The 115672-nt window shown below is 42.1% G+C and overlaps 2 protein-coding genes and 1 non-coding gene across 4 annotated transcripts; 2 read left to right on the forward strand and 1 right to left on the reverse strand.

The window, feature by feature from the left end:
* Window positions 1–2764: 2764 nt before the first annotated feature.
* SHC4 (SHC adaptor protein 4) lies at window positions 2765–112588 on the forward strand. 2 transcript variants are annotated; one of them, XM_006208368.4, is made up of 12 exons: window positions 2765–4131; window positions 41549–41619; window positions 62327–62390; window positions 65789–65908; window positions 76465–76518; window positions 80073–80124; window positions 89690–89813; window positions 91441–91612; window positions 93315–93375; window positions 100248–100427; window positions 108235–108488; window positions 110077–112588. In XM_006208368.4, exons 1-12 carry the CDS (start codon window positions 3547–3549, stop codon window positions 110230–110232), a joined length of 1893 nt encoding a protein of 630 aa, XP_006208430.1. In that variant the 5' UTR covers window positions 2765–3546; the 3' UTR covers window positions 110233–112588. The 2 variants fall into 2 exon arrangements, with proteins under 2 accessions (XP_006208430.1, XP_072818586.1); XM_072962485.1 differs by lacking the exon at window positions 2765–4131 and adding an exon at window positions 38591–38738.
* Window positions 36613–36719, forward strand: LOC116278048 (U6 spliceosomal RNA). The gene has a single exon (XR_004187471.1). It is a non-coding gene; the product is annotated as a U6 spliceosomal RNA (small nuclear RNA).
* On the reverse strand, window positions 70424–72181 carry EID1 (EP300 interacting inhibitor of differentiation 1). Its single transcript, XM_006208367.4, has one exon. The coding sequence runs from the start codon at window positions 72100–72102 to the stop codon at window positions 71527–71529; it is 576 nt and encodes a 191-aa protein (XP_006208429.1). The 5' UTR covers window positions 72103–72181; the 3' UTR covers window positions 70424–71526.
* Window positions 112589–115672: the final 3084 nt, after the last annotated feature.

Below are 115672 nucleotides of genomic sequence, written 5' to 3' on the forward strand. Positions count from 1 at the left end.
ACACTGTGGTCTGAGCAGAACCCTGCTTTCCAGGGGTGGGGAAGAGAGGGGTTAATGTTCTCTGATGATTTAATGACAGTAATGGTTTCTCTTATCTATTATTCATATTTTCACTCGTGGCAATCCTGTGAAGGCTTTAGGATGAATTTTTTAGTTATGCTCTCCAAAGAGGAGCAGGGAGAGAAAAGTAACATTAGTGAGCACCAGGTGGTGGGAGTTAGGTTCCTACACACACTGGCGGGTATCCCAGCAGGGAAGGTCACGCAGCTGAAGCGAGTCGGCGCTCAGCTCCACACTAGACCCACTGTGGCGCTTGCACAAGCCAGGGACAGAGTGGCTTACTACAAACTCGGTGCCTTGACCTTCTCTTCCGCAGCGTGGAGGTGACAGTTCTGGGATGGAGGCTTGAGCTGTCCGGTGCCCTGGGAGGCAGCAGCCCAGGCTTTGCAGACGGTCCGAGCTGCTGGAGGGATCCTGGCATCATTGTTCAACATCCAGGGGACCTTGGCCAAGTCACTGAACTTGCTCCGGGCCTATTTTCCATGTCTGTAAGGCGGCAGCAATGAAAACAGTGCCAGCCTCCAAAAGTTGCTTTAGTGATTGAATGTGAATGCAGGTAAATGGTCTTTTGTCCCGTAATGAGTAGCTTTTATTAATACTATTTTCATCATTACTAATTGAAGAGGATGTTCTAATATCCTGGGGAAAAGGAAGCCATCTGCCTGGCCCACCCACCTTCCTGGAATGGAGAGCTACTCAGTTAATAAGCCTGCTCTGGAGCTATTGGAGCAGCTTTTCATCTTCTGCCTTTGGGCTGAGAGCTGCCCATTTCTCACCCCCCAGTTGCATATCTGGTTTCTTTTACCCTCATAAAAGGCCCCAGCAGAGACGCTATAAGAACCAAGTTCTCCAGCGTCCCCAGGCACAGAGAAGCAGCCCACAGTGCCCATGGCTGCTTTCTTCCCCTACCTGGTCCCATTTGGTACACACACACACACACACACCTTTCTAGTACCCTCTCCTCCTGAGGAGTGTGGACTGATCTAAGCCCCTGGAGTCTGACCGGCACAATGCCTGCCTGGGTGAGTCGGCTCCCCCGAGCACTCTGTCCTCCAGCCATGAAGGCCTCAGCCAAGATTCACATCAGCCAGGTGGGCTCCCGTTGTTTCCTTCCTTCTCCAGGCCCACACAGTTGTTAGGAAATTGGAGGTTTTGGGGGGACAGTGTTGGCATTTTCAGCTTCTCCTCCTTTGTGCTAATTTTTCTTTTTAGTTGCCTAGGATGGTGTAGACTCTACTCTGTATGGGGTAAGAGTACCAGCTTCATGGGCAGGTGACCCTGGTTCAAAGGGCTTCTCTTTGTGTTGCCCGGCATGTACTTGGGGAGGCAGGCACTGGGTGGACATGGTGCCAAGGGCTCTACAGGGATTAGGATTATCTCCTGAGCTCTTATAACGTCTTCATTAGATGGCTGCTCCTAACGTGAGGGCATTCAGGCACAGAGAGGTAAAGGAACTTTCTCAAGGAAGCATAGCATGGGGTCTGTGACAGCAAGGAAAGGACCCCTGGTGGGGAAAGAGAGAGGCGGAGAAGAAAGAAAAAGGGGAAGATTACTTCACAGTCTTGCCTCCTCAGCCCCAGGGATGTGGAGTCCAACTGGCTTAGCCACTCCCCACGAGTTTGCCAGGAGGAGGTGTGGGGGCAGAGAGGAGGTCAGTGAGCACTGAAGGGAAGATTTATGAAGATGCAAAAAGGCCTTCCCCAGGAAAAACCATCCTAACAGGTTTGGCAAACAGGATGTGAAAAGGTGCATAATTTCTGTGGGGGAGCAGGACGGCGGGGAGGATGCCTTTTCCGTGGCAGTCACAAGGAACCATTTAATTCAGAATCTGCGTTTGGATCCTGAGGGAGCGCAGGCCACCCGAGTCATGAATACACATGAGCCTAATGCTGCCTTGTGGGCAATAAGACAATGAAGGTGGCTGCCGGTTTTAACGTTTGAATTAATGAACCATTTCAGATACAAGAGCCTTGGCCCATCGAGAAATAGAACCTTCAGCAGAGATTTTTCTTGTCTCTTCTGGTATGTGATTTCCACATCCTCCCGGTGTTTCAGCCTTTTCCTCCTCTCTGCTCCTACAAGAACCTGCATTTCCCTGTCTCGGCTCCCTTCCTGGCTTCCTGTGTGCTCAGCCTCTTGCAGTTGTCATCACGTCTTCAGAATGCATTTGATAGGTACAGGAAGCTGCACCAGACGGGAGATGGAACCAGCAATCAATAAAAAAAAACTATGTTTCTAAGAAAAATGCATCACGGGCTTCTCACGGGAGTTGTGTACCATATGTCCTAATAATATCCGTGGAACAATGGATCTAATTTTTAGCTCTTCTGCTTGGCTTTCCCTGTCATCTTGACAAAAAAGAAAACAGACCTTTTAACCTGCTGCTGCCCGGCTTACAGATGATTTATAATAAATATTGCCTTTCCCTTTAACCCTTTCATCGGATATCACAAAATAAAATCTCCCCCTTCTCTCCCTCCAGCTTTATTTCTCCTGGCTATTAGTTTAGTATATTTATGGTGCATGAGTCATCAAGCTGCTGCCTGATTGGATAAAAACCAAGCACCCCTGAGACCATCAGTCAATTACAGCTATTCTCAGCTTCATTCACAGATTTATTAGCTTGCACACACACAGAGAAATTCATTCAGCAAAGTTCATTCATAAAAATTTCAACACTGCGTATCATCCTGCACATCTCAGCCTTCTGTTTGCGGATAGGCTCCTGAAAGAAGCTCTGAGAGGAGTCCGGGAGGGAGGAGAGCTGCGAGCCCGGGTGGACAGGCTGGGAGGGGGTCTGAGGAACACGGAGCGATCACAAGTCCGTGAAATAATGCGGAGCAGCTCCTGCCACTAGTACTTCTGGCTTGTGGCCCAGACGGGATGCAAGACAAGATCTTCCAAGAGAGGGCAGCCATCAGAAGAAATGAACTCAGGCAGAAGGGCCTTTGGCTCATATATACATCTTCTTTTTTTCCCTTTTTTAAATGAGCAATCACTGGAACACAGAAAGGGTTAATAGGCCAGTCGTTGCCCCGCCCTATGGGAACCGGAGGGAGCAGGTTTGAAAGTTCCTGTGTGCAGAAGGGGCGGCTGGGGGTGGGGGGCGCTAAATATTTCTGCAGGGCTCCTGCACCGCCCGCGATGCGGCGGGACCGGCTGGCCGGTGCTCCGCCCGGTTCCGTGCCTAAGAGTTGGTGGTGAGCGATCCCCGCCGCCGCGAGGCTGGGTGCAGGCTTTCCCAGCGAGGAATCCAAGGCGAGGACACCGAGTGCCGCCGCCTGGGCCAGGGAGGGACTGGAGGCGTTTTCCCTCAGGCTGTCACCCGCGAGGACCCGGAGCCCAGGCGGGCGAGGGCGAGAGCAGAGTTAGAGAGGTGGCTGCCGCGAGTTGCCCGGGGAGTGGAGGCATTTGCTTTTCCGTTCCGTTTATCTATCAGGCAAGGCGATTTATGCAACAGTATCCTGTTTCGGCACCGCCAAGGCTATGCGAGAACGCGGTCAGGACAGCCTGGCAGGACTCGTGCTGTATGTAGGACTCTTTGGGCACCCCGGGATGCTGCACAGGGCCAAGTACAGCCGCTTTCGGAACGAGTCCATCACGTCCCTTGACGAAGGCAGCCCCGGAGCCTCCGCCGGGAACAAGGGCTCGCCGCAGCCTCCCTACCCGGCCCTGGCACCTCACCTGCCTGCTGAAGATGCCACCTCGGCGTCCCAGGAGAGCCCCACCCCACTGTGCACCTTGATCCCTCGCATGGCCAGTGTAAAGCTGGCCAACCCATCCACCTTGCTGAGTCTGAAAAACTTTTGCTTGGGTACCAAAGAGGTACCTCGGCTGAAGCTCCAAGAAAGCCAGGACCCGGCCCCCAGCAGCCCAGCTTCCCCTGAAACCAGTCTGAACAGGACCGGGCCAGCACCTCTGCCTCAGCAGGACTCGGTGGGGCACAGGGCGACCTCTTTAACTCCTGATGCCCACCCCCTTCCTGGTCCTGGGGAGCCAACCCCTGGGAGCAGGCAGGACAGGCACCTTCTGCAGCACCTGCTGGGGATGGGCATGAACTACTATGTGAGGGTAAGTGCATTTCCCTCTCTGCACTCCTTCTACAAGGGCATCTCCTCTGCTTTCTGCAAGGTGCTACACATCACCCGGCCATTTGGGTGAGACATCGTGTTTGAAAAGGTTTGCATGAGACATTGTGTAACTAGACCAAGGGGAGGAGGGGAGCTGGGCTTACAGGTTTGCCTACAACTGGCTTGTATTGGAGTCACACAACTTACAAAAGGGCATGAATCGGTGCTAACTTGTAGTTAGTTGTAGCACGTAATTGCCAGGTGGAGGGGCAACCTCTGATAGAGACAGCTGAGATGTGCCCACTGGATTGCGCATCCTGGCTAAGGAGAGTCAAGAATTTCAAATCTGATTAGTGATTGAGACCCAGTAGGTTATACTGGCCATAGCGTTTCAGTAGAGATTTTTGTGCTAGAGGAATGTACGATCTGTAAGGGACTTGAATTATTTTTTAAAACAGAATTCAGCATTTAACAAACACTTCTCAAAACATGGCTGAGTCTCTGGCCTTGTGCTCGGAGCTAGTCTTAGGTGCACATTTTTCTTGCCTTTGTTGCCTATGCTGTAGCAATTGGGCCTTGTCCACGAGCTATGGGCAAAATCAGGGTCCTTTTTGGCCTTGCATCTGCCTTTGCCCATTCCAGATCTGGTGAAAGAAGAATAGAAGATTCTGTTCTTGGCCTCTGCCCTTCTAAGAGCTCACATTTCAATCGGGGAGACCAACACTCGCATGTGAAATAGTAAGAGAACAATACTTAGCAATAGACATCTAGTGTGAGAATGCTGAGGGAATTCAGAAAAAGGGTGAGGTGCTGGTAGTCTGGGCTTCATTCATATGGGAAACCTTCAGGAGAAGGTACATCTTGGAAGAGCTATCAGATCTTTATTGGCAGAAAGGGGGCGATTCCCAGCAGGGCCAGAATATGTGCAAAGTCCAAAAGGCCTATGTCACTGTGGGGGCTTCAGGGGAGCATCAGGCTGAGCTTGACTGAAGAAGAGGGGGAATGCTGGAGGGTAGTGAGTGACAGAGAGCACGGCTGGCATGTAGTTGGTGCTCAAACAAACACGAGTCGAATAAAGACAAATGCAGATCTTGGGTAGCCTGGGGAGGAGGGCAGCAGTTGACCAAAGCTCTAAAATGCCCAATGGGGAGTTTGTAAACAGGAACCCTCATAGGTTTGTAGGCCAACTATGACTTGATGAAAGCTGTTTCAAGATGAAAGATCGGTCTGTGAATTTATTTGAGGTGGATTAAAGCAGGGAAAAATTAAAGCTTGGGAGGCCGGTAAGAAAGATACTCTGGGAGTTTAGGCTCAAGTGGTTGGGAACATGGCTTAATGTGAAGATGAGGGAAAAGAGGAATGTAAGAGCCTCTGTGAGAAGCCTTTACCATCTTGGGTGACTGATGGGATCATTTCAGATCAGAATACAAATCGCAGAATGGTGAGCATTTACTGAGCACTGGGTAGACTGCTGAGATTATTGTTTATGGAGGTTGTGGATGATTATTGGTAAAGGGTCACGAGGAGTAAAAATAACTTCAAGATTAAGCCTCAGAATGGGATTGGTGATGTCCACGACAGAAACAGAGTGAGCTGGGAAGGGGATCATGCCAAGTTTGCTTTTGACATACTGTGTTTGAAGTAATGATCTCGAAGTGGTAGTGCTTTGTAGGTAGCAGTCGTATAAGACTAGCACTCAGACGGGAAGTCTGACCTGAAGGTAGACATTTGAGAGATCGTCCAATAACTGTGCCACAAACACACAATTAAGATCTCAAAGAAGGCCGAATAATGAATGCTGGGAGGGTGGCCGGGAAAGCAGGCTAGGGGCAGCTTTGGTGAATTGATAACTAAAACCTGCAAGGAAGATACATTGATGGGACACTCAGCTCCTGTGCTCCCTCTCTCAGGGTGACACGGCTCATAATGGAAAGAGTTTCATGTATCTACTAAAATTTCATGGGCGATTCTCATTTGTTAAGCTTAAGCGTCTGCCAAGCCCTCATGGGAAAACGAGTGGCTCCGCATACCCCTGCTCTGCATCTGCCTTCCCACCGCCTGGACATCCTCTACCTTGTGCCTTGCCTCTCCTTCCCTCTTGTACCTCCTTCATCTCCTCACACCCACACGCCCGTACAGTTGTCATTGTGAAAGGGTTGCTGTGTGATCTCTGTTTTCCCCAGGGAGGGTCTCCGCTGGCATTTTAGATTTTTAATGAGGACACCCTCTGTCTTTTCCTGGCCATGGTAACTGACCCTGGGGAAAAGTGCTGACCCCGTGACCCACATGAGCCAATGGACAAACTGTGTTGCTAGTGGACAGTGACATGAGACTCCAGTTAACACCTCTGTTAGGAAGTCAAAATACATGGAAGAACCTACTTTATTAAATTTTATAGAACCCTAACTTTGCAAGATGGAAGGGACTCAGAAGTTATCAAATTCAATGCCTCTCTGGAGAAACAAGCCCAGAGAAGTGACTTTTTTTAAGACCACACAGGTGAGTCAAAAGGAGAGTCAGATCTCAAACCCACGTCCCCTGCACCATTCTTTGCTCCTTTCACCACAGGTTTTCATCCTGGTTGAGATTCTGCTCCTCAGAATTCTTTTAGATGTAAACCCATTTTAAAAAATGAAATGCTAACCTATTAGTTTACAGTAAAAAATATTGTGCCAAGTGAATCACAATTGTGATCCCATCTGTGGAAAAATGCACATAGAAAGATTTAAATCAAAGGTTGCTTGGTGATGGTGGAATCAGAGCAGAGACGTGAGGGAGACATTCTTTTTTAAAATGTTTATTTTATTGAGGTAACCTTGGTTTATAACATTATCTAAGTTTCATGTATACAACATTATATTTCTACTTCTGTATACACTACAGCTTGCTCACCACCAGAATATAGGTTCTGTCTGTTACCATACGGTTGATCCCCTTTACCCATTTTGCCCCCTGCCCCTTCCCCTCTGATAACCACTGCTTTGTTCTCTGTATCTGTTTGGTTTTGTTTGGTTTGTGTATTCATTTAGTTTACTTTTTCTATTCCACATATGAGTGAAATCATATGGTATTTGTCTTTCTCGATCTGACTTATTTCACTTAGCATAATACTCTTAAGGTCCATCCATGTTGTTGCAAATGGCAAGATTTCATTCTTTTTTATGGCTAATAATCATACACACACACACACACACACACCCCACACACACCTTCTTTATCCATTCATCCATTGATTGCTGCTTGGTTTGCTTCCATATCTTGGCTACTGTAAGTAATGCTGCAATGAACAGAGGGGTGCATGTATCTTTTTGAATTAGTGTTTTGAATTCTTTGGTAAATACCCAGAAGTGGCATTGCTAGACTGTATGGTAGTTCTATTTTTAAATGTTTGAGCAACCCCCTTACTGTTTTTCATTGTGGCTGGACCAATTTTCATCCCCACCAACAGTATATGTGTTTTCCCTTTTCTCCACATCCTCACCAACACTTAGTTTCCTTTCTGATAACAGCTGTTCTATCAGGTGTGAAGTGTTAAGGGATTCTTGACGGCTGGTGGACACGGGGGCAACTCTTGGAGGCAAAAAGCAGCCATATATTCTTCTTTCTTGTCTACATCATGTGACTCCTCCTCTCCTTTCCCAAGTTTATTTGATTATTCATTCACTCATCTTTTCAACAAATATGTGTTGCGAACCCACTAAGTGACAGGAACTGTTCCAGGCCTTGGGGATACATCAGTGACTTAGGAGACCAGGTCTGAGCCCTCATGGAGCTTACACTCTAGGGAGTGGCAATGAGCCTTGACTGAATAAACAAGTAAAGATAATATGTCACGTGAAATAAGTGCAAGGGAACAATAAAGCAGGGAAGTTAGAAAGTCAGTTACTTGGAGGAAGATGGTGGGTAGTGTCTTCCTTTTGGGTAAAAATGGCATAGTTAGAGCTAATTTTTATTTTGTTTTCTTGCATCTTTCATCTTCACAGTAGGGACTGTATTTGCTGTCTGCTCTAAGTTAGAGTTGACTTTGGGTTAAATATCCTTTTTAAAATGACTTTTTTTGGTCTCATGATGTAGAATCGGTTATACAGCTGAGACTATTTGATGAATCCTGAGCACCTATTTTTGAGTAACTTTCATTTAAGCTCAGACTTTGAACCCCCTGAAGGTCTCTCAGGGAAGATGGGCTAGCAAACCATTCCTGGAGAGATACCTAGTCAGAAATGGACAGGCAGACTGGGTCTGGGCAAAGTAGTGAGGTGGGTGAAATGTTTTAAATGGGGCCAAATGGTGACATTTGTACCCACCATGAGGTTAATTTCACTTCTTTCTGGGGTCTTCCCAGTTGCCTGGCAACTTCATCCAGCACCAGACATTCATGTGGACGCTCCCAGGTGCCCGGCAGTGTCTGCAGTGAGCGTGGAGAACATGCAGCATGACCAGTGCCCCCATCTCTAAAGTGAGACAATTGGTCTGTATGGCCTTGAAGGTGTCCCCATCACCAACATTTTTTTCTCTTCTTCCCGTTTTATTAAGATATAACTGACACACAGCACTGTGTAAATTTCAGGTGTACATTATAATTATTTGACTTACATATGTTATGAAATGATTACCACAAAAATTCAGTGAACACCTCACATGTTACAAAATAAAGGAAAAAGAAAAAAAATTTTTTTCTTTGCGATGAGAGCTCTTCGGATTGACTCTCCTAACTTTCATGTATAACACAGAGCAATCCAGTCACCAGCATTTCAAGGCACTAAGGCTCCTTTCTCCACATGGGAGGTCTTTAAATGTCAGTTTCCTTTCCCACATCCAGTCCCCAGGTTGCCTACAATTTAGTTCAAAGACTAAAAAAACCAGAGGCAAAGAAACTCACCCTGACAGGACTGCCCCATGTAAGCACAGGAGTTCTCACGATAACCTGAGGGAGGCTGTTTCCTCCAGGTGAGGACACTGAAGCCCCAGGAGTGTGTTGTCTACCACACGCTTTACGACTTAAGTAAGTAGCAGATTCAGATCCAGGTTTGTCTCACTCCAGTGCTTGTCTCCCTCCCACCCTCTCACCTTACCTCCGAGCAAGGCCGGCATCCCTGCAGGGTTGTGAACAGAGTAGCGCATGTGAAGGACCACGCTGTGCAGCAGAGCTTCGTTACAGGACCAACCCACAGACCTGGCCTGCTTGTCTTCATCTGCATGATTTCAGTCTCCTCGCCTCAGCCCCACCCAGCCCAGCCATTTCCACAGACCATACTAGTATCTTAGGGCTGTTGTAATAAGTGGCATAAACTGAGAGGCTTATGGCCACTGAAATTTATTCTCTCTCAGTTCTGGAGGGTAGAAGTCTGAAACTGAGCTATGGGCAGGGCCATGCGCCCTCTGAAGTCTCAAGGAGAGGATCCTTCATTGCCTCTTCTGGCTTCTGGTGGCTGCCAGCAGCCCTTGGCATCCCTTGCTTGGTAGGTGCATCCTTCCAGCCTCTGCCTCCATCTTCACATGGCTTTCTCTCCTGTGGGTCCAAGGGTGCACGGCATTGGGTTAGGGCCCACACTCATCCATTACGACTTCATCTTAACTTGCTTATATCTGCAAAGACTCAACTTTCAAATAAGGCCACATTCATAGCTTCTGGGGGTTAAGGCTTCAGCTTATCTCTTTGAACAATGTAATTCAACCTGGAACAGTCCCCATGAACATTTATTGCAGTGTTTTTGCCCACAGAGACTTTCTCAGGTATTGGACTCATCAGGTTTGTGTGCAAATATGACCTTTTATACTTCCTTTATAAATCTCGCAGCGTATTCTTACCATCCGTCCTCCCTTGGCTGACGTTGTATCCTAACACTGAGCCTTTAAGCTAGTCCTGGTCATTGTGTTGCTCCCACTAGATGTGGGCCCTGGCACTGCAGTGTTCTGTCTGCACCAGCTGTCCTTCTGCAGGAGAGCACTGGCCTGGGAATTATGAACTCTGGGTTGACGTAACGGCTCTGACACCGACCAGCTGTGGGACCTGGGCTGAGTCATCTCACCTTCTCATCTGCCCATATTTAAAACCAGAAGTCTGAACAAAATGCTACCTAAGATCCTGAGACTCCAGGTCTCCTTCCTTTCCTACTGGTCTGAAATCTCCTTCTCTTAGTATCTCTTTTGGTTAGAAAACAGATTCAGGATGGTGTCCTGAGGGAAATAATGTTTAACATCTTTCTCTTAGTAGAGAGGAGAAGGGATGTCCTTGGCATTCTCTTACTAACCCTGAGCTGGCTTCAGCTGCAAAGCAGAAATGTTACACTGGCAGGGGCATAGGTAGTCCACTCTAGAGAGGCAGTGAGAGAGGAGTCATGGGGAGCAGCATCCGAGTGCAGGATTCCAGCGGGGAGTGGAGGGTAGGCAGGTGCAGGGCAGGGGGGGGGCAGGCCCCACTGAATGGTGGCGGCCTGCACTCTGGGACTGCGGCACGGCTCACATGGTCTAGCCGATCCTGCCATGCCGGGGCTTGGCGTCCACTCTGAGGTCTGTAGGAGCAGCAAGAGCTAACCCTTCTCTGTTCTCTCTGGACAAAAGTGATAAGAGAAAAAGGCCCTGCCACACACATGGACAGTCTGGTAAATTCTAACCTTGAAAGAGGAAGATTTCTAACTCTGGGAAACCCCTGATGAGACTGTCCCACAGTTTACGCAAAATAAAGGCAGACTTGAGTGGTGTGGATCAGGTGCCCACAGCTAATGGAGGTGACCTTCTGCCTCATGATGGAACTGTCAAACTGTCACACTGGGAAACTAGGTTGGCTCAGTCCAATCCAGGTGATGACATGGTACTGTCTTTAAAGTAATATGAAAATGGAAGTGAGAGGAAAAGCCACACTAGGGAAATGACCCCAAAGGGTTTCAGAAGATGAATGAAATGGGGCCAGTCCGTGCACGTTGTACAAGTTCTGGTCCAACTTGGACAAGGTGCCGCCCACAGGGACCTCCGCAAACAGAAGGGTAAAACTGGCAAAGCCAATGCACTGTGGTTCCCTTGCTCTCTTTTTTCTTCTCACTGCTTTTTAAAGATAGTTTTCCTACTAGATAAAAAAAGTGTTCATTCTGGTCTTTAAAAAAAGACATGCACTCGGTATTTCAATCAAGTAGACATCTTTGGCATAGCATATTTAGTTTGGGGAGTGAGGAGAGGTGAAGCAAGACAGAGGTCAAAAATAGAGTGTTGTAGACAGAACTGGGAGGTCTTGTTTGGGTTCCATCGTGAAGTTGCTGTGTGACTTGGGGCAAGTCACTTCACGTCTCTGAGCCTGTTTCCTCAACTGCAAAATGAAGGTTTTGGACCTGGTGATCTCTAAAACTCTTTCTTCCAGTTAATGCTCTAGTGCTGAAGGGTGGGCAAGGACCAGTCAGATCAAGGGATGTGTGAGGGTTGAAGAAAGTAAGAACAACAGGTCAAATCTGCCAGGATTTTCCTAAGTTCTAGCAGAAGCCACTTCTACGTCTACTTCAAGAAAGAAACAAGAAGGAAGTATAATAACCTCACCGCCAAATTGTCAGTTTTAGCTGGAATTATTTCCTCCCATTTGTGTGACATCTCTTTTAACCACCAGAGCTTAGGAAAAAAAGGGAAATTAGCAGGGGCAGATAGTCTCCTAAAGGCAGGAGGCACCCCTGCATCTAGACCTCCATGTGCCCACTGACATCTTTACCTGTTCTGGGAGCCTCTTGCTGAGAAGCCAGCCTCCCTCGCTGCCCCTGCAGCCATTCCCCTCTGGAGGCCCTGCACTTCCCTGGAGCCTGGCCAGGATGCAGGTCTAGCTCAGAGACACACCGGTATCCACAACCCATCGCCTTCCCATCCATGTATGCCCCTGAAGAACAGGGATGGCAGAGGGCTGAAGCAAGTTCATGGGAAATCCAGAAGCAACCAGCAACCACAGGGGTGATGCTGGAAGGACGACACTGCACAAGGGCTCGAAGGAGAGGGTAAGACACTGTCTGCCAAGGATTCTGAAGGAAGATGCCACCAGTTCATGGGAAGAGTTGGAAATGATACTGCCTGTGGGTGTGATACGTGCCTGTGGGAGGTTCCTGGGACTGGGACAGGGAGAGGGGAAAGGACGCATAGGACAGGCAGTGCCTACTCAGAAGAGAATCTGGAACACAGAGGTCAGAAACCAGTAGTTTAGTGACAGGTTTTGTTTGGTCAAATTAGAAAAAAAAAAATAATTCTTTTGGATTAGGGCCAACATTTAAAAACCAAAAATTTCCATATAAAACTCTGAAGTTCTGGCTTCTTAGAAGAGTTGGCAGCACCAGGCGGGCCATCTCACGTGTCAGCAGGTGACCAGAGCTTGGTCCTGAACCACAGTCCCATCAACCTGTCTGCCCCTGAGGGTAGCTGAGTCCCACCTGGGACATTGTCTTTCATTTTCCAAATCAGAATTCCTGGGAGAGAGGCTGAGAATGTCTTCTTCCTGGTTAGCATACCAGGGCTTCTTTCTCTCATGCGGCAGGACAGAGTCCTGGGGCTGGGGACACCCACGAGACAGGGGTCCAGCCTTCTCAACTCAGAGAGCCCACTCCCATCCTAACAAAGTTGCAGAGTTAGGGGTCGTGGGGCTCTGGGACGAGCACAGGCCGTTCCTGTTTTGTGAAGACATGCCAGGTGAAGTTGGTTTTTACGTCACCTCTTTGGGACAATGAATTTTCCCAGAGAAATAACGTTAAAGGTCGATGAGCTTTCTCATATGGTTAGGGAGAGAAGGAAATGAGAAATAGATGTAAAAAGCTTAGCACAGAGCTTGTCACATGGTAGGTCCCAGGTGGAGGGAGGAGCATGAACTTTCAAAGGTCTAGGAGTGCCTTTGGGCAAAATAAAATTTGAGGTAGACGAAATTTGGTTTTGGAGTTTTACCGTGTCCCTTTGGCATCCTTTCTTCTGGCCAGCAGTGCCACCCTGCTGGAACTTTCTTCCCTAAGCCTTTCCCACGGTGCTCCCCAGGGCAGGCCTGCCCTCTCCTCTGAAGTTGCCTGCTATTTCTTTACTAGTCAGCGTTCCTCTTCCTTCAGTGCAGCAAAGTAAAAAGCACCTGCTTTCGGAAGCATATGTATTACTTCATCGGATCTTCACTGCAGGATTTCCCAAAGGTTTCTGAGAGCCAACTGTATCAGTTAAAAATGCTTTTTAAAAGCGAAGATTCCCTCCCCCTCCGGCCCCCAGTCCTGGACTTGCTGAATCAGAATCTCTGAGGCTGGGGCCCACAAGCCTCCATTCGAAATGAGCTGCCTGTGTGATTCTGATGCACAGAAAAGTTGAGGACTTCTGCCGAGTCCGGTCAGTGCAGTGGTTCTCAGCCAGCGATGACTTTGTGACTTAGGGGACATTTGGCAATACCTCCAGGCATTTGTGGTTGTCATAAAGTGGGAGAAGAGGAAGGAGGTGCTACTGGCTTATAGTGACTAGGGGCCAGGGATGGGGCTAAACACCCAGCAGTGCACGGGGCAGCCCCCACGACACAGAATCTCAGCCCGGCGTGTCAGTAGTATTGAGGCCAAGGAATCCAGAGTCAGAGGGCTGAAGTGCACAGACCTGGGATGTGCATCAGGAGGTGAGTGTGAATGGAAGACTCGACCCCTGATTCAGCATTTGACTCCTGAAAATCTAACCTCAGTTACTTCTAATTTTCTCAGGTTTTCTTCTTTATTCTCTCTTCCACCCACAGACTCTCTAACTGTAGTTCACTCTCTCACCTCCACCCAAACAGTACTTCTGTGGCAGGAATGAAGCGGGCGCACTTCGTTGTTATGATGCAGTTGTAGGTCAGGTGTGTCCTCACTGGCAGCAGATTCAGCCTTGACTCAGGTGCGCTCTGGGCTAAGCGTCATTTATAGGCTAACTTGGTATCCTACCATTGGTGGTACCTTCATTTCCAGAGGGAAATGCATTCAGAGTTTTAACATCTAATTTACAAGTAGGTTTTAAAAACAGACTCTGTCTTGGGGTTGGAAACGTCCTCTGGTTATAGGGAAAGAAGTCCCAGAAAACAAGCAGCTTGAGCAAAAAGCCCATGTGCTATAAAGTAAAACCTCAGAAATCAGATTTTTCCCCTCAATGTCATCGGAGAATAATTTATATGAATCATTCATTGCGAAATGGTGAAATGTATAATTCAAACATTTTTTTTTTCACCTAGTGCCAACTCCAGGCCTTTGTGAGACATTGTCCCTCCCTGTCCTCCCTTCTCAGCACAGCTCCTTTAAACCTTGACTCAGGACTCAGACTGCTACATTGACTACAAAGTTCTGTTTCACAGTGAGTTCAGCGGTCCAAGGTCACAGGGCTCATCAGCGGCCGAGCAGGGACCAAATTCAGGTCTATTGACCCCCAGGCCAGTGCTCTTTCCATGGCCGTTTGTGAATAAGATGTCCTCTTGCATGAGGAGGACAGTATGAAAGGAGAACACAGATGGCCACAAAAATTCCTGTAACATAAAGCAGTGCATAATAAATGACACCGCAGTGATGCAAGTAAAGCTTGTGGGAGTTCAGAGGGGAAAGAGGACTCCATCCATTTGAGACGATTGTAGAAGTTTTCACAAAGGATGAGGCGTCTTAACTGAGCCTTGAGAAACGGATGGAGTCCCCCTAGGCAGAGATGGAGGAAGAGCCTTCTAGACAAAGAGAATGACAGGGGTGAAGGTGTGGAAGCGGGAAAGTGGAGGATGTATTTGGGGAACAGTGAGTAATCTGACTTGGTTGGGCAGTGTGTTAGGTATACATAGATCAGTGGATGGACTGATGCTGTAACAAAGTTGTAGCATATCTGAAAAGTTGGGTTTTCCAACAGAAAGCCATTGACTATTTTTTTGAATAGGGGAATGACCAGCTCAGTGGTATGTTTTAGAAAGATGATACAGACTGCAGTGCTCAGAGAGGACCCAAAAGGAGAGAGCCCAGATGAGAAGTGGTGTGGGAACAAAGGCGGTGGAGATAGAAATGAGGAAAGATGTGAGACCACTCCAAGAGGAAAGATGGCGAGCAGGAAGAGTTTGGACATCAGGGTGAATTCCATTTCGCATGTGCTACATTCAAGATGGCCTCAAAACATCCAGGTGGAAATGTCCAGAAGAAAACTGAATAGTTAGGACTGAGGAGAAATTATCATTGTTGCTGTTGGCATCAAGGTCCAGGGAATGGACAAGGTTTCCAAAGGGAGAACGTAGAGCAGGGAGATAAGGGGGCTTCGGGAATGCACACTGAAGTAGTTCTTGGAGGCGGAGGAAGGGCAGGAAATGGTGCCACAGCTAGCAGCACGCAGAGCAGGATGGAGGGACGGCAGGGTCACCTGGGAGAGGGAGCACAGAGAGGTTGGGTAAAACGGTGTCAAACCCATGGAGGATTCAAGGATGATGAGAACTGATAAAGAGCCCTGGTTTGACCTTTTATCTTCTTAGTCCCCCTCTCCACTAAGATACTCAAATTCACCTGCTTCAGGGGAGGGAATAGCTCAAGGGGTAGTGTGCATGCTTAGCATACACAGGGTCCTGGGTTCAATCCCCAGTACCTCCTCTAAAAAAAAAATAAGTAAAACCTAACTATCTTCCCCAAAAAACAAAACAACAAAACAAATTCAACTGCTGCAAACCAAGTGCCACATTGGGTACCCCACACCTCCACTCTCTCCTGTTGCCCTCTTGGTGAGAGGCATCTCCCAGTGGTCCAAGTCAGAACTACTCCCACTCAGCCTTCAGTTACCATGTCCTGTCAGTTCCACCTTTGTGACATTTCTCATGAATGTCCATTTTTCTCCATCTCGACTGCAATTTCCAAGGTGGGGACTATAGTAGGCAGCATTTTCAAACTTATTGATAAGCTTCTTATGGAACTATTTCATGAAACACACTTGGTGAAGCTCTACTGTTATTGCTTTCAGTTGAAACTAGCAGATGCATTATCATAGTGCAAAGTGGAAAATAATACTGACCTATAGAAAATTGTCAGACATATCAGTGTACTGAGCTCTGAGAGGTAGAGACAGCTTCTAGCTGAGTGGTCAGGGAAGGCTCCCAAGGGAGATGCCATTTGAGATGGTCCCTAAAGGTTGGACCACAGGGATTATTTAAAAAAAAAAAAGGTATTCCAGATGGAGGAAGCATAGATAAGGAAATATAGAAGAGCACTGATTTCAGTTTGGCTAGAGTAGAGGCTGTTTGGAAAAAACTGGTGAACAGGAAACTGAGATTTGAGCCAGATTGTGTATAGCAGGCCATAAGTCTCAGGCTAAGGGATTTAGATATTTAAGCAGAGGCACGAGATTCATCTGGGCTAGAGCAAAGAAAGACTTTATCATGGCAAGTTGCTTTTAAAAAGAATGTTAAATTAGATGCAGTTAAGACAACTCTAAAAGGTTTTCTTTATTCTTATTTTTTATTGAAGTGGAGTCGATTTACAATGTTAGTTTCAGGTGTACAGCAAAGCAATTCAGTTATATATATAGATATACACACATACATATATGTTTTTTCAGTTTCTTTTCAATTATGGCTCATTACAGGAAATTGAATATAGTTCCCTGTGCTAGACAGTGAGTCCTCATCAAAAGACTTTTCAAATGAAACGGATTCTGCACTCTGATTGCATGGAAGATGTCTCTAAGAACTCACCTCACTGTAAAGAAAGGAGTGTAGATAGGGAACTATGGGTAGAATTTATGCAAGAATGATGAATACATTAAGTATTCTTGGTGAGTCCACAATGCCGAATGGTGCCAGAGGAGATGTGGGCGTTGCAGTTACCTGCTGGCGGCAGCAAGTTGGTTAAGTGGCAGCCGGTTAGCAGTTTTATTGCAGTCCTGGATGTTAACAGTTTAGCAGCTCGGCTTGTTGATGTGTCTCACAAAGCATTTCCAGTTTTTGTCATCACACAGAAATGCTCTGTGGCCTTGTTGTAATCGATGAGCACGTTTTGCAGTCTACTTTTCCCCTACGGAACTTGACAGCAACAGCTTGCCCTTGAAGAGCCGACAGCATTTAATGAATACTGTTGGACTTACTCTCCGAACGGTTTCTGTTCAGGGGAAGTGATATACAGAGAGTGTCCGAAGGCAAACTAGGAAATAAGAAACACAGTCAGGAATACAACGGATATCCTGACTGCCCAGGCAGAATCCCATTCAAGACCCTGTTTTTCAGGAGATGAAACGGAATCAGCAACTATAAGGGTATCTCTAGGGATGGACGGTTAAATTTAGAAACTCTTCTATGGCCCTAAGCCTTTCCCTTTATAAAGAAAACCAAAAAACATGCAAGGTTTGGGTCTTCCCTCCACCACTGTTGTCAACATATTTACCAGCTTGAGACTAAGTGAAGGCTCCCCTTTTTTTCTCTTAATAACAATCTGCATTTTATAGGCTGCCCTTTGCATCTCCATAGCATTTTGTAAACATTAAACAAATAGAACGAGTTTGTTGCAAGGGCAGATGTGGTTTGTTCTCAGTAGCTTTTGTTTGTCGTTTGGAAGAAATATGCATCTTTCTCAGGTGTGATAACATTAAGTATTAGAAATACACTCCACCAATTCTACCAAAGACCAGTTTGGCTTTACTATCTATCTGCCATGCTCAACAAAATAGATATATTTTAACTCTTATTTGCCCGGTATTCCTAGGGATGCAAAGGCCTCCCAGATCCTGGTGCACAAGGTTGTTCTCTCATTTCTATTTTTTCAAAATGGAAAAGTCAGGACTAGAAGAAGGGAGGAAGATCAATGAGGACTAACTTTTTTGAATTTTTTGTTTGTTTATTTGTTTAATCTCATGTTTTCTTTATTGGGATTTCTGAAATATCAAACATTAGTACATACTCATTTGGGGAAAAATTCAAACAGTGCAGAAAATAAAAGGTGAACACTCTTTTCTAGGGTCATTGGCACCATTAAGTCGGTTTTGCGTTCTTTCAGACTTTTCCCCTAAGCACTGAATATTTGTATGTACACACAAACATCCTTGTTGACATAGATGAAGACTATACCATGTGCCCTGTTCTGTAACATGCTTTTTTGGTGTCTGATTAGTAGATTGGGGGACCCCTGCATGTCAGTACGTGCTGATCCCCGGTGGCAGTGTAGTGTCCCAGAGGAGGGGCCATGCTTCTGGTGGTTCCTCTATTGTGAGACAATTCCCTGACTTCCTGGCCCTGGGTGGAGACCTCCCCTTCCCTGCGCTGTTTCACTTTGCTGTCTTCTGTCCCTCGCCTGCTCTCTTCACCTCCACAGCTTCTTCCCCAAGCCCTGTCCCTTGGGAGGTGGGTGCTCCCAGTCCAAGGGGGTCCTAGGCTGCAGTCAAGGAGCATGCTCTTCTGCTTACTCTCCAGCTGGGGATGCTGAGATCCATCAAGACAGACCATTTCCCCAAGGCAAGTGAGAGAGACGTAACTAAGATTAACCACCTTGCAACAACTCACCCCAGTGTGTGGGAGCATGTCTGTCAGTGTGGGCGTGTATGTTGTTTTAGAGAGTAGAACCTATGATTTTGTCTGATGTATTTCTATGAGAGAATAACACCAGAATTAAATAAATTCTGTTGTGCACTTGTGGCTGGCAAATGGTTCATCTTAGTATATAGACTAGCTTACTTAAAGCTAGAAAGGATGACATCATTTTAGGTTCTTGGTTTCTTTTTCATCATTCAGCTTCAACTTAGCTTCTAGAAGTCAAAACTGGTTGTATGTGATTACCCTTGAACAGATGGGAGAGGGTGCGGAATGGGGAAGGACATCCCTGGGGAGGCAGGGTCCTCTCCCTCCGCCTGACCCAAGTGGCTTTGCTGGGAGCACAACGAGGCTTGGTACTTCAGCCAGGAACGGAACCTGTGGGGTGGGATGAAGGAGAGCCCTGACCAGAGGCTCAGCTATTTTATGCTGGCTTTCTTTTGGTTTCTGAAAGGGTGTCAAAGATGCTATTCTGGCTAAATGAAGAGATAATTGGGAAAAAAATTTTTTTTAATTGAAGTGAAGTTGATTTACAATGTTGTGTTAATTTCTGGTGTACAGCATAGTGATTCAGTTATACGTATATATATTCATTTTCATGTTCTTTTTCATTATAGGTAACTACAAGATACTGAATATAGTTCCCTGTGCTATACAGTAGGACCTTGTTGTTTATCTATTTTATATATAGTAGTTTGTATCTGCTAATCCCAAACTCCTAATTTGTCTCCCCCTCCCCTTACTTTCCCCTTTTGTAACTATAAGTTTGTTCTCTATGTCTGAGAGTCTGTTTCTGTTTTGTAAATAAGTTCATTTATGTCATTCTTAGGATTCCACATATAAGTGATGTCATATATTTGTCTTTCTCTGGCTTACTTCACTTGTTACGATAATCTCTAGGTCCATCCATGTTGCTGCAAATGGCATTATTTCATTCTTTTTTATGGCTAAGTAGTATTCCATTGTATATATACCACATCTTCTTTATCCAGTCATCTGTCAATGGGCATTTAGGTTGCTTCCATGTTTTGGTTATTGTAAATAGTGCTTCTATGAACACTGGGTTGCATATATCTGTTTGAATTAGAGTTTACACTTGGAAAAAGTTTTTGATTTGAAAATAAAGTCCCTTGAAAATACTGAAAGTTTGGAATAAAAGCCTAAACTTCAGAATAGCTCTAACTGCACATCCCCTCCCCACCCTGCCAGCAAGCTCCCCATCACACACTTCATGGACAGACAGCTCATGGGAGCTAATGCACGCCTGTCCACATAAGGCTGGAGTCTCAGGACCTGTCTGAGTTATTTTAAGTATCCTCTATCCCTTCAAATACAGAGATGCACTTAAAAAGCATATTAACCCTTCTGGAGTAGCTCTAAGATGTTCCCTCAAACACAAACCCTTCTCCAACACCAGATCTTAAGTTCTTCATCTTTTATGAGGGACGGGAATAGGTTGCAAAGTTCTGTGACAGTGAAGGCTAAGACTTCAAGCACCGCATCATCATGCCTAGGCCGGTGATAGGAATGCTTCGTGGAGGGACTATTCAGAATGTACTTCATAGGGGGCAGAAGAGATGGGGGAGATGGCCGTGCAGCAAACCCCGGCATGACACTCGTCAGAGACGTTCTGGCCTGGAATGTGCGGTGAATTGTCCAATCTCCCTTCACAAGATGTCAGAGTCCGCTTTTCTACCTAGGGTGTCAGCCCTGAAGAGAAGGAGGAAGTGGAGGAGGAGAGGCAAGGGGGAGGAAAAAGCAGCGGCAGGGTGAGGTGGGACGTGGGCACGGCTGTGGGCGGCCCCTCGGGGCCCGGCAAGGAGCTCGGATTGATCCTGGAGGCCGCCAGGAAGCGCCGCGTGCGTACTCACGGGGGAGCTATTTATTTATGATTTATCCCCTGCTGACTTCCAGCAAGGGTTTGAGGTGGCTCGCCTGCTAGTGAGCTAATGCTTCCTACACACACTGAGCAGCTCTGAAAAACGGAAAGGGCAGAAACTCCGTGAGTCATCACCCAACTGTTGAAGTGAGCTCAGAGCGGGGCTGTTTCTTCCGAACGCGGTGCCCACAGATGCTGTCAGCACCACTGGTAGGACTCCTGCCGCCGTCGAGCTCATTTAGTTGACATCACTGGGAAGTCATTGAACTTCCCAGATGAATGAAGCTGCTTCCTTTAGAAGTCAATCTCCTAAAAGTTAAAATATTTTATCTGGAAACCTGTCTAAGAAGATTATATACTTATTTCTCTTCAGAGATGCTTGATAGCTGATTGAAAAAAAAATTTTTTTGAGAGAGAAATACCAGATTTTTTTCCCCTCTAGATCTGTGCTTTATTTTTCACACCAGTTTTGTTGAGATGTAATTCACATACCATAACATTCACTCTTTAAGGGTACAATTCGATGGTTTTTAGTACAGTCTCAGAATTACACAACCATAACCATGTTCTGGTTCGAGAACATTTTTCTCACTCCAAAAAGAAGCCCCACACCCAGCAGCAGTCACTCCCTGTTCCCCACTCCAGCCCTTGGCAGCCACTAATCTACTTTCTGTCACTATGTCTTTGCCTCTTCTGGATGTTTCTTGTAAGTGGAATCATATAATATATAGTCATTTGTGTCTGGCTTCCTTCACTTAGCATAATCTTTTGGAGATTCACCCGTGTTCTAGCATGCGTCAGTGCTTCATTCCTTTTCATGACTGAATGATAGTCCATTGTATGGATACACTACATTGTGTTGATCCATTCATTAGTTGATAGACATATGGGCTGTTCCTACTTTTTGATTTTTATGAATAATGCCTCAGTGAGCTTTCATGTATAAGTGTTTGTGTGGACATGTGTTTTCAACTTTCTTGGGTCTCTTCCTGTAAGTTGATGCAGATGGGACTGTTACCTCACTTTTCCTCTGGTGGGAATGCAGCTGTCATTTTAGTCGTGGCTGTGCTGGGACTCTGGACAGACCCTCAGAAGCGAATGAGTGTGGTAGGTTAGTTGTCCTGAACTCTGAGTCCCGAAATGGCTGTGCTTTTAAATGTATACGTCTATTTTTCACAAATTTTCTGCTCAGCCAGCTGTCACTCTGCTTTTGACAGTGAGCTTGTCTCCAGGAAAACTCAAAACTTCAGTTTGGGCTTCTGAGCTCCCGAGAGGGCAACCTTTTACAACTGTCTCTAAATAAAGAGTAAATGGGCTCTGAATGAAGGACTGAGGTGCTCTCCTAAGAGAAGAATACAGGCATAAGCTTTAGTGTTGACTTAATAATAATAATAAAAAAATCTCTTTGGGGACTTTCTTCTGTATTCTCAGTCATGTTTAGGACATTTAAAGTTGTCAAGGACGAGACTTCCATTTAAGGTGTTATTGTATAAAGCCTCTGCTTTTGGGTAATAGGGATTAAAATCTTACTTTTGCCGGTATACAGGAAAATCTGTTTAGGACCTGCTGAACTGACTCTAGTCCTGAACCTCTCCACAGAGCTCTTTTTTGGTAGGAAGGGAGCCACAGAGGAGCCCTGACTCCTCGGCTGCTGTCTGCAAAACACAGGTTAAAAGGCCACTGTATCACTTTGGGTCAGGTCATCACCAAGGCTCAAGTAACTGGAGTTTAAATGAAACAGAGATTTGCTTTTTAGCACATGGGAAGGAAGTCCATAAGTAGGCAGGCCAGGGCTGCATAGGGGCCCCGCAGTCATCAGTGACCTAGGCTCCTTCCATCTTTCTGTTTGGCCACCGTTAACACATGGCTTCCGTCCTCGGACTCACTGAAGGTTGCAATACAGCCACTTGTCATGCAAGAAGCAGCCCTTGTCATGCCCGTTTTCCAGGCAAACAGGAAGGTCAAAAATGGTATGCTTCTTTTAAGTAGCTTTCCTGAAGTCCTACCCAGTGACGTCCTCTAACGTCTCATTGGTCTCGTGGCTTCAAGGGAAGCTGGGAAATGGTAGTTTTTTAAGCTGGATACAATGGGAGCTGTTAGTATGGAAGAAAGAAGGAAAGGAAAAAGGAGGAAAAGGTATAAGCAGGCAATCCAGTCTCTGCTCTGGCCTCGTAAGAGCTCATGGTTTCAGATGGATGAGACAAAGGCAGGTCATCACACAGTGTCCACACAGAGCTGTGCACAACTTCACAGCTGCTCGTCCCTGGATAACATCAAAGTGTGCAGGCTTAGATTTTTTTTTTTGTTTTTTGTTCTTTGTTTTTGCTTTTGTTTTTTAACTGAGGGATAGTTGGTTTACAATGTTGTGTCAATTTCCGATGTACAGCATAATGTTTCAGTCACATATATACAAACATATATATTCTTTTTTCATTATAGGTTGCTACAAGGTATTGAATATAGTTTCCTGTGCTGTACAGTAGAAACTTGTTGTTTATCTATTTTATGTATAGTAGTTAGTGTCTGCAAATCTTGAACTCCCAGTTTATCCCTCCCCACTCCCTTCGCTTCTGGTAACCATAAGTTTGTTTTCTATGTCTGTGAGTCTGTTTCTGTTTGTAAATAAGTTCTTTTGTGTCTTTTTTTTTTTTAGATTCCACATATGAGTGATTTCATATGGCATTTTTCTTTCTCTTTCTGGCTTACTTCACTTAGAATGACATTCTCCAGGGCTATCCATACTGCTGTAAATGGCATGATTTTATTCTTTTTTATGGCTGTGTAGTATTCTAGTGTATAAATATACCAAAACTTCTTTATCCAGTCATCTGTCAGTGGACATTTAGGTTACTTCCATGTCTTGGCTCTTGTAAATAGTGCTGCTGTGAACATTGGGGTGCATGTATCTTTTCGAATTAGAGTTCCCTCCAGATATATACTCAGGAGTGGGATTGCTGGATCATATGGTAAGTCTGTTTTTAGTTTTTTGAGGAATCTCCATACTGTCTTCCACAGTGGCTGCACCAGACTGCATTCCCACCAGCAGTGTAGGATGGTTCCCTTTTCTCCACACCCTCTCCAGCATTTGTCATTTGTGGACTTTTTTTGGGGGGCGGGTAATTAGGTTTACTTATTTATTTATTTGTTTAGAGGAGGTACTGGAAACTGAACCCAGGACCTTGTGGATGCTAAGCAAGCACCCTACCACTTGAGCTATACCCTCCCACCTTGTCATTTGTGGACTTCTGAATGATGGCCATTCTGACTGGTGTGAGGAGATACCTCATTGTAGTTTTGATTTGCATTTCTCTGACAGTTAGCGATATTGAGCATTTTTCATGTGCCTATTAGCCATTTGTATGTCTTCATTGGAGAATTGCTTGTTTAGGTCTTCTGCCCATTTTTGGATTGGGTTGTTTGTTTTTTGTTATTATTTGAATGTTGAAAAGGATGATTTTTGGTAATGGTTGAATTGTCTATCTCAGTTCTTAAGTCGGAGAATCAGAGGACATTCTTGAGGATACAGGATTTCAGAAGAATGTTAAAGGAAGTGATGCTAGGAACAGAGATCCTCTTCAGGTGTTTTGGGAATGTCTGGTCTCGAGCCATCTGGTGTCACCTACTCTTCTTGGTTTCCATTTGTGTACTTAGTGAGTGCCATTGGTCCGAGATGTTCAGGGCAATGGTTGGAGGTTCAGAGTGTAGTCAGTAGCTGGGGAAGGAAAGAATCTTCTTGCTTTCCATGAGAATCTCAAACCTGAACTAGACTCCCGTTATTAGCTATTACCAATTGACCTCTCCTTGCGTCTAACATCTTACTTCCTGTTCCATCTTTTTGATGAATTACACTGAATTATATATTCTTGTAGAAAGTCATTACTTAATGTGATGACTAACAGTACTAATGATCCACCTCATGCTAATGGACTTTACAGGAAAGATCTTCCTGTTCTCTTGTCTTTCTTCTCAGCTAAAAATGTGTTGAGATTTTTTAAAAAGTACAAGCTATAAAATAAGCAAATTGAATCTGAGAATCTGTTGAGTTGCTTTCTGAAGGCATCACTTTAAGTAGTCTAGAGGGATTATTTGAGTTTGAGCCACAAAGTTATGTTAGAATTCGTGGGGAACTTGATGTCTGTGATAGAGGGATATCCCATTTGGTGATAAGCTGCTGAATGATGCTGTACTATTTAGTACTAGTAACAGAAGGAACAAGTTAACAAATGTCTATACTTGTTTACAGCTTTGTGATGTTACCTGACCTTGTTCAAGTTATTTAAATCAGGGGTTGGGGACAAATAGTCTTTTCCAATACAAAGGTTTTATGAGTCTAGGGTTTTGTTTTATTTTGTTTTTTAAAAATATTGACTAAATCCGATTCCAAGGCCCCTGTGATTTAATGCTGAAGCATCCCTGTGATGGTTGAAGTTGTAGGATCGTGCTGCCGTCTACCATCAACAGTGTTTCTAGCACACAAACTTAAGCTTGGCCTTGATTATTTAAAAGAATATCTAAGAATCTCCAAAGAGTGTCCAGGCATATGAAGAGGGCACGTGTTTCTTCCAACTTCAAAAGCTATTTGATTTGGGCGCTTGAGAGAATTTGATTTATTATTAAAAGAATATATTTGACTCATTATTAAAAGAATATATTTGAATCAGGCCTTACATAGTTCCTGGGTAGATTCCACTTCTGCCTCCCTGAGGACTGTGATCTCTCCCCCTCTCCTCCAAGTGTCAACCTTTCTATCATAAGAGCATGTTCAAGTCTGTTCCATCTTTATAGTAACCTCTTCCCTTAGCTTATCTTTCCTCTAAAATATCAAGTTCTCAAAACAAAAATTAAAAAAGCACTCTCACTGGTTTTCTTCCTTGCCTCTAGATCACCCTCTAAATGTCCCACTCTCTGGCTTCTACTCCTCTGCTTTACTGATATTGGGCCACTAACGCCAACAGTTAAAACCAGTAGTTGCCAAATTCTAGTGGACGTTTTCCAGCCTCTAGCCTAGTCGTCCTCTCAGCGTCTTCAGTTAACAATCTCTTCCTCTGTGAAACTCTCTGTGCCCTCAATGTCCACCCAGTCATACTCTTCTGATTCTCCTTGTACATTTCTGATGTTCGTTTTGTGTCTTCAGTGGACTTTACTCTGCCTGTGCTTTAAATGCTGAGTGACATCAGATATGCCACTTAATTTTTTATCCATGAAAAGTAGAGGGGTTGAAACGGATAATCTCACAGTCCCTTTCAAGCTCTAGGATCTTTTTAGTCATATTATCAGGAGTCAGAATTCACTGACTTGAGCTACAGAGAACTCTTGTGTTTCACGTACAAAGAAGTGTAATGAGAGATGATTAACATTTGGACTGCGATTCTGCAAAGGCATATTGTTGACTGCTCCTTTTTCAGAGAAATCATAAAAGCTGAAAACTAGTACAGCATCATTCAGCAGTTTATCACCAAGTGGGAGACTGGCTAATGTGATTTGTGGTTTCAGCATGACTGAACAACTGACCATTCATGGAGGACTTTGGTGCTGTGACTGGGGGGGAGAGTGGTGTGAGTGAGGTTCTTTGGCCACCATGGCCTCCAGACATGACCACACACTGGGCCTGATCACAGTCCCAGAGAGCTGGAAACCACTGTCAGGCAGATGCTCCTACTGTGGACATCATGTTTGACTAAACACGGCGACTGATGACAAAAATGTTGGCCCTTTCCAACTAGCCTTTTCCAGCAACAATTAAATGGTACCCAGGTTTCAATAGTAAGTTAGTCATATATGTTGCTACCCAAGAGTTCAGATTATTTGTTAAGGGCGGGACTCAATCTGATAGGCAGAAGGAGGAGCAGAAGTGTAAGGGTATTTGAGTCTCTCCAGGGGGGTGGGTGCAGACACTGGTAGGAGAGAGAGTTTGATGGGGCTGCTAGGGCTTGTCTGCCTTGTGGTGGTACTTCCAGTTGCTCTCACTTGTAAGTGTTCCTTCAATAAGTGTTTACTCAAATGAAAAACTCTATATCCTGAGTACTCAAGGCTGAGTCAGATTTGTGTGATTTGGAGGTGTGGGATATACTTTAGTTTTTTTGAGGTGCTCAGAACTGAGAAATAAGGACATAAAAACTCAAAGGCAACGTTTTAAGTGGATTATAGGTTGGCAAGAGGGACCACACACACACCGTCACTATTGGATTAGATTAAGTTCTTAATTAGACAGGGAAACAAATAGATTGGTAAGTCATCCACTAAGCCATTCTGCAAAGGTGCTACCTTGGCTATAGCAGCAACGAAATTAAGGCCATAACCAACACGATGATGGACACGTTGGACCATTGAGACAGAAGACAGGGCCCTACACCATTTTCTTGAGCAGACACCTGTTACCCTATGTGCCTGGGTTCGTCCCTCTGCTGCCCTGTCTGGGGTGCAAGGGGCTGCTGCCATTGGCGCCTCTGAATGGGAGACTTAGAATACCAGATGGGCACCCGATGGCAGGCCTGGGAATTGCATTAGCTGTATCTGCGTAGTGATGGGGCCGGCAGTTTGCCTCATCCTTCAGAGCAAACGACAGCCAGCAACACTCTCCTGGGAAGCCGATTAACTTCTGTGAGTCACTGCTTTTCCGTCTCATTTATGATTCATGACCTGGGCTATATTTTTAGCTTGTATTTATTTGAGTCTGTGAAGTGGGCTGGGTGGAAGTATTGTTTGGAAACTTACGGAAGAATGAAGAGAAACTGGCCTCACACTTAACCTTAGGTGGCCTGAAGTTTGGTTATAATCATCAGACGTTCTGCGTGCATTTACTGAGAGCCTACTGTACTCCAGGTACTGGGCGGGACTCTAAGAATACAAGGTAAATAGGACCCAGCTGCCGGCACCCAAGAGCCCGTTGAGTTACGCAGGCAGACAATTAACTAGATAACATTAGCCGCTGCCTCTGCCTGCAGCCATGCTTCTGGACTTCAGTCATATTGAATGTTGAGTGCTTTGGGAGCATGTTTATTCTTGCCCTTCCCTCTTGCACATGCTGTGCCTGTTGCCTGGAAACCCCTCACCCAACCTCCCTTTAGTTGCCCTTCTGAGCTCACACCAGCATGCCTTCTTCTGAAAAATCTTCCCTGATTCTCAGAGGCTGAGTTGGAGCCCCTCCCACACCCTCCCATAGCACCTTGCATCCCGGTGTTTATCACACTCCCATGAAGAGTGCTCTTGACTGAGGTCCCTTCACAGTAGTTGAGGCTTATTCATCAACTCCCCAAACTAGGAGGTGAAGGGAACTGAAGAGGAAGGGGAAGAACGGCGCTGGCATCCCAGGATAGTCTCTGCCTTGTGCGGAGCCCTCTTCCTGCTCCATCACTGTGCTCAGCACCACACCCGCATTCCCTTATCTGAGTCTGGTAATAGCGGTGTGAAACAGGCAAGTTACGGTCCCTATTTTAGAGATGAGGAAACTGAGGCCTTGAGATGTAGTTCTTTGCCCAAGGTGTCACAGCTGGTACCCGCAAAGCTGAGAGGCAGACCCGGCCTGCCTAACTCCCAGAGCCCCAGCTCCTGGACTCTGTGGTCTGTCCGTTCTCCCCTTTTGAGGTTGCCGCAGCGGTCAGGATAGACTCGGTCATTCTGTGTGAATAAGTAAATCCCAGCATCTCGGCGACTTAGAGAAAAAAGGTTTATGTCTTGCTGGCACCACACGTCCACAGCAGGTTGGCTGGATGCTCTACTCTGTGCGGCTCTCCCTCAGGACCTGGGCTGAGAGAGGCCCTATCTCTGTGCTTTCCCAGTTGAAAGAGAGGAAATGTGGAAAATCACTCCCAAAGTGACAGTCTGCTTGAATGTCATTCACTAAATCAAGAGCTGCAGCCAACTTCAAAGGGGCAAGAGAAGTGCTGTCCTACTCTGCGCTGGGCAGGCGGCAACTGCAAATACTTGTGGAACAGTGCTAACCATTCCCACGTATGCAAAGGAAGGAGTGGGGGAAGTATAAAATGAGAACGAGTCAATACCGTGTAATAACCTGTAACGAAAAAGAATATGAAAAAGAATGTGTGTGTGTATGTATATATAGATACATGTCTGACTGAATCACTATGCTGTACACCAGAAAGTAACAGCACATTGTAAATCAACTGTACTTCAATGAAAAAAATAATAAAAACAAAAGAGAAGGATAAAGTGTCTGGAGGAATGAGCACCTTCCAGGGAGTAAGAGAAAGTTTGCCTTTCTGACCACAGGTCTCCCGTTACACACCCTTTGGGATCAATTACTTCGTTGTTCTTCCTATAAGCAGTACTGCTAAGGTTTCTTCTCTTCAGAATGTTATTAATGCTTTGACACAACGTGGGATTTCATGGGGTCCATCAGGAGAGAGTAGTCAATTGCTATTTCAAAGGTAACTTAATCTGAGCAGGGCCTGTGTTCCAGTTATCATTTTCATTAGGAGAGCCGGTCTTCCAGGTTGGAGACCTTCCCCAGGAACAACCAAAAATAGCATTCCTGATCTCCTAGGATTATGCCTCCACAGTGATAAAACTCTTCTGAGTTTCCTGGGAGTCTGGGTCCCAGGGCCAACACCTGCTCTTCCCCACCAAGGACTTAACTTGAAGTTATTGGTTGCAGCTTTTGAATCCCAACAGCATTAAAATTGAATATAAGATATAAGGTCCCCAAAGAGTTTCTGTAAAGGGCACACTGAGAACATATTGTTTCAAGGAGGATTTACCTTTGTATGATGCAGTGTTTGCTTTTTGAGAACAAAATGGGTGATCAATATTGTGGGGAACTTACTGTTTTAGGTGATAGATGCAGCAAGTACTCCTGAAGTTCCTGTCATGACAGAATATACAAACATCTGCCACATACAGAGGGTGCCTGGCTTCTCCAACTCTTTCTCTTCATGCATATATATATATATATATATAGTATAAAATATGTATTATTTTATATATATCGTGAGGGTTTGGGTGGGTGGGTTGGAGGAAAGATACAATGCAGTATCTTCAATTCAGAAGTTTTCGCTTTCTTGAATTCATTTTCACTTTAAATGTCATCCTGGAGCATGGGACACTGCAGGGAGGTAAGCATGACATCTCTCACCTGACCCAGGTACCATGAAGGAATTGCTGTCAGCAGATGCCTCATCGATAGGATGAAACACTCGAGTCTCTTACGTCAGTGGTCAACCTCACTGTGCATTATCTTGTATTTTTATAGCTGTAGGGCTTGGAGATGCCCCTAGATGGTCAGCTTCTCCAGGTCAAGGAGGTGTCATGGAATAGCATAGCTTTAAACATCAAAAGAGCTGGTTCTCCATTATCAGCCCTGTGGCCCTTGAGCAGAGCACTGACCCCTGAGAATCAGTTTCCTGTCTGTAAAAGGGTCTCATCCATCTGTTCAGGTTCCACCGTGAGGGCCAAATGAAATAACACTCATGAGAATAGACAGTGTTAAGTCTCTGTTTATGCAAAAGGGCATGATCACGTAGGACAACTTTTCTGGCTATGCCCAGCGACAGAAAGAGCCACTTGTGTCTCCTAAGACACGGGTGTAAAGTTATTCCTAGGAGAGGTCATGGCCCTTCACATGCTCTCAGTATGTTTTTTGCCGCAGGGATGACCTCAAGCGGAGTGACGCTGTCTGAGCTCAGGTCTGTAGGCACAGATGAAACCTCTCTCAGTTCAAAAAAAATGCCCATGTGTAAGGGATTTTCAGTGTGAGTAGGACTGTTGGTATGAGACCCGGCACAGCCAGCCGCCTCCTGTGATGCAGATGGTTGTCATACTTTTCGTGCCCACGGACAACCAATTGTTTTTTTCAGATGAATTGAGAATTTTCTTTGCACACTTGAAGACAGCCTATATCCTAGTGAATTAGAGTGTCACCAAAGTGCCAGCCAACCAAGATCTCTATTGTTGACCTGGGCTTCAGGCCCTTAAGACACTCTATTTGCAGGATCCTGGGTTGCCCATTGTCAAAGAGAAGCTTTTCTTCTGAATCCATTTAAAACTGCCCTGATTGAATTCTAAAATTCCGCAGGAGATTATACTTAAGATGTTATCGGTTCTGCTTGCTTTAGAGGGACTGGGGATGGCCTTTAAAAGTTTAGGTGCTGTCTCTGCCTGCTGCAGGCAGAAGAGTCTGCTTAGCAGGGAAGGGGCATAGAAGGTGAGGATTTGGACCACAGTGACAGGGTTTGCTCCCTTCCCAGGTTGGCTCTGACTTGGGCAGGTACCCTGGAGAGAGAGAGAGATTCTGCTTTTGAAAGAAAAACAGAATACACAACTTACATTTAGAAGATTCCATCTTTGTAAGCATTAAGGACTCAAGAGAGTTGAAATTCCCTGATTGCGAAGTCCCCACCGATGAATGAATGAACAAATCTAGATTTTTCAGGCTTTTGAACCTGGGGCAGAAAGAGTTTTCATCAGGGTAGATGTTGGATTTTTAAAAACCTGTTCAATTTAATCAACCAAAGTTTATTTTGAGGGACTACTGTGTGCCAGACAGTATTCTAGGTGTAGGGGATAGAGCAGACAACGAACAAATGAATGTTTAATGCTGTCAGCAGTAAGTGCTAGGAAGAAAAGCAAATACAAGCGGACAGAGTGTGGTGGAGAGAGGGGAGGTGTCAGCAGCCCTGTGCTCTTGGATGGGAAGTTTCAAAGGTGCTGTAAGATCATCTAAGAAAAGGCAGTGTTAACAGACTCACAGCACAGAAAACAAATTTATGGTTACCGAAGGGGAAAAGGGAGGGGGAGGGATGAATTAGGAGTTGGGGATTAGCAGATGCACACCACTATACATAAAGTAGATAAGCAACAAGGATTTACTATATAGCACAGGGAACTATTTTCAGTGGGAAAGAATCTGAAGTCGTACACCTGAAACTAACACAATATTGTAAATCAACTATAGTGCAGTAAAAAAGGGCAGTGTTTGCCAAGACCACTTGTGCCTCTTCCATAGAGGCCTGTCTCACTGACTCCCTCCAAACTTGCTCCCCAGTGTTGCTCCCCATTCCAGAAGCGGGGTCCCCTCCCCGTTGTCCACCTGCCCAGGTTTGCGCTAGATTGTGCTGCACTACATGGGGAGGGACTTTCCACTCCCTTCTCACACGATGCACATTCCCACTCAAACCGGGCACCTGGAGGGCTTCAACCAGCTTCCCTTCAGGATTGTTTTAACTGGCAGTATGCCTCTTTAAAAAGGAACGCGTTACAGATGGTCCAGTTAGGAGGCAGGTTATTTTGAGACTTCCTGAACATCATTTCTTGGCTACTTCATTCAAATAAATCATTTATTGCCCTGTAAGATGTGCCGGGGATAATGATGAGTAAGACTCACTCCCTGCCCTTGAGGAGCCCACAGTCCAGTGGCGGGCGTAGAGACACTCAAACAGATGAATTGCAGCACCGCTGGGTGAGTACAACCTTGAGGTGTGACCAGGATGTTCTGGGAGCCCAAAGGAAGAGCAACGAACTCTGCCTCAGGGATGCTGAAGATTTCAAAAGACCATAAAGATTTCTGAAAGTTCATTCATAGATCCATTATTCATCCATTCACGCGCATTTCCTGAGTACTTTATATCAGGCTCACACGCTGCCTGCAGAGACAATTTGTTTGACCTATTGCTGTTGTTATATTGTTGCTTGGTAATAGTTCTACTGAGATATAATTCACATACCACACAATTTGCCCATATCAAACGTACAGTTCAGTGGCTTTTAGTATATTCATGGAGTTGCACAACCATCACCACTATTAGAACATCTTTATCAACCCCCAAAGCAACCCTGTACCCTTTAGCAGTCATACCCCATCCTTCCAGCCTTCCTTTCTAGCTCTGTAGATTCATCCCTTCTGAATATTTCATACCTGGTCCTTTGTGACTATCTTCTTTCACTTAGAATAATATTTTCAGGGTTCAACCATGTTGTACCATTTATCAGTACCTCGTTCCTTTTTACTGCCAAACACTATTCCATTGCCTGCTAGACCACTTTCTATTGATCCATTCAGCCAGTTGGTGGCTATTTGGGTTGCTTCTACTTTTTGGCTATAATGACTAATGCTGCTGTGAATGTCTGAGGGCAAGTTTTGGTGTGGACATGTGCTTTCACTTTTCATGGGTGTCTATCTAGGTGTGGAATTGTTGGGTCCTATAGTCATTTTAAGTTTAACTTTTTGAGAAACTGTCAAGTTGTTTTCCCTCGTGGCTGCACCATTTTACATGCCCATTAGCAGTGTCTGAAGGTTCCAGTTTCTCCACATCTTTGCCAACACTTGCTATTTGCAGTTTGTTTTTTACATTATAGCCATTCCAAAGGGTGTGAAGTGGTTATCTCATTGTGGTTTTGATGTGCAGTTCCTTAGTGATGAATAACATTGAGCAGTTTTTCATGTGCTTAGTGGCCATTTGTGTCTCTTCTTTGGAGAAGTGTCTATTCAGATCATTTGTCCGTTTTAAAATTGTGTCATTTGTCTTTTTATCACCGGGTTTTAAGAGTTCTTTATCTATTCTGGATGCAAGTCCCTTATCAGATAAATCATTTGCGAACATTTTATCCCATTGTGTGGGTGATCTTTTCATTTTCCTTAGAGTGTTCCTTGAAGCATGAAAGTATTTCATTTTTATTAAATCCAATTTTTATCTATTTTTTACTATGGTTGCTTGTACTTTGGGTCCTATCCAAGGTACTGATGATTTTTGTCTGTTTTCTTTTAAGAGTTTTACCATGTCAACTCTTATATGTAGGTCTTAGATCCATTTTGAGTTTATTTTGCATATGGTATGAAATAAGGGTATAATTTCATTCTTTTATATGTGATTTCATTCTTTTGATATCCAGTTGCTCCAGCACCATTTGTTGAAACCACTGTTCTTTCCCTACTTGAGTTGTTTTGGTGCCCTTGTCAAAAATCAATTGACAGTAAATGTGAGGGTTTATTTTTGGATGCTCAATGCTATTCCATTGATCTGCACATCTTTCCATGTGCCAATACCACACCTGTTTTGATTGTGTTGCTGTGTAGGAAGTTTGAAATTGGGACACATGAGCCTTCCAACTTTGCTCTTCTTCAAGATTGTGTTGGCTATTCTGGGTCTCTTGAATTTGCATGTGAGTTTTAGGATCAGCTTGTCAATTTCTGCAAAGAAGCCATCTGATACTTCGCTAGGAATTGAGTTGAATTGGTACGTCAGTTTGGGAAGTATTGCTATATTAACATTAAGTCTTCTGATCCATGAACATGGAATGTCTCTCCATTTATTTTGATCTTCTTAAATTTCTTTCAATAATATTTTATAGTTCTCAAAGTATAAATTTTGCATTTATTTTGTTAAATTTATTCATAAATATTTTATTGTTTTTGATTCTATTGTAAATGAAATTTCTTAAATTTCATTTTTGGATTGTTTATGATGTGACCTCTTGGTTTTAAAATTTAGGAAAATTCATAAACAAAGTCTTAGTTCTGACTTCTCTTGAAAAATCAGACCTGGTTTCCCCAATGGCAACAAGGGGCTGGAGTGAGTAGTTTGGATTTTGTCTTTCTTGTAGGCCATATGGTTCCAGATTTGCCTGTATCTGACTATTTCCTTCTCTTTGGATCAATTCACTCATTATATCTTAATTACTAAGCATTGGGTTTTGGCCTTTATGATTATTCTTTGGGGAGATCCAAGTTAGATGAGATTCAGTTTGAAAAAATTATTATCTAAATCTTTAATACGATTTTTTAATATATATATCCTATCTTGTCTTAAAAGTTATAAAAGCCATATTTAACTCGTTCATCTCAAGAACACCGGTGAGTGAGGCTCAACACTGAGGATACAAAGAAGAAACACTGTTCCTCTTCCAAAAGAGATACAGACACATTGACCAAATAAAGCCATATGGGCAATTAATGTTTTCTGAAAGGTCTGCTGGACATACATACAGTGTATAGAGAAGGGTCCAGAGAAGGGAGTGGTCAAGCATGCAGGTCAGAAAGGAGGAGAAGAGGAGAGGTCTCATAAAAGTGACTTTTGAATGATGATAGTTGGGGATAGCTTTGTGCATCCAGCTAAGCAAATAGGCTCTTTTCCTGGAGACTGATGTTTTCTCCACAGTGTCATACTTGAACCACTTGTAGCAGAATCCACCAGTGTTTATTAAAATGCAGTCTCCTAGACCTACTGAAGCAGAATGTGTCAGAGCCCCAGGAACCTGTTTTTAAAAAAATCATCCCTTTATGTTTCCCTGATGATTATGAAGTTCTCTAAAGTTTGAGGAGCTCTGTTTTAAGTATGGGGGTAAGGGGACCTGTAAGGGTTTTAAGTGGGAATAAGGTTTGATAGGGTAGAGTGATATCATGCTAGACCTGCGTGTCAGTAAAGTGTTGGCTGCACTGGGCAAGGCAAATTCAGAGGGTGAGACACCAGAGGCTCCTTCTTAGGGGGCTTATGTTCTAAATTCAGCACTTGGGTGAAACTCATGTAAAGAATACACTGGGCAGTCCCTGAAATCTCTTACACCTGTGCACCTGGACCATCAAGGCTCAGAATCAATGGCTTGTAATTCTGTTTGCATTTACAGAGAGGTCCCCTTTCCCTGGTGCAGTGGAGATCAAAGTCTAGTTTGAGAAGTAGGGTTTGGGGCCGAGGAGCTGAAAAAAGGGACTGATCTCTTACTTTCTGCCAGGCAAACAGATGTAGTAGTTGAACATGTGTATGATGTGAATTCCCTCCATTGCAATGGAGAGACAGAGTGTGCTCAAACTAGGGTGAGATGCAGGGGGAATGTTTATGTGATTATGCAGATCTGGAGCATAGGAGAGAGCTTGGGTTGAAAATCTGTGTGCTGTCAGCACCCAGGTAATAATGGACGTCAAAGGAGTATCCACGGTAGAGACTGAGTTTACTGGATTGGAGTAGAACTTGGGAACCAGAATTTTCTAAGCTTCCCTGGTGGGTTTTTTTTTTCTTTTAATTTATTGGAGTATAGTCAGTTTACAATGTTGTGTTAATTTTTGGTGTATAGCATAATAGTTCAGTCATACATATACAGGCATATATTCTTTTTCAAGTTCTTTTTCATTATAGGTTACTACAAGATATTGAATATAGTTCTCTGTGCTACACAGTAGACTCTTGTTGTTTATTTTATATATAGTAGTTAGCATCTGCAAATCACAAAGTCCCAATTTATCCCTTCCCAACTTCTTTTCCCCTGGTAACAATAAATTTCTTTTCTGTGTCTGCTTTGTAAATAAGTTCATTTGTGTCTTTTTCCTGATAAGTTTAATATGTAGTCAGGGTTGAGAACCAATGGTATAGAGTGCCAGGAGGAGGTACATTGTTTATAAAAAAGACAGGGGAAAAAAATTAAAAGAACCAGCAAAGGATACTGAGAAGGAATAGTCAGAGGATAAAGGTTAGAAACCAGAGTACATGCTCAAGAAAATCAAGATAGGAGAGAGGTTCAGAGGAAAGAAAAGGCGTGGCTAGAGGTGGGCAGAAGCCCATGCAGGTGAGCGGGAGAACAGAAGCGCTCGCCAGAGTGGAGGAAAAGATCACTGCTTTGTCTAGGCAGGTTCAGCAGAGTCTTGAGACTAGAAACTACTGTAGTGAGTTGAAGCCTGAGTGGAAAGTAAGGAAATGGAGACAATGTCTCAAATTTGTGAAGAGAATGTCCTCTCCCCACTCTCCCCTTTTTTAAAATGGGAAAAACTTGATGTGATCTAGAGGCGGCAGAAAAATCCTGCAGTGTCTTCAGGCCATGTTGGTGGCCTCTACTATTGTTGAACATTTATCGCATGAAGGTCATACCCTTGTCATAGCGTACGTGATATACTGTTCTTCAGAGTTCTGATTGTTTCAAAGTGTCATCCTTCCCTGTCTTATCAAGTGCAGGGCCAATGCCTTCAACCTTCTCTTCACTGGTATTCCTCCATACACCTCGCACTGGGGCAAGCATGTTCTAAGGAAAGGAATATGCCATTGAAAAAAGGGCTTTAATCCTACTTGGTCATTAATAAATTGTGATTCCAAGAGGTTAAGTAGTAGGCTTTATTTAATTTTAACTCTAAAGTAATACTACCTACTTGTTTTTAAAAACATAATACAAAAAGTTGAAGTAAAAAGTAAAAGGCTGCCATGCTCGCTTCGGCAGCACATATACTAAAATTGGAACGATACAGAGAAGATTAGCATGGCCCCTGCACAAGGATGACACGCAAATTCGTGAAGCGTTCCATATTTAAAAAAAAAAAAAAGTAAAAGGCTGCCGCTCTCCCATACCCAGAGGTAACCACCGTTAACAGTATCTTATGTATCCTGCAGATACATTCCTTCTGAGGATGTAAGACTATATATTCTTTTTCTTTAGATCTACCAAAGTCATCATTCTGTAAGAGTCAGAATGAAAAGTTCCCATAAGCTAGCTTTCATTTTTTTTCTCTGAAACTCCCAGTCATTTCTTCCCTGGAATGCAAAGATACGCAGGCCATGAATAGGCTGTTCACCTCTCGCTGGAAGCAAGTGGTTGAAGCTCAGATGGTACAAAATATTATGACTGCCTCGGGGCACAAGGGGTTCGAGTGAGCCGGGAGCTAGGTGAGCCATCTGTCAGGTGCTGAATGGGAAGGTTGTCTGAGCCCCGCCACGTTCTCACCACCCTGGGATGCCTTGAATAAAGGTCTTCAGTGTCCTCTCCTCTTCACAGGGTCAGGAATTAGGGAGTGCCTTCTGTCTCCTGTGCCACCCCCTGCAGGCCCCAGGAGAGCTTGGACTCATGCCTGCTCTTACCATGTGACTCCCAGGCTCCTTACCTACTTACCCACCTGGGCAGACCTGAGGAAGAGTCAGTGGGAGCAGCTGGGTGACCCCTCCTCTTTTTGCTTTTCCTGATATATGAGACTTACACACAGGGTCCCAGAAAAGGACTGTGGCCTCTAGAATAAGCCCTGATTCAGTCTCACTGAATAAATGAAACTGTGCCAGGCACTTCCTTTAATAGGCCTTAATTTCTTCATCTACTAAATGGAATTAAGAACAATGACTAACCTCATGGAAAGAAAAGATAAATCATCTCTTTCATAGTTGTCCTAGCCTCATGGGGCTGGGTTTCTTAAGAACAGAGGCCATGTCTTATGCAGATCTCCATTTAATAAGTGAATGAGAGGTATTATCATCCCCAGTTTATGCTTAAATCAACCAGCTAAACTCCTCCTGCCTCAGGCCTGGCCATCCAGCCACTTTTCACTTATACAGCCATCAGGTACCTAAAACGAAGACGCGGACAGATTTTTTTTTTTTAATTGAAATACAGTTGATTTACAATGTTGTGTTAGGTTCTGGTGACAGACTCTTTTTATGCAGGGCCCTCTCCCTGCTTCCCTCACAGCCGCGGTTGGGGAGTGAAACGGGCTGAGCGTGGACAAAACCGGGCGTGGGTTTTCTCCGCCTCGCGCAGGGCGCCTTGCTCCACGCATGCGCAGAGCGGAAGTGGGGGGGCGTGCTCGCCGTCAGGATCGCTGCAGGCTAGGACTCTTTCTCCAGAACCTTCGGTTTACCGCCGGGAGGCCGGCAGCAGGTGTGTCCCTGCTGACAAGTGTGTGAAGCAAAACAGGTTTCAAGGGAGGGGAGGCGAGGCAACGACTGGGGTTGCCTTAGAAGGAAGGGGGTGAGGTGGGTGTCGCGCCGCGAAGTGTGGTTAGGAACAAAACCTTGGGAGATTCCCTCTCTCCCTGGCCTCCCCTCCCGCTCTCCACTGAAAACCCCTGTCCTCGTTCACAACCGGAATCCCCCCGCTGGTGGCTCACCGCGCGGGGCTGAGAGCGCCCCCAGGTGACACGCTCCCTCACGGGGGGGGGGGGTGGGGGGGGCGCCGAGCCGCGGCAGCCCCGGAGCGGCTCCGTCCCAGCTGACTCTGTTTGCCTCTTTATCCCCCTCCGGTTCCGATGTGCAGTCCACTCCACTGTCTTGTTAAAGCCCCCACCATTGACTTTGTCGTTCGCGGCTCTCCCCACCCCACCCCCACCCCGGCCCCTGGAACGCCTGAGGAGTCAGGCACGTTCTCCCCACCTTCCCCTCTTGTTTAGGGTGTGTGTTTCCAATCTCTCAGATGGGGGAATAATCAAAATCACAGACACGGAGGAAACTGTACAAAGAAATCTGGAAACCTTCCAAAGGTGTCATCCTGGCCTACAGTTTCTCTGAGTCTCTTCCTGAGTCCTGAGTTCTCTAGTACGCCTCACTTATCCCCCAGGATGGAGAAAACGGTTAGACCTTCACCTCCCTCTGCCCACTTTGAAGATACTGTCGGAGCTGAACAGTAGAAGCTGTATTCCCTCTTTCATCCAGTATTTATTTATTTATTGAGTAACCGCCCTAGCCCAGGCGCTGTCCCAGGTATTGGGAATACGGTGGTGATCGTGGTCCTTACTCATGGTGCTTACAGCCCAGGGAATGAAGACAGGTAATAAACAACCAAATTAACAAGAAAGCCTGATAATCCTCCAGTGGCATAAAAATGACAAGTGGGGGACTGTGATGCAGGGTGACAGGAGAGGCCTCTGAGGTGGTGTTTTAATTTGAATTAAAACCTGAGGGTCAAAAGGAGTCAGTCCTGCAGAGCCGTAGGGGAGAAGCTAGGCAGAGCTGGCAGTGGCAGAAGAGAAACAGCAAGTGCAAAGGCCCTGTGTCTGGAAAGAGTTGGATGTATCCGACGAGTAGAAGGAAGGCCAATGTGGCAGCAAAGTGTGCAGGGGGACAGTGACACAGATGGAGTTGAAAGGGTAAATGGGGTCCAGAAGACACAGGGTTTAGGGGTTTATAGTAACGAGCTTGTTTTGATAATAAATGCCAGGGGTTTTAAGTAATAGAGGGACATGACCTGATACTTATTTTTGACAAATCCCTCTGGCTGAGTGGGAAAACTGGAGGTGCTTGGTCACATCTTCAAAAACGGTGCCCTGATAGGCTTTCTCACCTGGTCTTAAATGGATAATTTACAGCTGAAGAGAAAGATGACCCCCCCCCCAATCTCTGCACTAGCAAGGCTTCCTAGGGGGATTGGAGTTAGAGCCCAGACCTGTTCCCCAGCCTGTGTTGGGAGTCCATTCTTTCCAGGGTGTTGGGTGCAGGAAGAAGAGGAGCAGGAGCTAAGGTCTGGAATGGAAGGAGACACAGAAAGGCAGGAAAAGCCAGAGCACTGGTGAGGACAGGAAAACGGTCTTTTCAGTGCACCCTCAACATGGATCTTGGACCCTTGGGACCTCCTTTCATGACAGTTTTGAGGTGGGCTTACGACCATGCCCCCTATATCTAGTGTTACTTTCCTAATAAGTCTGTAAAACAGAAATCTCTAGACATTACTGACTTCTTTGAGGTCCTCAAGCCTTGGGATGTTAGTTGTGATTGGGACAGAATCAAATATGCAAAAAAAAAGTTGTCAATATTAGGGCCACCAGGAGGAATGTGACAACAGAAGTCTGACTGAAAATCACCAGATAACTGTCCTGGCCAGCACGCTGTCCCCGACACAAGGCTCTCGGCAACCCTTGGTGCACTGACCTGCTCTTGGGATGCGAAATCTACAGAATTGCTGAGAAATACTACAAGAAGTGTCTGGGGAGGCACCCCCCAGCTCCTGCCATCTTTCCACAGTGCTTTTGTCATTTCCAAGCAGAGGAAGCCTGGAAGGTTTCCAGGGGAAAGAGAAACAGGAAGCATACCATCTCCAAGGAGCGGACAGATCACTTGCAATCAGACCACTTGGCTCTCATAGCATTTCCGAGCTCACTCTCAGAGAAATGCTCTCCCTCGTCAACCGAGGCTCTGCTAAGAGGATTACTCCCACTGCCTCACCAGGCAGAGCTACACAGAAGACTACTGAAGTCTGCATCCCTCAGCTTAATGCCTCTCCATGATTTCAGAATCCAATTTTCAATTGTCAGCTGGTAATTTCCTGGATACCCCACCAGCATCTTTCAGTCAACAGGTCCCAAACCAACTCATCTTCCCCTTTCCTGGCTTTCCTGTTTCTGTTAATGGAATCACTGTTCCCTCTGCTACACTGGCTGAGTCATCCTTGACTCATTCTTCTCTCTTATTCTCTAGATCAAATCGACTGCCAAATCATGTAGTATCTGTTTCTGTGATGTCACTTGAGTTGGTCCCCTCCTTCCTACTGTCACCATCCCTCTCTGGTGTGAGCTGTCATTACTTCCCTCTCAACAGGAGCATCCTCACTTACTCCTTCACTATTAACCCACCTTCATACTGCTGCCGACACAAGGCTCCTCAAACACACACTAATCCCATCACGCTCTTACCAGCAGCCCGACACGGCTCCCACTGCTGCCACATTCAATATAAACCATCTTTTAGCTTTATAAGTCATAAAGTCACTTTCCCAGTACCCCACGTTCAAGCTAATTTGCTCATTTCTGGTGTAGGACATGACTTTTTTTCCCCTTTCTTGAACCCTCAGTAAATGATCTTGCAAAAAAATAAGATAACTTTTATTACTAAATCCTGTATTACCTGCATTTATCTGCTTGTTTTATCTCCTTCGAAGATTTGATATTCCTGTATTATTTGTCTCACATTTAGTCTTGCTTCCTCTAATACTTGAGCACATGCACATACTAGGCACTGTTCTTCAAACCCTTGTAGGAAATAATTTAACTCTCACAACAATTCTAATTGTATCCCCATGTTACCAGTGACAAAACTGAGATGCAGAGAAGTTGAGTAATTTCCTGAGGTTCCATAACTAATCACTGGCAGAACCAGGATTCAGATTCACATGGTCTGGCCCTGGAACCCAAGCTCTTAACCACTGAGCTCACATTTGTTAGGGATGACAGCTGCATTCCTGCTTTGGAGTTTGGATGTTTTATAACTGAACTGAAGCTCAAGTTGCATGTCCATTAATGGTCAGAAATATGAATGGGTGGGCTGAGTGTGCGATTGTAATTTGATATCAGGAGCTGATTTCAGGTGTTTCCCAGGAAATCAATGACGCTGAGAGCTATCTGTGTGCTATTTTTTCCTACTTGTTCTTTTTTTTTTCTTCTTATTCCAGTACATGGGCTGTATTGAAGTGCTGCAATCAATGAGGTCACTGGATTTTGGAAAGAGAACCCAAGTTACAAGGTAAGAGAATAAAAATGGGACAGGCTTTGAGGACGATAGTTTAAAAGTCACAAGAGTTTCTCCCCACAGGAGTTTCATGCAAGTGTTCAGAGGCACCGTGGGTACTTTTTCATATGGCTGGAAGCTAGAACACAGCCTGGTGACCTTGGATGAGCATCATTGCCTCATCATGTGCAGGATTTCCCAATTGTGTGATGGAGAATTTGCATTTCATGTGAGAACTTATAAGATGATGCAGTCATAGAAATAGCTGGCTTCCCAGATACTGGAAGTATTTAGAATTATATCTAGAAATGGGACATTTCAGGGTCTCAAATCTATTGAAGAAGTAGCTGAAAATAAGAACAAGGAAGAACTTTCTACATCAGAAAGTCCAGGTTCTCTCCATTTATGGCCTCCCTGACACAAGCACTTGCTTCCTCCTTGTTTGGCTCTCCTTCCTCCATGTACAGAGAGCTGATGGAAGAGTTGAACCAGGGGGAGCCTTACCCAGGGTGGTCCCAGGCAGCTCAGGGAAAGAACCAGAATCATTATTACACAGAGTCCAAGTCAGATGCAGAAACACAAAGCAAGGTTCACTAAGGCCAAGTTCAAAGAAAGGATGAAAAGATTTGAATAATTGAGTGCTGAGACTGGTAGCTGGCAAAATTGTGAGATGAGAAGACTGGATTAACATGAATGATTCAGGATGAAGACTTGGGCACCTGTTGTATGTGGTGCCAGTGTGTGTCTCAGGGCCAAGCCACAGAGCCTGCCTGCATCCATGGTTGCAGGCCACCTTTACCAAATAGTCTCCTTTATCAATATTCTCCCAGATAATGCCTTTATCAATATTCTCATTATGAAGAAAGGGTAACTTTTCCTAATGCTCATCCTATGGAATTCAAGGCCCAGAAAAAGTGTCCTCTTGACCAAAAGGTCTGGGAAGAAGAATCATTCTGCCACTCAGGAGAGTCACAGTTGACAACAGTAGATTAAAGACCTGGAGAAGTCCTGTGCTGTCGTTTAAAAAATGCTAACTTTATCTCAAGATTTTCTAAATTTATTTGGCTCCAGAATCCTTTTTCCATGTAACATAAATGAACGCCCTGTGTTACCTCTAGGATTCCATGAAGGGAACTTTAAGACATGTTGTTGTAGACACTCTTGTTGATGATGCATTCAAATTGCTTTCCGAATTTCTTACCCATCCTTGGTATTCCCTCAGGACTCAAACAGATGAAATCTAATTCTTTTTTTCCCCCTATATTCTTGGTATCTATTTCAGTCCTTGGCACCTAGAAGAGGCTCAAGGGGTATTTATGGAATAAATGCATGGTTCCACCTGACCACCTTCCAGGCTATGTTTCCCCCTCCTTTTACATCTTCTCTTTCACATTGTTAGGACCTTCAACTATCCTTTAAGCAACAGGGTTTCTAGATTACTTCCAATCCTCTTAGCCCTGCTTCGCACACATTTCCAGTTTTATTTCATTCTGATGATCCTTAATTTGGAGAAAGTCCTTCCTCCAATCCTGAGCAGGTTACAGATGGGAGGAAAAGGGTCGCTACCCCAGGTGTCTGGATTGGGGGCCCAGGACAGGAATAACAGTGTCCTTACCTGAGGATGACTGATTTTCTGTTTATCCCCTTATTCATTCATTCATTGACTCATGCTCCTTCACTTGAATAGGTATGGAGTGCTCATTAAGTGTCTGAAACTCTTCAAGAATTAAGGATGCCGAAGCCTCATGGAATTTACTTCTAGCTGGGGAAACAGACTATGGCAAGGAAACAAATAAATATACAATCTACTTTTAGGTAGGGCCATGACTGTTGTCATCAAGCAGGGAAAAAGGATAGAGATGTATGGGCTGGACTTTCACATTTTATTTTATTTTCTAGTTCTGAAATCGCTGTATATTTACTTAGGACATTTGGAAAATACAAATAAATATGAGAAGGAAAATCATTCATAATCTCACCTGGACGTGATATCTGCTGACATTTTGTGCTCTGGAATACCTTTCTGATCTTTCCTTCCATGCATGAGCTGACAATGATTTTTGTAGAAAATCTGAAAAATATTAGATACTATTTCTCCCACATTGACCATTTTCCTGTTGCTGAATATTCACAAGCATTTTTAAATTGTGGTAAAATATGCATAACATAAAATTTACCATTTTAACCATTTGTAAGTATACAGTTCAGCAGCAGGACGTACGTTCACATGGTTGTGCAGCCATCGCTACCATCCATCTCCAGAACTTTTTCCATCCTCTTGAATTGAAACTTTGTACTCATTAAATAGTAACTTCTCATTCCTGGGGCAACCACCATTCTACTTCCTGTCTCTATGACTATAACTACTTTAGGTACCTCATGTAGGTAGAATTATATGGTATTTGTCCTTTTGTGAGTAGATTATTTCATTTAGCATAATGTCTTCAAGGTTTATCACTAGGTTAAACAATAGAAATATCCTGAAGGTGTTAGATGCTTCTTGCTAGATTGTTCTACGGAAGAACTGTACTAGTTGGTATCCTCCCAGCCATGTAACTAGTTTTTGTTAGTATCTATTTAAAAAAATATATTTTTGAATTTGTAAGCCTGTGTTTTCCTATTGTTTAATAAATGGTAAAAGATTATTTTTTTTCCTCTGCCATAAAGATTCAGTTTATGACTGATGTGCAGATCCAAGGGGAGGTGTCTAGCATAGCATCCAAATGGTATTCCTTGTCGATGTGTCTGTTTGAGGTTCAGGTATGGCAGACTGTGCTCTGGGCAGGTTTGTGGAAGCTTGAGGGTGGCTCACTTTCCCTAAAACCTTTCATTCCCACCCTACTTAGCAAATATTTCCTCTTCTTCTCTTTTAGTTTTTTTCTTCTTTGTCTCCTTCTCCTTTCTTCTCTCAACTTACATACACTTTCACGTTCAGCCACTATTCAAGGTGCTTTGTTACCAGTTGTCTTGGATGATATTAATACAACTATTGAATCAGGTTTCAGATGGTTTAAAATGTGAATTTCACGTATTCACAAAGTTTCATTTAACTCATAATCCTACCTAATCCAAGAAAAGGACCACTTAGAATTCTAAAAGAAAGAACTTTATTTTGTGTGACCACAGTGACCTCCTGACACGTACTGTCAAACAGAAAATCAGTCAAGTGTGAATGCTGAGAAACTCATGTAGCTAATTGCCACTCCAGATACAAACAGGTGTGTTCAGGCTGATGTCCCAGTTGTGGTGGTAGTTGGTCTTCCCATCTCTATACTAGTTAGTACATTATTCCGGATAATAGGGAGACAGCAACATGAAGTTCCTGGTAATAAAGGAGGAGTCATGTTTAAGATACAACAGTTGGATCAGTGTTTGAAACAGGAGAAAGATGGCATCAAATTCTTGACTTTATGTGGGGCCTTTCTGCCACTTGTTTGAGGGCTGAATCCACAGGACCTAGAACACAGAAAAGACTCAAACAAAGCAGAGAAAAAGAAAAGGACAAGGAAGCCATGTACTTTGTTGGCAGTTCCCTGGATTATACCCTTTTCAAAGCTCTCATCCCACTTGACTCCAGATTGAGTCCCCAGGGAGCCCCTGGAGTGGCTTTTACTCTTGTTCCTCCTCTAATTCTCACCCAGGCATTTATCCACTTGACTGATTTAGGGCCGGATCTTAATTTTTAGTAATCGAGTGTTCATGCAAAAAGACAAAGGAGGAGGTTTTTCCTGATAAAAAAGAGAAACAAGATCATTAGGCAAACAAAGACTCACAGTGACGGTTGTCATCAAATGTCTGACAAACAGTATCAAAAGGAGATAAGAGAAGAGGGAAATGAAAATCGTACTAAGGATGACATAGCCACTTCTCTCTCCTATAAAAATGTTCTCATCATGATTTTTATTTTTTATTTTTTGGGAGGATTCAAAACGTTTACTAGGATTATCTCATTTAATCTTCGTTAAAAACTCATTCTGCTAATGAGGAAAAGACATTTAGATTAAGTGACTTGCCCAAGGTCACACAGCTAATAGGTACAAAGAATGGAACTTTAGGCTAGGGCTACTGGAATCAAGAAATTTTGCTCTTTGCCACTATTATAATATGTCATGATGGTTATATACTTTTCCCTTTCATTATCATTGTAGAGAAGTCCATTAATAGGTTTCATAATATGGAACGATCATTGAATTCCTGCTGTAAACCCTTCTTAATTGTCGCATCATCATAGCTAGAAGTTACGTACAACTTGTTGATATTTTATTTCAAATTTTTGCATCCTTATTGTAAGTAAGCTTCCTTTTTTGAACTCCACTCATGTAGTTTCGGTTTCAGGAATAGGTTAGCCTCCTGAGGGTGACTTCAGAACCTTTCCATCCTTTCTGTGCTCTGCAGCAATTTAAAACAATGTTGGAATTATCTGCTACTTGAAGAGTCTTTGTTCTAGCCCCAACAACTCTCTGGGCCTGTTAGCTGTTTGTTTTTTTTTAACCTCCATTGTCAAATCTTCTTTTTTATTAGTCTTTTCAAATTTTCTATCCCTTGGTAAAATAATTTGGAAGATTTTACCCCCAAAGTTGGGCATTTTGTCTAGAGTTTTCAAATGTATCACATGATGTTGGCCACAGTGTTCTCATCTCATTTTCAAGTAGCCTCTATATATGTGATTCTGCTCTCTTCTTCATTTCTAATTTGTTTGTGTGGTCTTTTTAAATCAGATTTGCCAGAAGTTTGTTTCTTTTATTGCTTTTTTTTTAAAGAACAAGGTTTAGTTTTATTGTTCAAATCTACTTGGTTTTTGGTTTTCTAATTCATTTATTTGTCCTTTATCTTCAGTATATCTTTCCACCTTTTGTTTTAAGTTTATTTTATGCTGTTCTTTCTTTAAGTTTTTAAGGTTATTCTTTCATAATTTGTTTATTTTTATTTTTTCTTCTAGTTTTATTGAGATATAATTGACATGCAGCACTGTGTAAGTTTAAAGTGTACAGCATAGTGATTTGACTTATCTACATCATAAATTGATTACCACAGTAAGTTTAATAGCCATCCATCATTTCATACAGATACAAAATTAAAGAAATAGAAAAAAATTTTTTCCTTGTGATAAAAGCTCTTAGGATCTACTATCTTAACAACTTCCACATATTATGTACAACAGTGTTAATTTTTTTAACAATTTTTTTTGAGTTATAGTCATTTTGCAGTGTTGTGTCAAATTCCAGTGTAGGGCACAATTTTTCAGTTATTCATGAACATATATATATTCATTGTCACATTTTTTCCACTGTGAGCTACCACAAGATCTTGTATATATTTCCCTGTGCTATACAGTATAAACAGTGTTAATTATATTTGTCATGTTGTACATTATATCCCTAGTACTTATTTACCTTATAACTGGAAGTTGTACCTTTTGACTGCCTTCATCCACTTCCCCCTCCATACACCCACTGCTTCTGGTAACCACAAATCTGATCTTTTATACGAGTTTGTTTATTTTTGAAGTACAATTGACTTGCAATTCTGTGTTAATTCCTGGTATGCAACATAATGATTCCGTATTTCTACACATTTCAAAATGATCACCATGGTAAGTCTAGTTACCATTCATCATGATTTTTTAAAACAAAGACAAAGAAAACAAAAAAAAACCCCATTTGATCTGAAATATACACACACAAGAAATCATGTCACTAAAATCTAAAGCCCACCCCATCACTTGCATAAGCATCCACATCATACAAAGAAAAAAAAATCTTCCCTCTCCCACTAAAGATGCCTCCTTTTCTGTGTCTAGGTGGGAACCTCCCTCAGTTACCAGAAGAGGAATAAATTATCCATGAGGGTAAAGTGGAGCTGGTGGGACAGGGCTTGGCTTTCAACCCAGAAGAACAGAACTTCATAGGAATAGCGGAGGGGACAGTTAATTCGCCACGACAGGACATGATTGACCCCAAGGGGCAGGGCACACTGCTGGCGGGAGTGACCTCCAGATCATTGTCTCGCTACTCTGTCCTCTTCCTGTACTTGCTGCCTTCCATTTGTAAGTCATACTTGGGAACAGAATCACCTGGGCTAATCGTGAAGCACCCAGCACGGGATCTGTCCATGCCAGGCTCCAAGGCAGCTGGGATGCAGTGGTTCGAAGTGGGTTAGCCTCATTCCTGTGATGGCCATCCCTGGGGGTGCCAGGGGTGCGGGTAGAGTTGTGGGGGGGCTGGGTGCAGCAAGTCTGTGAAGGAAAATGGGGAACTGTTAGAGAACGGGTGATGAGTGCTCCCTTTTGGGATCCTGGCTTCAGATTCCTTTTCTCTAGCTGATCGTAAGGGGTTTATTTATTTGCCCCACTCCATTCCATGGGGGAAGAAAACCTCGAGTGTGTTCTTTGGACCTGCTGCTGTAGACAGTAAGCAGGCTGTTTGGGTGACTGGTAGTAGGTAAAGCAACAAGGAAGCAGAGATCATAATTCAGAGGATATTGTAATTCGACTAATTTCCTGTTTGTAATGTTATTGCTCCTGAGCCCTGATTCTGCAGATTTAATTCACTATCTTGAAATTTTGATTCTTTGGCTTCAACAAGACATTAAAGGCAGTTCTTCAGAGAAAAACGCATACTTCTGTGCATGTGTGTGTGTGTGTGTGTGTGTGTGTTAGCAACTGTTGGATGTAAAGCAGATCCAATATGCAGCTGAACATTTGCAAAGGCCTGTGTATGAGGTTTGTAAGAAATGTGAACATTAGGAAGCAAAGTATTCTGTGGAGGTCAAATATCTGCATGCTAGGTGGCTAAATGAAGATATCTGTTTGTTTAAAAACAGGTTTGCATTTATCTAAATTTCCTGAGGAATGGAGGAATGAGATTGGTTGCAGCTGTACATGGATAAGTGTGTGTATCTGTGTATAAAGCTGTCCAGCATCTGGTGTGTGGGTTCTGTGTTGACTTGTGAGGAGACCATGGGGTTAGGAGTGGGACTGCAGCCCACCTGGCACACAAAGTAAAGGCATCAGAGAGGGGATAAAGGGCTGAGTATATTCAAATACCATATGATAGCACTTAGCTGTGGAATCTAAAAATCTGAATGTATAGAATTAGAGAGTGGAATGGTGCTTGCCAAGAGCTAGGGTGTGGGAGAAATGGTAAGATGTCAAAGGGTACAAACTTCCCATTTAGACGATGATTAAATTTTGGAGATCTGAAATACAGCAGGGAGGAAGAAAAAGCAGCTTGCACAACGGAGGTAGTTTAAGTGCAGTAAAAAATAGATTTCTACCTCAAAGGGAAAAGAAGACAGTAGATCGGTTTCTTTGAACACCTAGAAAAAAAAAGATTGGAAATATTTAAATCACCTCCCAAATGCTCCTCTAAAATCTAAGGTTTGCCAAATTGTTAATCAAATGTTTAATGTTATTATAGTTAGTGCATTAATTTTGGAACATAATTCAATGAAGCTGTATGTGTATGTGGTGTTTGGCTATTTCAAGAAACTAGGAGACTACATGTATAAGTATTATATATGTTTATGCCTTTTTTATAGGACTTAGGGCATTGTATCAGTGCTTTAGGTATTCATTGAAGTTTATAAAATGGTTACTAGTTTTGTTCTACAACAGACTATGTACAGTATCTATATTTGATTTGCCAAGGAATCCTTGGTCAGGAATGAAACTCCCAAGTTTAGCAGTTTTTCCAAGGAAAATATAACCCAGTTTACGAAATGGTTTTGAAAAATACGTTGCAGCTGAAATCAGAGCCTGCTAATTCTATAGAAACTTACTGATGTGCACATACTATCACATGAATACTCTCTAACAGGCAATATGCACACATTCACTGACATAAGTAAGAATAGTTAGCTATCTGTCCGAGTCTAAATATGGATGGTAGTGGATGGTCTAATGGTTGAGGAGAAAGAATTAATTTAGAGTTTAAAATGTATGAATATTAAAGCCTATAAATTTTGGGTCAACCCCAGTATTTTCAGCTTCAGTTGCTGAATGAAATAACTTTCTCCAGTGATTCTTTTCCCCCCAGGCCTCCTTTACCATGCAGAGCCAGATGAGAATGCATTCTAGTATGTCCCTTTTGGGGTTCCTTTAGACGTCAGTACTGAATGTTTGTAACACCCCAAGCATTTTCAACTATACTCTGTGCAGATTTCTCTAGGACCAAGAGACTGGATTTCTGATTTTGATTTTGATAGACACAGTGGTCAGCTCCTGGTCTGAATCATTTAACAATGTGAGTAGAATAGGCCTTTTGAACCATTGCTCCTGGAAAATTAATGCTGCAATTCATAGGAGCCTCCCGAGAAGGCCCAGGGTGCGCCCCAGAGTGTGTCTGGCCTGGAAGGGATTGGGTGCCTGTGGTCCTAGTTCTGTGGGGCAGTCAGTCACAAGGGCTCAATTACCCGTCATCTTTGGGCCTTAAGGTTCTCCCTAGAACCAGTCCATGGGCCTGGGGGATTGCACAGCCACAGTGCTTTGGACGTAGTTGGATCAATAAGTATTTAGTGATGAATAGAGAGGTTTCAGGGCTTCTCAGGCGTAGATCTTAGATCTTGAGATGACTTTGGAGGTCTTGAAGGCTCCATGGTCACTGATGGTAGAGAAAAGCAAAAAAGACCTAGACAGTCTGCAAACATGGAACCTGGCATTCTGAACTAGGCCGAATTCCAGAATGAGGAGCTCTTAGACAGTTGCATCAGGTCCCTGGCTCCATAGTAGAGTGTGTGGCACATGGACTCCATTCATATACAGCGTTGAACTAAGGAATAAAAATAAATTAACTGAAGATGCTCAGTTTGGTTCAGAAAGCCTTGGGGTCCTAGGGGTTGACTCAGATGAAGAGAAGGATTTCTTGATCCACATGGAACTGGCTGAACTTCAGCCTCTCTCAGGGATTCAAACATGGTTTTCAACTATTAGCAAGTGATCTATAGAGCAATTTATTATTAATTAATAGCTACTGTTATCAGCATTGTCATCAGCATAAAAATTAACATTTATTAAAGGTGTTTACTATTAATCCTATTATGCCCGTGAGGATACTGAGACTTAGAGAAATGACGGAACTCATCCAGCAAGTTAATGAGTGATGAAAGCAGAAATCAGGTCTGCCTGACTCTTGTGTACTGTGCCTCAGTCAAAATGAGAGAATCTTAAGGAACAAAACTCAGGGAGATGCTGACAGCCAGAAGTGATAGAATAAGGAAACATCCAAACCTCAGGCTGCAATTTGTTCTGGGTTTGATATACCAGATCCCTCGTTTGTGAGTTCCTTCTGAAAGGGCCTTCATTAAGATGCTCATAAATATGTGGTGAGGATACTTTTAGTATCCTTTTCTGATCTCTTCTAAGGAAAAAAATTGTATCAGGTAGTGGTTCTCAAACTTTAGCACACAAGAGAATCAATCACCTGGAGGGCTTGTGAAAATACTGTAACTTGGGCACCACTCCCAGAGTTTTGAAATTAAGAATTTGCATGTCTAACGAGTTCCCAGGTGTTGTTCATGCCACTGGTCTGGGGACCACACTTTGAGAACCACAGATATAAGGAAACCCTATCCAGGGGTTTCAAAATGAGGTCCCGGATTGGACCACGAATCATATGGAAATCCCTTGTTTTTGAAAAGGTAGTTCCCCCAGAAAATCTCAATAATCATCTGGAGGTTTTTATTATTGTTTGCTTTTGCTTTTAGGAAAAGGGCAAAGCCTGGGGAATGCCAGAGCAGCGAGTTTTAATTCTGATATGTGTATGTATTATACATATAGGTCTCTGGAAAAATCGATGATACGGCTCCTTTTAGGAAGAGTGAACTAGATGGGAAGCACTCAAAATTCATTAAAAACTAATCTCCGCCTGAAAGGCTTTTCTCTGATTAAAAGAGAGCTTTGTGGCCAAAGGAAATGCAGGGCAGTTGGCGCGTCTCTCCACCTGCCAGGCAGATTTGTTCCAATTCCTATCGGTATTCTCCTTCAGAAACCTGCAAAATGCCCAATGGGATAAATGCCAGGCCTGACCCCTTTACTTAAACACGCGTTGTAGCTTGTGGGAGCTGCGCCTACTTAGGAAAACGTGCCTTTTTACGTATGTTTGAACAATAAGAGGGTGGCTCTTTTTGATCCAGATCATCTAAGAGCCACTTAAGAAGATTTTCTCTGAAATTGATTTTTTTTTAACTGTCAGCTGTGACAGCACAGATTCTTAAAAGGAAAGACATTCTCTAGTTAAGTGTTTATGCCAAAGTAGCATAATTCTGGCAGCAGCTCATTAGCAGGACTTAGGCTGGATCTAGCAACAGACTCTGAGATGGAGAGTTAAATACAGAAGGTTTACCGAGAGGGTTCTCAAGATCAACTCATGAGGGAGTGAGGGACGCAGGACTGGACGTGGCAGGTGGAGAGGCTTGAATAGTCATGCTGTCTCAACATGGCAAAGAGAGAGACCAGGCCCTCGAACCCTGTATTGACCTGTCATTGGTGCCTGCTGTCTATGGGGAGAAACATATCTGTGGGCAAGGTCACTACCTTAAGGAGAGAACAAGTTCTGGGGAAGAAACTCAGCTGTGAGCCATTAGCAATGAACACTCCAGAAATGGGGGCAATGCGTACCTCTGTTCTAAAGGGGGATCTGGATTATACAGGGGGACGGGGATCATACTTTGCTTCAATGCCATAGCGCTGTCTCAGCATTTACATATTGAACCTCTGTGTGTCTAAGGCAGTCTACTAGGTGCCATGGGATATCTAAAGAAAATCAGTTAGGTGTTCTGCCTTTATAAAAACTTGGATTATCCATTGCTAGTTGCATTTAGAGGTAATTGGACCTCTTCTGCAACATATCGTCCATAGCAATCCAGTTATAACCACAGAGTACTCTGCTGGGTACTAGGCATTGTAAAAAGTGGGCTAAACCCAGTTTGCAAAGCAGACAGACATTTAAGGGAAAAGCAATAATAATGGCTATCATTTACTCAGGCATTGTTCACAGCACTATTATTATTCCCACTTTATAACTGTAAGAAACGGAGACAGAAAGCTTTCAAAACTTGCTCAGCCTCACAGGGCTTATAGGAGACTGCTAGATTTGGAATGCCGGCTGTCTGATTGCAGAGCCTACTCAATCAGCCCTTCTTCACTCTATTAGAAGAGTTATAGATACATTAAAGCCGTCCAGTTTCTCTCTCTTTTCACATTTACTGTAATGTTACAATTTTTTTTTCTGTATTTCCCCCGACCACTCTGTACTGTATCATGCATATCGTATCACTTAATGAAGCTTAATTGATGTTTAAAAAGTTTTTTTTCCAGTTTCTCTCCCCTTTCACTGAATGCTGGTAGGAGAGACAAGGAATGGACAATGATAATTGACAATATGTAAAAGAAGTTTCATAAGCCTTATATTTATGTAGAAGACTCATCTCTTATAAAACTCGTATCCTGAACAAGTACCAAGTTTTCCTGCACCAAGATACTCAGCAAGACCAAGTCCAAAATACATATAAACAATCTTTGTCTGTAAAGGGTGTGCGCTAATAGGTTTTCTGCCACGCACAAGATGACAGCTGACTGTGAGCCCAGGGCCTTTTACATTCATTCCTGGTTTACTCCAGAAGGGTCAACAAGCCAGAGCCAAATCTACCTGCTACCTAATTTTGATTTTTGCCACCTTTGGAACCGAGAATGATTTTTGACTTTTTTAAATGTTTGGGGAAAAAAATCAAAAGAAGAATGTTTTGTGACATGTGGGAATTATATAGAATTCAATTTTTCCCATAGGTGATATTGTCACACAGCCACACCCACTTGTTTACGTATTGTCTGTGGCTGCTTTTCGAGCTACCACTGCAGAGTTGAGTTCAGCTTCAGTCAATATGACTCAAAGCATAGAATTTTTACTCCCCGGCCCTTTATAAAAAAAGGTGTGCTGACTGCTGCTGTGGAGGGATTCTCAACCTGTCTTAGCTCTGTTGGAAACACTTGAGGGAGCTTTTAAAACTCCCAGTCCTCAAGCCCTAGCCTCACCCATTAAATCAGAACGTCTGGAGATGAGACTCAGTCTTCAGCATTTGTTAATGCTCCCCTGTGTTTCCCCAATGTGCAGCCAAGGTTGAGAACCCCTGCCTAGAGCGTGGATGCATTTTGAGGGACAGATGGACTAGGCCTCTCAGCACCCAGGCTGCCGGATGGGAGAGAGAATGCAGGTCACTCATCACCACCCATGTGTTCTGGGGGTCACGTGAGCAAAGGTGTGAGGACCTCCAGATGCCCTCTGGTGAAAGCCCTTCCGGAGATAGCAGGGTTAAAGGGCCCACAGGGGAGGGGAGAGGATTATACCAAATACTTGTCCCAGCATATTGCGTGACTAAGTTGAATGCAGATTTCCCTTCAAATGGAACATCATCCAATGTGCAGGTGGTATGGCCTTCCCCACCGCAGCCGCTAGGAGCAGGCGCCCTAATTCCTTCGCATCCGCCAACACAGCCATCTGGTTGAAGCTGCAGAGCCCAGAACCAGGTGTCCTGTGCAGTGAGGTCCACTAGAAGTTTTAATCTGCTGGGGGGTTTTTGAACCGATCTGCTTCAGAATCACCAAGGAGTCTGTTAAACTGCAGACCTATAGAATCAGAATCTCTAGGAACGGTCCCAGGAATCTGCATTTTACCCAGCATCCCAGTTGATTCTTAAGAACTTCTAAGTCTGATCACCACTTACCTAAATGGTTATGCCAGTGAATTCTTAGCAGATGTGCCGGCCGAAGTTGTCCTACCAGTGGGCTCAACTGGCTAGGCCAGTTACTTATTCCTTCCAGAGGTACACACACATTTTTTTTTTAAAAAAAGGAACTTACTAGATAAAATCTATAGTATATATACCAAATGGCCCATAAAAACTCCAGAGTTACTTTTTTAAAAACAGTGGTAGAAGTCACACACTCATCCCACCAATTGCTGTCTTGCTCAGTATTATAGATTCCTCTATGGCAAACTGTTTTAAGTATCTTAAGTGGTACCAAATCTTCCTTTTTTTGAAGATAGGCCTAACTTTTGGAAGTAGATGGACATCATTTGAAGTGAAATGTGAATAAAGTGGGTGATTATGTTGAATCTGTTTTGTTTTTTAGAAAATGAATTTTGATTCTTTTTTTTCTTCTCTCTGTTCTACTGAAGTACAGTTGATTTACAACGTTGTGATCGTTTCAGGTGTTCAGCAAAGTGATTCGGTTACACACATACATTCTTTTTCAGATTCTTTTCCATTACAGGTTATTATAAGGTATTGTCTATAGTTCCTGGTGCTATACAGTAAATCCTTGTTGCTTACCTATTTTATATATTATAGTGTGTATCTCTTAATCCCAAACTCCTAATTTATCCCTCTCCCCTGCCCTTTCCCCTTGGTAAGTGTAAGTCTTAAGTGACCACACTGTGTGATCAGTATACTCTTTGACACCAAAAGACATGCCTTCATAATATTTTAGAATATTTTGTCCAAAGCAGGGCTGTTTTAGTTGATTCCAAGGTCAAGGAGAACCGTCTTTTGGATTTACAAATTCCAGTGTGTTTTGTGTGAAATCAACCCCATTTCTCCATTGTCATTTCAGATTTGAAGGTGGATAAGCCATCAGTTTGGGGGGCTGCAGGTGTCTGCATTTTGAAATATGCGATTCTGTTATGGGAAGTCATTGTGGGGACAGGAGAGAATCAGCCTTTCATTTCTTTACTGGGGGAGGCTTGCAGGAGAGGGGCCGTCCCAGGGACAGGATGGCCTTTCACTTCATTAAAGTGCAGTTGGTGGGTCAACATTTGCCAAAGGGCAGAATCCCAGAGTGGAGAGAACAACCTGTGTTCTGCGGTTGCCTGAGCTGGGTAGAATTGCACACGTACTTTATAATCAGATTTTAAATAGGACCCAGGTTGAGCGGAGTGGTGTGATAAGTCCATGTGAGAGTAGATGCTGTGGGCAGCATTGAAAGGTTTGATTTTACCACCCTGGACCCGAAATGCCTATTTCTAAAATGAAAGGATGTATTTTATGGGCTGCGTCCACCCTCCCCAAGTGCATGGGCGATGCCCCCTCGATTACAGCACAAAGGCAGTTTGAAGCTTTCCATTTTCCGCTGGTCTCAGGGCATTGACTGCAGTCATTGTATGCTTATCGCCGTGGAGGAAGGCTCATGTTCTAAAGCGTCCTGTCTGAGGCTTGCACACATTCTCGGATGTCTTTAATTTCACCAAGCTGAACAAAATTGAACACATAGATCACCGAGCCTTGATGTTCTGAAGGCAAAGATTTCAAAAAAGCCGGTACTCGTTTCCCTAGAACAATTGGAACAACATAATACCACACTGCCGGAGTCCAAATGCCTCACAATTCCCCCCCTCATTCATCAATAGGAAGGCATCTGAGACATTCAGGTGACAACTGGTTCTCTGTGACAATTGTTGACTGATTTCTTTAAGGATTCATGTTGGAGATAAAAAGTAAGGGAACGCCCCTGGTGGCTTTGTTTTGCCTAGTATTTCTGAGATTTATTTTGGAAAGGCTCTTGCTGGGATTAAAATTCATTCTCATTCTTGGTTGCCTGGACAAAACAGAACCACTCCTTCTATGAGTCTGTGTGTGTGTGTGTGTGAGTATGTGTGTGTATGTGTGTGTGTGAGGAGATGCGGAGAGACGCCTTTCACTGCTTTGCTGGGACATTTGCCTGGTTTCATGTTACACGTTTTCTGGCTTTCCTATTTACCAAAGAATTGAATTTTGACATTCACTAGAAACTGTTTTGCAGGCCCCTCGCCCTTCCTTAAATGCTCCACTTTGTCTTGTATTAGGATATTGCCTTCCAAATTAACAACAAAAACAAAAACCCAACAAGGATTGGGCAACGTTACTTCCAGAAGAGCTTAACTGTTTAAGGGTTAAAGACACAGGAAAATTATAACTTAAGTTCTGTAGCGGCCAGGGGTGGATGAAGAAAGGTGGCTTTGTTTGGGTGATTAGTTTGGACTCTGCTAAGAGAGACAGAATATCTTTTTTTGGTCTGATGGCGTAGGCAGGGTTTTATATGCTTAAAAGCAAATCTTCAACTGCATTCTCATTCTCTTACATCAGCCCGCTTCTCCCCTTCCCTCTCATGTGGCAAAACAATAAACAAAGTGACCACTGTTGGTGCTGCGGGTCTTTCTCTCTTTCTTTCTAGTACAGGCTCCCGGGGTGGAAATCTTTAGCCATTTAAACTCTGAAAAGTCCTGCTCCCCTAAGAGAGGACGTTTGCTGAATGTTTGCTCGCTGGAGAATGTCCCATGGTCCTCAGCTCGAAAAGGGTTATACAGAAATGCGGGTGGTGGGGGCACCCCTGTCCTTTGAGGAATCCCTGCTCGGAGATCTCTGTGTTTGCTTTTTCCTCGGCATTTGTAAAGTCAGCGCTTTAGGTCGGAAGGTGTGGCTGGAATTCTAGAAAAGCATTGAAAGTGCTATTTGTTCTCGAAAATGTTACAGTTAATCTCTTGGTCCCAGTCTGAGGGGAAGAAAAGATCTTTGTGAAGAAAGGCAAGTATGTGTCTTCCCTGACTGGGGTTTCAGATTTGTTAACAATGATTCCAGCAAAGAAAGCAGAGTTTGAGTGATTATTTGAAAGCAGTGGTTCTTAACCTGGGATCTGAGGATTCCCAAGAGGCCCACAGATGGTTTTCCGTGGGCGGTGCTGAGGGGTGGGGTTGTGGGGTGGACCCTCTAAAATTGAATAGAAACATTTGTACAAACAAGCCTTTCATTGGAGAGAAAACTGTGACTCTCCTTAGTCTCGAGTCAAAAAAAAATGATGACTATTTTTCATATTTCTTTTTTTATTATGGTAAAATACATGTAACATAAACATCACCATCTTAATTACCATTTTAAAGTGTATGGCTCAGTGGCATTAAATACATTCACACTGTTGGCAACTATCATCACCATTCATCCCTGTAATTCTTTTCATCTTGTAAAACTAAAACTATTTCTGTTAAACAGTAACTCCCCATTTTCCCCTAGTCTCTGGCAGTCACCATTCTACTTTATATGATCTTGAATACTCTAAGAACTTTATATAGTGGAGACATGCAGTATTTATCTTTTGATGATTGGCTTATTTTACTTTAATATCCTCAAGATTCATCATGTTGTAGCACATTGAGAATTTCCTTCCTTTTTAAGGCTGCATAATATTACATTGTGTGTGTGTGTGTGTGTGTGTGTGTGTGTGTGTGTGTGTGTGTGTGTGTGTATTTTGCTTATCCATTCATCCATTGATGGACAGTTGGGTTGCTTCCACACTTTAGCTGTTGTGAATAATGCTGCTGTGAATGTGTGTGTACAATATAACTCCTTTTCAAAGCAAGTTCGTAAGTGCAAGTCTCCCCTCTTTTCTTTTGAGTAGAGTTGTATATTAAGAGATTTTCAGAATCTGAGAGGCAGCTGATTTTAAAGTTCTGAGTGAGTCTGCGGTACACACACGTGTGCTTGCCCCCGAGGACATATGGCTGAATGCTCTTTTCTTCCCTAAGGAGGTAACAGCCAATGTAAAGAAAGCAAAGGGCTGGGACAACAAAGGGCTGGAACATCTGTGTGAGTTTTTGCTGGAGCTGACCCCTACCCCTTTGTCTTATCCCCTTGGCAGGTTACCCCAGCCACACTGAGTAACGATTGGCCAAAAAGGAGCCCCTTTCTATGTTGGGGAGTAAGCAAGGGAAGGACCAATATATTTCTCCTCCTAGTCCCCAGAGCCTGGAACTCCCTCCTTTCCATGCACCTAGCAGTGTTACCAAGTCCAAACTCGTTCTGCTCACCACACAACAGGCCAATAAATTGGGAGATGAGGTGTTGGGGCAAGGACGAACAACTTCATTTAGGAAGCCAGCAGATAGAGAAGATGGCAGACTGACGTCCTGGAGAACCATCTTACCCAAATCAGAATTCAGGCACCTTTTTCACTAAAAGGGGAGGGAGTGTAGTTAGTTGTTGCAAATTTCCTAGTGTTGGAATTCTTTGTTCTTGAAGCTGTCCGCCTAGGTCAGGTCACGATGTTCCTGTAAACCTCCAACAAGACAAATGTTATTCTCTATTCTGCAACTTTTTATCTCTATATGAATGGAAAAGTGTTACACCTTTAAAGATCACAGCCTTGAGACTGGGCTTTTCTGGGTATTTCAGGCTAGAGGCAACTTTCTTTTACAAAAGGTGCAGAACCAGTAAGACTAAGCATAGGAAACAGAGCACAGGGTTAGAGCTAAAGGAACAGATCTAATACGGAGTCAGACTTGTTCTTCCCTATTACAGCAATATGGTCCCTCCCTAGGTGAGTGTGAGGTTTGAGGTAAGACCTGGATTTGCATTCTATCTCTCCTACTGTCTGCTGCATTATTTGGAGACAGTTATTTAAATTCTTTGAACTTTAGTTTCCTCATTTGTAAAATGGAGGTAAAAATCCTACCATGAAATGACATTGTTAGGACTGAGATACGTACATCAGGTGCTTAGTGCTGGGCCTGGCTGTATAAACAGGTGCTGCTTCGTTAAAACTTGGGCTCCCTGCTACAAATCTAAAGGGAGGGATTTCTAAAGTGAGAGCATTGTTAAATCTGATCAAGATTTTCTTTTCTTTGTGAAACTATGAGAAATGGAAACAGGCAAATCTACCAAATAAACGGAGGAGGTAAATCTGAGCTTAATGGCTATAAAGATGGAGGAGTTAAAGGCTAGGCTGGGACGGGAGCAGAGAGAGAAATAAAGATCTGTTATTACCTGTTACATGAACATTGTCCCATCTCTCTGAAGTTGTTGGCCAAAGAGAGAAAGGCTGTGTCACTCCATTGGGACATTCTGAACGTGCCCTCACATCTCCACAGTACATGAGCAAAACTCCAACTGAGGAACTACCTTCAAAGTCTTTGGAATATTTGAAAAATTATTTATCCAATCAACTGCACAATAAAGGAAAACATAACACTGTTTACATTGTTCACATCTAAACATTAATAGGATCAAAAACAGGAAACAGCAAATCACACACCCCCAACATCTAAACCAAGCCATTATTTATGGGCCCTTTCTTTGTCCCTATTTACACAGAATTAATTTTATATAGCTGCTACCTATGCGTAGATACCATTCCAAGTTCTACTTTCCCCACTGATTTATATAGACCCCACCTCATATTCTATAGTCCTCATACTTAACATTTCAAGTGAGTGTATTTCTATTGATATGTTGTATCTATATCACAAGCTTTGAGGTTAGTTTTTTACTCTAAAATAAATGTTTCTCCCATACAAATTCTTCCTCCCTTGTCAAAAGCACTGATAAATATGATGTTATTTGTCATCTTTTACCAACTTTATCTCTAGAAAGATTGTATTAATACTAATCAAGGCCCCTAGCAATGGTTAAATATACCTGAAGTGGAATTATTCCCATTTTTCCCAATACTGGATTTTTAATTTTCTTTTTTTGCTAATTTAATGAGAGTAAAGTGAGTATCTTGTAGTTGTTTTAATTTTCAATTTTTAAATTATAACAAATATCAACCTTTTACTGTTTTTTTAAAACTGAACTATTTGTCTCCTTTGGTGTGAACTGTCTAACCCAGGGGTTGGCAAACTATGGCCCTTAGGCTAAATATGAGCAGCTGCTTGTTTTTAGAAATAAAGTTTTACTGGAACTCAGCCTTACTCATTTGTTTACATGTTGTCTGTTGCTGCTGTTGAACTGCAGTGGCAGAGTTGAGTAGGTGCAACAGAGCAAAGGCTAAAAAATGTACTCTGGCTCTTTACAGAGAAAGTTTTCGGCCTCTAATCCCATCTCTCAGCTCTTATTCACTGTTGTTCTACCACACTTTATGCTCCTGCAATATCAAAGTACTGTGGTTCCCCCACATATCGTGATAATTTATGTTTTGGTGTTTTTACGCATGCTATGGCCTCTTTCTGGAATTTTCCAACGCCACTCTGCCAGGAAGTTTCATCCTTCCAAACTCATACGATAAAGCATCTCTTTAATTCCAATTCACAACATTACTTTTTGTTAGAAGATACTGACAGTTGGAATAAGAATCAAGAAAACAATGCCTGGGAAAGCACTTTGTAAAACTATAGGAGCTATGTAAAAGTAACAGCTTCTAATAAGAACTATTGTACCTGGCAGCATCAATGCCCACCTTTGTTTCTACTTTTATTTAAAGCCATTTACAAGGAGCTTTCTAGACTAAAGCACCCCAATTTGTTCTCATGGAGTAAAGGATCTAATTACACCGTTCCTGTAAAACCTCTTTGTTAAGTACCAACAGCATAGTTGGGTGTCTGGACTACTTATTTTGGGAACACTAGAAGCTAATTTGGATCAATTAGATGTGTCTCATCAATTATTGAATAATCATTAAGATGACTCAAAACAGCAATCAACCAAACAAAAGAGGCCAATTCTTTGAGTTGTCCTATTTGACAACAGAGAACAAGGCTGGAATCCTAGAGAAACATTAAATACAAAAATCAGAGAAAATATGCTAATTCAAAAAGCCATTCTATCCATTTGGTTCATATCATTATGTTGAGACCCTGGCTCTGCACTACTATATATATGTAAATATAGATCAATATAATTTTATATATATATTATATATATATTTATCTTTCATGGGTGTGCTTTCCTTTCTCTGTTCCTCCCTTCCTTTGGGAATCAAAAACATCTCATAGAAAATATTTTCAGGAAATCAAATGTATATAAAAACTGTAATGCAATGTTGTGTGTATGTTTGAGTAAGTGTGTGTGTGTGTGTGTGAGAGAGAGAGAGAGAGAGAGAATACAGTGTACTTATTTAAACAATGATGTCCCGTGGATCCGGTAAGGAGCTTAGAAATTTCCATTTGCTTTGTGGAAAGTTTAATATGTGTGTTGAAAGCCACAAGGCGAAGGTTCAGATTACTCCAAGTGAAGGCCTGGGTGGTTATGAATGCTGAGTCCCAGAGACAAAAGCTGTTAGTTATAACTGCATTTCTGGAGAGGAGGGCGCCAGTTCGTTCACCACTTCCATTAGGGAACAACTACTTTTAGCAGTGTCTTTCTCTCAGGAAGTGCAATATGTAGTAAGGGCAGAAAAATAAGCAAAGGAGGAAATTTGTTATTGATTTTCTTTTCTTCTGTGAAATTACATGAAAGCTCAGTGGCTTGTAGCAGTAACTTAGTCAATAAGGCTCCATTTGAAACCACCTTGAAGTTCAATTTTCCCCCGATCCTTTTCAACTTCCTCAAGTGTTTGATTCTTTTGTATTGAATTGTCTTTGGTGCTGAGATACTATGAAGCTTTTTATTCAAAACACCACAGAGATGATTTTGCTAAAGGTAAAGCTGTGAAGTACGCCCAGATGGTAAAGTTCCAGCGCTCCATTTTGGTTAGAAATCGACAGCACTGCACACTAAACCTGAAAAGCCGAGGGAAAACAGAGGTGGAGGAGGTGACTAGTAGGGCTCCTTACCGTAAAGCGATCTGTCAGTATTAGGTGTTGCTGGGTTTTCTGGGGTTCGAGCTGTGGAGACGTTTCCTCCTGTAGGGGTGGGGGAAGGTCATTTATGTCAGACTCACCGTTACAGGAGTGTCCGTTTTGGTCGTAATACTTGCTAACATCTATTGAACATTTCCTGTGTGCTGGATAGTATGCTGAGTCTTTATATGGTTTCTGTTCTGTAGGGAAGCAATAAGTCGCCTGTGTGAAGCTGTCCCTGGGGCCAGTGGAGCCATTAAAAAGCGCAAGGTAAATATTGGTGTGGTTTTCTTGTTTTGTGTTTCCCTAACTGTGGGAAAGATAATATCAAAATAGTTGTTAGTTCATTCCACCAAGTGGACCTAAGGTCCAGAATGGCCTTTATTAGTTGGCCTGGGATCAGAGATGCACTCAGAGTTGTTCTCGTCCTTCAGATTTTTCTGACTTGCCAGACATTGTCTGAAATGGCGATGCCTGGAGTGACAGAGTGGAGAAAGCACCTGGCTCCTTCCAAGTCAGAAAATCTGGTTGCAGGGCTGGGTCTTTACTTAGCTCTGAGCATGATATCTCAGCTCTCTGAGACTCTATTCTTATTCCCGTAAAGTTAAGTTGTTCAACCAGACGACCAGTTTTGGTACCTTCCAGTTTCAATCTTTGGTAATGTATGCATTCTGCATGTTAACATTTTAGACTTTTAAGATTCCTTGTCCTATTTTCAGATGGAAACATGGGTGCTGGTAGAGGTGGGGTAATCAGTGAGTAGAAGGAGCTTTTCAAGCTGAAAGAAAGCATAAGATTTGGTGTTGGACTTGAATTTAAATCCTGTCTCTGCCACCTACTAACTGTGACCTTGGACTAGTCATTTCACCTTCAGGGTCCTTGGTTTCTGCATCTGTGAAATGGAAGAAAACAGCACTTACCTGATAGAGTTGTTTAAGAATTAAATGAAGTGATGTGTTCAAAGTGCCTAACACAGTGTCTGGCCTACATGAGACCTTTCAACAATAATGGTAGTTAGTATTATTGCTATGAAGCTATTAACCCTAGAATATTTAGTTGTTTTGAAGTGTCCAAAGGGGATGGCTAAAGGCTCTTAAGTTAACTATATATATACATATATATATATATATATATATATATATACACACACACATATATACACACACACATACATATATATACACTATAGAATTTAGACTGTTTAAGAGGGAAAGGATTTTTAGAGCTCTTCCAGTCAAACCCTCTTACTTTGCTAGCCACTAAGCTCTGAGAAGAGACTTGCCTGGAGTCACTAGGACAATGGAGGTCAGCGCCAGCTGCAGAAGCCAGGGTTTCAGTTCCAGCTTAATGCTCTATTTTCGTACCACCCATTTTTTATCTTTATTTATTATCTTTCATGAGGCTGAACCCATGGTCACCCAGAGTGACTCAGATGAGCTGCTTGGTATGGGAAACTGAAAAATGGCCCTTGAATTCTATTAGAACTCCTTATTACTAGTTCTTTGACAGAACCCATGGTCTGTCTAGCCTCTCATAACCTCTGTGAATAGGATGTTCCAACTGGATGATCCCAACAAACAGGCTTATTCATTCAAAACTTTCTCATTTCACGAATAGTGGGAGTCTACACTCCAAAACAAAAGAAAACAAAGTGAACCAGGCTATCATCTTTCCAGAAAGTACACATGTAAAGACAAAAGGAAATTTTTTAGTTAATATCCTTTGATTGCTAGCATTTATTGAGCACTTAATAATGCCAGGGACTCGTCCAAGCACTTTATATCTTTTATATTTGTTTTCCTCCCAGTTTGAAAAATTGTGGTAAAATACATAACATAAAATTTACCATTGTAAACATTTTTAAGTGTATGGTTCAGTGATATTAAGTACATTTATACTGTTGTTCAATCACCATCTCCATCTATCCCCGTAACTCTTTTTTTAAGAAAAAAAAAAGACATTTATTTGAAAAACAATATACTTAGAATTGCTTGCTTATAAAAAGCCCATTTCCCCCAAGCCTTGACTTTGTAATTTCATATTAAGCAATGAAGTTATTTTACACAATTTAGTTAAACAATTTAATGGGAATGGCCCCATACTTTTTTATCTTGTAAAACAGAAAGTCTGTACCTATTAAACAGGAACTTCCCATTCCACCCTCTCTCCAGCCCCTGGCAACCACCATTCTACTGTCTCTATGATTTTGACTGCTCTAAGTACCTCATATAAGGGGAATCATAAGTATTTGTCTTATTGTGACTGGCTTATTTCACATTACTTCACATAATGTCCTCAAGGTTCATCCATCCTATAGCATATGTCAAAATTTCCTTCCTTATTAAGACTGAATAATATTTCACTGTATGTATGTATCACAATTTGCTCATCCATTCATATGTTGATGGACACTTGGGTTACTTCCATGTTTTTAACTGTTGTGAATAATGCTGCTATGAACATGGATGTACAAATACCTCTTCAAGTGCTTGCTTTCAATTCTTTTGGGTATATAAAACAAGAAGTAGAATTGCTGGATCATATAGTAGGTGTATTTTTAATTTTTGAGGAACTGCCGTAATACTGTTTTCCGTAGCGGTTGTACCATTGTACATTCCTACCAATAGTGCATGAGGATTTCAGTTTCTCCACATCCTTGCCAACACTTGTTATTTTTTCCTCCTTCCTTCCTTCCTTTTTTCCTTCCTTTTTTTCTCTCTGTCTCTTTTTTTTTTTGACTAGTTATAGATCTATCCAGATTTTCTTCCTTCATGATTTAGTCTTGACAGATATTATATTTCTAGAAATTTGTCCATTTCATCTAGGTAATCCAATGTGTTGACATGCAGTTGTTCATAGTATTCTCTTATAATCCTTTTACTTCTATTGAATTGGTAGTAATGCCCCCCCTTTCCTTTCTTATCTTACTAATTTGAGTCTTCTCTTTTTTCTTAGTTTATCTAGCTAAAGGTTTGTCAATTTTTTTCACCTTTTCAAAGAAACATCTTTGTCTTCATTGATTTTCTCTATTGTTTTTCTAGTCTCTCTAGCATTTGTGTCTGCTCTAGTCTTTATTCTTTCCTTCTATTAGCTTTGAGTTTAATTTGTTCTTTGTTTTTGAGTTCCTTAAGTTGTAAAGTTAGGTTGTTGATTTGAGATCTTTTTTCCCTTTTACTGTGTTTATAGCTATAAATTATATCATAATTTATCATGTTACAGATATAAAAGCACCACTTTCAGTGTGTCTCGTAAGTTTTGGTATGTTGTGTTTTTCATGCTCTTAATCATAACAAAAAACCTAGACAGCAACTTTTTCTCTTTTTTTTTTTCAGACTTGTGTTCAAAAGGACTTGAGAATTTAGCTAGTCCAAACTCTCATGGGAATTCCTTTTATATAAAGCAGGCCTCTACTCCCAACACTTGGGGAGAAGGGAATGTATGAGAGAAGGTCTGAGTGCTCAAGTTGCACTAAACTTACTTAAGAATTTGTTGCATTCCAATTGAGAAAAGTTTTTATTAAAAAAAAGCATTTCATCTCATTTGATTTATTTAAAATGAAATAGGGAGGAAGAATGTGGGCTTTGACCATTTCTTAACATTTTAAAAACATAAATATTCATTCTGTAACAAAACCCATAACTTCGAGTGTTGTTTTGTTGTCTTTAAAGCCTCCAGCCAAGTTCCTATCAACAGTTCTTGGCAAAAGTAATCTTCAGTTCTCGGGAATGAACGTAAAGCTGACCATCTCCACGTGCAGCCTCACACTGATGAACCTTGACAACCGACAGGTAAGAGTGCTGTTTGTAGTTTACCATGTCTGCTTTTCCAGAACAGCTTGGGCATAACAGAGAGAATAAAGTTTCAGACAGCAAGCTTGAACCTTAATAAAACACAAGGGGAAGATCTGCCGAGGGCTTATGCATAACAGTAATTGGAATAGCAGTATTACTAACCCATCACTGGGGCATTTAACTGCCTGCATACTTGCCCCTACCGAATTGGCTTTGTAATAAGAACTCAGGCGCAAAGGCCGTGGTATCATTTAGAATATCTCTGAGTCAATCATTTATTACTCTCTGCCACACACCCTTGAAGGGAAAGCGATTCCATGATCAGAACTAACAGACTGTGTGGTGGATATGGGGAGCAGATGAAGGACAGAGGGGAAAGGGGATGTTAGGTTAAATGCTCTAGCCAACTGAAATTTAAGCAGAAAACATTTTCTTCCAAACCTTAAGGTTGAAAAGCTTTCTCAAATGTTATCGTGTAAACAGTATTTTTGGCTTTGATGATTTATGATGCTGTGGTTTGCCTAAGTTCTCCTTGTAAACATTATTTCTCACAGAACAGCATTGTTGAAAGAAATATGGAAGATATACAGGCACTGCGCTAAATGTGTACTTTAAACTTGGACACTGTTTTTGACTTTACTTCTTATTTTTTTGAACTAAATTCCTTGTGTCAGAGTATTTATGTATGTTAGAGTCTAATTTTTGTCTAATATGTAGTGATTTGAGGTTTTCAGTATTTAAGGTTTTACTCTATGGAGTGCAGTTGATCAGAGACTCATGGGAGGTTTAATGTGTGCTTGGCAATGATAAAACACTAAGAGGCTTTGAGGTCACATATAAGTTGAAAGCCTGGCTTTGCCACTAACAAGCAAGTTACCCTCCCACTCAGTTTTCCTGATCAGTGAAATGAGGATTATAGTGCTTATTCATAGAGTTTCTGAGAAGATGGATTTAACAATACTGTGTCTCACAGGGTTATATAGAGGATTAAGTGAGATCATGGATGTAAATCACTCAGCACAGTGCTCATCACATGGTACCTATTATTATTATTAACTCAAACATTCTTCCCTGAGGCCTTTCATATACTCAGTCCTTAGCAAGGAAAGCATAGTGTTACATGGAAAATTATAAAATTGTCAGTAACACATAAGTACAGTTATACACACTTTGACTTCCATTTTTTTTTGCCAAAAATTTCACTTATGATTTTGAGGGCTGTTTTATTTTCTAAATTAAAAAAAAGAACAAAACACATTGTTTACACAGTAGTATAAAACACCATAGAGGAACGTGCTTAATGTGAAACAATTTAAAATAGATTCCTGTCTGGTCGGGTCCTGGTTGGTTATCCAAGAGAGGTGACATCATTGGTACAATGACAGCAGAACATTTGGGGCTGTACTTGGAAGATGCAGCCTCTCTGGATGGAAGGTGAAACATTCATTGTCTTTCAGATGCTTTGCCCTCAAGACATTTGTGGATGTAAAATTTATTTTTCATTCTCACCCATGTGAATGGTACTAGGAATGCTCAATGCTTTTAGTTATAAGGTTTCATTGAATAGAGGAGCCCTTGAATTATCTCCAGTTTTGTAGGGGAGGAAGAATAAGCAAAGAGAGAGCCATCATGGTGACAGTCTTATGTGCAGAATCGAATGAGCATTTAAAAAAAATGGCTCTTTCCATGGGGTGACTGAAGTGAATGGGGAATTTAGGAAGAATAGGGTTGTGGCATGTATGGTAGGGGGCACAGTTTATTCTCAACACCTCTCTTCCCCTCCACTGCTCTTTTCCAGGCCACTGCAGCTAGAGCTGGTATTGCCACTCGTCCATAATCTTTCAGGCAAACAGGATGGACAATGGGCATGGGTGGCTTCCACTACCAATAGTTACAGCAATGAGGTGTTTTGGGGAGTGATGCACATCTTTTCTGCACGGATGGCATGGACTCGGTGGATCTCAATCATATCAGACCCAGGGGCTGATTTTCTAAGATAATTTTTAAGTATTCTGCAGACCTGAGGAAAGTGGCTGCAGGGGGCGGGGTTGAGGGGTGGTAAAAAAAAAATGTGCCAGTTTGGAGGCTTCTACTCAAGAACTTTATGCATCCCATCAAAAGGCAGCCCAAGTGTTCCAGGGATAGAGGCTGCAGAGAAGCGACCCTACATGCATGAGAAAATGGTTTATTAATTAAAATTTCCTTAAAGAAAAGTACCCTTTGAAGTTCAAAGATAAATACAAATAGTTTTTTCCCCATTTACACTAAGTCTAAGATATACTTTGGACTGAAAACATAAACAGGTTCAAGTTTATAAATCCATTCATAGAAAACAGAGCACTGATGGGTTAGATGGTTCCCATTCATCTTCAGTCACTGAGAACAACATCAAGAATGTAACTATTCACTCCCAGGAAATGTCTCACAGAACCTGAGGCAGAAGATAAGATTACAGTAAACACGTAATGCTTGCAATTTAAAAAACTTACCATATTTGGGGATGGGAAAATACATTTTGGAAAAGCAAGTTATAGGGGCTTTTGTATAGTATTCGTTTTAAAAATTCAAGCAGCAGACACCCTTGACATACTTTATTTTAAGGCCTTAAGCAAAAATGTCGGTCTCAGTAGCTCCCACCCTCACTGTTTCTTTACTCATTTCTACATCCCTGTCACCAACTTTAACAGCTACTGAAATTGAGAAGGGTATTAAAGAGATGATGAAGAAGGTAAAACAGACAGAAAATGGGGACATCTTTAGTCTCCATGAAGGGAGGCAATTCAAATATCTGCCAAGGCCAGGAAGGTAATGCAAACTGTCCAGGTGCAAACACTGGGATAAATGATGAGTGTCACTCGGTCTCCATCTTGGGGAGACAACACTGGGGAACATGATAAAGAGAATACTTGCCCTGTGTAAGAGCAAATCAGAGGCTTCCCGTGTTACTATAGGTCAAGGGCTGCCAGATGAACTTCCACTTAAAAAAAAAAAGGGTGGAAACCTGGAGTTTTGCTGCTATCTCTGGATTATAAAATGTTGGTCTTTAATTAAGAAATTAAAATTATAAGCATGAGCTTAAACAAAATAGATCTGTGTTCTTGAAGACAGCCAACATGGGACATCTGATCTAAGCAAACCTTTTTAGTAAATATGGATAGATACAGAAAGCTCTTCACAAATCACACTACACACTCGTAAGTTTGAGTTCTCTTCCCATTTCACATCCCCACCCTCCTCCCCATCTCAGAATCAGGATTAGAATAACCCCAGAACTCCTTTCTTTCTTTATGTATAGATATGTGTGTCTTCATTTAATCCTCACAATTTATAAAGTTGATTCAATTATGCTTATTTTTAGTTCAAAACCCTGAGGCAGAGAGGTTAATTTACTCAGTTACAGAACTGGTTAGTAGTGAAGCCCAGATTCAAATCAGGTAGGCTGATTCCAGTCTGTGATAAACAAGTAATATTTAAAACAAGTGATTTTACACCTCTAAAGGGATATTATGTTAGCATTTCCCATTCTCAGTAAACATTAACAAGTGTTCATTTCAGTGGCCTTTCAGGTTATTGCCTATTTTTAAGACCAACAAACTAACCATCAGGGGAATGAGTTGCACAGTCCAGGTTTTTCTCCCCAAAATAAGCCTTCAAATCCAACAAGGAGTGGTTTTCTCTTCTGACCCTCTTGCTCCCTGCTCAATCGCAAAGAGAAATAGAGGAAAACTATTTCAGTTTGCAGATCTGTTTTTTCTGAACCTGCTTCCCGGCATCTTTATCTGGAGGTAAATGCAACTAGTCAGGTCATGTGTACTGGCACCCTTTTTATTCTTTTTCTAGAGTACTGTTCATTCAAATCACACAAGCAATTATCTATCCACAGCAGCTACAAGCTGTTTGAAAATGCAATGAAAAGTGAGGCGGGGAAGAGGCAGTAAGATTAAGATGTTTAAGTGCCAACATTTAACCTATCTAATCTGTCTCCACCTAACCCTCCTCTCTCCACCAAGCTAGTGTTTGAATTATGATCATCCTTACTTGTCAGTGCTGTATTTAACAGAAAAGAACCCCTCCTCCCTAAAAGACAGGATGACCTTAACATCAGTAAGGCTCCAGTTCATCCTGTTGTATTGGATGTGTCCTTTACTGCTGTAACAAAGCAAGAACATCTGGATCTTTTTACTGATCGTAAGTCCTGCAGGTATACTCAGTTTTACTGGGCACAGCCTTTTGACTATTATTTACACAGAACTTCAGCATCTTAATAACCACAAAAACTTGCTTAAGGATTTGGTAGCTTTTCCCAGGTTGGCACATTCTTACAGGAATTTACTAAGTTTAGTTTCCACCAATTAATTTGTAAATCAGGTATTTAAAGCTGGATGCTTTCCCTTGTAAAGAGTGGTTCATAAACCTTAAGGTGGTTGCAATCGTACAATAAAACAGTATAAAACAATAAAAGGTAGTATTAGAGAAAGTATGTATGCAATGCCATTAGCCAAACAAACAAAATACACAGAACAAGAAATTTTTATTATCTCGAATGCTGGTGCAAACCAATAACAAGTTTAATTAGAGGAGGAGACAGAGGGAAACTTCAGACACTAAGGTGGGTTTCTGGGCAGGTTTAAAAACCTTTAGGGGTTGACAGCATAATTGCTCATAGTCTTTTTGAGATAATAGGGTTTTCCTTTTACTTGACAATATTCACTTAACAGTTCCTACGCTATGAAGTTCAACCAAAGTCTTTTGCCTGTAAAGTTAAATGAAAGAGAGCAAGTACAACAGAAAATTTCTCTAGTATATAAGGATGTTAGAAAATTTGTTTTCTTTATACTTTTACATACAGTTTAATGTCTAAATTTGAAACTGTATTAAAGACGTCTCAATTTTTGACTTTCAAAAATGGTCAAGACAATGACTTCTCGAATTAAAGATTACAGTAGCTTTAAAAATGATGATACATGTACAAACAAAATCTCAAATACTCTTGGAAACACTTTTTAAGATACAGCACACGTGACATACTTCTTTCAGGGCATGATTATCCTTTCAGGATACTGAAGAGTACTCAGTTTATCTTACACTAAAAATTTAGCCTTTGGTAACTACGGCTTGGCTAGATCACAACATGGAATCCTCAGAGTTTTCTCAATAGGCTTTCAGTCCAAATAACTCAAAAGACATCTCGTGTCCTAAGCTGGGTAAACTGATTGCTTTTTTTTTTAATATTAATTAATATCAGTGGGCTGTTGTAGTGGCAGTTTGTCTTGGTCATGACTTAATTATTGCAAAGCCATCCCTTACAGTGAAATATGAAAGATATTTCCCCCAACGCAAGGCAATGAAACTGGATCAATAACAAAGTCAAAGCCATAGGTGTTTCAGGACATTCTTGAAAAGAGGTTTCAACAGTACTAAGTTCCTTCTTCTTTAACAATTTTCTTCCTTTTTCATAACTGTGCAGTCACTACCCTATTGTATTCTGCAAAACAAAAAAAATTTTTTAAGATCAAGTTCTTCATTGGCACGGAACTATTTGGAATGAACCCAAGAGACAATGGAATGCTGGGTGTCTCCTCAAGTAGTTTCCTCCTCTCTTCACAGCATTTTTACTACTCTCTATCAATAATCTCATCACAGCCGAGTTCTTCGGTCAGACGATTGACAACCATAAGTGAAAAAAGCTCTTCGATAAAAGCCAGCTGATCAAACGGGGTCTTCTCATAATGCATCTGGAACCCGCCATCCAGAGCTGCTTCTCTGGCTCTGGAGGTTCTCAGGAACATCTTGTTGGCTTCTTCAAGGGCCGCTGATACTCTGTAGCCCGCACCGCTCAGCTGCTCCTCTTCCGGATAGTCGTAGTCCTCCTCCCAGTCATCAAATTCCTCACCCTCGTCCTCGCTCTCGAAATCAGGGCCCGCGATCTGGCCCGGCTGCGCCCCGGGGCTGGGCTGGATGGCCAGGCCTCGCTGCCCCTGCGGCTCCGCCATTGGCTGGGCCGCCTCCTCCTCCATCGGGCCTTCCTCCTCCAGCTGTGGCGGGGCCCCGGGGCGGGAGGGGTTCGGGGATGGCTCCCGGCTCCCGCTGCCTACCTCCATCTGCGGAAGGTCACCCTCGCCAGGCATCACATCCATCTGCAGGTCGTTGCTCTCCTCGTAGAGCTCGGACAGCTCGTGCATTTCCGACATTGTGCAAGCGGCTCAAGCTCTCGCCAGCGGTTTTCAGCAAGATCGGAGCTACGCGGCCGTGCGGTTGTGCGCTTGCGCAGGCGCCGTGCGCTGGCGGGACCCTGCGTGTGTGCGCGTGCGCGACCCCCAGACACCGCCTCCCGCTAGGCGCGGCGCGCGGGCGCTGGCCGCTCTGTGCTCCCCTAGGGGCCGTCCGGGGGGCGATGGGGTGTCGTTTCTATCCGTCCGCAGTTCATACCTAAACACTGTGCATACAGGAGCATTGCTTATCCTCCGCCTTTCTTAACCACTCTGCTGCTTGTAGTGCTCTAAACTTGAAAATACTTTACATGTCTTCTGTAATGATGCTTAAATCCTGCTCCCGCCTCGCCCTCTCTTTTCCCCCAGCCCCAGGCCATCGCATCTGCTCCCCGGTTTTAATTACGCCTTATCTATGCCGTAATAACTGTTCAGTCCGTACCTCCAAACTTTACGGGGTTCTCAAACACAGATCATGTTAAAAACTGATCTATTTATTTCTCCTGTTTCATTAAAAAAACAAAAGTTAAATTCACAAATAAGCATATTATAAGTGCTCTTTAAAAAATACATAGTGAAGAAATACTATACTTGGTCCCATTCTTTTTGCATAAGGTAACTTTACACTGTTGTCAATTGGTTGTTCTCTTTTTTTATTGAAGTGTAGTTGGTTTACAATACTGTATGAATTTCAGGTGTACAGCAAAGTGATTCAGCTCTCCATTCAGCTCTCTATTTTATTAGATTCTATTATATATATTAGATTCATTTCCGTTATAGGTTATTACAAGGTATTGAATATACTTCCCTGTGTGCCACAGTATGTCTTTGTTAATCTGTTTTATATATAGTGATATGCATCTGTTAATCCCATACTCCTAATTTATCCCTCCTTCCCTTTCCCTTTTGGTAACCACAAATTTGTTTTCTGTGTCTATGAGTCTCTTTCTGCTTTTTAAATAAATTCATTAGCATTATTTTTAGATTCCACTTATAAGTGATATCATATACTTCTCTCTCTCTTTGTCTGACTTACTTCACTCACTATGATGATCGATCATCTCCAGGCCCATCCATCTTGTTGCAAATGGTACTGTTTAATTCTTTTTCACAGCTAAGTAATATTCGTGTGTGCGTGCGCGCGCGCGCGCGCGTGTGTGTGTGTATGAATACCACATCTTTATCCAGTCATCTGTTGATGGGCACTTAGATTGCTTCCATGTCTTGGCTATTGTAAATAGTGCTGCTGTGAACATTAGGGTGCATGTATCTTTTCAAGTTAGAGTTTTGTCTGTCTGGATATATGTCCAGGAGTGGGACTGCTGGATCGTATGGTAACTCTATTTTTAATTTTTAAAGGAACCTCCATACTGTTTTCCATAGTAAGCACTAACTTACATTCCCACCAACAGTGTAGGAAGGACCCCTTTTCTCCTGGTGTGTATTCTTTAAATCTCTTTTCTTTGTATTTACATGGATTTATATGTCCTCATGGAAAAATCTTATTTTTTTAATGTCATACCTAATTGTCTTAAACTTACAAAATAAGCAAACCAAAAAACCCTCATCAAGGTCTTGAAGATTTAACTGCATTAGTATCCATAGACAGTATTTTTTCATAGTATTCTATTTGTGTAGCTGTACTATAGTTAAAAACTATGCACAAATACTTTTCTATTTCTTGATATAATAAATTATGAGTAAATGAACAGCCACATGTGCCAATTATTCTCTAGAATAAAAACCTACAAGTGGAAAGGTGGAATTGTAGGGTATGCATACTTTAATTTTAATATATGTCAAGTTGCTCTCCAAACTTGCTGTGCAAATTTAAGCTCTAGCCAGCAGTGTTTGAGAATATTCACACCCTTGCCACATATGATTTTGCTGAACTTTAACAATTTTATCAATTTAATGGTGTTTTGTTTCATTTTCTATAACCTTGATTTCTTGGAAATTGATTATCTTTTAATATGTTTATTAAACATGTATTCTAAAAATTAAGTGGTCTTATTTCGAGTTTATTTCTTTTTCTTACTGATGTAGGAATTTCTTATAAACTCTGTATATGAATACTTTGTTCCACATGTTGCGAAATTCTCTCTGCCTGTTGTTTCTTATTTCACGGGTCTTATACAAAAGTTTAAAAATGAGTTTTCATGTAATAAGATTTAAGAGTTTTTTTTTCTGTATGTCTTTTTCTTTCTATTAAGTTAAATTTACCTACCTCAGAGGTCAAAAGCATAATCTTTTATCTGTCTTCTAATATTTGTCTAGATCTTTTATGGATCAAACATTTATTTATAGCAATAGTATGAGGACAGGATTTATTTGTATATTTTTCCCATATGTGTAGCTGATTCAGCTGACTCCACTGATTTAATCACTTGTCCTTTTGTCTCCTGTTTGGTGCCACATTTATCATAGAATGAAAGGCCACGAAAGTGTGAATCTTTTCAGACTTTGTAGTCTAGTGAATTTCCATTTTTTTAGAATACATCTTGCTAATAAGGAAAATCTCTTGTCTCTTTGTTCTTTAAAAAATTACCTCAGCTCTTTTTGCACATTTATTCTTTCATGTGAATTTTAGAAGTAGTTTGAAAAGTTCCTTGAATGACATTGGTGGAATTTGTATTGGAATTACATGGAATTTATAGATTAACTTGGGGAAGAATTGACATCTTTACAATGTTGTCTTCTAATTGATAAAGGTGACGTGTGTACTTTCTACTTGTTCAGGTCTTATTTATATCCTTCAATGAAGTTTTCTAAAAAGTCTTATGTGGTTATCATTAATTTTATACTTAGTTTCTCTTGTAAAATGTACCTCCCTCCTCCCTTCTGCACAGTGTCACATTGGCTATTGGTGATATATGGGAAAAACATTGATCTTTGTGTATTGATTTTGTTTTTAGTAATTATTTTTAACTGAAATATAAATACAGGAAACATAAATATAGAAAAGTACATAAATCATAAGTATATAGATTGATTATTACAAAAAAAAAATCTGTGCAACCACTACAGTTCAAGGAACACCATTTGCAAGATCCCAGAAAGCCACTTGCTTTCCCCTTCCTTTGCCCCAAAAGTCATCACTATCCTGAATTCAAACAGAATAAAAGAATTTTGCCTGTTTTCAAATTTTATGTAAGTTATACAGTCTTTGTGTCTGGATTCTTTTGCCCAAGGAATCTGTTGCTGCTATGTAGTAGTCTATTGTTTGTTTAATTATGGGGGAAGTAATTGGGTTTATTTATTTTGTGGGGAGGCACTGGGGATTGAGCCCAGGACCTCATGCATGCAAAGCACGCACTCTACCACTTGAGCTACGCCCTCCCTCATTGTTTGAATATCACAATGATCATCATTAGGGTTGTTTCCAGTTTGGAGCTATTATGAACCGGTCCGTGATTATCTTCCTTGAGAAGATCTTTCGGTGCACGTATTTACACAGTTCTTTTGGATATGCATCGAAGAGTAGAACTGCTTGCTCATTTTATATGAGCAGCTTTAGTACCCTGTTTAGCAAATCTGAACACAAGATTAGCCAGTTGGTGCACAGTTGTTTTAGTGAACCTTCAAAACCGTATAACAAACACATCTCTGCAAGTTGATCACTACATTCTGGTTTCCAAACAAGCAAGCGGAGAATCTCAAGTAAGAGACAATTTTCTTCACTAATTATTGCGGTTCAGTTGGATAGTCTTACTTCATATCAGAAGTCCTAATGTTAGTGCCTTTGTAAGGATACTTTTGGTGGCAAATGACTCAAACCCAATTCAAAGAAACTTATATAAAAATAAAGAAAATAGAAAAATACATAAAAACATAAACGGAGGGGGGAAATGTATGGGTTGAAGTGATGAAACAAATGTTACCCACTGACTTTCACTATTTTTAATTCTCAGCTCTGATTTTCTCCAAGAGAGAAAGCTTCGGTTGCCAACATATGGCAGCAAAGGATGAGTCTTAGAAACTTTGGCTTATACTAAGGTCTTAAGTGGCAGGGAGAGATGCATTATCTTCTATTATTCCTCTCAGTTCTTCCGCAAAGATAATGTTGATTGACTTTGCCATGCTCAGAGAGGGGATGTTTTCTGATTGGCTAGGCCTGGATCATGTGTCCACCTGCAAGGAGAAGGGCCGTGAGAAGGGCGTGTCACACCCACCTGAACCTCATGCTCTAAATGAGATTATTATAGAACGTGGCTGGAGCGGTTGCCAAAGGGAGGCTGAATAGGCGAAAACAAAACAAACAAATGTATGTCCATTACTGTTAGATGGTATGTAATTAGGTATAATTAACTTATAGCATCACACATGTTTGTTTCTGTTTTCCAGATTATTGCAAATCATCATATGCAGTCTATTTCATTTGCCTCTGGAGGAGATCCTGTAAGTATGAATTCATGAAAGTTCTTTCTATAAGAGTTAAAAGAACTTCCATGTAAAGCGTATTAGTCACTACATGTCTTTTCCACATATCTTACAACAGTTTGTGAATAGACACATGTAGCAGTTAATCAGAAATTTGGTTTTGACAAAATATTTCCTGTCACTGATTTTTAAAATATTTGGATTAGTAGATGAACAGATAATACTCCATTGTGCTGTTGGCCATGGAGTTATCATCTGAGGAGCTTCCTGTAGATAACATCAAATTCATAAAAAAACAAAAATGTCATACATGTGTTGCTGGTCCTCTCTCAGAATTCTTTTCAACACAGAGTTCCAGGCAGATCCTTAATCCATTGGATTTGGCATAGGAAGGTCAGCCTATTTGGCATTCTGGTTGTCAGCCAAGGCAGCTAAGTCTAACCTGAACAACCAAGTTTGCACGAACGCATGGTGCAACTTGCAGTTCCTCCCTCCCACGAGGCCACATGGTGCTCATTTCCATGAATTGTATGGGACCCAGTGGGTGCTCTCACTCCCCGCCTTCTTGGCAGAGTGGAGGGTGATTCCCTGACCCCCAACTGCATCACTTCTGGGACCAGAGCAGAAGGAGAGAGGCATTGAAGCTAGGATGCCTGTGACTGACCAAGAAACAAGCCTGTTTAAACTGAGGGAGCTGAAGGAGGATTTTGCTCCTCTGTGACACTGTGACATTTTTCTTGTACCTGCAATATACGGTTGGCCCTTGAACCACACGGGGATTAGGGGCCCCGGTCTTCCACAAAGTCAAAAATCTATGTACACTTTATTGTGGGCCCTCCATATTTGCCGTCCATGCAGTCTTGTGATCTGGCCTCAGCAGCCACACCACAAGATGTGTTTGGTAGTAGAGAGGATCAACTACCAGCCTGAAAAGGCAGAGTCATCACTTCTCTTCCTGACTCACTGTAGCTCGACCATCCATGAAGGAGCTCAAATACTTTCCTTAAGCAATTCAGAGTAATGAGTTCTACATAAAAGTAGTGTGAAAAATAATTGCTGTTTGCCCTAAATTTCCCTTTTCAAGTTTCAAGGGTTGCTGTCATTTTAGAATTGGTATGAGAATCCTCATTTACCCTAGCCATGCCCTGTGTGGTGTCTTAGTTCTCCAGAATCCTAATTCTTCTTAAACTGTCTTCCTGTGCCTTTAGTTCTTTCAACCAACCAAAGCACTGCCCCTGCCAAAAACACACAGGAGAGAATTAGTAGCCACTCTAGGAAAGTTTGTACCTACTGAATGGAGTCTACGGCTGGGGAGAAATCCTGCTGGTTTTAAATAGAAAACTGGAAGAACCATGAAGCATTGGCATTAGAGGTCCCCCAAGTGACATTTTTCCCACAGGGCAGGGGGATAGGATGGAGAAGTGCCAGACTCTGGAGTCAAGCAAACTTGTCTTTTTTAGACTCTCTAAGCTTCAGTGTCCTCATCTGTAAAATGCGGAATGGTCACTCTTGCCTCACAGTGTTGTGAGAATTAAGTGAAAGGGTGCGTGTAAACTGCTAGCACAGTGCCTGGCACAGAGTGATAGGAGAGAGCCATCCCCACTGTTGCTGATACACGTCTGTATTTGCTTAGGATGCTCACTGAGATCATTTACAACTTCACGGCTAACTGCCTGGGTCCAAGGAGTAGGAAGCCAAAAGTCTCCGTGACTCAATGTAGTACCCTTCTTCCTACCAGATTCCCTCCAAAGTTTACAAAATACTGAGTGACCGCCTCCTCACCTTGTGACCTTGCTACCCGCACTTTTTCTCTCTTCTCAAAAACAGTTTACTTGTTCTTCTGTCAGCCCTGAAGACAGTTCTTGGTAGTGCTTCTGTGTCTGTACATACTTTATCCATTTCAGGAATGCATTATGAGTATGTCCAAATTAAATACATTTTTTTACACTTCCCCCCACTATTTGTGCTTCACTTTTAACCTTCTTTAAATTCTCCCAGATATTTACAGTTACAGAATTTTAGGACTGTAAGAACATTGGAGATTCTTTTGAAGATGAGGATACCAAGGTCTGGAGAGGTCCCATGACCTCTTTCTCATCAACTAACATAGTAGAAAACATTGCTAGCATCATACCACATCTTCAACTTAAAAAAAAAATTTTTTTTAATTTTTCTGGGGGGAAGTAATTAGGTTTATTTATGTTTTTAAATGGAGGTCCTGGGTGCAAGCCCCAGGACCTCCTGCATGCTAAGCATGTGCTCTACCACTGAGCTACACCCCGCCCAGTCTTCAACTTTACAATTAGCAGCCACGCCCGCAGCAATTGTGGCTTTGCTTCTAACTCATAAAGATCATAGGTATGACCTTATTTATCTACAAGATATTTAAAATCTTTTATCTTTTTTGCATAAGACAGATTTACTAAGGTGTGTGTTATTTTTAAAAATAACTGAAGACAAGTTAGGCTGACCCTGAGATCCGCTTCCCATATGATTCATTGTGGGTTATTAAGTGATTGTCCTTGAGGGTATTACAAACATGGGCTTTTATTTCCTGCCAGTTGATTGCATCTTCCCTCTCTAGAGTCACACTTCTGATCTACAAATGGCAGTGTGTGTATATTTTTTCTGAGAACTGAGATAACAAAAAGCAACTTTAATTATTAAAATCTTATCATTCATCAGCATACTGTTTTCAAGTCAGAATTACCAAGTGGCTTTTTGTTTGTTTGTTTTTGCAAAGTCAGCAACACATTCCTTTTTTGAACTCGTTAGGTTTTATTATGGATTCTCTTTTTCAAAAATGATCTTTTCTTTCTATGTATTGATCAGATAAATGCCTTGCATTTTTGCTTTATTATTCCTTCAGTTGCACTGTGCACAAGCAAGCTAACAACCATGAAACCCTGGTCTCTTTAATCGACTTATTTTCTAATGTACATGGTATCTGTTTGGACAACTGGGAAATCATGGTGCCCTGTCCTAGTTAATGACATCTTTGTGGTCGCAACACTGGTATTTCATCTCTCAGCACAGAAGAGAGTTACAGTCAGTCCCTAATCATTTTTAAAGAATATTTGTCTTAACATATCCCCTACCTGCATTCTCTCTTCTTTTAAAAAGTATGTTTATTAATTTATTTTGTAGGGGGAAGGAAAGGTAATTAGGTTTACTTATTTATTTTTAGAGGAGGTACTGGGGATTGAACCCAGGACCTTGTGCATGCTAAGCAAATACTCTACCACTTGAGCTGTACCCTCCCCTGGCACCTGCATTGTCTTATATTCTTAGTGACATAGTCTGCCTCCAAATTTTTAATCTTCAAACCTCTCCCCAAGGGGCAGAGAATGTGGACTCCACAGTTGCTATATATATATATATATATATATATATATATATATATATATATATATATGATGTATATCTGTTTATGTTCCCTACTAGGATGCTTTCCTTTTTTTTTTTAAACAGAAACATTAGTATAAGTCTGAGTGTCATATCCTAAATGTACTCTTACCTTTCAACAGTACAATCCATTCATTTTAAATGCAATCATTTTCCCTTTTTTATAGGATACTACAGACTTTGTTGCCTACGTAGCTAAAGATCCAGTTAACCAACGAGGTATGGAAAGCAACTTCTAGATTTTCTTAAGAGCTGGTATATTGTAACTTCAAAAAGTAACAAGCAATTATTTTCAGTATAGAAAGTGACGAGGATCCCTGGAGTGCTATGTTGGGGTCTAGAAATACTATGTAAATTTGAGTTTGAAATAAAGAGCCCTGCTAGCAGGGCAAAGTAGAAAAAATACATAGGTGGAATTTAAATCCCAGTCATTTGAGAGACCCATACACCCAAAGGTTTCTTACCTATTTGTGTAAATGAAAAAGAAACTGTTTTGGTTGCGATAGACAGGGCTGGCTGCCACCTCCCCAGGGGACAAATGAATCACACGTTAAGACCCAAGCCAATGAGGTCATTGGCCTGCAGTGCCCTTGGCAGGTATGTCCACGTGCGTGTGGTGTGTGTGTGTGTGTGTGTTGAGCCTGTGCACTTGCAGTTCAAAGGCCTGGCATGTCTCTTTGAGTGGCTTTCTCTCAGTTTTAAATGTCTCTTCTCTTCTTCAAAGAGACCTTCTTTGACTGACAGCACCTCCTGTCTCCAGTAGTCTATCCCACCCTCCTGGGTCATAACACTATTTCTCTTCTATTGACACTTACCCCACATTTTGGTTATTTTATTTACTCACTTGTTGATACATTTAGTGTCTGTCCTTTCTGTGAAAAGCTCCAAGAGGACAGGATAACCTGTGTGTCTTATTCCCCATTGTTTCCCAAGCACTCATTACAGTTGCACATGGCCGATGCTTAGTAACCTTTTTTGTTGAATGGCGGAGCAAGTAGAGGAGTGAGCTGCTTAGTTGTCTCATCCCGGGATTTAGCAAGGCTGCCTAGGGAACTCCTCTCCCAGCCACGCTTCGGATCAGGAGCCTGAAGTTCCTCAGGTCACTGGACCTCTATGGACAGACATGACCGTAGTGTTGCTTCTCAGCCTGAACTCCGGGACATTCAGACTTCTCTTAGGGACGAGTGTTGGGCTGCTTCTCCCCTTTAACTAGAGCCTCCTGCTCAGGCAGCATCCTCTGTCACCCCAGGGGGTGTGGGTTTGCCCCTACAAACACTTATTAAGCACACATGGAGTGGAATTTGGAAATTCAAGGACCTCTAAGACCCAGAGGTGGAAAGGCACATGGCACACTGAGGAGCAGATGTGTAGAGCACACTTACTAGAATGCAGATTGTGTATGGAGGGGGAAGAGTCAGAAAGGCATCCAGAGGGCAGACAGGGGAGAGCTGCTAAGTAAGGACTTAATCCTGTGGGCTGACGGGTGGAGAAGGCTGTTCACCAAGCAGAGATTTAGGAAGGTTGATTTGGCGGCAGGATGCTGTAGATGGATTCAAGGAGAAATTTAAGGTGGGAAGATCCATTTGGAAGCTCTTGTGATTGTCAGAAATGAAATTATGAGGACCAGCTGCTGGCACAGAACCTGGCACATAGTAGATGCTCAGTAAATGCTCAGTAAATGCCTGCCAAGAGCACATGGCTGTATGCGATGAGAAAAAGGAACAGGTGATGAATACTGTGCAATACTCTATTAAAATAGATACACTTGAAAGTCTGTAGGGAAGAATGGACACTGGCCAAAGAGTGGGTAAGAGAGACAGGAACTAGTGAAGGGGGAACGGGGGAGTAGGAACGGAACACAACAAAGGATACCAGAAAAGAGCAGCCTCTTTGAATCAAGCCGTCGCTTCCCTAAAGAAGAAGCGTGTGCTATTTGGGGAAGGCCTCTGAACAGCAGAGCCCTCTCTCTCAGCTTGAAAAGGACGGGGTGAAAGGAGGAACAAATAGATCAGGAAATCTAGATGTTTAGTGACTTTGCCATCAGTCACTGAGTATCTCAGGCATGACAGTGCTCTTCAGGAAACGGTGGGAGGAGTTCAAAGATGAATGCCGGCCGCTGAGGGTCATGGCCGAGTGGGATCCACATGGTTGCAAATCTCCCCGCCTGCTTAAGGGAAGTAAGAGAGGCAGAGAAAATTACGATGCAGCTCATTCTCTTTGAAATCTCCTGTTCTGGTGCCTGAGTATTTCATCCGAGCTGAACTGCGTGAAGGGGACCCACAGGGATCCTGGCATGGGGACTCTGCAAAGGCATTTATGGGAACTGCTGACTGAGTTCATGGATGGGGTTTGAGAGTTGAGAAGAAAGGGACTCAGAAAACAGTTCAAATAGAAGTTTCAGCTTTTTCTTTCATTAGTCCCCAACATGTGTACAGGAAATAAGAAAGATGCTGGAGTCAGACAGGCGGGGTGGGAATCATAATTCTCCCAGCATCTCCCCATAGACCTCAGCCAAGTTGTTTCACATCCTGAATCTCAGTTTCTTTCAGTGGGAGTAGTAACATCTACTTGCTGTCGTCGTTGGGAGCACTAACAGGTGATACAGGGGAAGCATCATTTCCTTTCCTCCCTTCTCATCTTTCTTTCTCCTTTGGGGAAACAAGACTTAGAAACAGAGGGTGATTTTCTTGGGCAAAAAATATAGTGTCTTCTCATCACTTGCTGCTCCTTTCTTGTCCGCCCACCCCTTCTCTTGTTTACCTTGTTTATGGAAACCTCTGTGAGAAGCCACTATGTTCACAACATACCCACTGCTTGCCCACCCCTCTTGTGTCAAATCCTCCCCCCGCATCTGAGCCTCTGGACTTTAATTTCTGCACAGAGGTACAGATGCAGCTCTCGAGCCCAGAAACATTTATTAATTACATCCTAATATACAAAGAACTGAGCTAATTTTTATGGAAGAGAAGTAATTCCTGGCTTGCATGGGCAAGAGAAACATAACCCTGTAGGATGTGCAGGAGAAGGCAGGGAGCACAGAGAACCGTGCCTGGACTCTAGCAAGGGGCTGGAGAATAAGTGAATAAAGGCCCAGGCGGAAGAGCTGTGCAGCGGGAGCTTCGGGCTGTGGGTTTGGATGGTGTGTGCAAGAGTGGGGTTGCAGAGAAAGCAGAGAGTAGAAGTAGGGAAACCACGGCTGAGAAGATAGGGCAGAAACGGATTACGGAGGCTTTGAATGCCAGCCAAACGGTCACTGGAAGCTATAGAAGATTTTGAGCTTTCTAAAAATTATTCTGGCTTCTGCCATTCTACTGAAATTATAAAATGAGAATTTTTCTGACCGTTATATCTGTGTAAGTGATACTGGTGGGCAGGAAAGCAGTCTGGAATTGCAGAGTCCAGTTTGGAGGGTATCTCATTGGTCCTGAGCAGGGGTAGAGATGTTCCAAACTGCCCTGGGGAAAGAAGGGACAGTTTGGACAAAATTGTGAACTAACAGTACTTGGGAGCTATTTAGATACGAGAGTTGATAAAGAAATCGAGAGCAGATGATCCTGAGGATTTAACGAGCTATTGTATGCAACGCAAACATCTCGATGCCTGGCTCATAGTAAGTATGCGATAAATGACAGCTATTATTATTATTGTTGCCCTTGTTGTTATTGTTATTGTCCTGAGTGATGCGGCGTGGTGTTCCAAGTGTGGAACTTGAACTTGGATCTGGATCTCTGCATAGAGTTCTTTCAGACAACCCGACAGAGAAATAGACAAAAACGTCATCATTTGTTGTGTGCTCACCACATGCCAGGCATTGTCAGGAGCACATAGTCTTCACTGTCTTATTTCATCCTCACAAAAATTCTGTGAGGCAAGGTATCACTTCTGTTTTATAGGAGGAAACTCTGGAGTTGAGACAAGATGGTTTTACTAAGCTCACCCAGCCAGTAAGCACCTGGCCCAACTCCAGGTGTGGAGTACACACTTAACAAGGCACCAAGAAATGTTAAAAAAAAAAAAAAAAAGTTTAACTTTATTAGCAATCAGAGAAACACAAATTATGATTAGGTATCATATTTTGTCTTTCAGTTTCAAACACTGATCAAAGGTAAAACGTGATTTAGAGTAGTAATAACTCTTAACACTGCTGGTAGGAGTGTAGGTCCAAATGGAGAGCAATTTGGCAGTTTGCATCAAAACTTTAAAAAATGTAAATACTTTTCAACCAGCAATGCCACGTCTAAGGGAGTAAGCCATGCACAAAGATTAAAGCAATAAAGATCACTGTCATATGTTATTTACATAATAGGAAGAAGAAAACTCAGTATTCATAAATAGCAAATTATTTAAATGAATCCAATGAATGTACTCTGATGCAATTTAATTTTTTAAGCTTTTTTTTAGAGGTGGGTGATTGTGTTTGTTTGTTTGTTTGTTTTTTAATGGAGGTGCTGGGGATTGAACCCAGACCTCATGCATGCTAAGCACACACTCTACCCCTGAGATATACCCTCCCCCTCGATGTAGCAATTAAAGCTAGTGTTATAGAATAAATAATGACATGGGGAAAATATTCACAATATTATTAAGTGCAAAAAGCAGATTATGAAACAATGTGTATAGTATGATCCCAGGTAATTTTTTGGTAAAAAGATTGGAAAGATACATGCCAAAATATTAATAGTGTGTAGTTACTCCTGGACAGTGAGACTTATGTAATTTGTATTTCTTCTTGGAGTTTTTTTAAATTTTCTAAAACTCCGATAATGAATATTTATTACCTTTGTGAAAGGAAAAGAATGCTCAAAATCCCTGAATAAATACCAGAAAATAGTGAAACCAGAGACAATGCTAGAAAATCACCTAGTGAGTTGGGTTCATGCAGGGGAAAATGTTCAGTGGAGGAGAAGCCCAGAGGTGGGTGGAGGGGTGGGAGAGACACCAGGCCTTCAGGTGCAGGACTGGGGAAACAGCAGCTCTTAGTCCTAAGGGTGAGCAAGATCACTGAAGGAAGAACCCAGGAAGAAGAGGGCTGAGGTTCTCAGGGAGTGGGACAAAACCAAGAGATGAGTATTAGTGAAGATGGAGGAAGAGCAAGTTTCTCTGGGAGAAGACAGCTGGGAATGTCTCAGACTGAAAGGGAATTAAGGGGAAAGATGATGAAAAATGCCACTGAGCCCAGCAGTTGACAGGCTGGGTAAAGGCAGGGGCCAGACCTCAGGGACAAGGGGAGCCTGGCTGAGAGGCAGAGAGCCTAGGTTTCATGCTAATAATCCTAAATGTTCCCACTGTTTGCTTGATTCACTTTTTTAGCATTAATGCATTCAAGTCAGGGAAGCTGACACTTTTCCATCTCAGCTAGGACCCTTTAGTGAACTCATTTCATAAAAGGCCTTTTCTGTAGACAAGATGAGTTCTAGTAAGAATGTGTTGAGTCTACCTGGTGACTAATACAGCCGGCCCCTGTAATTGCTGTCAATGGGGAAATCTCTTCACCTCTTACGCAAATGTGTCTAGTACAGGAAGGTTTAAATATTCTGTCTGACCCTAGTTTACCTGGACTACCTGATATAGGAAGGCCATGGTCCTGAGTCACCGAAGAAAGTAAAACAAATACCACCTGTAAAACCAATTTAAATTAACCTAATTATGTATATTTATCTTTGTGGTTATAAAATACTTGCATTCGTCCTGGTGTCATTCGCTCACTGTAGTTGGACTGCTGGCTAGCTTCTTCCCACTGGTTTCTTCATAAGCAGTGCTAGACTTTTAGTCCCACAGCTCCATCTGGTGGTTAACCTGAGAAGCTGCACTTTTGAACTTCTGCTTTTCTAATAAAAGCAAAAAACAGAAACAAAAACAAGCCGACAGCAACAACAACGGACCTATTTAAAATACATATAAAATAGTAAAGAAGGGCCTGTTATTCTCTAAGAATTGTTCTCAGCCTCTTGCCCATAGCTATCCAATTAGGAAACCAAATGAAAAAGTCAGAGAATATGAATCTGAGATTCTTCTAAATCTAACTTCATAAAGCCCCCCATACCCAGAGTAGAACTGTGGGTCTGTCTGGTTACAAGGCAGGATGAAAAGGACCCAGGTCTGTGTCTGATTCCAGACATGGAGATCAAAGCTCAGGCCTCCATGCAAAATTATCACATCACTGGAAAGTCAGATTCTTTTCTGGTCATTGGGACTTTTATAAACTTGTCTTTCTTCCTTACCATTAGCTGAAGATTGGGCAGTTCTTGGCCAAGCTGGTACTAATCTGGGTTTTTGGAGGTGGGTCTAGCACTGGGGAAATGGGCATATTTGTATGTGATTCAAAGCTCATTCTTCATCTAGCTCATGAGCAGCCTAAAAAAGAACAAAGAGCATTTTCACAGAGCAACACGTGAGAGCAGCAAGAGCACCATCCACACGTGCGTCCCCTGCAGGTGGCGAGGCTGCGCGGAGCGGAGCGCCTGCCCAGGTCAGGCTTTTTGTCCAGCTGTTTCTTTGGTAGAGATAGGCACCACTATTTTCTCTTTTTCTTTCTGTTTAAGCTTTAAAAAGTAACAAGGTTACCTAAGGCAAAGCGGAAAATTATGTTGGTAACATCAGCCCAGGAACAGGACCAGGGCCTCAAGTGTCAGAATCAGAAAAGTTGAGAAAAATTAAGACATTTTAGAAGCACATGAGAAGCGGGAGAGGACAGTTGGTGGCTTTGGTTGATTCATTCATTCCTGTGTGCCCACGTGCTTTGCCTTGTTCCTTAAACTCCTGCAACAGAGGGAGGCTAGGATTTCTATAAAGCAGGAGGGGACTTCAAAGATCATTCAGTGCCTTGGCAGTGAGGACCTTGCTATAGAATAACTTATTCACATAGATCATGGCATAATTGGAACTTGAACTGGGATCTGAATCTCTGCATAGAGTTCTTTCAAACATCCTTGTTCTCTCATCCTTCTCATGGGAGGGACATTTCAGTTTTTCTTTCTTTATCTGTCTATTTTTTTTACTTATCTATTTATTTATGCTTGAATTTCCTGCCTCTCTCATTATCTTTTCCATCTTTATCTCCAGACATCTTCTTGATCCTAAGAGAAAATAAAATTTCAAAAATTATTTCCATTTTGATGCGATTTCCAGTCTTGATTTTTAATTGGACCAGGAATTTATGAGATGAAAGAAAAGATATCAAGTGAATTACCTTTTCTTATCACAGTATAACACAACTTCTTTTGAGCCAACTGGACGATGCATCTCCAAGGGCACTTTGAAGATTTAAGGATATGAGGTCTGACCAGGAAGGAGGAGACCATTGCCACGAATGACCCAAGCAATCATGTGTACTGCTCCTTGGTTGTGAGAACCTGCCCATGATGGGGGCTCCCTATGGGTCTCACTTCAGTAAAAGTGAAGACAGTTTCTCACAGTTGGGTTTTTGGTGTGATTCAGAGAAATCAGTATTTATTCCTTCAACACCTATTTTAAAAACACCTTCTATGCATTGGTCACTATGTGAAGCTTGTGTAGAGAAAAAGAAGGGGCAATATACAATGGCAGTCTAAAGACAGCCCAGGTGGGAAGGTATAGCTCAACTGGAAGAGTGCATGCTTTGCATACACAAGGTCCTGGGTTTAATCCCCAGTACATCCTGTACAAAAAATTAATAAACCTAATTAGCTCCCCTTCCAAAATAAAAATAAATAATATAATAATGAATAAATAAAATATCTTGGGGGGAGGGTATAGCTCAATTGGTAAAGTGCATGCTTAGCCTGCATGAGGTCCTGGGTTCAATTGCCAGTACCTCCATCAAGTAAGTAAATAATTAAACCTAATTACCTCCCTCAAAAAAAAAATTCAAAAAAAAAAGATAAAATAAAAGACAGCCCAAACATTTTCCCTTCGGTTACGAATTTTCTTAATTGAGTTTTCAAAACTGTAATTAGCTCCTAAGTCTGTTTCAGGATCCAAGTTGTTTCTTTAAAGGGACAACCTTATACGCAATGATAAGGAGTAGGTTATAGCTCAGGGGTAGAGTGTGTACTTAGCATTCACAAGGTTCAATCCCCCCCACCTTCATTTCAAATACATAAGTAAGTAATACATAAACCTAGTTGACCCCCACAAAAATTATTTTTAAAAAAGAAAAGTTAAATAACTTTTGGAGGTTTGGCACCTTAATGTTGTTTGATTTAGTAATACCACCCACCCCCATATACACAAATATCCCTTCCGGAAGTTCAGAGACATAAATCCTTTAAGTAAATGTTCAGCTAATTCTGAAATGAGAATTATCTGACATTCCTTGAGATGATTATCCGCATAAAGCTAGGAAACACCGTTGCATGTTCTACTGTCACCTGCCGTGAGAGGCTCTGCAAATTCCATTAGATGTGAATGGATTGCCTTTTACTTTAAATAAATACAAAATCCTTTCTAAGATAATGCAAAGCCTAAAATCATGCTTCCAAGTCAACACAGTTAAATCATTCTATCAAGACGGGGCTCTGCTCTCCTTGGGTGTCCCTTTTGGTAATATATTCCCGCATTAGTCCCACAGCTTCATACCTTCCCGGGTGTCTGATTCCCTGTGCTCTCATTTAAGCCTTTCCTGTTCTCAGAGAATAGCTGACAGGTTTTTACAACATTCTTGTATATGCTTAACCATTATCAAGCTTTTCCTCACCCCTCAATTCTATACAAACCAATTTGTTGTTAAAATTTTTCTCATGGGACTTACTGCCTCTCACTTTAAGCCATCCTTACGACCTTTTCTATGCCATCCTTATGAAACCACAAATTCAGTTAAATCTTCGTATGGTAAGGCCCTAAGCACGACACCATACTCTAACCAAGGCAAGCCTGATATTCCTCATGGTGGGGAGGTTAATTTATGGTCCCCAAACATAAGCTCCTGTTTTTACGTAGCGGCAGCGGCGGCCTTGCTAATTTGTGTGTGAGAGTCTGTCAGCGGCCCTCTCCACAATTTGCTTCTTGAATTTGCTCAGGAAAATTAGTCCTTTCCAGTAACTGCTTCTCAAATAAAGTGTCTCGTAAAAATTTTGAACATCTTCTGGTAATGTTGTCTTCATGACATCTTTATTTTGATGCTTATTGGAGATAGTTCTTTGGTAGGATTTCAAAGACAGGGCAAAGGAACGGCAAGCGGAGGGAGCGTTGTAAAAGCCCCTATCTTCACCAGTAGCTCATCCCCCATTCTGTTGGGGGGAGCTTAGAAAGTCACCTTTTTTTCAGTCATCTGTGGCACGCCATGTGAAAGCAAGACTACTCATCTTCCCCACCAAAATATGAAAAAGGATATATGTATGTGTGTGCATGCTTGGGACATTGTGCTGTATACCAGAAATTGAGACACTGAAATTGACTGTACTTCAATAAAATGTAAGTAAATTAAAACAAAACAAAAAACCCCTCATCTTCCCGCCAGGTTGCTGCTCTAAGCATCTTCTGGGTGGAATTCTAGATCTAGCACTGAACCAGAGTCACACGATTAGTCAAGCTGAGTCTGCCTTTATTAAAATGTGGGCCCCAGATATCTACCTCAAGGCAAAAAATTGTAAATGTTTTGAGATACTTGGTTGTAAAATATGAATGTTTCTTCTGTTTGATGCATGTGAAATATGAGGTATTCTTTATGCCATTTCAGAGCTGAAGAGAGCTTGTAAACCTGCTTCCTTTTATTCAGTTCCCAGTTCCTGTTCTGCAGGTGTTTTGACTTTATATACCCTTCTCTTACTGACAGTCGATGGTAATTGTTTTGTGTGTCCTCTTGCAGCCTGCCACATATTGGAGTGCCGCAGTGGAATGGCCCAAGACGTCATAAGTACCATAGGGCAGGCCTTCGAACTCCGGTTTAAACAGTATTTGAAAAATCCTTCTTTGAATACGTCTTGTGAAAGGTCAGCCAGGAGTTCTATAATTATTTGACTTACCGTATTTCGTTTGGTTTTAAAGTTAACATAGCAATTTAAATTGAGCAATGAAATCAGTAGTGTTTTTCCTACAAACAGGTACAGTTTCAGTCCAATCTAACAGTGACATTTTCTGTTTTTTCCCTCCATTCATATTTGTCCAGATATTCCCCCTTGCTCTGTAGCAGAATTAAAGGAAACACTAACAGTGGGAAGGGACTGACCCTGTTTCTCTGATGGTATACAGAACTATGAGTGAATCAGGCAGTATCATAAAATAATAAGCATCAACACATTTCTCAGATTTGTTTCAACCCCAGATCCCTTGCATTATACGTTTTAAAAAATTAAGGAAGAAGAGCAGAATAATAAGAATACAATGGCTGGAGCAAGAATTCCTGTTGGTTTGCTGGTTTGCAGTGCAACTAGATCAGCTCCAGCTAAGCTATGACAGGGGTAGAACACGACGTGACCCGGGGATCTGGCGGTTCTGTCTGAGGCACAGGAAGTCCACCAGGAAAGCTGAGCCCTTTCAGGCCTGTCAGAATCCACCACGAGTGGGAATGCAGTGAGGCCGCCGGCTAGTAGATTTCACACCCAAGAAGCAAAACTCTCAGGCACTTTTAAGTGCATTTCTGGAAACCCGTACTTTGTCATTTTGTGTCTCGGCCAACACTGGGTCTGGAGATCTCCCTCTAGGAGGTGGGCTAGGGTAGCGGAGGAGAGGAGCTCGCAGCAGGCCCTGGTGTTGGATTTTCCCTAGGGTAGCACTTACATCTGAGTGCTGTCATTTTGTTGACATGTAATGAACCCAACAAAACTGTGTGGGTTGTCAGTGGAATCAGCTCAGTCCAAATGGACTTGATTTATTCTTTGTCATAAGCAACTTTTACTAATTCCGATTTGGAAGAAAAAAAATCCTTTTTTTTTTTTTGCCTTGTTTCAATTTTTAAAACAATGCATGTTTACGTAAATCTACCCACTTGCCACATATGGTTCTGATATTTCTTTATGAATCTCATATATTCCAGATTTGTGCAGACAAGATAGTTGGCCATAGCTCTTGTATTATTTTCATCTTAGCTTAATAAACTGGGCCAGGCCCTCTGTCCAATATCTAAATTTTCTTCAAGCAAAGCATTTCCGAAATGATACAGTGAAAGCATTCTGGAGACAACCAGGAAAACTTTGTATTTTTATCCTATTGACAAAACACCTTACATTCAGGGAGTTCGTATAGATATGTAGATACATATGTGTATATATCTATATATATACACGCACATACATACATATACATAATACACATGCATATCTATGTATGTATATGGATATACACACCCATACACATATTTTATCACTGAGGAAAGACACAAAAGCATCACCCCTGGCACTTTTTGTTGGCTGACCCCACTTTAATTGTCTACAGAAAGCTAAACAACTCAACCATATGGTTGCTTCCATCCAGAAGTTTGACATCACTTAAGCACAGCTATAAACTTAAAACATGAATGTGAAGTTTTTCAGGACGATTTACATGGCTTTGCTCCCTCTGCATCCCCCACAGCATTTGAATTCCCACCCAGTGTCTTGGGGATGCTTTTTTCCCTTACAGTGAGGAGGTGCATGTTGACGGCCATGCCGAGGAGAGAGGGGATCATGAGTATTACAATGAAATCCCAGGGAAGCAGCCGCCTGCTGGTGGTGTTTCGGATGTGCGGATCCAAGTTCAAGCCACAGAACAAATGGCTTACTGTCCCATACGGTGTGAAAAGTTGTGCTATTTGGTAAGTAATGTTTTATTGCTATTGGAGCTAGCCATGCACTTCTGTCCTTATCACCAGAGAGCTTAATTTGAGGATTTCCAAATGCTGGTTTAGAGAAGGTATCATCTTCCTCATTACAGAGCCAGAGAGTGAATCATTGTCGGAGCCTGTATTAAATAATTTGTTCTCCTAATCCCCCAGCCTCGGCCTCAGGGGATGACCTCACATCTTACTTCACTGAGAAGACTAGGACTGTCCAACGTGTTACCCTCAACTTCACCCTTTCCCATCTCCAGGTCTTTCCACGTGTTCCTTAACTTTCTTCCTTAGCTACTGTCTCCATGGCTAATCTTTCCGCTGAGCTCCTGAGCCCACCCCTCCTCCCAACTCTGTGCCCTTGTCCGTCCTTCAACCTCTATGTCACAAAAAAGTTGGAAGAAATACATAGTGAGTACTCAGATGCTCACCACCTAGGTCCTACAGTTGTACTTTTACTCTGTTTGCTCTGTCATCCTGTGTAGCTATCTGCCATCCATCAATCCATCTTATTTTTGATGTGTTTCAAAGTAAGTTGCATCTTTTCTTTTTAATATCTTGTTTTCTTGCATCCCCTCCCCTGTGAAGTCGAGCCCCTGCCTCGCCTCCATGGAATCACTTCCGAGGGGTCTGGCCTTGGCCCTGGTCTCACCTCAGGCATGCCACCTCTGTGCGTGCTCCTCCAACCTCTCAGTCTCAGCCGTTACCTCCCTCTCCAGCCATAATGCCGCAAGCATTACATTGCTAGTTCATATCAAGATTAAACTCACCATTCTATGCTTGACTCCAAGCCAGATTCCTTTACTGATTTACACATGTTTATTAATAGCAGTCCTACTCTTTCACTGATCTTCAGTCTTTTCTGTTTCTCACAATTTGGGCCTCATATCAACTCAGTCTTCAAGGCTTAGGATCCTACCATGAAAATATCTTGAATCTACCCAGCCTTTATCATTCCTCTTGCGTCTTCCTCAGTTCTGGTCCCCACTTGCCTGGATGATTCTGAAAGCCCCATTCTTGTCTCTGATTTCATTCCTTTAAATCCTCCTATATGAAACTGCCAGATCAATCTTTCTGAAGGATAGACATTGCCCTTCTCAAAGGCATCAGTGACTCCTATACTGTTACTGAAGAGAGCTATGTGTATAAGGGATCATTGACGCCTTTGACAGCATGAGATTTTCAAGGATGAAAAGTGAGCCTGGCACACACCTCAGTAGAGTAGGGCTCCAGTCTGCTGGTTCATGGTTAAATAGTGGTTTACTCCATGGCCAGTGTTTGCACAAGTGTTCTGGAAATCACACTTTCTGGCTGAGACTTGGATTGAGTCCTGCAACGTGACCTCCCAAGCGGAAGCAGTAACTCTCGGATACAGCCCTTACATTTACCACCCCCGACCCCAGTCAGACCTTTCTCTGTAATGCCAAAGCAACGCACCAGGAGAGGCGTCTGTACTCGCCACCTAAAGTCTCAGTTTCCTTTTCTCACCTGTCAGGCACTTCCTGTGTCGGAAAGTGAAGTTGTCCACTAAATTCTGCTGGGAACATTATTTTGTTTTTAAAGTTTATGGGAAAAAAGATACTTTTTTAAAGGGAAAAAATGAAGACTTTTTTTTAAAGAAAAAAATAATAAAGCTTCTGAACTTATTCTGTGTTTGTTAATGTTTTGCAATTTGTTGTTCATACAGCCTGGAAACTCCAAGTGCAGCAGTGTATATGAGAACTGTTTAGAACAAAGCAGGGCCGCGGGTAGGTACAATCGCCCCTCTCCATCTGCCACTCTCCTTTTTCCTTTTAAGTTATGGGGTCGTGTGGGGCCCTTGCTCTTAAGTACTTCGTGGGAAAGTCAAGGGTGAACAACCAAACACGTGCTTCGGCTGCAGGCCTCCCGCGTTCTGAGAAGCCCAGAATGCCCCGTGTGTGTCAGTCGGGAAGCTGCGGTTCTTCCCTGTCCCTGTGTGCCCTTCCACCCTGCGGTTCTGCTTTCAGGGCTCTTCCACTGCTCTGACATCATGAAGGCCCTCTCACTGGAAAGGTGCTTGCTCTCCTCAAACCTCCAGGGAGTGCCACTTCACAGAACATCGGACAGTAGGCTCATATGAAAACTGATGCTCGTCAGAGCCGTTAGGATTAAGAGAAAACCTTCATTTCTGCTTGGCAGAGGGAACAAAAAGAAATCTGAAATGTGAGCATCCCAGTTAGAGGTCCATGTACCCCATACTTGCCAGGGCATGACATGTCTCATTACTGCACGTGATACTTGATGTTGGGGACAACTTTTCCACAACACAAATGTAGGGAATAAACTATCAAGATTGGAAATTAATTTTCCTAAAAACATTATACTGCTAGATAGTCATTGTATGCTTATAAGTTAATGAAAGTATTTATTTCTTTGGGAACAAAAGTTTTTGCCGCTTTAGAGGGGGAGGTAACTGGACTTTATAAATAATGCAGTGGAGGATGGAGTTGATAACCACACTTAGGGACTTAAATTAGCAGCAACTTGCCACCTAGAAGGTAGTCTCTCACTTCCAAGGATATTCTCATATTTCTTATGGGATTATGTCAATGTGATCCATTAATTTCATTATTTCTTATACAGTGGGGATACCTGAGGATTTGGTTACAGCTATGATTACCACTTTCCTCTACCCTGCAAAAATAGTAGAAGTAGTGAGCTAAGACAGCATTATAAGTTCTTTAAAAACATGGTTCTTTTTGATAGAAACTAAAATTCCATGCCATTCTTCAAAGGTATTTAAAGTCCCAAACAAGTTCTTAGTAATAGGACTAAAACAAATTGAATTAATGTCAAGAGTAAATGTCTTTTAAAAACTGTGTTCCCTAGGAGCTGCGGTTCCTTCCTTCTTTCCTCTTTTCCCCTTCCCCTGGAAATTCCTAACCTCGGATATAGTTTCAGGAGCATCCACACACGCTTTGTAGTATCGTATCCACCTTCTGCCCATGCTGAAGCTCAGTTTGAAATATCTCCAGCTCCTGTTCTATCTCATTCTGCATTTTCACTTATCCAATAAGGCACTCAGTGATTATAAGGACCTCCTGTGGGGCAGGCACTGGGCTGGGTGCTAGGGCTGGAGACACAATTGGCATTCATGTAGTTTGCAGTTTAGCCAGAAAGACATACCTTAAACCAATGCTTACGAATGTGATGAGTATTTCAAGGCCCAAGATGTTATGGGAACAAATAACAGGGAAACCCAACTTAATCTAGGGGGGCTGGAGAGGTTCTCCCTAAGGAAGTGGCAACCAAACCAAGACCTGAGGGATGAGTGGGAATTATGGAGAATTCCCAGCACAGAGAGGGCAGGGAGGGAGGGAGAGGGGGAGGGAGAAAGTATAAATGAGAGCTGGAATTCCTGAGTGTGCCAGGACCAGTTCCCTGGTCATTGCACGGAGAGAGAACAGGGAAGAGAGAGATAGTTTTGGACCCAGGACGGAGTCCTGTGGAACTCCAAATCGGTTAGCCTTGCCCAAATACGACTCCTTCCAGCTCATCTCCCTCCAGTCCACGAAACAGTCGTCGTGGCACACCCTCCTGTCTGCAGTCACGTAGCTCCTGAAGGGAACTCACTGCATGAAAATCCTCAGCATTCCTAGGATGATGCTGACTGTGCCAAATCAAGACACTATCGTCAGAGAAGAGGGCTATGCTTTCCTTCCTTTTCCTTTTTTTCTCAGGAGCACTCACCTTGATTTGATTTTTATTTTACGTTTTTAAAGTAGCCTTCCCCCTCCCCGTCCGTGCCGCCAAAGCATACAGTTAAGAAGGAATTAGTGGATAGGGAGGTACCATTTCAACTTTATTCAAGATTTTTCTTTTTGTAAGTGTAACCTTGTCCTAGAATCCAATTTACTGTTTCTGTTTATCTTGGTTTTATTTCTCCTTTAAACCAACATACCATGTAACCCCTTATTCTTTCCTGGCTTCCACATGCCCTAAGCACTATCAGATCTAAACTCAACAGACTTTTGTAATAAACACTTATTTGGAGCCTGGAACCTATTTCTATAGAGTTACTTTTGGCCATGATGGCTGTCTCCTAGACTAGTGACCGTATTCTGACATTTTTGTTTCCTGTCCCGGAGTTTGCATGTATATTTCGTAATGGCAAATACAGCACTAGGAAATTCTATTGCAAGCACCTGTTCTCCTGTTACACTGGTTGTGGGGCAGTCTGGGACCCAAACAGAGCCTTGGCACACTGCCTTCCCTCACGGTGACCTAAGGTAGCAGTTCACAGCTGGGAACCTTTCAGAATCTCAGGGAGGTGAGAGATGTTGTTTGTAGTTTGGAAAAGACCCTCCCACTGGATATCCTCTAACCCCTGAAGATCACTGCACTACAGCATTGTTTTCCTAGAAAAGCAGATTCTAACTTCCAGTGGGAACCAGAGTGCTAGGAAGCCATCTCCCCAGACCTCAGCCACTAAGACTGTGCGGGGTTGGGAGACTCAACCCCCGCACCAGGGGCCACAGCGAACAAGTGAAGTCCCTCTTGTTGAGGCTAGAAGGGCTTTTCTAACTCAGTGTGTGTTTACCCACAGACACCCAGAAGTCAGGGGCTCCTATTTTGGGGCGGGCCTGTGACTACTTGGGCATGTATTTAAAAGTGACCTGAAATTCACAACCAGTGACCAAACTAATAGAAGTTGCCAGAATAACAAATGGACTGTTTTTAATGGCTTTTCCCAGAGATTCATACGTAAGCATTTAAGAGACACCTAAACAAATATTTTCAGTAAGGTCTGGCTTTTTTACTCAAAGTAATTTGTTGATTCAAATACTGACTTGAAGCTTGAATTCTGGTGTATTAGAAACACTGCAGTAGGCGTCTCATTGTTGAAGGAGTTAATTGTATTTATTTCAAGACGTATAAAAGAGTTCTGCCCTTAATAATAAATTCCCTTGTGGAGAAAAATAATTAGCAGAATAGAATAATGTTTCCCCAACCTTCAAGTTAAAATGAAAATATTGATATTTTAAATAAAAAAGATGTTAATTTCCCACAAACCCTAAGAGCTTGCACTTAAAAACTTTGGTACATATAGTACATACAGCGTGTATGTATTTATTTTCTGCCACAAATCTTCTCTTCAGCAGGTTGGATAGGTTCTCAAAGTAATACTTGGCACGGAGAACTTTTGGAATGCATGGTGCCTGGCATGTGTGGTTAAGCTCCCATCAACCACACACTTTACCCTAGAAAGATTTTTAATTTGGGCACAGGGTGAGTTCTGTGGTTTATTTTTTATTTTATTTTTTTGATTGAAGACAGCATTACTGACTTAGATATAATGGCTCATTTGCAAAAAAGGAATGGTCGTTTTTGAGAGAGACTGTTTAGACATTGATGCTTTTGTGTAGCCCCGTGGGCTGGTAAACTCGATGTGGTCGGCTCGTGCCAGTGCGCTGGGGGCGGACAGACGAGTCAGCACCCCGTGCTAAAGGGTGCCTCAGGGTCTTTACAACATGGTGGGGCCACAATTGCTAAGAAAGGAAAACTGGGTAGACATTCAGTCATCTGTTCATTCACCTGACAAACATTTTTCTTTTGAGCACCTGCTTTATACCAGGCGTTGAAGATGTGGAAGTTAACAGATAAATGGGTTCTAATCTCTCCTCAGGACTCAAGGAATTTGCAGTGTCAGTGGGAAGGCAGAGAAATAAATAGAGACCTACAGTTTATTGTGGAGTGGCACCTTGCCCAGCCTGAGGTGCAGAATGTTACAGGACAAGTCGGAGTCAGGTCAGGAAAGGGACGGGAAGAATATCAAAGCAAGATATGAGCACCATGCTCAGCGTGCCAGCATCAGTGAGTAAGCACACAGCTGAGCAGCGAGGCAGGCACCGAGTTCAGTGAGGGGCTCACCCACACTCTCATTGTATCCGCATAACGTGTTTTAAGCTTGGCATCCCCATTTTACAGATATGAAAACTGACACTTAGGTTAAGTAATTTGCCTCAGGCCACACAAATAATAAGAGGTACCAGGGGGATCTGAACCCAGGTCCATGTTAATTTAGAAGCAGACCTCTTACAAACACTTTAAAAATTTTTTTGTTTTTTATTGAAGTGTGGTTGATTTACAGTGTTGGTTTCAGGCATACAGCAAAGTGACTCAATTATATATATATATGTATATATATATACACACACACATACATACATGTATTTTTTTCCAGATTCATTTCCATTGTGTTTACAAGAAATTGAATATACTTCCCTATGTTATCCTTGTTGTTTATCTGTTATATAGATAGTAATGCGTATCTGTTAACCCCAGACTCCTAATTTATCCCTCCCCCATCGTTTCCACTTCGGTAAACATAGTTTGTTTTCTATGTCCATTAGTCTGTTTTTGGTTTTTTACACACTTTTCATCATATTCCACTTTCACTAAATTTTTATGGGAAGGTACTCCTAAATAAATAAGAATTCAATCATGCATGAATTCTCTGCAGGATACTAATGTATTATGCATGTATTATAAAACATACACAAGAGTAGAAAATTTCAAAGTTAGAGTTAATGATAAATAGACATTTTCAAAAACTGTCTTGCTAATTACAATGGCTGAATACTGTCATTAGGTAATAACTCAAGGCCCAATATACATTTAGAGCATTTACTAATAAACAAAATAAACAAAATAGGCATAAATCCACATTTCAGTCTTGATAATTTTAACTGTCAGGAGGCCAAAGTTGATCTAATCAGATCATTATTGTTTATAAGTTCATAACATAGTTAAGGAGGAGCTTGTACTGAGTAAAAGAGTGATCTTCAGCCCTTGATTTCTTGGCAGTGGTCTTTTAGCCACTTGTCCATTTGTGAAAGTAAGTTTAGTTTAAATTGGATAATATAGTTGATGAATCCACTTAACCAAGCAAATGGAAACTGTCCTGTGTTGTAAAATGCAACAGAGAGGTAAGGTGCCCTGTTGCCCCTCCCTCTGTAGAAATCCCACTGCTTCCTCAGGATACCCCACATACAGAGCAGACATGGGACAAGGGGACGGGTAAGGACTGGACAGACAAGGAGTGAAGGAGGAGCAGGCAGTAGGCAGGACTGTAGTCTTCCGACCCGGCTTCCCCTATTTGGTGTGTTTTAGGTTTCCATACTTGCATCGTAAGAATCGTAGCACTATTCGCCATGATGTGAAATCCAGTATAAAGCTGGTCCCTTTTGGACCACATTGAAGGGGTTTAATTGACTGGAAGGACTGCTGTCGTTTTATAGTAAAACAGGGGAATGTCGACGTCACTACTTCGGGTGCAGCCTCACGGGGACCTTGCCAAGACTATACGTGTATGTGTTTAAACAGAAAAGCGAAAACATTCTATCCTGGCATTCTCAGGTCAGAACCAGTTGGATGGTACAAAGTACTTCATGCCATCAGGTAGTGAAATATTGTGCTGGTATCCTTTCGTTCTGTCACTGTTTGTTGATGTTGTAGTATATGCTAGGCAGGTGCAAAAGGCAGAGGTTGCAGCTGTGAACCGGACAGACAGCATCCCTGATTTCACGGAACATGCAGTCTAGATGCAGAACAGATGTTTAAAAAAGATGATAACATAGTGGAACGAATTACTTTTGTGATATGGGCTTCAAAGGTGAAGTGCAAACTTCTAGGAAAGCAGAGAGACAGAGTCTAGTCTGAGAAGGTCAGGGAAGGTTCTCTTGAGAAAAATGTGTTTAAACTGACACCTCAAGATGAGGGAGATGGAGAAGGGGAGGGAAGGGCATGTCAGTCAGAGAAAACGGCCTCAGGGTGGCGCTTACACTGCGAGAAGGCCCATGTGAGCCCGGTCAGAGACTGGGGAGGACTGGGGTGCAAGGGAAGCTGGGCACTGGCAGAGGGCCTGGGGCTTACTGAAGAGTCTGAGTTGTATCTGAAGAGCAGTGGGAGGCAGTGACAGGGTTTTTTAACCTCTGAGAAGTAGGATCAGATTTTCAGCCATAAAAAGATAATTTTGGCCACAAGGATTGAATGGAGTGGAGGGGAGAGGGCAGGGTCGGGGGAAGAAGGCGGTAACCCAAGCGGTGGGTTCTTCCCGTCAGATGACACAATGACCATCAGCAGCTGGTGCTGCTGGCTGCGTCTGGCAAAACAAAACCTTGGCAACAGAGGGAAGATGGACTTCCACTCCTAATAATTTAAAATTAAGTGATGAGGTTTTTGAAAAGCAGCTTACATAGTAGATATTCAAGTTCCACGTGGCATGTGTGTTTTCTCGGTTCCTGGACCGCCGGTCTGAGCCGTGCAGGTGTGTGCTGTTTGCTGGACAGTCAGCTCCCTGCCTCCCCTGGCTGTTCCTCTTTCGGGTCTTCCCGGTTTATCTGCTGTCTGCTGTTGAACCAGCGGGTCAGCTGAGGGACGGGGCAGGCGGGTGGGCAGGGAGGCCAGCCAGAGTGTGCTTTCCCTCAAAGACCGACGCTGATTTTGTTTTTACAGTCAGATCTCTGTCGGTATTCAGTTCTTGTGTGAGAGGGGCATGGCTTTTCCCTTCCTGTCAATGCTGGGCTGAAAACCATGATTTTATTTATTGTTTACAAAGCGAAAACATGGTACATTGATTGTTAACTACTCACCACAGGTAATGCACATGAGAGAGGGGTGCAGGCCCAACGAGAGGCGTCACTGAGGAAGCACACGTGTCGGGTGGATCTCTTCGACGACCCCTCCTACATTAATACGCAGGCTCTTCAAAGCACACTTGTCTCTGCTGGAAATCAAAGCTCAGCTCACCCACTGGGGAGCCCGTGGCACCGTGAAAGTAAGTGGCTGCTCATTGCCTGTGTTAGTTTCCTGTGCTGCTGAAACAAGTGACCACAAATGGGGAGCCTTACAACAACAGAAATGGATTCTCTCACAATTACGGAGGTCAGAAGTCCTAAATCAGGATGGCAGCCAGGTGGGTTCCTTCTGGGAGCCTCTAGAGGAGACTGGGTTCCGTGTCTTTCTCCCGGATTCTGGTGGCTGACAGCAGTTTTTAGCATTCCTTGACTTGGAGACATATCACTCCAGTCTGCCTCTTTCTCCACATGGCCTTACCCCTGTATCTCAAATATCCCTCTCCTTTCTCTTCCAGGACACCTTTCTCTGATAGATGGGCCGGAAATCCAGGAAGAGCTCATCTCATGTCCTTAGTTTAATTCGTCTACAAAGACCCTTTTTCCAAATTAGGTCCCATTTGCAGGTACCAGGGGTCAGGACTTGAGAGTGGTCCTTTGGGGACCACTGTTCAACTCACTACACTGTCTCTCATTTTCAAGAAGGATATTTCCTCAGCCTCATTTTTCTGGAAGTTAAAAGGATTCTTACCTCAGTCCCTCACCACAGTTAATATATTTTAAAACTTGGTGGAGATGTTGTGGATTTCAAGGTTTGGGGACTTTGATTTTGAATAATCTTTTCAAACACTTTAAATTGACTCCAAACTTTTGTTTTTGCTGAAGGAAGGGCTGTCAAAGCCAGGAAATAATTTTGAATTTGTTTGCATGGGGAACAGTGGCCACTATTTCGGCTCTGTTTAGTGATAGTGTTAATTTTATTCATTTCAAAACCCCTTAGTAAGTCATCTATACAGCATTAAAATAAGATGACTTCTTTCTTCAGCCATATACTGTGAGTAAAATACAATGAGATAAACATCATTTTCCTGCCAGATTGCTTCCAGGGGGTAAATCCATAAACAGGAGCATAAATAAATAAAAGCAAAACAAGCCAAAAGCCTACAATCGACTGAAAAATAAATGAACAAAAAATGCTTTTCATAAAATGCTGAAGCTTGTTGGGTTCAGAGATTGGCTTAGTGTCAAGTTCGGCTCAGTCTAAAGAAGGAGAACCAGTGGCTGAGAAAGTCCTTTCACTCGCCCAGGAAGTCTCTCCAGACTGCCAAGGGCAACTTTGCGGCTGGTGTGGCTGCAATGACAAGGTGAAGTCTGAAAGGCGATTTTGCTGAGGCTCGGCTTTTCTCGACCACCTGAGCTCTCTGGGCCGAGACAAAGGTCTTCATTCCCAGCCAGGTGGCAAGCGGGCCGTCTTCTTGCAGGCTCTCCCAGGTCACTCTTGACAACCACACAAGCTGGTTGGATTCTCTGGAACAGATGCTGAGATGGGGCCTGGCATGCAGGGTCTTTGTTGGGATCAGAATCAGGAAGGGGGGGAAGAAAGCAGGCTTGAGCAGAGAGAGAGGTGGGGCAACCATGCCAGCCTGACGAAGCCTCTGCCACCCCTGCAGGGAGCACACGGGGCCTGCTGGAGTTGTCCCACATGGAGCCCGAGGGCAGGGCCTTTTTGCCCCACTTATCTCCGTCTTTGGATGTGGCCCACGAGGGCGGGCAAGCCCGTGGGCAGGCAGCTCTCTGCAGCTGAGGCAGACCCTGAAGGGGCGGTCAGTAGAACATCTGGGGTACTTGGTCCTTCCTTGAAGAGGGATCCGGGTAGTGCACCTCCACGTCCACCACAGAGGGCATCTTGTGTTGTGGATGCGGGATATGCAGTGAATTCAGATTTCTGCAGTGAATTTAACTGTTTAATGCAGAGGGGCAGTTTTTGGGAGAAGTTTCTGGACCTCAGGTTTTGAGAGTCACTTTGTGACAGCGTGCACTCAGTCACTTCCATTTCATGGACTTTTCAAAGCAACAATGTTTTATGAGAAAACACATTTAATGGGTGGCCCACATTAGGTGATCTGGGTTATTCCTTGATTTACAACTCCAGTCCCTTTATAAGCAAATCCTCAATGTTAAAAATCCTTATAACTCAAGCAAAGAAACTTTGCCTTTTGTCATTGACAATTTAATAATATGAAAGGCAAAATTAATCCATAATACCATTCCTGTCATTAGTTGAAAGTAATAAGTTCTGTTCTGTCCAAAATTGTAATGTCAAAATGTATTTTCATTGATTCCAGTCTGTTTTCTTTTTTTCGTCCTTTTTCCCTTTCCCTGCCTTAGCAGCAGGATATTTAATAATTTAGGCCTGCGGTCCTCTCGTACTTTTTATTTCCGTTTAAGATTTGATGTACCATAGCCCTTCTGGGCTTCTCACTAGCCCCTTGAGGTTAATTTCAGCATACCATCATTCTCTCCAAAAAATAATTAACTCCTACTCCAAAAGTATATATAATGTTGATATGAGAAAATTTAGTAAAATGGAATAGGGATAACTTTAAACATAACTTTCTGCAGAATGTTTTAAGTACACCTTTTAACATTTCCCTCCTAATGTTTCCTCCTCTCTCTTTCCTTCTTCCATTGAAAATTCTCTTCAGCTTCCTTAGGCAAACTCAGCCTCCCTTATCATGGTGAGTTACGGTTAGTTCAGTAAAACAAAACAAAAACAAATCTAGAGACATGAACCTAATATATCTCAAGTATGCCGTTAGGGCTCCTCGGTTCACCCTCTTACACTGCCAGCCTAGGAAGAGCTGTGACCCAGTCTTGACTCTGATCTAACACGGCTGGAGGAAATCATTAGTACTGAAACTGTTTAATCTTTGTGTTGAATTATTATTGGTGTCAGTCTAAGCTGCCATAGCAAAGAAACTCCCCTAAATGCCAAAGTATAAAAAGGACTGATGTTCATTTATTTTACCTAATAGCCCCAAGATGGGTGGTGCAGGGCAGGTAGGACAGCTTTGCTGTTCTCAACAGCCGGCTTCCATCTCTGGTCCAAGGTCTTCTATCTTCCTTCTAAGAGCCTAGGCTCTCTCCATCACATCTGTATTCAGCCAGTGGGAAGCAAGAAAGGCAAGAGGAGTGCACACACGTTCCTTTAAAGGAGGAGACCCAGAAGTGGCAGACATCATTTGTTCTCCTCTGCCACGAGCAGAACTTAGACATGGGACCATACCTAGCTTCACAGGAGTGGGAAACATTCCTCTAGCTGTGTGTCCATGTGCCCAGCTGAAAATTAGGAGTCCCATAATGTGATGAAAGGGAGAATAGATATTGGTCCACAATTAATCATCTCTGCCACAGCACACCTTCCTTTCACATAGAACACATTTGCTGTCTCTCAAAGGGAGACCTTGCAAATACCCCCAACAATGACAGTGTCCAGCCTGAAGTCTGTGACATCTGGGTGATGTGAGATCCTCTCAGTCAAGATTGGATGGGGATCCTTACTACTTGCCAAGTTTTCTAGCTCCTTCCCCACCCAAAATTAGTGGTGGAAGAGGAATAGAATAGCCTCAGTGAGAACCCACATTGACAAAAGGGAAGCGTGCAGAAACGCAGTGGTCACTGGTCCAGAGTGATTACCAAGTGCTGCCAGGCAGCAGTTGTGAAGACTCCCTGAACTGGAATGGGAGAAAGCTATTTGCTTGGACTCTAGTTCAGCTTTCGGAGAGGACTCTCCTCGTCCACTGTCACCTGTGGGCCCGGACTGTGCCCTCTGGCTTGTTTCTGCTGTTATCTTTCCTGTGTGCAGAGAACGGAGATGTTGGGAAAAATGCCTTTCTTAGGGGCTTCCCCACTAGTACAACATATTTCCTGTTGACGTGGGCTTGAGCAATGGGAGTTTGCTTTAGAGGCCAAAAAGCCACGGACAAGAAGGGATTGCGGTTTCTTGGGCAGTGTAATTTCCTTAAAAACTTTGTAGGATTTCTCTGTTTGCCGGGAGTCAGTTCCACGTGAAATTTCCCATTATATTCCTTCACTGTCTTTTTATTGCCTGGAGGATGCCTTCTCTCTTTCCTGTTATTTATCATTTCTGTTCCTTTTTTTTTCTTGATCAGTGTTCTTTGAGATTTATTCATTTAATTGATCTTTCCAAAGGACTCAAGTTTGGGTTTCATTTTTTTCTTTTTTTTGTTGTTGTTTGTTTGTTTTCTGTTTCGTTGACTCCCATTTATATCTTTATTATGTCTTCCTTCTACTCTCTTTGGATTAAATTTTCTCTTCTTAATCTAACTCGTACTACACTTTCTTCTATTGCCTTTATAGTTTTATTTACAAATAAAATATTTATTTCACTGGAACTTTATATTTTCTCGGAGGTGGAGGGGCTAACTTAATTTTGTCTATGTTAAGTCATCTGATTTTCCAAACAACATTAACTGCATAATCTCCTCTTTCTCTAATGCCTCTCCCCATTTTACCAGATTCCTCCTATATATGTATGTGAATCTGTTTCTGGGCCTTTATTATACTTTTTATATTGGCCTACTTGCTTGTTGTATACCAGCATATTAATTATCATATACAAATTACTATGGCTTTGTAATATATCTTAATGATGTGTACTTTTTCCTTTATATTACAGATAATTTTTCTCTCAGTGCTATCTCAACCTTTCACTTATGCTTAACATTTTATGTTAATATCTTTTTCTGTCAGCGTGTTAGACACTTCATAGAGGTGAATGTATTTTTCTCCTCGATAATGCAATAAATTCCTATTTTTATAATTTTCACACACCCAGTAATGCATACTGATATATATACATACTGATATATAATACATAATCAATTTCTCATAATTTGTAGGTTGCATAATTTGAGAATTTGCTCACCTGCTAAAATTTATTTGTAATCCCCAAATCAGTACTCACGGCACTTTTGTGGTATGTGCAAAGCAACAGAATTTGAGTTGCCTAGTGTGTAACCTCCCAGCTGAGGTCAAACCAGGCCCCACTCTGCCTGCTTGTTTCAGCTCTTGCTGTAAACAGGTGAACTCTTGAGGTCTACTTACTGCTACACTGCCTGCATTTTTGTGCTCTCTGTTGATGATTTTGCTATTTAAAATGACCCCCAAGTGTAGTACTGAAGTGCTGTCTGGTGACCCTAAGTGCAAGAGGGCTATGATTGCCTGACAGAGAAAAGATCTGCATTAGATAAACTTAGTTCAAGCATGAGCTACAGTGCTGCTGCCCGTGAGTTCAGTGATACTGAATCAGCAACCATATATACTAAATACAGTATTCTCAAACAGAAACACACATAAAACAAGGTCCTGTGTTGATGGATTGGTGGAAATGTTGTGACCAGAGGCTTGGGAGAACCTCACCCTGCATTTGTCTTAGGGGCAGGGGTTCCGTTTTCACTAATTCAGTGTTCTGGAAATTTTATAAAATACAACTACTGTGCACAAAGTGAGCACTTATGGAGGATAAGTGGTGGAGGATGAATCAGAGACGGAGGCTTATAATGAGGAGAAAAGGGTAGTCTTTTCTTCCCACAACAGAAAATTGAGGATTGTCCCCGAACCCTGACACTTTTCTCCCAAGATTATATTCCTCTTCTGATTTTATCTTTAGTTATATGGCTGTCTTGACTTTTGTATACATTTTTAATTTTATAAACAGTATTTTTTTCCTTGTTGCTTCCTTAGCTTTCACTACTTGTGAGAAAATATAATTATATTAAGTTAATAATTTATTAACTAGTCTATGGAAATGATCTAAATAACCATATTTAAATTATGATTAGCTTTCTCGAAGTCAGCAGTACAGACGAAAAGGAGTCAAAACTAGATAATGCACCACAATGTAAAAGAGAGGTTGTACTTTGTGATGGGACTGTGGGTGATTCATTTTCTTTGTTTTTTTGTTTTTACCAGATTAAAAAAATTAACATGTATAACTTTTTAAATTAAAAGTTAAAAAAAAATCTGTTACATATTCTCCTTTTAGAAAAATTGTGTTTTCAGCAAATGTTTTGATGATTGAAATTGTGCTGATTTGGGAAACTGTATTAGGAAAATATTGTCCATACCCTGGGGCTGGCCAATGATCTGTTGCCTCTTTTCAAGATGATATAATGTCTGATTTTCTTTTGTTTTGTCCTCGTCCAAGAGCACTTCACAATCTCAGAATATACTAAAAGCCATTGTTCACTGAGATTCGTGGGCCTACACACATAGGCGTGAATCTTCCTCACACTCACACAAACACTTTCTCTCTCACATACGCAAACACACACCAGAAGTTCTCTATTATGCCTGAAAGCAGGCAGCGCTAAGGCCAACTACAGACATTATTCATCAAATCCGGACATATTTCTTCAGCCTTTCTCTGGCAACAACAGATAGAATCTGATAATAGAGGAGAATATTTTTAGCCATTAGATGTAAACTAAAGATATTTTCAAAAAGATATATTCATGAAATGCTGCACCATAATTGTGCTACGCGGAGAGAAGTTCTTAAGTAGGGACGAAACTGTAACATATTGACAGGAGAACTGAACTATGTCTACAGGGCACTGGTTGCCTGTATCAGTGATTTCCTGGGTTTGTCTGGTTTAAGTGGTAAAACTGAAAGTCAAAAGGGTTTCTCATTTGTGAGACCCTTGCATAAGGACATGTAAACACTCCTTTGCATTTATAAAGATGAAGCTGGTTTCTATGCCAAAACTCATTTGCATTTAAAAAGACAAAGTCTGATTTCTATGGTTATTTTCCTAGTAAATTTGCCATATTACACATACAACTTTTTTTTTTTTTGACATAACAACTTTTATCTGTATTCAGACGTAAGAATTTTATGTTATTGCTTCTGGCGATGCTGTGTATCATCCTTATAGCCTTGCTGTGTACTTAGGGACCTTTGTGGGTTCTGTAGAAGTAGAATGGTTTAGACCAATTTTGAAAATTGAAAGATTTCCTCATCCAAGGCCAGGGTCTTAGAGTGTGGTGATTAAGGACCTGGGCTGTGATGCCAGATCTCATTTCAAATCCCAGATCTACAACATGTTAGCAGTGTGACTTGGGGAAAGTCATATAACCTTTTTAAAGATCCATTTCCTTGCCTGTCTAATTTTGAGAGACAAACAGGACAATATTATGTAAAGCATTGAGCATTACCTGTCATACTCAAAAAAATGAAAACTACATAATAATTATCACTATGAGTATCAATAGTACTATAAAGGGCTACCTGGATGTACCCCAGTGCTTTCAACTCTGGATAGCATTTATTCTGCAGAGCCTTGGGGGACCTGCCTCAGGCCATGCCTCCCTGATGTTTCACCTTCCTTTACCTGATTGATTCTGCTTTGTCCAGGCAGGCAAATTACACACACACACACAAAACCAGAATGATCATTTAACAGGAATGCTGTGAGGTTCAGCATAGCTTTAAAGCTCTTGGGCCGAAGCATCTCTGAAGCATGTTGGTAGTTTTTTTTTAAAAAAGGTAAATGCTAAAAAGTAGGCATAGCCCATCATTACTCTAGGCATTTTCAAAGAGTTTGGGAATGTTTTAGAATTTATCTGTAATCCAGGTAGAGCATAAGCTCTTTCTCTTTAACATACAGCCCCTGGGAGATAAAGAGCCCCTCTCTGCACTTATGAAAGCAGTTCTCATGGGTCAGTTCCATTTCTCATCTGAAAGGAAAACTCCTGCACCTGGGCAAGGCTTTCCTGGTTACAGAAGTCAAAGGCAATGTTTGGATCTACCATTAAATTAGAGCCCGTTGGAAGTTCTGGAAACAAGAACCCTGTTTGTTCCAGAAATAGCATAATTGAAACAGTGCTGGGCACACAGTATGGCCTCAAGTGTATTTGCTGAGTGAATGAATGAATGGGTGGGTGAGGAGGTAACTTGGTGGCATCTCTCCTTATATTTTGACTTCAGAGGCACCAGAAACTGTTCAGCCAGGTGCCACGGCCCAGCCTGCCAGCACGCATTCTCTGCCACTCATTAAACAGCAGCTGCGGAGTGAAGACTGCTACCACGGCAAGCTGAGCAGGAAAGCGGCAGAGAGCCTCTTGGTAAAGGACGGGGACTTCCTGGTTCGAGAGAGTGCAACGTCTCCTGGCCAGTATGTGCTGAGTGGGCTCCAGGGAGGCCAGGCAAAACATCTTCTCCTGGTGGACCCTGAAGGCAAGGTATCACTGACCTTTCGTTATGACTTCACAGAATCTTGTGATCAAGGTTACGCTAAGTGATAGGTATGAAACCTGATATTGAAGGGTGTTCAGTGTTAAGGGTTCACCTCTTCTTGAACCCTCCAGCTGGAGCAGGAAGTGGTAAGTAGAGGCTGGTGGAGGGGTTTGAGTGGGAGCCACCCTAGAGGATCACCGAGAGGACAGCCTCTTTCTGCCCTTCTCAATTCAATTCAGTGAATTAAATGAATACCTGCTACATGGAGGTACAGGGATTCACAGCTAACTATTGTTCAGTATCACATAGTGAGTCCTTGCTCTCAGGGTGCTTATATTTCATAAAACAGATGCTTAATTAAGGATGAATGACATAAGAATGGTTCAACCAACATATTATGGTGTTTCTCAGGAGAGAGGGGTGCTCTGCTTGAGGCAAACTGAAAAGGCATCTTACAGGGTCTGACATACAAGATAAACCTTGAAAGGGCAGAATTTTTAAGGGGGGAGCATATATGAAGTCTTACAGGAGCAGACAGAGCAATAGAATGGTATCAAATCAAATCAAAGATGTATGCTTGGAGCTGAGATGCCTGTAGACAGATCCTGGACAAAAACCAATTAACAAAATAGCAAGTCCTGCTCTATAAATAATTACTTTAAATGTAAATGGATTAAACTCCCAAATCAAAGGATGCAGAATAGCTGAATGGATAGCTGAATACACAAGATCCAGCTATTATGTATGCTGTTTATAGGGGGCTCACTTTTTCCCTTGTTTTTACCCTATTTTTATTTTTAACCAGAAGGTTAAAAATGGTCATATCACAAACAAGAGAAAGTTTATTTATTAGAAAGTTCAGTACCCAAAAAAAATTTTTTGGCTTTCACTAGTTCTTTTTTTAAAAATTGAAGTATAGTCATTTACAATGTTGTGTCAATTTCTGGTGTACAGCATAGTGTTCAGTTATATATGTATATATTCCTTTTCATATTTTTTCATTATAGGCTATTACAAGATATTGAATATAGTTCTCTGTGCTATACAGTAGGACCTTGTTGTTTATCTATTTTATATTAGTAGTTAGTATCTGCAAATCCCAAACTCCCAATTTATCCCTCCCCACCCACCCCTTTCCCTTTTGGTAACCATAAGTTTGTTTTCTAGATCTGTGAGGTTCATTTTAGATTTATGGACACACAGACTGAAAGTGAAAAGATGGATAAAGATACTCCATGCAAATGACAACCAAAAGAAAACAGGGGTGGCCATACTCATATGAGACAAAATATAGGAATAGTGACATGATAGAATGTATCAAACAGTAACATGGCAAAGGGGTTGGTTACAAATTCGTATTGGGTGACAGGTGTTACTGTTTTCCTAACTGGGAGGGACAGTTGCTTTAAAAAGGTAATGGGGAATGAGAAAATTGTTTACAAAGGGATACGGAATTGAACATACCTTTTCTTCTTTTTTTTCAGCCAATAGCTCATTCCAGGATATGTCTGTCTCTTTTTCCCACCTAATTGTTTATGTCTTTCAGGAGATCTGTTATCATTTAACCTAACATATTTGTATTTCCTTTTCAAGGTGAGGACCAAGGATCATGTATTTGATAATGTGGGCCACCTTATCAGATACCATATGGATAATAGTTTGCCAATCATCTCTTCTGGAAGTGAAGTAAGCCTTAAACAACCAGTGAGAAAAGATAATAATCCAGGACTTTTGCATTCCAACAAATGACTGTGTGGAAGTACCGTCACACTGGCACTTCAAGAAAGTCCATTTTGTGTGAGGACACAAAGATCATTCAAACTCGATTTCTAGAAAAATTAGAGCACAGACTGTGAAGTGTATCTTTCTGAGACCACCATGGTCCTTTATAAAACAAAGAACTAACAAAAATTGATCTTCAGAAACTGAAAATCAGCAGAGGGGAGGAGGATGAGTCCGTTTGAAAAGAAATTATACATATGCACGGATGTCACTTTTTAAGGCCATGTTGCATTGATAACAAGCTAAAAGCACAATTAAAATTTCACATGCTAAAGACAACTTGAATGAACTGCTGGGGCAGTGGTATGTGCCTTTCAACTTGATAATCTGGGGACATTTTCATATTGGGGAAATTAGTTCTAAGTGACTTCATATTCTATAACTATAGAACCATTTGCCAAAAAAAAGTTTTTCCTTGTTACAAAAATAAGAAGCAATTTGCTTAATAGTTATTGACTTTATTACCTTTTCTGTTCAGTAGCACTTTCACGGTAGTGTTAAAATAAATTGGATGTTGAATTCAGGCTGTGTCTATGCCAGTGGAGTCAAATCAGAAGCCACTGAAAGCGCTGGTCTGTTTCATTGGCCTGTCCCACTTGCTGGTTAAAGGACTGGAGTCCAAATTCTTTGGCCTAGTGTTTTTCAATCTTTGCTATGTAGACTGTTTGTGTACAGCATATGATGAACTGAAAAAGCCAGCTCTATCAGTTGTTTCTGATTTCATCACATTTCTCCCTCCTCCCTCCCTCTCACCCCCCGAACCCCCCAAAAAAGAGCTTATGAGTGCATGGATTTAAAAGATGGCAAACAAACCAGTGGTAGGGGGAGGGTATAGCTCAGTGGTAGAGCGCATGCTTAGCACGCACAAGGTCCTGGGTTCAATCCCCAGTGTCTCCATTAAAAAAAATAATAATAATAATAAATAGATGGCAAACCAGTGTTCTTCATATTCAATCTCCAAATTGGTTCCATTCTTATTTAAAGTACTAAATTTATTTTAAACATAGGGAAATATCCCCTCAATTGGCCGTGACTGAATCAAAGTTCCATCTACATGTATCCTTAGCACTTTTTCTAGATATGACCAGACAAAATGCAGAAGGGAGAAAACATTGAATGAAACAATTGGGAAGTTTTGCCACATGTAGGCACACTTGGTAAACGGATGGTGTAATCAAGTGTTGTGTAGGGAAAAGCACTTGGACTGGGTCTCAGTGTGACCTTGACCAACTTGCTGAACCAACCCATCTGGGCTCCAGTTTCCTTGTCTATAAAATGAGGGAGCTGGGCTAGGTAAATTCAGAGGTCCATTTCAGCCCTAACATGAGTCTATAAAAAGCAAATTTTCTATTTATTGGGGGTCAACGTTGATAACCAGTCTATATAATTAAGGTGGAAACTTCAGCTGTTTCTCTAGTCTTTGTCTGTATTGACTGAGATCATTCAGATTAGCAGAGATCTGGAGACTTTCAGTCGAAAACATTGAAACTTTGAAAAAATGTAAGTAATGATGGTAGAAGTAGATTTGGTTATTTTGAGTAGAGAAGACAGCTTCAGTCCTTTATCTGCCTTTACATATAGAGATATGGCTGTTAGAGTGGTTTTTTTTTTTTCATCTTGAGTTATCCAGACAGTTGCCTTAACTCCACTTCATTTTGGCTGTGTAGATACAACTTAATCTTTGTAATTGTGAATATTTGCTAAGTTTTAAATAAAATATGAGAAACTTCTTTTGGAAAGAAATCATCGGAAATCAAGCACACTGAACTCTAATATTTTTATGTGAAGGTTTATGCTTTTATTTTACTTCTGCTATTGGCTTCTTAGATAGGTTTGTTTCCTTTTATACAACTAGGAAATAATGTCTTTTCCCTCAATTTTGCATACACTATAGTCCGTGATTATCTGTCCTCATAAAGGGGGTCAGCATGGGTATAAATCAGTGACATTTGTGGGTGATCTAGTCAATGTAACAGAGAGAGTGGTGCTGTGGTCTCATCCTGGTTGAACAAAATGATAACTGGGTGGCAAGAAAGAGTTCTTGATACAAATAGTCACAAAGATTAGAACTGATGTGAGCAGTACACGTAGATGATCAGTATCTGAATGTAACGTATAGTAGTTAGATGAGCAAATTCTGCAGTTACAGATACAACAGACACAGTGAAAATAAAATGAAACAACAAAAGAAGTGTTTGACTGCATGCTATTTTAATGACACACTCTTATCTTTATCTGTCTTAAAGTGGGAATCCATTTGCCATATAAAAACCTGTAAACAACTTTTCAAAAAAATAAATGAGTATTGCTTTGTGACAGTTGACAGTATATGTCTGATGTTTGGGAGTTGGAACATTTATCGTTTGATGGATGTCAGGGTCCTGACAGGAAACAGATGGCTCACTTAAATTGGGTACTTAGAGGAGTGTTTAATAGAGGGACTGCTTACAAAGGTGTGGGCAGAGTAGGGGGAACCACAAGGGAGGATGCAGTGCTGCTCAGCCAGCGGGAGGACTGAGGGGAGGGAGCAGTAACAGAATCTGGAGAGAGAGCTGTAAGGAAGGGCTGCCTCTCAGGAGCTGGGGCTGCAGAGGAGGGGCCTGGCCACCCCTGGCGACCCCACAAGGACAGCCTCATAGCAGGCGGCACTGGAACAATGGTACATCTCTAGACAGAAGGATGAACCTCACACTGTACATAAACATCAACTCAAATGGATTATGGACTTAAATGTATAACTATGAAGCTTTTAGGAAAGAAAAACATAGAGGGAACTCTTCAGGATATAGGGCTAGGCAAGGAGTCCTTAGACATGATCCTTTAAAAAAAGTGGTATGTTGCACTTCATTGACAGTATGAATTTTTGCTTGGTGAAAGCTCTGTTGAGAGGATGAAGGACAAGCTATGGACTGGGAGGAAGGATTTACAAACCACATATCTAGAATGTATTAAAAAAAGAAGTTCTTAAAACTCAACAGTAAAAAAATCTAATTAGAAAATGGGCCCAAAACATGCATAGACATTTCACTGGAGAGATAGATGTGGCACATAAGCATGTGAAAAAAAAATTCAGTATCATTGGCCAGTAGGAAAATGTAAATGAAAATCACAATGAGATATTACTACACACATATCAGAATGGGTAAATGAAAAATAATGACAACACTAAATGTTGACTAGGATGAGAAGAAAGTGGATCCACATACATCCCTGGTGAGGATGTCGAATCGTACAGCCACTCCAGAAAGCAGTTGGGTGCCTACTGAGTTCTGGGTGGACATGAAATACGTGGAGGAGGAGAAACTATTCAACCCCTACATGACCCAAGCTTGCCCAAGTCAAAAGATGTTTTAAGATTCAGATGATCACAAACCAAAGAAAAGACGAACTGTCAGGCTTCACAAAGTGTAGGAATGGGCAGACCCATGGCTCTAAGTGGCAGAAGTTCATGATCTTCAGTCTAGGCTCCACCATGTACATGACCCGGCTGTGGAAGTAGTGTATTTTCCATAAAATACAGACAAGTGTGATGAAAGTCTATTTCTTTTCTGTATGGTTACTACTTGACTCAGTTTCCTGGAATATTATTTCAGTTATCTGAGTAGGGAATATGATTTGCCCAGCTTGGGTCTGGTACTCACATTTGACCCAATCAGGTATGGCCAAGTCTTGGGGTGGTAGGGAGGTGATGGTGGTGAGGTCAGAGTGGCTGTGGGCAGGAGCAGATTCTGATAAGGGGCTTAATCAGGGAAGGCATTTTCAGCCACATTTCAATATTAAATGTACCCCTAGAACAGTGCTTGGCACAAAGTAGATGCTTAAAAAATACTATTAAATACACTACAAATAATGGTTTGATATTCCTTACCTAAATAACACTCAGTTAAATGGTGTTTCTACATTTTAAAAGCTCTTTCACACAATCTCATTTCATCCTTTTTACAATCCTGCGAAAGTAGATATTATCACTCCTATTTTCAAATAAGAACTTCGAGGCACATAAGTGTTAAATAAATTGTGGACAAAAGCTAGTAGGTAGGAGAGTTGGAACATGAACCAAATCTCTAAGTTTGGGGCTCTTTTGAGAATATTACTCCCTATTACACTAGATGGTATTGCTTTGACCTGCTAGCTTTGACACCAAAGAAAAGGTAGGAAAAGGAGGGAAGGAAGGCTTAACTCCACCTTCATAAATGATCTGAATGGGAGGGACCCCATCTCAACAACAGAGCATTTCCCCTTGCAATTTAAATGAGTCTGACAGAGGGAGCCCTTCCCAACTCACAGGTGTGTCTGTTTAAAAAATGCAAGATAAACATTGACCCAACATTCTGCAAACGTTCTGTCCAGCATTCAAGGTCTTTAGCAGTTTTTCTCTTTTTCCGCATTTGTCTTTATTACCCTAGAATGCCTCTGTGTGCTTGTGTTTCTCTGGACATGTTAAGTTCAGTCCTTGTGCGCCCCCTACCTCACCTCTGTAGAATGGCTTTCCCATTCCTCCAGGCTTCAGGCTCCTCTGTTGGCTACCTTGTCCCAGGCTACTTCTGCAATTTGATGTTTAAATACAAGAATCCTTTTCTTTTGCTGGTCTGCCCTTCATTCTGCAATCACTCATGCTGATCAGCCTGCCTGTTGACTCTCTCTTCCTCCAGGAGCTTTCCCTGATAGATTTTTCCTTATATAGTCACTCTTCCTCAGAATTATTACCTATTCTACTCATATTGCGTATATTGTAGTGAACTATTTTGTGTGCGTGTGTTATCATTTGTCTTTTTTGGTAAGCATCTTGCACCTCAAATAGAGTGTGGTTGTCTGGAGGGTAGGGGTCCTGCCTCACACTATATTCAAGCATCTAAGCCAGGAATTAAACCTGATAGGCAATCATGAAAATTTTGTTGATTATAATATGCCCACTCAGATCCGTTTTTAGAGGCAAGAGTCTGATTTATTTCTTATTTTGCATCTTTCGTGACTTAGGTGCTTAAGTCTCACTTACATTGTATATATAGTGATGAGCTCTGGATGTAGAGATAAAGGAGCTGGGTTCAAATTCTGTCTCTGTCTTACATTAGCTGTGTAACCTTGGGCAAGTCACTTAATTTTTTTTTTTTTGGTCAGTTTCCTCCACTGTAAAATGGGATCCTAATACCTGTACTAGCCCCTCACAGGGTTGTTGTGAGGAAAAATGAGCTAGAGTCTATGAAGGAACTTAATCAAAATCTTAAGCAGTATGTAAGGGATTATAAACACTGTCTCCTCATGTGCTTCTTCACCTTAACATCTCTTCTTCTTCTTCTTCTTCTTCTTCTCCTTCTTCTTCTTCTTCTTCTTCTTCTTCTTCTTCTTCTTCTTCTTCTTCTTCTTCTTCTTCTTCTTCTTCTTCTTCTTCTTCTTCTTCTTCTTCTTC

This window comes from Vicugna pacos, chromosome 6, assembly GCF_048564905.1.
Source record: "Vicugna pacos chromosome 6, VicPac4, whole genome shotgun sequence".
Classification (NCBI taxonomy): domain Eukaryota; kingdom Metazoa; phylum Chordata; class Mammalia; order Artiodactyla; family Camelidae; genus Vicugna; species Vicugna pacos.

Coding starts and splice junctions, on each gene's coding strand:
- SHC4 (XM_006208368.4), top strand. CDS start 3,547: ATGCGAGAACGCGGTCAGGACAGCCTGGCAGGACTCGTGCTGTATGTA. Junction 4,132..41,548: donor GCATGAACTACTATGTGAGG/GTAAGTGCATTT, acceptor TTCTTATTCCAG/TACATGGGCTGTATTGAAGT. Junction 76,519..80,072: donor TTGCCTCTGGAGGAGATCCT/GTAAGTATGAAT, acceptor CCTTTTTTATAG/GATACTACAGACTTTGTTGC.
- EID1 (XM_006208367.4), bottom strand. CDS start 72,102: ATGTCGGAAATGCACGAGCTGTCCGAGCTCTACGAGGAGAGCAACGAC.